This window comes from Haemaphysalis longicornis, unplaced genomic scaffold (genome assembly GCF_048455015.1).
Source record: "Haemaphysalis longicornis isolate Haplotype H1 unplaced genomic scaffold, Haemaphysalis longicornis Haplotype H1 scaffold_167, whole genome shotgun sequence".
Classification (NCBI taxonomy): Eukaryota; Metazoa; Arthropoda; class Arachnida; order Ixodida; family Ixodidae; genus Haemaphysalis; species Haemaphysalis longicornis.
Genome location: NW_027526273.1, coordinates 303,624 through 447,802, shown reverse-complemented (window position 1 = coordinate 447,802; position 144,179 = coordinate 303,624). Strand labels below are relative to the sequence as shown.

The 144,179-nt window shown below is 47.7% G+C and overlaps 2 protein-coding genes across 2 annotated transcripts; one reads left to right on the top strand and one right to left on the bottom strand.

Annotated features, from left to right (window-relative positions):
• Window positions 1-39,438: 39,438 nt before the first annotated feature.
• LOC144166300 (uncharacterized) lies at window positions 39,439-81,172 on the top strand. Its single transcript, XM_077695832.1, has 4 exons — window positions 39,439-39,571; window positions 73,018-73,310; window positions 74,733-74,908; window positions 81,014-81,172. Exons 1-4 carry the CDS (start codon window positions 39,472-39,474, stop codon window positions 81,105-81,107), a joined length of 663 nt encoding a protein of 220 aa, XP_077551958.1. The 5' UTR covers window positions 39,439-39,471; the 3' UTR covers window positions 81,108-81,172.
• Window positions 81,173-82,619: 1,447 nt separating this feature from the next.
• On the bottom strand, window positions 82,620-99,518 carry LOC144166299 (uncharacterized). Its single transcript, XM_077695831.1, has 4 exons — window positions 99,179-99,518; window positions 96,709-96,866; window positions 89,415-89,569; window positions 82,620-83,037 (listed from the first exon to the last, which is right to left on the bottom strand). The coding sequence occupies exons 1-4, from the start codon at window positions 99,279-99,281 to the stop codon at window positions 82,935-82,937; spliced, it is 519 nt and encodes a 172-aa protein (XP_077551957.1). The 5' UTR covers window positions 99,282-99,518; the 3' UTR covers window positions 82,620-82,934.
• Window positions 99,519-144,179: the final 44,661 nt, after the last annotated feature.

The window sequence follows — 144,179 nt, the reverse complement described above, 5'->3', positions numbered from 1 at the left end:
GTCGAGCTTGCCTTCTGGCCTCAAATCAAATCTAACAAGATCAGACCAAAGTTGTTTTATTTCATTTGAAAGCTTGGACAACTGTTTTTCCTTCAATACTAGGCACTGTACGAGACCTCCCTCTCCTGTTGAATAAAAAAAGGTTCGGTTTTCCTTTATATATGTCGCCTGAGTTTGTAACATTATAGTGAAAAAGACAGCAACGCTTCGTGCTCAGTTACGAGAACCTGTGATCACGGATAACAATTATGTTTTGTTGATTAGGCTTTCAGAAGTATGTGCTAATTTGACTGTTCAGTGCAAATTGTGCCAGCCTATACGAACAGATTTCGTGCTTTACTCTTGGCTTGACTTCAGCAGTGAAGAAGGCATTAATTGTAGTTGCTCCCCAACCTCATCTCCCGTCATCCCTTCCTTCCAATTCCACTTTCAAACTTTGGTCCGGGGCTTCGGGCAGTGGCAAAAGGCTTCGCGTATCTTCTTTTTTTACGTGAAGGTGCATCCATTATTATATTCCTTCTGTAGGCGAATTGTATAGGTTATGGCGGCTGATTTAATGCAGAATTTTTTCGCGTAAGAAATAATAAAAACTCGGCTGCTCTTTATAGTTTTATAGATTTTATTCTTTGTGGTTATTTATTTTTATTCTTTTTGTACTAATATTTGTCTTTATATTTGTTATTTTACATTTTTACATTTATATATTATCATATTTTATATTTGTTGTGACAATTTCAACCCCCCCCCAGACAAAAATCCTGGGTGCGCTAATGCAGTGAGGCTTGTGTTATTCGAAAGATTTCGTGTTTTAAGTGCCCCAGCGCTTGTCCGAATGCAAACGACTCTTTGTTCACTGAGAAATTAATTAATTTACGTTAAAAGTTTGATTTTCCCGCTAAGTCGTGTGTTTTTGTGGTCCGCAATGACATCACAGGCTGCCCTGCAGCCTAGGGTCCCTTGATTCACGCGTCCGCCGTACAGGGTGGAGACACGTATACGCTGGCGCCGCCATTTTGGGTCGGTCGCTCGCCGCCGAAGCAAGTCATTAGAGAGTTTTAGCAGTCCGTCCGTTCCGTCGCGTACGTAGCTAGCGTGTTGACCGGGACCCGTCTGGGCACTTCGGCATTTGTCACAGTAGAGGGATTAGCTCCGCCGGCCTGCCTTCGCCATGTCCGCGCCTCCTTGCCCTTTCTCCTCGCCCTTCCACGCGCGCAGGCGCAGACCGGTCCCGGAAACCCATTAACAACGTAACCAACGGAATGGACGGACTGCTAAAACTCTCTATTGTATCAAAACCGCGCTACAATTATCGCCACAACGTGGTTAACTGGCGAAGTTTGAATAATCTTATCTGTTTCGCGTTGCTGGGTCGCGTTGGAAACGAAACGAATGACTCGTTGAGCACGTTGACCAATTGCAGCGGCACGGGACCGTTCAAAGGGTGCCTCCACCCTGTACGGCAGCGTTGGCATCGAGGTGCTCACGCATTTGTTTACGTTAAGCCTAGATGGCGCCACCATACCGTGGCATGGTGGCGCCATCTAGGCTTCTGTTGCAACACATCCCCCTTTCTTCATTCCTGTGGTCCTGTTGCAACCTTCCCAGACAATTATTGTTTGCATGCTCATTAAACAAGGGACCGACTGGCAGAGAGTGCATGAAAGTTGTAAGAGCATCTATGGGTTAGAGGCCCCATAGAGGGGGAAAATACATGGTTAGGAGTGGTGTATCTGTGGACCGGAAGTACGGCTAGGGAGGAAAATGAGGAAATTGTAAACTGTTTGAGAAAAGATATAAACGAGTTCAAAGATTCGGGTGAAATATTCATAGTTGGAGATATGAATGCCCATATAGAAGGTTTGGATGGATACACAGACCCCAACGGTTCTCTAGTGATAATCTATGCCAGGAAAACCGGCTTGTAATAGTAAACACGGAAAGCAAGTGTGACGGACAAATAACGTGGGAAAGCGGTAACAGACAGTCCAGCATAGACTACAGTTTAGTATCTGAGACAGTATACGGAAGGCTGCGGGAAATGAGGATAGATGAAAATGGGACAGACAGCTTAGGAAGCGACCACAAGCGGTTTAGCTTGCACTTCGGAGGCGCAACCCGGACAAATGCAGAAATAGGTACAATAGGAGGAAATACTTTGAATAATGAGCAGTTAAAAATCATCGCTGATAGATTGGAAGATTAAATCAATAAATACCCAGGCAAAAATTGGAATTACGACGAAATGATTGCGTTCATAAAGGGTAAGATGAATAAAGCAAAGGAACGAAACCGATGGAAAGGGAAGAGAAAGTCGACAAGCTGGTGGAATAAGGAAATAAAAGAGGCTATTGACCAGCGAAGAAAGGCGTCGAGAGAACATAGAGAAGCAAAAAGAACTGGTATGAAACCGGAGGTAGTGAAGAAGTGGGATATCTACCGTGGGGGAAAAAAACTAGAAGTGCAGAAAATGGTGCAAGCAAAGATCAATCAGAAAAGCGAACAATGGATGGCAGAAATACGGAAGAAGGACAAGAGCGCATCCAAAAAGTTTTGGAACCATGTAAAATCACTAAGCTCAAAAAACGATAACCATCAAAAATTCATGATTGACGAGGAGGGGGAACATTTAGAAGGAGAGCACGCGTTGGCGCATATTCATCGAGTGATTAGTGAGAAGGTTAGGACAATAGTGGTAGGGAAACCGGCACCGATAACATCAGCGCCACAAAAGACTGCGGAAAGGGAAAGAAGTTTGAGCAACCTTGATTGGAAAAAAGCAGACCAAAAGGTTTCCCCCCAGACAGCAGTGGGCCCGGACGGAATACCAATGTAACTGATAAACCTACTTGGACCTAAAAGTAAGGAATCGTTTATGAGGGCAATAGATAAGGTGATAGAAACCAAACAAATACCAAAGGACTGGTTAGAAAGTAGGATGAATTTAATAAAGGCAGAGGAGACAAAGCCAGTATTGATTCATACAGACCACTCACAGGAACGTCAGTGGTGTATAGATTCGTAATGGAGGCGATAAAATCAGAAATTCAAGCATGGATGGAAGAAAATGAAATACTTGGGGGACTGCAGAATGGATTTAGACAAGACAGGTGACTGGATGACAATCTGTTCGTGATAACGCAATGCATTGAAATTGCGAAAGCACAGAATAGACCACTATGGATTACGTTCTTGGACATTAAAGGGGCATATGACAACGTAAACAAAGAACGGCTGTGGAAAATGCTGAAACTCCAGGGATTAGATGACGAGTTAGTACAGTTCCTTATAGCAATCTATAAAGAGAATAGAGTGCACCTTACTTGGGAAGGACAGAAATGCGCCCAGCAGGTCAACATCCATCGGGGACTGAAACAGGGATGCCCTTTGAGCTTTACATGGCAGGGTTAGAAAAGAAACTGGAAGAAAGTCAAGTAGGGTTTAGCCTAACCCCTATGCTGCAAGTCGAAGTGGTACAACAGCATATTCCAGGAATGTTATACGCAGACGACAATGTTCTTTTAGATGATAACAAAAGCGATATGCAGCGGTTAATAAATATTAGCGGCAAGGAAGCCACTGACCTCGGTTTATATTTCAGTGCAGAAAAATCAGGAATAATGGTTTTCAGTGACGCTACCACCGACGTAGTGTCTATCCAGCAAGGCGAATTACCTAGACTTAAGGAATATAAATATTTGGGAGTGTGGATAAACGAAGGGGATAACTACTTAAGTACTCACGAGGAGCAACTTAAGGTTAAGGGAAAGCGAAACGCAGCTATAATGAAGCATAGAGCTCTGTGGGGGTATAACAAGTATGAAGTAGTAAGAGGAATGTGGAAAGGAGTAATGGTTCCGGGTCTCACGTTTGCGAATGCTGTACTCTGCTTAAAATCAGACGTTCTATCAGGCCTTGAAGTAAACCAGAGAACGGTAGGACGTTTGTCCTTAGGCGCGCATGGAAAAACAACGAAGGAGTTCAGGGAGATATGGGCTGGGCAGCGTTTGAAGTTAGAGAAGCTCAGAGTAAAATATGCTTTGAGATGAGGTTGAGGGCAATGAATCAACGAAGGTGGGCAGCTAAGGTTTTTAGGTACCTATACTAGAAAAGCGTGGACACGCAGTGGTTAAGAAAGACTAGAAGGCTAACTATGAAATACGGAAAGAACAGTGGAGAATCCAAAACAGCCAAGGTAACCAAAAAAGAGTCAAGGCAGATTGAAATGAATAAATGGAGGGAAAAAAATGGAAGCTAAAACGTCGTTAGAGATGTACAGGGCTGAGAAAATGAACATCAGAAAGGAAAATTTCTACGATAATTTCCAGGGCAGTGCTTTGATTTTCGAGGCTAGAGCAGGTTGCCTGCGAACTAAGAGTTTTGTGGGGAAGTATTCAGAAAATGATGGGGTATACGTGGTCTGCGGAAAAGAAACAGAAACTATGCGGCACATAGTGTTAGAACGTGAGGGTATCCATCCAAATCTACATGAAGGGAATATTGGGCTTCCAGAAGCCCTAGGATTTAAAGGAGCCATGAAGAGAAAACACAAGTTTGGTTCATTCAAAAGATTGTCTCGTTAGAATCATACTGACACCACTTTTAACGTAAACTTCGCTCAAATAAGCTACATAATTAGGAAAAACGGGAATGGTCATGCTACCCACCAGCTCATTTCCCGCAACAGAACCTATGTCGTCACATGAGCTAAGCTCTGCGATTGGCGGAGGCTAGCAGAAGCAGACGCAAATTAGGTAGAACTTACAAACTAGACGAACGAGCGATTCGCGCTTAAATTTAGGGCACATTCTTTACAAAGCAATAAGAATGATGGGACAAACAGTGGAAGTTACGAAAGCACATGTAAACATAGAAGTACTGATGCGTTCTGCTGTTCGTACTGCGCACAGCATGCTGGGTTTCGCTGCACAGCACTACGGGGCTTGGGGTTGTCTCACACGACACTGGCCGATTGACGCAAGCAACGGTGTTTTACGTGACCCCATTTGTCGAGCGAGCACTGTTTCAGGGAGCGAATATTTTCTCCCAGAACAAAAACAGGCCAGGTTTAAATGCGGGCAAAAACAAACCAAACGCTTGCCACGGTATGGTGGTGCCATCTAGGTTACGGAACGTAAAGAAACGCGGGAACAAACCAACACAGCTGTACAGGGTGTAGAAAACCTTTGAACGGTCCCGTGCCGCCGCAATTGGGCCAACGGGCTCAACGCGTTATTCTTTTCGTTTCCCACGAGACCTAGCAACGCGAAACAGACGATATGATTCAATCTTCTTCAGTAAACCGCGTTGCGGCGATAATTTTAGCGCGGTTTTGACACAATGACTTGCTTCGGCGGCGAGCGAGCAACCGAAAATGGCGGCGCCAGCGTATACGTGTCTCTACCCTGTACGGCGGATGCGTGAATGAAGGTACTCTAGGCTGCAGAGCGGTCGGTTTCAGTGATGTCACTTGGGACCACGAAAACGCACGATTGAGCGGGAAAATCAAAATTTTAACCTAAATTGTTTAATTTCTCAGTGAATAAAGCACCGTTTGTATCCGGACAAGCGCTGGGGGCACTATAAAACACGAAATGTTTCGAATAAAACCAACTTGCATTTTCTCTTCATGGCTCTTTTAAGGGTATCAGAGAGGAAGTTAACTTCAAGGCTTTCGAGTGGACGAAAAGAAGATTAGAATGCTGGTGGACGAAAAGCAGAGAGGGGAATTTTGCCTAGGACAGTTACCACCTGTAACAGGGAAAAGAAAGTATTTCGGGACTAATAAGCTTTAGTGCCTGCCCTAAGCAGCGCTAGTATTAAACCAAGAGTTTAAAACATGGTTATATTAGTCCTTTTTGGTAAGATGACATGTCATCACCCCGCTTCAAAGGGGAAACCTATAGCAATCATCATCATCATCATGCCGTTTTGTGCCTTTTGTTGGTTTTGGACCTTCTTTAACCTGACTTGTTTTTGTTCTGGGAGAAAATCGTTGCCTGAAACAGTGCTCGTTTGACAAATATGGTCACGTAAGGCACCGTAGCTTCAATCAATCGGTTAGTATCGTCTGAGACGACCCCAAAGCTCCGCAGTTCTGTGCCGCTAAACAAGCATAGTGCGCGCAGTACCAACAGCAGTACGCATCGGTACTTCTATGTTTACATGTGCTTTGGTAACTTACACTGTTTGCCCCACCATTCTTACGGCTTTAAAAAGAATGTGCCCTAACTTTAAGCGCAAATAGCTCGTTGACCAAGCTTATAAACTCTGCCTAATTTGCGTTTTCTTTTGCCGCCCTCCGCCAATGAGCTGTCTCATGTGACATCATAGGTTCTGTTGCGGGAAATGAGCTAGTGGGTCACATGGCCATTCCTTTTTTTCCTAATTATGTAGCTTATTTGAGCGAAGTTTACGTTAAAAGTGGTGTCAGTATGATTCTAACGAGGCAGTCTTTTTAATGAACCAAACTTGTGTTTTCTCTTCATGGCTCCTTTAAGCACTTAGGTTGATTCAGTGTGCACCAGAAAAAGTTATATTAATCAGCATAACGCCGTGTTCGGATTTCTTAGTTGGTGGCGACGTAACTGCCTCTTTTCCATTAATATTCTGACTGTGCGGCTTTAGGATAAATATGTACCGTCGAGTCCATTTATAACGATGCCGTTTATAACAATATACCGGATATAACGATGAACATCTATGGCACCGTTAACTTTTGTATTCTTTCTATGGTGAAATAAACCGCTTATTACAGTGCTCTAGTGCACGATATCGGATATAACGATTGAATCCGGTGATATTGTGCACCAGAAGCGCAGCAGTGACGACTCTAATGACGCCGTTGCGCAGCCTACTCAGGTAGTGTCTTCGTAGGAGGCCCAATGCGTGACACAGCCCCTCGGGGACTTGGTTTCCCCCAAGGACATTTACCTCAGCTAGGTGAAGCACCTGTAGACGCTCTTGGAAAAGATTTCGCTAGCTTCACATGCGGCAAACAAAGGTGACCGACCGTGGCTTCTTTTCCCTAATTAGTAGTAGTATCCCCTTGCTGGCATGCGAATAAAATATTTTGAGCTCTGTTTCGTCTTTTTATTCTCAATCCGCTTATAACAATTATCGGCTATAACAATGGGATTTCCTTGGCACTTGGATATTGTTAGAAGTGGACTAGACTGTATCGTCAAAACTCCTGACAGACGCTTCAGCTATTATTAGTAAGTGAAACGGAAATAAGTCCATGGGTGCTTTTGTCCCTCAGCTTCCCCTTCACCTTAAAGGAGCCATGAGGACAAAACATAAGTTTGGTTCATTCGAAAGATTGCCTCGATACAATCATACTGACACCACTGTTAACGCACACTTCGCTCAAATAAGCTACATAACTAGGAAAAAACGGAATGGCCATGCGACCCACTAGCTCATTTCCCGCAACAGAACCTATGATGTCATATGAGCTCAGCTGTGCGATTGGCTGAGGACGGAAGAAGCAAACGCAAATTAGTTACGGCTTATAGGTTTTCTGAACGAACTACTTGCGCTTAAGTGTAATGCATATTCATTTTACAGCAGTAAGAATGGTGCGGTAAACAATGGAAGTTACGAAAACGCACGTAGGCATAAAAGTACCGATGCACACTGCTGTTGGTACTGGGCGCATTATGCTTGTTTTAGCTGCACAGCACTCCGCCGCTTTGAAGTTATTTTACAGGACACTGGCCGATTGGTGCAAGCGGCGTTGGCTTACGTGACCCTGTTTGTTGAGGATACCCCAGGTTTCACGAGACGATCACTTTTTACAGTAACAAAAACAAGCCAGGTGCAAATACGCTCGAAAACAAAGCAACGGCGGTCAACGGTTCGTGGATGACTATAGCAGCGCCATCTGGGAGGGCTGACGGGCAGCAAGGCCGCAAACCCGAATTACGCAGTGAAAGTTCGCTTGAATACAAGACTTTCTGACGTCATTGCTGAAATTACGAAAACCCATGATTGGGCGCGAGAATCAAAATATTAACCTAAATTGTTCAATTTCTCAGTGAATACGGCATCATTTGCTGCCGGACAAGCGCTGGGGGCACTATAAAACGCACCATCTTTCGAATAAAACAAACTTGTATACCGTCTTCATGGCTCCTTTAAACAAGGGTGAAATGGTCGCAACAGTCAATGCTTGTTGAGAACACTAGAAAACTCGGACCATTGTTTGGTGTACACTGTTGAAGTTCCACCACTTCGGGGCTTCAGCTGTCTGTGGTCATTAAGTGGCCGTTACCCAACTAAGCCCATATGCGCTTACAAACAGTAATTGCTGGCTTACATGGAAGCCCAAGCATCTTCATTTATAATGGCCCCCTCCAAAAAAAACGTGTTAAAATTTCTAATGTTTGTCGGCAGCACTTTATAGTAGTCTAGACCATTAAATAATCCTGCATACAGAAATGGGGGGGTGGAGGAGAGGGTCTAGTAGATAGTTGCTTCTTATTCCAATTCAGTGCGCCGACGTAGTGCATGGGTTGAGTGTGAAAGCCTGCGGGATGAGTCTGGTTGATTTGGACACTGTCCGCTTAGTGAGGAACACGTATACGCAGTCAGGCTGAGTTACAAGCAGTTCGGCAACTTGTGTCGCGCCCTTTTGCCATGCTTCCAGCCTTACTCAGCAACCTACTTGCACGTGGAGGCACAATTGCGCTAACCTCCTGCAGAGAGGTGCACAACTTGGTTTGATGGAAAAGATTGTTTTGATGGCCTCTACCTGAACGCGGTAGATTTTGTTGAGTTTACGTATGCACAGGAGGATTGAGTGAACAGATCAATCTATTCGTGTTGTCCGTGTCAGGTTCATGTGTACGGTGCTTTAGCTAAGTGTAGGGGGTTGATATTTCTGTGTCTGCATCAACTTCTCTGTTTTTTTAGAAATGAAGTGACAGTGCAACACATGTAGTGCACTCTCTTGATATACTTTCTGTACAGAGTGTCATAGCTTGTCTTTGCATGCATGATACTTAGGAGGCAATATTTCTCTGTATTAGTATTCTTTTTTATTGTGCAGGAAAAGGCAGTGCCCACTTCACTGGAGCTTATTATTTGTACTGCAGGTGGTGCTAGAGTTTGCATAGCAAGAGAACCTGGCAGGCGTTCAAGGCTGGCCGAGGAATTGTCCCATCAAGCTTTGGAATGCCACCAGAAAGGTACAGCAATCATGTATTTTTCGGCCCACTCTGCATGCTTCCTGAAAATGCACTTCCTAAATCAATATAAGCTGTGTCAGTATTAAGCCAAAAGGGACTAACCTATATAAAATGTACACACTGCATGATTAAATAATAGCCAAGCAGGAACATAACAGGATGAGCACAAAACTTGTTCTTTGGAGAAGCAACAACACTGTCATCATTACTCTCAACAGCCAGAACACTCTGTCGTCCTCGTGTCCCCGTCCTCATATAATCGTGCAGTAAATGTATTTTTCAAATTATCAAGAATCAACGAGCCAGCACCTTGTGTAACTTTATGTTGTCAGATCTGCAGTGCGCCTTATAGCAGTACGCATTACGTCTTTAATGTTGATGTTGTGTCTACCAGTGCTTCTTTTTTAAGTGCGAATCACTTTATAAGCGACCCCAAACCATCCACCGCCGGCGTCGGCGGCGGCGGCGTCGGCGTCCGCAGTGCTCCTCTATAAAGAAACAGCATCCGGCGCCAGGTTTCGATCCGCGGACTTTGCGGCCGCAGCGCGACGCTCTACCGACCAAGCCACGGACGCGACGTGATATCAGCGTTAGTGACGCGCCTTATATCTTTAACGCATTCAAACTACGTCGTCAGCGGCGTGCGTTGGCGACTCAGCGGCGTTATAGCGGCTTGATAACTGCGTGGTGTACACGTGATACTACAAACCCGATGGAAGAGATGGAAGAGAAGGCGGCGAGGCGGTGGGCTGCGGGGGCCGAGCGCAAGCGCCGCAAGCGGGCCGACAACCGTGCATTCGCACTTTCACATTCTCCCCCTCGGGGAAATGCGGGGGAAATTTTTTAATCGTATTTTTTGCTAGCAAATCCACCTAAAACATATTTGATTAGTATTGTGAAAAATCTCCCAACTGTCATGATTTAGGTGCATGTTAAAAAAAATCCCCAACTGGTTTAAATTATTCAGTAGCTTTCCACAACGGCATGCCTGATAGCCGAGATATGTCCTTGGTGTGTAAAACCTTCCATATTTTACACAGTGTATAGCCATTAGCAGGATGTGATGCAGTTTGTTTCGCACTTCTATTTTTCTCTTATAGTGCCCATGACATCAAGTATGTCCAGTTTTATTTGTATCTTGTGTAGAAATAAGTGGAAATAATACATTTTAAGTTAACAATTACCACAGAGTAAAATGGAGCAAGTTGCTTGGATGCAAGTTGGTTGGATGCTGAGATGAACGATTCCCACACTAAATCGAACAAAGCTGCAGGAGAAGATCGCAGATATAAGCAAATACAGTTCAAAGCATTTTTATATTTGTCGGAGCCAAAATCGTCCGGCTTCTTGCTCCTTCTGATAGGGTTATTATGCACTAGCCTCTCAAATGCTTGGTAGCACGAGAGCAGCAGCGCAGACTCCATTTGTATGGTTGGAAAGCGCGCCGACAGCGGTGCGGATAATGCGGTTCATTTCGTGCTAGCTCAGTGCTGTCCCTGTTGCCTGATTTTATTGTTTGTGTTGCTTCAAACGATCATGGCTGGAGTTAGAAAAATTTTGGCACTGAAGCCTGCGGTGACATTTTAAGTGGTAATGGTGTGTGAGACGAGGCACTGGTGTTACCATGACATCCATGCCTGCTGCATGCTTGTGGAGTGTGAGGCAAGTTGGGGTGCTTGAATGACACTTGTGATGGCTTGAAGACGTCACCATCCTCGGTCTGAGCTAGTGAAGCTGAGAGCAACACCGTGAGCCGGCCTAGTTGGAATCCATCCATGGCACCGATTGCGCAAAAAACAAAAACGAAAAAGGAAACGACAAGGACGGGTGCGCTCGTCCTTGTCGTTTCCTTCTCCTCGCTATGCATGTAGCGAATCAAAAAATGGGAAATGAGGGGCTCGGTGAATTAAGACAGAGTGCGCTCGTCCTTGTCGTTTTCTTCTTCGTCTTTGTTGTTTTTTGCGCAATCGGTGCCATGGAAGCTGAGAGATTGTGTGAAACCAAAGCGTGTGACAGAAATCATCGCAAGGTATACATGTGTTCAAAATTAGGTGCTGTGGTGACGACCCACTGATTTGGGAAGACGAAGAGAAAATTGTGAACGAAGCAATAGTCAAAGGGGAGTAAATATAAAACATGGTTAAGTAGCACGGTGAAGACGGGACAACAAAGGAGACCACACAGGACCAGCGCAAGTCCTGTGTGGTCTCCTGTGTTGTCCAATGTTTACTGCGCTGCTTAACCGTGTTTCACAGTTCGAACCAACTAGCGCAAATTTATGCATTGTAAAGAAATAGTTGGAAGCCCCCAGTTTGTGACAAGTGAACCTCCACAGCAAGCTCACCTCAAAATTCCCAAACAGCCCAGGTTGATGCTAGGTACCTAATCGGGCGTGCCTCATGCCCATCTCGTCAAAGTAGAGGTGGTCTATAGTGGCCAAAACGTTGCACTGCTAAGGCCACAGATGCAGGTTTAATCCTAGCCACAGCAGTCACTTTTGTAGTTGAAGCTATAAACAAGAATGCCTGTGTGTTGAGATTTTGGTGCGTTGAGTGTCTCCAGGTGATCTAATGAATCCAGAGCCCACCATATTACGTGGCGCATAGCCTCATTACGTAGCTTTGAAACAATAAACACCCTAAATTTGCATTCTTTGTTTTGTTGTCAAAATATAGCTTTTAAAAAAAGGGAGAATACTTTTTGGTTTTTATACGCACATGTTTAACACTGAGACCAATTTTGAATTTCTGCATATGTGGTCCGACTGATGGAAAGTATGGACATTGCTTCCCTTCAAGATATCCTGCCAGCCATCCAAGGTTGACTCAAGAATCGCCCAGCCAGGCTTCAAAATGTTTCAAAGAGGTGCAGGACTTTAAAAGTTTATTCTACTCACTCCGCATGTTCTTTAGAGGTGTAGCGTAACTGAATCAACCTTAGAGAAGAAAAAAAGTCGCAGAAGCCAGTGGTATTCCGCATCTGCTTCAGAAGTAGAAGGGTAACTAGTTCCGCTCAAAACAGGCAGGGAAACATTTTCTTTCCCACTTTGAAACACAAAGTGCACGGACACCTCCCTCGAAAAAAAAATGCTTGGGCTATTTCCAGTAGCCACAATGCCGGCCAGAATGGTGCCGTGCATCAAAGCTCAAAGCTACGCAAAGATGGCCAAAATCTGACTGAACTAACTTGAATCACAAGGAGTCTTTTACACATATATTTACCAAGTTCTGATCAATATTCAAGCATGTTTTTTCGTAGATTTTTGATAGTACTTAGTTTGCTTTGCTTTGTTGGATGAAAGCATATTTAAAATTAATAAAGTACATAATCTGAAAATATAAAAATTTAAGAAAATGTCCTTTCTTCTTTATTTGCTTCTCCCCTTGAGCCACCCAATTCACCCCACATTATTAGTATGCTCAGTATAGTTAGGGTTGTCCGTTTTAGGGTTTTATATTTTGTTAGAACTGGCCGGTAAAAATCAGGTGCTATTCTTCAAACTCATAATCGGGTACAAATCTGACTTTTATGTAAAACCATTCTGATATGTGTGGTTTTTATGTTAAATATTCAGATGTACTAAGTAATGCACTCAGTTTATTTTATCAGTAGACAATTTGTGTTTTTTCGTGTTAAATCTACAGATCTACTACGTAATGTACTCAGTTTATTTTATGAGGACGAAGATGCGGTCGCTGACCAAGTCAAGGTGAAAACACAGACGTTTCGGGACCCGTATGGGTTCCTTGATCACACTACGCCAGCGAGAGCAGTAACTCACTTATAATTCTAAAATGTGACATATAGTGTAGCTTGCAGGCAGATTGCCATCTGTCGTATTGATAGTATCCTCGGTCGTTTGAATAAACACCGATTCCAAAAGTAGTCTCGTCGTTGAATTCTTTTCCTTGGCTTTAATAGCGGCGTTATCCCAATCGATGGAATGACCATGATTATTGGCGTGCTCGGCCAGCGTGTTCGGCACTTTCCTGTTCTTGCCTGCGTCCCTTTGATGTTCCTTTATCTCCAGATGAAGTTGCTAGTTTCGTCGATGTAACTGCAGCTGCAGTCTGCACATGGTATCTTGTAGACAACACCGGGGTATCTCTTGCTGTCCAAGCAATCTGTCACGTTCACAGGCTGATTCCTCAGCTTGTTGGACGGCATGTGCGCAACGCGGTCACACCTTGCAAAGATACGGCTTAGAGCTTCGCTGACCCCAGGAGCCTATGGATGCCGGCACGTCTTCGAAATGACTTGCCCTAGGATATCCTGGAATTGAGGACCCGATCTTCAACATTCTTAGTAAATTTTTCCGGGTACCCGCTCGCCAATAATTCTTGATGTATTGTGTGAAGTCCTTTCCTCATTTCGTCTTCACTTGAGCAAATACATGTTGCCCACGTCACAAGAGAAGAAGCGAGAGATTGCTTGTGACAGGCTGGGTGGCACGAATTAAAATTCAGGTAATGTCCGGTATGCGTCGCTTTCCTGTGCACAGCAAACGAAAGGCTAGTTCCGGTACGGTTCACCTGGACATCGAGGAAAGGAAGGCGGCTGTCACATTCAATTTTGCTGTGAACTGGATGGCGGCTTCAATCGGGTTGAGAAGAAGTAGGAGTTGTGGGCATCTTTCCTATGGATAATGCAGAAGCAGCCGTCTACGTAGCGGACGAACATCTTGAGCTTGGGAGCGAAATCTGCGGGGGCATCCTGCTAAATGACCTCCATGACCAAATTTTCAGTAGTGACGGATCTGGAAGCTCCCATGGCAGTTCCGTGGATCTTGTAAAACTGCCCGCGGCAGGTGAAGTACGCGTTGCTTAAGCAAAATTCCAGCAACTCACACGTGTTCGACCTCCAAAGGTGTGCGTTCCGCGAGCGTCTCGTCCGCCAGCAGGACCTCCTTGCATGTTGCTGCGGCCAAGTCGACAGGAACCGAAGATAAGAGCGAGTTGACGTCGCAGGGCACCATTACGTCGAAAGTACACAAGTTCGGCGTACCGCTACGGCCCACCGTCGACTTTACAAGGTCACCGCTGCACTGACTTTTCAGATACAGTGGAATCTCGATGGTACGATTCTGGGTGATACGAATTTCGGGATGATACGAATTTCTGAAAAGTCCCGGCGAAATTGCATTGTTAGCAATGGGAATAATTTCGGGTGTTCCGAACGGACCTGCGCGGCCTTGCGGATGATACGAACGAGCCGGCGAGGGGCCCGACTGCCGAACGAGCAAGTGACGGCTCTCTCTCCCCTCTTTGTCGCTCTTTCTCTAGAAACGGCCGGGCTGTTGTTTTCTGCTTGCTGACACCGCTGCGAAACCCCGCACGCTTCTCGCGGCGTGGCCGCTCGAGCGACCGCTCCTAACCGCTGTTTAAATTGCCGCTCAAGGCAGACGCTAAGTTGCTTGTGCGGTAACGGAGCTGATTATGCATGCGAAAACGGTACTATAAAACATCATCCACGGCGCTAGTGAAAGCGCCCATGAAATATCTGCCGGGGTGCTAAGCCTAACCATCTCCGGCGGCGCCAAGCCGGCTGTCTCGAGCGCTTCGCAAGTCGTCAGGCTCCTCCATCCTGCCGCGCACGTCGTGTGTCATTTCCTGGTTGAGGTAGGAGCTGCCGCAGGCGCAAAATCGTCGATACAGGCGTGAAAATACAGTGCGCGCAAAGCCGAGGTGCGCGAATCACGTGCAAAAACGCACCATGCGGTTCACGCTTGACTTGCGGCGTGTAGCGAGTTTGGGCACCGCGAGTGAGGTGACGAGCGTGAAGCGTTACGCGCTCCACACAGGACTGCTTTGCGACATGGGGGTAAAAAAATGCAGAAGAAAAGCGCGAATTTCTTCAGGCGAAAGTAAGAAAAGAAATACACAAACTTTTTTCAGCGCTACATTTTTTGGTCTGTATTGGTTCAAACAAATTTCGGATGATCCAAATATTTTTCGCGGTCCCGCGAGATTCGTATCATCGAAATTTTACTGTACTGTATTTTCGGGCTTTGTCAAGCAGCAAAAGTGGCTTTTACCCGAGAAACCATCCACTTGCGGAAAATAAAATAAACTGAAATAAACTAAACCTACATGAAATGTTGAGCCCGCTCGCTGGAAAAACGGCAACACACATTGCCAATTTGTCAGATTTCGTGGAGAAAGTGCGTGACATTTCCCTGGATGAAGGTGACGTAACGGTGTCCTTCGATGTCAAGTCGCTCTTCACTTCAGTTCTGGTCGACTTGGCCGTAGCGACATGCAAGGAGGTTCTGCTAGCGGACGAAACGCTCGTGGAACGCACATCTTTGGAGGTAGAACATGTGTGTTGATTGATTGATTGATTGTAGGGTTTAACGTGCTGAGGCAAAGCAGGTGATGAGGTGCACCGTAGTGAGGGGCTCCGGATTATTTTGACCTCCTGGGGATCTTTTACATGCGCTAAAATCTCGTACACAGGGGCGTTTTTGCTTCTCACCTCCATCAGAAAAGCGGTTGCAGCAGCCGGGAAGCGGACCCGCGGCCTCCTTGCTCAGCAGTACAACGCCTTAGTCACTGAGCCACCATGGCAGGTTATAACACGTGTGTGAGTTGCTTGAATTTCGCTTAAGCAACACTTACTTCTCCTACCGCGGGCAGTTTTACAAGGAGATCAACGGAACTGCCATTGGAGCTTCCAGATCCGTCACTACTGCAAATTTGGTCATGGAGGTCATTTAGCAGGATGCCCCCGCCGATTTCGCTATCAAGCTTAAGATGTTCGCCCGCTACGTGGACGACTGCTTCTGCATTATCCATAGGAAAGATGCCCACAACTCCTGCTTCTTCTCAACCCGATTGAAGCCGCCATCCAGTTCACAGCAGAATTGAATGTGACAGCCGCCTTCCTTTCCTCGATGTCCAGAGGAACCGTACCAGAACTAGCCTTTCGTTTGCTGTGCACAGGAAAGCGACGCATACCGGACATTACCTGAATTTTAATTCGTGCCACCCAGCCTGTCACAAGCAATCTCTCGCTTCTTCTCTTGTGACGTGGGCAACATGTATTTGTTCAAGTGACGACGAAATGAGGAAAGGACTTCACACAATACATCAAGAATTATTGGCGAGCGGGTACCCGGAGAAATTTATTAAGAATGTTGAAGATCGTGTCCTCAATTCCAGGCCATCCTAGGGCAAGTCATTTCGGAGACGTTCCGGCATTCATAGGCTCCTGGGGTCAGCGAAGCTCTAAGCCGTATCCTTTGCAAAGTATGACCGCGTTGTGCACATGCCGTCCAACAAGCTGAGGAATCAGCTTGTGAACGTGACAGATTGCTTGGACAACAACAGATACCCCGGTGTTGTCTACAAGGTACCATGTGCAGACTGCAGCTGCAGTTACATCGACGAAACTGGCAACTTCATCAGGAGATAAAGGAACATCAAAGGGGCGCAGGCAAGAACAGGAAAGTGCCGAACACGCTGGCCGAGCACGCCAATAATCATGGTCATTCCATCGATTGGGATAACGCCGCTATAATAGCCAAGGAAAAGAATTCAACCACGAGACTACTTTTGGAATCAGTGTTTATTCAAACGACCGAGGATACTGTTAATACGACAGATGGCAATCTGCCTGCAAGCTACACATTATGTCACATTTTAGAATTATAAGAGAGTTACCGCTCTCGCTGGCTTAGTGTGATCAAGGAACCCGTACGGGTCCCGAAACGTCTGTGTTTTCACCTTGACTTCGTCAGTGACTGCATCTTCGTCCTCATCATGATGCCTGACCTGACGAAGTTTCGTCAAGCTCTTGACTTCACTTTTAGTAAGCATTATGAGCTTCTTAACTTTGACGCATTAAAAATGATGTTTGTTTCAAGCTGGTAACCGGGGGTATATCAGGGCTTCCTAGTGAACACCGTTCAAAATTTGGCGTTTGTTTGGAAATGGATCAGTAATGATGACAGTGGAGAGCATTTATAACTTTTAAAAAATGAAATATTTTGTCCACAAAAACCTGGTCAACGTTTTTTGCATGTCTTCGTTTACGCACATATTGTCACGTAGCCAAGGACGAAGCAGTTGTTTGGAAAAGAAACAAGTTTATTGGAGCGAACTTGTGCTCCCCTAACAACTGAAAAGAATACAGAGGCGGCGAAGCAGTGGTCAACAAAGTGACGTACGTGCGTCGGCGAGCGTCGCAGAATCGAATGCCCCGGCGTCTGCTCTGCAGGCTTTTTATCTTTCGGCGCGCGTGGTTCTGGAACCGTCGGTTCGCATCGAGAACGTTGTAGATGCAAGAAGATTATTCCGGGATGTTCACGTTAGATCGGAATGCTCTCCCTATCTGAACAGATAACACATGCGGCACAGAAATAAAGAATGGAACACGCGCTTCCCTTGGCACGGAGATAACACAGACCGGCGCAGCCGGGCGGTAAAAGCAAAACGCAAATAAACAAACCCAATGCATGGTTCGCGGCATTACCCCCCCTCTAAGAGTGCATCGACCCGATGCTAACATAAGCGACAGTCCGAAAATGAAAATAAAAGTTCGTCATCGTTCGTAGAAAGGTTTTAAGCGAACCACGTGGACGACTTCGGGCCGCGTACGTCGTCGTGATGTGCCGGAGTCACCATCGGGGATCACTTCGTAGGTAAGTTGGCCAACACGTCGCAGAATCTGGTAGGGTCCGAAATACCGTCGCAGAAGTTTCTCGCTCAATCCGCGTCGTCGGATGGGAGTCCAAACCCACACACGATCCCCTGGTTGGTACTCGGCGTCTCGGCGTCGGAGGTTGTAGCGGCCGGCATCCACCAGCTGCTGGTCCCTTATACGAACTCGAGCGAGCTGGCGGGCCTCCTCCGCACGTTGAAGGTATCCTTGGACGTCGGCGTTGAGGTCGTCGTCTTCTACATGCGGAAGCAAGGCGTCGAGCATCGTAGGCGGTCGTCTTCCGTAGACAAGCTCGAACGGTGTCATCTGCGTAGTTTCCTGCGTCGCTGTATTGTACGCAAACGTGACATACGGGAGGACTTCGTCCCAAGTCTTATGTTCAACGTCGACGTACATGGACAGCATATCCGCAATTGTCTTGTTCAGACGTTCTGTTAGTCCGTTCGTTTGGGGGTGGTACGCCGTCGTTCTTCGGTGATCCGTGTTGCTGTAGCGTAAGATTCCTTGCATCAGCTCCGCGGTAAAGGCCGTTCCGCGGTCCGTGATTAGGACTTCAGGGGCTCCATGTCGCAGCACAACTTGGTTTATAAAGAACTTGGCGACTTCTTGTGCAGTCCCCCGCGGAAGAGCGGCGGTCTCTGCGTAGCGCGTCATGTAGTCTGTCGCTACGACAATCCACTTGTTCTCCGATCGTGACGTCGGGAACGGGCCTAGAAGGTCCATTCCAATTTGTTGAAAGGGCCTCCGCGGGACGGCGATCGGTTGTAGAAGTCCGGCGCGTCTTGTCGGCGGCGTTTTTCGTCGCTGGCAGTCCCGGCAACTCCGAACGTAGTGGGTGACGTCGGATGTAAGGCGGGGCCAGAAGTACTTCGCCTTAATTTTTGCAATAGTGCGAGCTGTGCCGAGATGTCCGGAAGACGGGTCGTCGTGGGACGCTTCCAAAATTTCGTCACGAAGGTCTGCGGGGATGACAAGTAGATAATTCGTTCTTGTTCCGGGGCTGAAATTCTTCTTCACGAGGACGGAGTTTCTGAGGCTGAATGCTGGTAAGTTACGCTTGAACGCTCTAGGCACGGCGACGTTTCGTCCTTCGAGGTAGTCGATCATTACTCGCAAGTCGGGGTCGGCACGCTGCTGGGCGGCTAGGTCGCTCTCCGTCACGATCCCGAAGAACGCGCTGTCTTCATCAGCGTCTTGTGGTGGTGGGTCGACGGGGGCGCGGGACAGGCAGTCGGCGTCGGAGTGTTTCCTTCCGGATTTATAAACGACTGTAACGTCGAACTCCTGCAGGCGCAAGCTCCACCGCCCAAGACGGCCAGAGGGGTCCTTCAAATTGGCGAGCCAACACAGCGCATGGTGGTCTGTTACAACCTTGAACGGTCTGCCATACACGTATGGGCGAAATTTTGAAATGGCCCATATAATAGCCAGGCACTCTTTTTCGGAGGCAGAGTAGTTTTTCTCCTCCTTCGACAGACCACGGCTGGCATAGGCGATTACGTTTTCGCACCCGCTTTGTTTTTGGACAAGGACGGCACCCAAGCCTATATCACTGGCGTCCGTGTGTATTTCCGTTTCGGCGTTGTCGTCGAAATGAGCGAGCACGGGCGGGCTTTGCAGGTGTTTTTGCAGCTCGCAGAATGCCTTTTCTTGGTCGTCTTCCCAGCTGAAAGCGGTGCTATCTTTCGTCAAGCGCGTGAGCGGCTCTGCAATGCGTGCGAAGTTTGCGACGAAGCGCCGGTAGTATGCGCACAGTCCAAGAAATCTGCGCACGCCCTTCTTATCTTTCGGCCTTGGGAAGTTCGCTATGGCTGAAGTTTTCGCCGGGTCAGGCAGGACTCCCGCGGCGTTGACGACATGGCCCAAAAACTTCAGTTCCTCGTACGCGAAGCGGCACTTTTCAGGCTTCAGCGTTAACCCCGACGTACGGATGGCCTCGAGTACTGACTGCAACCTTGCGAGGTGTTCGTCGAAAGTCCGGGAGAAAACCACAACGTCGTCGAGGTATACGAGGCAGGTGTGCCACTTCAGGCCAGCTAGCACAGTGTCCATGACTCTTTGGAACGTTGCTGGTGCCGTGCATAGCCCAAACGGCATTACCTTGAACTCGTATAGGCCGTCCGGGGTTATGAATGCAGTCTTCTCTCGATCTCTCTCGTCCACTTTAATTTGCCAGTAGCCGGTCTTCAGGTCCATCGATGAGAAGTACCTCGCATGGCAGAGGTGGTCGAGGGCGTCGTCGATTCGTGGCAGGGGGTACACGTCCTTTTTGGTGATCTTGTTCAATCGCCGGTAGTCAACGCAGAACCTCAGTGTGCCGTCTTTCTTCTTCACGAGTACGACCGGCGCAGCCCACGGACTTTTCGATGGCTGTATAATGTCGTCGTTGAGCATGTCGTCGACTTGAGTCCGGATGGCTTCGCGCTCGTGGAAAGAGACGCGGTACGGTGACTGTCGGGTAGGTCGGGCTCGATCCTCGGTTATTATCCGGTGCTTCGCCAGAGGTGTTTGACGTAACTTTGAGTTCGACGAAAAACACTCGCTGTAGTGACGCAGCAAAGCCAATAACTTGTTCCTTTCTTCTTGCGGTAGCGCCGGATTCACGTCGAAGGGGTGCGGAAGCTTGAAGGTATCGTCGGGAGCGCGTTCAAAGTCGGCGACTGCTATCACGTCACTTGCTTGTTGCGTTTCTTCGACGAACGCAATTGCAGCGCCCTTGTTTAAATGCTGGTACTCCTCGGTGAAATTGGTGACCAAAACGTGGGATTTGCGCTGCTTAAACCGCGCAATGCCTCTTGCGACAGACACACCGCGGTCAAGAAGCAACCTTCGGTCACTCTCCAAGATAGCGTCGACGTCGGGAGCAGCACCTTCACAGTAGACGGTGATCATCAAGCTTGCGCGGGGTGGCAGGGTGACGTGATCATCGGCGATCCTTACAGCTGCACGGTGTTCGGGGTTCGATTCCGGCGTCATGGAGTGGTCGGAGGAGAAAGTTATCGACTTCGTCTGGAGATCGATTATTGCGCCGTTGTCTGTCAAAAAGTCCATTCCGAGAATTACGTAGCGGGAGCAGTTGGGCAAAACGACGAACACTGCAGGGTACGTCGTGCCGTCTATGGTGACGCGCGATGTGCACGTTCCACTTGGCGTCACGAGGTGGCCTCCTGCTGTGCGTATGTACGGACCGTCCCATCTGGTCATAACTTTCTTCAGCTTAGACGCAAATGGTCCGCTCATTACGGAGTAGTCGGCTCCCGTGTCTACGAGGGCGACTACATCAAAACCGTCGATGGACACCTTGACGTCGGATGCCGCCTTCCTCGAGTTCCGGGTGCGTCGGGGCGTCGCCTCTCGGCTTGTGCGTGTTGACGGTCGGGCACTGTGCGTCGTCGTTGTCCACGTCTTCTCAGCGGACGTCTCGGTCAGGTCGGGTAAGCGTCGCGGCGTATAGCTGTCGTCGTGTTCGGGAGTCTCATCAGGGTTAGGTCGGGTCGTCGGGATGAGGGCATGTCGTGAATCACTGTCTTCGGCGCGTCCTTGCGTCGTTGGAGGGTTTCCGGTTTTTCGCCGTAGAGCAACTTCACCTCCAGAAGTTGCTGCTTTTAGTTTCCCCCGCGTGGGCTGGGGGACCTTCCACGGGCGAAGTCAGCGTTGCTACGGCGGTTCGGCGATTGGTATGGGTAGGGCGACGGCGAACGGTTGAAACGCGCTGGGCCACGGCTGGTTTCAGATAGATACTCGTCGATCTCACGTGGTCGTTGGCCAGGGAGAGGGCGAGGTGCGTCGACGGAGAAACCACGCAGTCCGAGTCTCTTGTATGGGCAGCGACGGTAAATGTGGTCGGCCTCTCCGCAGTGGTAGCACAGAGGACGGTTATCGGGAGTTCGCCATACGTCCGTCTTCCTCGGCGTCTGGTTTCGGGCTACCGGGGGTTGGGCGGGTGACAGTGGGCGGCGGTACGGCGGGGCCTCTTGACGGCGTGTTGGAGCAGGGCGGGGTCGACGAACAGCCGCGGAGTATGTCATAGCTTGTGGCTCTCGGGGTACCTCGGATGGCGTAGAAGTTCCCAACGCTTGTTGCACTTCTTCTCTAATCACGTCAGTGAGGGAAGCGACTTGGGGCTGCGGCGGCGTTGGGAGAAGTTTCCGCAGCTCCTCTCTCACTATTGCGCGGATAGTCTCGCGTAGGCTGTCGGCCGGGATCCGCGTGCTGCCAAAGTCGTTCTCATTGGCCGCGCCAACAAAGTTGCGGTCATACTGCTTAGCACGCATTTCGAGGGCTTTTTCAATGGTGCTGGCTTCGGTCACGAATTCGGCGACGGTTTTGGGCGGATTTCGGACAAGTCCAGCAAACAGTTCCTCCTTCACTCCGCGCATTAAGAAGCGCAACTTCTTTTCTTCCGTCATTTCGGGGTCCGCGCGGCGAAATAGCTGCTTCATCTCCTCAACGAAGATCACGACACCTTCGTTGGGGTGTTGCGTGCGTGTTTCCAACAAAAGGGCGGCTCTTTCTTTCCGCACGACGGTAGTGAAGGTCTTAGTGAACTCGCTTTTGAACTGAGCCCAGTTTGTCAAGGAGCTCTCGTGGTTCTCGAACCAAGTGCGAGCCGAATCTTCCAAGTAAAAGAAAACGTGCCGGAACGTTTCTGCGTCGTCCCACCTGTTAAATTTCCGGACGCGCTCCAGTTTCTCCAACCATTCTTCTGGGTCTTCTGCGGGGGCTCCTCGGAATGATGGCGGTTCCCGTGGCTGCTGCAGAACGACAGGAGGATTGGCTTGGTTGAGCATGGTGCTGGTTGCGACGTTTTTCTTCTTCGTCTTCTCCGGTAGTAGACCGAACTCGGGTGGTAAATCTTGCACGCGGAGGCTGGCTCTTGTTGGACTGGCTTGGCGGCTTCCAGAGGTTGTAGTGGGCATGAAGGGTGCGTACCCCGCACCTCCACCAGATGTCACGTAGCCAAGGACGAAGCAGTTGTTTGGAAAAGAAACAAGTTTATTGGAGCGAACTTGTGCTCCCCTAACAACTGAAAAGAATACAGAGGCGGCGAAGCAGTGGTCAACAAAGTGACGTACGTGCGTCGGCGAGCGTCGCAGAATCGAATGCCCCGGCGTCTGCTCTGCAGGCTTTTTATCTTTCGGCGCGCGTGGTTCTGGAACCGTCGATTCGCATCGAGAACGTTGTAGATGCAAGAAGATTATTCCGGGATGTTCACGTTAGATCGGAATGCTCTCCCTATCTGAACAGATAACACATGCGGCACAGAAATAAAGAATGGAACACGCGCTTCCCTTGGCACGGAGATAACACAGACCGGCGCAGCCGGGCGGTAAAAGCAAAACGCAAATAAACAAACCCAATGCATGGTTCGCGGCAATATCATCTGCATGCGCAACATGTCCATTCAAGATCTCTCTGCTCGTTGAACGTATCTCAGCTGGGAGAAGGCCGTCTCGGTACCAAAGTTTCCATCAGCAAGGCACAAGATTGTCAGTGCAGCGTTTGCCGACCTGGCGTAGTGACCAGTAGAGTCATGTCAATACTCAATTGGAGGCTGTTCTTCTGGGGCTTGCTGGAATTCCAGTAAGTGCTGGTTGAGACCGGTAGACCGTCAGCCCACGATTGTGCAGATCGCTACTTTGAAAAGGATTATTCGGGGGAGAAAGCGGGTTTAAACTCAATTCTCCTGACACATGTTGAGGGTAAAAATACAATAAATTCAGGTTTTACCTGAAAAAAAAAACAATCCCAAGTATAATTCAAAGTTGGGTTGAAATGGCATATTTTGTCATTGCAAGATGCACAATTTTGCCATATGGTCCCGTGTCCACCACAAAAAAAAATGTTCCATTGTGGGTAGTAGCCTGGAAGAGAATGCAGCCAATATTCCACACCCCCTGTGTTTGCATTGCCCCTCTTCTAAATTTGCTTTAATATTGTGGAAATTGATGAAATGATTTTATGCTGCTTTATATTGCCTAAAATAGTTGTCAAGCAACGTTTTACTATTTCCTGCAACTAATTTGCATTATTAACCTGACGTTGTCATATTGGGCATATTATTGGCATCTTGCATAAGTGGCACTCTGAAGCCTCTTAAATGTATACCCACTTCCCCCTCCCCGATCATCAGTCGCTGTTGACTTCCCCTACCCATGGCCTTCCGTGTATAAAAAAAAAAGAATGGTTCATAAAAAATTTCAGCAAGAGTTCACTGGTTACCTGTAAAATAGTAGCTACCTTAAGCATTTACCTTTGCCCTGCCTTGTGGTCTAAAAAAGTCTCCTTACACAAAAATGTGTCCATCTGGTGTTTCATTTGGGTGCGCGTTTGTGTATACCCAGATTAGTGTGTTTATCTCATCGCGGGAAGGTTAACCCTCCGTCATTGGATCAGCCTACCTGGATTTCCAGCACTTCAAACATCATCAAGACTCGGCCACTTTAAATATGTTTTCACTGTAATGCACATGTTTTGATATATTTCCTGTGATCCCTAACTTATTCTTTATGATCATTCTTTTTAGTTCTTGCAATTGACTTTTTTTTCCGCTATAACATTGAAAGGCTGAAAGGCATTCAGTATCTAGTCATTTTTTATAAGCATGTTTTAATTGCTATGACAGCCAAATAGGACGGGTTGTTTCTAATTTTTGCCTTTTATGCTTATCAAGTTTTTATTTACTCCCACATCTTTCGGTCACCTTTTATTGTATTTTGACTTGCCATGTTTATTTTGAATAATAAAATTGCTAGTCTTGCAAAAGTTGCTCAGTGTGCTTATTGCTGTATTTAAGGTGTGTCTAGATGCTTTAGCTCAGTCAAATTTGTCAGGCCACACGAAATGTAGTAAAATGTGGTTATGCTGTCCCATCCATGCAATATCAAAGTTGCTTTAGATGAAATCAGTTATATATGTGCACTCTTATTCTGATGACCGCATTTCTATATACCCCTGTGTGTAAAACAGGAAGAGAGCTATAAGAGTCGTCTTGATGACATCTTAATAAGATGATAGCAAGATGACTACAATGTCGCTGGCGTAAACTGCTGTAATAGGCTTTCCTTTATGTCTCCACAACTACTAGAAAACATCTTCACATGACATTATGTCTCTATCTGGAATGCTTAGAAGTCGTCTCGTAGATTGCTATTCAAAATTTTTGAGAACGTCGTCAAAACAGACAATAAACGTTTTGTTGCTTTCAATCCAGATAGCTATGAGGTGTTTATTATTCGTCCTGTAAACGTCTTGTTGGAATTTTTAGCAGTCTCTGAGATATCATCAAGAATATCTCGCAAGACGTCTTGTAGCTCAGGCATAGTGTCGCGTTAGCCGAGCTACAGGATGGCTATCTCCAGTCTTGGCTATGTCTATAAAAATCTTGATCAGGTGTTGCGTAGACGTTTTGGAGGTCTTGCCAAGATGTCGTATAGAAGTGTGGTAGCTGTCCTAATGTGCAGATCAAGATGTCTTGGACAGCTACGCAAGATAAGTTTGAGACTTCTACAATACGTGCTTGCGTTCACTGGGTGAGAGGCCGGCAGCAGCGGCGCACGCTGAGTCTAAGCGAGGGAGGGGAATGGAGACCTTGGCCGTGGCGTCCACCCCTCCGGGGCACGTTTCAAATTGAAGAGCCGTTGGCTGTCGCTGCAATGGTTTGAGTCACCGATAGCGAGACGCCCAGGCGGAAGGCGCACGTAGGGGTGGGCTTTGTCACAAAGCACAGGAGCACTGTACGAAGCTTGCAGTATGTACAGTATGCAGTTTGTGCAGTATGCACAAAAGTATTTTGTGCCTAATAAGCTTTTTGTGCCTGCCCTAAGCAGCGCTAGTATTGAACCAAAAGTGTAAAACATATGTATATTAGTCCTTTTTGGTAAGATGACATGTCATCACCCCGATACAAAGGGGAAACCAATAGAAATCATCATCATCAACAACAACCAGACCGAAATGCAACGACTCATAAATATTAGCGGTCAGGAAGCCACCGACCTCGGGTTAAATTTTTGCGCAGAAAAATCGGGAATAAGGGTTTTCAATGACACTAGCACTGATGCAGTGTCTATCCAGCGCGACGAGTTACCCGGAGTGAAGGAATATAAATACTTGGGAGTGAGTTATAAACGAAGGGGATAACTACTCAAGAACTCACGAGGAGCAATATAAGGGTAAGGGAAAGTGAAACGCAGCTATAATGAAACATAGAGCTCTGTGGGAGTATAACAAATATGCAGTAGTGAGAGGAATGTGGAAAGGAGTAATGGTTCCGGGTCTCACATTTGCGAATGCTGTACTCTACTTAAAATCAGACGTTCTATGAGGCCTTGAAGTGAACCAGAGAACGGACGGCCGTTAGGCCTTAGGCGCGCAATGAAAAACAACTAATGAAGCAGTGCAGGAAGGTATAAGATGGGCGTCGTTTGAAGTTCGAGGAGCGCAGAGTAAAATATGATTTGAGAGGAGGTTTAGAGCAATGAATCAACGTAGGTGGGCAGCTAAGGATTTTAGGTACCTATACTTCAAAAGCGTGGACACGCAGAGGCTAAGGAAGACTAGAAGGCCAACGATGAAATACGGAAGGAACAGTGGAGAATACAAAACATCCAAGGTAACCAAAACAGAGGCAAGGCAGATAGACACGAATATTTGAGAGGAGGTTTAGAGCAATGAATCAACGTAGGTGGGCAGCTAAGGATTTTAGGTACCTATACTTCAAAAGCGTGGACACGCAGAGGCTAAGGAAGACTAGAAGGCCAACGATGAAATACGGAAGGAACAGTGGAGAATACAAAACATCCAAGGTAACCAAAACAGAGGCAAGGCAGATAGACACGAATAAATGGAGATAAAAAGTGGAAGTTAAAACGTCGTTAGAAATGTACGGGGCTGAGAAATTGTGCATCAGAAAGGAAAATTTCTACGGATATTTCCAGGCCAGTGCTTTGCTTTTTGAGGCTAGAGCAGGCTGCCTGCGAACTACGAGTTTTGCGGGGAAGTATTCACAAAATGGTGGGGTATGCGTGGTCTGCGGAAAAGAAACAAACTGTGCGGCACATAGTGTTAGAATGTGAGGGTATCCATTCATGCAGAGAATATTCGGCTTCCAGAAGCACTAGGATTTAAGCGTAGCACAGAGGAAGTTAACTTCAAGGCTGTCGAGACGACGAAAAGGAGATTAGAATGCTGGTGGACGAAAAGCAGAGAGGGGAATATTTCCTAGGTCAGCTGCAAGCTGTAACAGAAAAAAAAAAGTATTTTGTGCCTAACAAGTTTTTTCTGCCTGCCCTAAGAGCAGCGCCATATTAAACGAAGAGTGTAAAACATATTTGCTAGTTTTTGGAAAGAGGTTACGTCATCACCCCGCTACAAAGGTAATGGCAGTAACAATCATCATCATCATCACAATAGCGGTGCGCTAAATCTCAACAGTACCATAACTTGTCTAATTCTACCAAGACCAGGGTTTGCTGAACCCATTCTTTCTGACAATAGGAAGGGCTTGAGTCCACCATCCCCCCCTTCTGTCAAAAAGAAGGGGCTCGAACCGCCCCCATCCACTGCACGCCCCAACCCCGGATAACATACAATGACATACTCTCTTACTACCGACTTATCGGCCAATGGTTTCCTCCTCCCCCATAAGCAACTCACCAAAATCATTCTTCGCCAGCTCCAAACTAACACCCTCCTCCCCACAGCACGCGCGGTCAGAAAACATTCGCCACGCAATACTCACCATAATGCATTTCCTGCCCCTCACCGGTAACACTGCACCACTTAGTGTGGGCAGGCAAAAATACAGCAGATCTCCCTGCCAATCCCACCTCTACCCCTAGTGAGCGGGCGGCGACTCTGACCAGCTCCGACCCCCGCTCCCGGCTTGGGCTGGTGAATAGGGCGCGGACGGCCGTCTACAGCCAGGGGGTCATAGACTGGTGACACCCCTCAATGGACCACGGATGGACATAGATGAAGTTTATTATTTTCTGAATCCCCATTAACTTTTTCTAGAAATGGCTTCGGAGCATAGCATTGTGTGTAGCACTGAAGCCGGTTTGAAGGGGTTTAGTACTATATCAGAGTCCTTCAAAGCATTGAAGGACTCTGGTACTATACAGCGTGTCTTAGGTATAAGTTGGTATTTAATAATACGCCCGAGCGTCTTCCTACTTAGGTTTCAAACCGCTTATATGGGGCCTGAAAACAGTGTCTTTTCAGCAATGCAAACATGTGTACCCACGAAGCCGACTTTGAAGGGGCTTGGTGCTTTGCAGAGCGAAGGCGTCCCCGTACCGAGCTCCGTCGCCTCCGTCCTGCAATGGTGGACGAGCGGCGGACAGAAGAGCTGCCTCGGTGATGACGGCAAAGAGCCGGGAGCAAAAAAAAAAAAAAAAAAGAAGGAAGTTCTCACTAACGCGTAAGACTCGAATGTAGCGAAGCTGTACGCACCCTTCACGACCATCACGACGGTTTAAGTCCACGATTGCAGTCAATGTGCGGCTTTTTCGCTGCCGCAACGACCTTTACTCCACCATTGTTGCTATAAGTGTTTTTAAGTGATAAGCATTGGACATCACATTGGGAGGGCGTACGCTATGACGCGTCTTTCTCGTTCCCAACAAGTGTTGCCACGATTACGGCGAACGCTGGAGTTTTTTTTCTTTTTTTGCCGATCTTGGCCAATCCCCCTAAATGGGTATGCTGGCTTGACGAACGTGCGCCGGGGACGCTGGGCCGTCGCCGCGAGGCACGCACACACGAGAGCACTCGGTATTCTTGGGATTTTTAACTGCGCACACCAAACTAACGATTTGGTAAACAGCTTCGTTGTTAAAAACGTAACTGGTTCACTGCATGGCGAGATGAACACCGACGAAAACAGGAGTAGCACTCTGGAGTGCTTACACGACTCGAGAGGGGAAAGGCCAGGGTCCGAGGCCGAACGACTGAGGCGCGCTCGAGGAGAAAGCGGAATTAAAACCACGGCCCTGCCCAGCGAGCACGGCCCCAGCACCGCCGTCGCAGGGATAATTTTCGCCGCTACGGGTGGAGTGGCGCTACTTGCGCCAGGGAAGGGATGGGAAGGGAAGGGATAAGTGAGCAGGCGGAGTAATCATACGGATGAGAATCTAGAACAGCGAGGGGAGAAAAAAGTGAGGTGGGAGCGATGAGTTTAAAACAGGGAAGAGGGGGAGATGGGAGGGAGGAAGCAAATATATTAGGTTAGCTGGGCATGTGAGCGTAATAAAACAGGCAAGTCGGTTGCTGACAACCGACGCCCCGATTCAAAGGGAGAGCCACTAATCATCATCATCGTCGTCGTCGTCGTCGTCGTCGTCGTTCCTCACCGCCGCCGCTCCGCCGCCGCCGCCGCACGCACGGGTGACAGCCGTGTAGAATCCGCACTTGCAGACGCGGCGTGGAATATAAGTTGCATCTGCCGTATGCAAAGCACGAAGTATCAGACAAAAAATACAGCTTATTCAGTCCTCTAGAAGCGAATTTTTCGTTTGAAGGAGCACGATGGTATACTATTTCGTACCTTATTGTAGATCTAAAGAGGGTAAAGTGACAAATGTTCAGCAGACCTTTTTTTCACAAATATTGCTGCGGAGAAAACGGGCAAGCATGGCAAAGTGAAAATGATTGCGGAAAAGCCAACCTCCAGAAAAGTGCTGAAGGTGTGACTACTGCGCAGCATTGTTCAAGTGAAGGGCAGAATTGTGAATGAAAATGAACTCCTTACAAAAATGCCAAGTTAAAAAGATTGGGCAAATCCAGCGTTCATTAAGGTTAGCATGTAAATAAAATTAGAATGGCATTGTTGTTGAGTTAGTAGTGTAGTAGGTCATTGTAGCACTTCACGTGCACACGCAAAAACAATTTCCAATTTATTCGCACAGACGGGGCAAAATAATCTTCGTTTATTAGTGCGTGTACGACCTGGTATATCTTCGGTGCTTGAATTCGCATTTTATTTTCCGAGCATAGAAAATTCCACCGCTACGTCATAGCAAAAAAAAAAAAACTGCTACACTGCATGAGGAATTTCAACAGAAAGCTTCATTTTTTGTATTTACTATGGCAAAAAGTTTCTGCGAAGCTTTTATGACCTAACGGAGTTTGGTTTATGCTATGAAGTTCCCAATGTACCCCATATTCGGGAATCCCCTCCCCTTCAAGTATGAAGCGGTACAGTTTGATTAGCTAGCCAGCTGTGTTGTCGGCACGTGAGGTAACGTAATTTATTTTTGTCATCACTTCATATGAGACCACGAAGTTAAATGCGTCGCGCTCACCGCAGCCCCTCTCACAACGGAAAAGACAGCCAAGAGGCCCAGCTTATTCAGGAAAAAACGCTCGTTTAGGGATGGTCACCGTAAAACTGCTACTTACTCATTTGGAATTACCAAAATCGAATAACTGAAGTGTCATTAAACGCGAATTCCAGACCCAGAAGGCTTCTACTAGCGCTCGAGCACGCACTCCCTAGCCAGGCCGCCGTTCCCCACGATGGTGATGATGATGATGATGATGATGAAAGGCCTGCCCTTTGAATCGGGGTGACGGCGTGCGCCATCTAGCCTATCTTAGTAGTTTGAATTTAAATTTAGTCCCTCAACTCGGATTTCTTTTTAATTCTGTCCTGCCGCTACCCTTGGCTGGGATGACATTTTATCGACTTCCCTGCTTTTTTTCAACCAATACTCTAGCCGCTGCTTAGTAATACCTACAGCTGACCAGTTAATGCTTCCATCAACTGCGAAGCCCAGTGCCCCAGGAAGTAGGACTTTTCCCCAAATTCTATCCGGCTGAATCTTTTAGCATTGTGGTCAACTGTTTCTTTATCCCTGCCACATCCCACACATGTCTCAGCCTGTGACGAATATTTGCTCATGTAAGTTCGAGTTCTCAAGCAGCCATCCCGCGCCTCAAAAAGCAACGCACTACCTTTATTGTTGTCATAAAAGTTCTATTTCCGGATCTCTTGTTTGCTTGTTTTGTAGATTCCTAGTCTCCCCTTCTTTTCCATCCTCTCTTTACACATAAGCGTCTGTTTCCTTCACTTTCTTTTTAACTGCCCCCCATTGTTTATCTGCCGCGGTCAAGTTATATTTAGTCGCCAGCCTTCGGTTCCCTCTTCCGCCATTGGGGGGTGGCCACACTTTTAATGTACAGATGCCTGTGCACTCTGGCTGCCCAGTTCTTCTCATCTAAATGCCTAAGCCACTCCTCAAAACGTATTTTACTTTGCGCTTCCCTCGCCTCAAATGAAGCCCAACCCATATCGCCTTGTACAGCCTCATTTGTAGTCTTACTGTGAGCTCCCTGTGCTAATCTGCCGACTGCCTTTTGGTTAACCTCCAGTCCCGACAGGATATCTGACTTTAAGCATAATACGGCATTAGAGAACGTTAGCGCCGGCACCATTGCCCCTTTCCAGATGCCTCGCACTACCTCGTACTTATTGTATCCCCAAAGTGCTCTATGTTTCATTACTGCTGCATTTCGTTTCCCTTTCAGTTTGAGGTGTTCTTCATGCGCATTCAGCTAGCCTTTTGCTTCATTAAGCCAGATCCCCAAGTATTCGTACTTATTTACTAATGGTATGGCTTTCCCTTGAATCCTTATTGGGGCTGTATGAGCTTCCTCGTTGAACACCATGACTCCTGATTTCTGTGGGTTAAAATGTAGGCCTAGGTACGTTGCCTCATCACCACAAATGTCGGCCAGTTTTTGAAGGTCTTCTGCATTATCTGCCAGCAACACTATATAGTCCGCGTACATCAATCCCGGAATCCGTTGCTCCACCAACCCTCTATTGCTTCGGTACGACAAGTCAAAGCCTAATCCACTCTCCTCCAATCGTCTTTCCATTCCTCTAATGTAAAGTGTGAACAGCAATGGCGAAAGGGGGCCCCCCTGTTTTAAACCTCTTCAAATGTACATGGGCGCTGTGCCTGTACGCCCTTCCCATGTAATATGCGCCCTGTTATCCTCATATATTGCTCTTAGCAGCCCTACAAATTCTGACCCTATCCCCTATTCTTCCAGTATATGCCACAACAATCCCCTATCTACGTTGTCATAGGCTCCCTTTATGTCCAGAAACAGTAGCCATGTTGGTCTGCCCTGTGCTGTCGAAATTTCGATGGTCTGGGTTAATACGAAAATATTGTCTTCTAAGCGCCGACCCGGTCAAAATCCATTTTGCAGTTCCCATAAAATACCGTTAATTTCCACCCACTTCAACAACTCGGCTTTGATGGCTTATATAGCTAATTTATTGAGCACTGACGTGACTGTAATCGGCCTGTATGAGTTCGCCTTGTCCTTCTCTCCCTTGCCTTTATAGATCAAACTCATTCTGCTTTCGCGCGATTGCGTGGGAACCCTCTCGGATTTTATAGCGCGCTCGATGGCTGTATACAGGTGCGCCTCTCCCGCTGGTCCCAAATGGTTGATAATCTCTATTGGGATACCATCCGGTCCTGTTGCCGTACTTTTGGGAACACTGTGTTCTGCATTTTTCCAGTCCAAAAATTTGATATTAAATTTCTTATCTGTCACTTTTCTATTGGCCACCTGTGCCCGGTTAGCCAATATCTCACGTGTTTGGCCAAAAGTATTTGCAATGACTCCATGTAGGCACCTTAATGCGCTGTCCCCCAGGAGAACGTTACTGTCCCCGTCCTGTATTCGAGTCTGCACCTCTTCAGTCGTCGTCGTTCCCAATGCGTTTAAATGGTTCCAGAATTTTTGGGGGCCGCTCTTATCCTTCTTACGTATACCTGATACCCATTTCTCACTCGCAGTTTTAATCTTTGCTTGTACTAGTTTTTGCACCTCAAATTTCTTTTCTCGCTACCGGCTCCACCGTAACTTCACCTCTTCATCCTGATATCCCATTTGTATTGCCTTTCTGTGCAATCTAGAAGCCCGTTGTTGCTCTTCAATAGCCAGTTTATTTTCCTTGTCCCACCAGATTCGTGGTTCCCTTTTTCCCCTCCAGCGGTTTTGTTTCCTTACTTTGTATATTTCCTTCTGTATACAACTCACAACCTCGTCATATTCCCACACCATCGTGGGCAGGGCCTCTAATTCTCTTTCGATGCTATTGACGATGTCTGCTATCTGTTTTTCGCTTAATTTCGGGAGCCCAACCTCCGGTGTTTCCTGCCTAGCTGCTCCACTGTCAAATTTCAGGATTATACGCCTGTGATCGCTGCCCAGGCTGTTTTCTCCTTCTTCATCTATCGTCATTTGGTTCAACCGCTCGTACGTGTGCTCTGAGACCAGGCCGTAGTCTATGCAAGACTGTCTATTGCCGCTTTGCCACGTTATCAGCCCGTCGCATTTATACTCCCGGTTAACTATTACCAGTTGGTGTTCTTCACACATATCTAGGACTAGTGCGCCGTTATAGTCCGTTATATTCCCACAACAGGGCGTAAAAGCGCCCCTAGCGGCCGGGCGCGAACCGAGACTCGGCGCAAGCGCTCCCATAGAGCGCAGCTGGCTGGGCAGGTTAAAAGTATATAGTTGGTCATGATCAAAACCCAAAGCGCCAACGGTTCCACCGCCTTTTCAGTGCTTTGCACACGTTACTAAAAAAAGCAAAACACAAAACACAAACACAAAAAACATGCGTCTCGCAGCGTCAGAGCATACTATTGCTGGAGAGAGGGAGGAGAAAGAGGAGGGAATAGTTAGTTAGCCGTCACGGCCGCCTCACTTTCGGAGCCCCATGAATGACATAAGTGGCCCTCCCCTCCCAGCACCGATACTTTGAGGGAAAGCATCTCGGCGCGCTGTCGTGCTGGGCGCTAGCGAAGTTCGCGGACCGCGTCAACACCTGCACACATAGACGATTCGAAACAGGATTTATTCTAAAATACCCACTTGGAACAAATGCAATTTTTACATGACACTACATTGAAGGTAACATTACTGTCGTTTTTCCTGTATTGGTTTTATCATTGCCCCGAGACACGCTGCTCCGCAAAACGTTTGTGCTTTCCTTGACATTTTGTGTCACTGATTTTCCTGGCGATGTTTTCTCAATCACCACCGGTGCATGCGAAATCGGTGGAAAGATGGTGGGCACCTCAGGGGAGAGCTGGACTCTCATTTCTCGGGCTGTGTTGGACCAATCTTTCGTGCCTTGTAGTAGGGGACGCAACCTGGTAAGAAGTTACTTGACAAAAAAAGTGTCAGCATGCTTGTGATGCATGCAGCAACGTTATGTTGAAAGCGGCAGGCCTTTCAAACACAGCAAGAAATTGGGACGAACACGGGGAGCTAGAGCTGCACTCCGTGGAATGTAAGCGTGGCCGCTACACCCGCCGAGATGTATTGGCCGATGCCCACTTTCAGTTTTTTCGCTTCGTGAGAGTGCCGGTCACTCACACATTATTACATGCCCACAGAGCGGAACACACGCCCAGAATTTTATTGAACACCTTGTTTTCTGCCGCTGCTCCTAAACTGACATTGGCTGCGACGCGTCCAATAGCGCGTGCGTCTTGAAAAATGCAAAGAATCGGAGCGTGCCCATTGGCTACGAGCGAGAGTATGTGCTCACCTGCAGACGTCCCCTTTGAATGCGATGCGTCATGTGGTTGCGAGTGCAACACAAAGAAAAAAAACGCAGCGTTGAATCGGACCTTTCGCAGCGTGGGTAGGCACCATGCCGCCGCAGCATCACCGAACGGCGCTGCAGTCACCATTAAGCGAGGAAGCTCTGCACGGCGTACGGTGGCACCGTCAAAATTAGCAAATTTTTTCGCCAGTTAAACATTAATGCTTTCGCATTCCCAGCTCGCAAAGTGCGAGGTGTCCTCTGAATTTTTTCGCTTTCTTTCCGTGCAAATTTAGGTTGCACTATTCCGAGGTGATTGCGCAACAAAGTGACTTGTCACGACTGACACGTCAATATAACATGCGGGTCATGAAGAATAACGTGAACGAGAATGCACGGAGCAGATCGGTATTGTATTCTATTTGAGGTTGCAGCAACGAAAAGCACAATTCTTTTGAAATGGGGTTATTTTACGACACTCTAATAGTGGTGCTTTCTCGGTAACATCTCAATGCACCCTGAGAGAGAGAAGACAAAAAAAAAAACGCTGCTCATTCGATGCGCCCATACTATCGAAAGGCAAGCCCCTGATTACTGGAGCATCCAGGATAAAATGCAGTTCCTTAAGAATACCTCGACGCCTGAACGAAATAGCCGTAATTAACGGGCAAGCCCTGCTTGCAGCGAACGGTGACGGAAGGATTGGGACTTCCCGGAGAAGGCGCTTCGGAGAACACGGCGCCCTGTCGTTGACCTTGATCTTGGGCTGCCGTTCGTCCGTTATCCGGACGAGTGACGCGGAAATCGGCCCTATGAACGGGATCCCCGATGCGCCAAACGGTTATTACCACAGTAGCTGCGGGCATATCGCCGTGGGCTCTTACAAAGCGTGAGTAATGCTACTGGGTTAATCTTTTTCAAACACCGACGCAACCACCGGCCTGTTCTGATGTGAGCATTGTTATAACGACTACTGCTACTGGGCTATTATTAACTCAACCGGGATGCTCTATCTTCGTGGGAAAGACCCAAAATAGAAACAAGGTTCCGATTCTGCATCATGACAACGTTTACTTTTTGTTACCTGCGCGTGGAAATTCCGGTGCACATCTAGAAAGAATGAACCGAAAAAAGACGAGCCAACTGGGTTGTTCTTCGTATGGTTGGTTAAGCAAAGATCTCTCGAGGAGCCAACTCTGACACAATTACAATGGTTCGGGCAACTGTACTGCCACGTTCTTGCTAGTTTTTATTCGCATGCATGCTCAGGAAAGTGGTAATATTGCCTGCCAGGACCCATTATGCCCCCTTTGGGTGAGTGAGACAAAGGATTAGCATTACATGTCGAAATCAAGCTTGCTTGTTTCGTCGGCTGGGCGTCCTGGAAATCGTCCCCACTCCGGGCTGCACGGCGAGTTAGCGTCAGCGCCCTTCCGTTTCCTTACTTGCGAACAACTGGAATATTATATCGATCGGGTACCAAACAAAGTCTTTTGGTAGCTTTGACGCGTTAAACACAAACTTACCATGGTGGTATCCCTAAGTCAACAATTCACCGAAAATGGTACGGTACCTTCTTTCGCTAACGTTGGTATATCTCTGTTAATGAGTAGAAAGGGCACAAGCCCGGATACAAGGAAATTATCAAGCAGGGAATGAACGTTTTCAGGAATTTTTAACGACAGTTGGTTTGCGACGTTCAGAAATAAGCTTTCGTACCGAGCTGGAATGTTTCTCTCAAGGCCAGACCGTACAGCAGTGCGAGCGAAGTGTCTGCGAATTTTCATTGCTCGGGGGGCGGCTACAGGAGGGCTTTTTGGCCATCAGTGTGCACTAGGTCATTCGCAGTGTCAACCTGCCTATCTGTTAATTTTCTGCGTTGCCACGAAAGTGTTTCAAACAGCGAGAACATAATCCCCACACTGCGTACAAGTCTGATAGGTATTTTATAAGGACTTGTTGGTTGGCATGTTGGGGAATCTTCTACGGAAATTAAAAACTGCGCAAATTGAGACTACCACAAAAAAGGAAGGTACACACGAACGGGAGCAGGTACACACGGACTGCGCCCGTCCGTGTGCACTTTCTTGTTGTGTTCGCCTCGATCAATTCGCATAGCTTTTAATTTCGGTTGCTGATAAGTGTACATAGAGTGTCACACTAACCAAGGCTCCACAACATGATTCAGCCAAATAGTGCAAAACACGGAAGGCCTCAGTGACACGTTCCTTAATAAAATCTCTACGTTGCTTTATATGGGAACTTACGTTGCAAGTTACGTCATGCACTCCGAACGCGCTAGCTGCTCAAAGCCACTTGTTACTTAGGAAAGGTTAGGGGGAAGAGAACAGATTTTCAAGAAGATCCATGTTTAGAATAAGCAAGAACCCCTGTACCATGTCAACATAAATCACACATATTATTGCTTCAGAGCTGACATCAACAAGACGCAGGATATCAACAGTACCCAAAGGACACACAGACGGCCACAGGAAGGTGTCACCTTTACATGCGCAATCGGCAATGCAGCAGCGATGCCATAATTGATTGAAGCTTAGACATACAAAGAGCCGGACTGAGTAACCTAGGACACTGTATGTGGCAGTGCGTGAAAGGACCTTTTGCCATCTGTGTTTTCTATACATATTTGGCGGTCCCTTAAATAATATATTTTATTTAGGTAATCCTCAACGGACGGCCGAACTAAACTATCAAGGATGTGAGAACCATTCACTGTGTCCTAAGAACAGAAACACGACGGTGATGAAGTTACCTGCGAAATGCCTCCTGCTCAATAGATGCCATGATAGCGGATACAAAATATATTGAAATGGTCCGTGCGGAACCCGGCAATACAACCTAATGGCAGAAATTTTGTTTCAAGCTACTTTGACCACGGAGCACGAAGTGTTTTTGGCAGGTTTTGAAGCATGGCTGACGACGGTTTCGGGAAGGAAAGAACCTCACGCAGAGGCACCTTGCCCCCTTGCAGTGAATCTAGCTTTCATAAGCTTAAACACACCATCCACCACATTTTGGTAACGAGGTGAATAAGCGGCTGTACTGTCGTGAGTGACATTTTTGGCAGTGTCCTTAAATACACGATGCCAGCTGGACCTTGCAAAGATTCCATCTGGAGGGATCGAATGACAGTGTCAAGCTCATGTATCGCTAATGCGGTGTCAAGTACATCCTGAGCCTCTTGGAGTACTTTTTCAACTGGCAGGCTGAGAGCCACATAAGAGGCCTTCTGCAGCGATGATGATTTTGGTCCAACCAGACGAATGAGGAAATAGCAAAATGTGCTGCGCAGTGGAAGGCCTCGGAAAGAAGAACTCTCTGTGACTGCGGCTGAAAGGGTCGAACCGAGCGCCTAAAACTGGACCCGATCGCATGGTGGGTAATTAGGGCCCAAACTCCGCGTGCCTCGTAAGGTCTGTAGGCATCCTTGTGTGCGCACCTGGCGGAAGTCCGGAATCATCCGTATACGCTCGATCTGCATTTGTCAGTGAACCCGGAGTCGGATGTAGACACCATTGATCGAAGGCGTACTTCTTAGTCAGAAAGTTGTACACTTTCATTTTAAAATTCATTCCTTGGATGTTGCGCTAGTTTGATATATCATTGAGGCTGTTATTGAGGGCAATCGGGGCAAGATAATGGGATTATCAGCTTAGCAAATAAGTGCTTCCAGACACTATGCTAAATAAATGTAATTGTGCGGTCAACGGAAATTGAAAAGAACGAGTGCCCAAGGATGCTTCATTGAGCTACGCTAGCGTTTACGGGTGTGGGTTCAGAAGCGTGGCCTCATAGATAGGTAAACTGGGCGTGCATTTTTAACAGTGGAGCTGTTATACAAGCCCGAAGTTCGCCGTTGCAGGAAAAAATAAGAAACTGCCGAGCACTCGTGAGCGCGTGCCTCGCGGCGACCGCCGACTCCCCGGCTCGCACAGTGGCTTTAGCAAAAACTCCAGCGCTGTGCAGGCGCTACCGCACGTGTAAAAAAAATTCAACGCCAATGCTAAAGACGAAAAGATACCCTGATTAGGAGAGGTCACAGCGGCCGCTGCATTCTCCAAAAGCCATTCTGAAAAAAAATGTGACATGGCTACGAGTGTGCCAATCCTTCCCGAGACGGCTTGTAGATCGCGCCACCACTGCGCCTCGAGTCGATGACGAAGAGCTCGTGGAAGTCTACAAGGCTGAGGAGGACTTTGCATCAACCACTCGCCGCGAAGAAGACGACGACCTCTTCGATGCATATGACGACAATTGCCAGCACCGCAACTATGCAAATAAACAATGATACTGAATCTTAACTATACGTCCGACAATGCTCACCTGCATTACGTTCGCCATTCAAGTCCTGCACGTGAGTGCAAGCTTCGCTGAATTTTTAGTGTGTGTCAGTTTGTCATAGCTAGATTTGGCGAAATTTTGAACTCATTAGGTTAAATATAAGACCGCAATATAAACCTCTTTTGAATCAGATCAAGGTATAAAGGGACGAGGCTTGAGTTTGTTGCGCAGTGGTTGTGGCGAACCTTCACAACACCCAGGCTGAAGAGTGTTCCGGTGTGCTGAATTAAAAGTTTACGTTTTCCCAAACGTCTACCACGTCATTGTTCACAGGATGGCATATTTTTAATCCGAAGTATCCGCAATGTTTCGCGCGCCAAAGGCACATCTGAACCACGAGGCGCGCCGTAGAGGAGGGCTACGGTGGATTACGCTAGACCAGCTGGGCTCATTGGACGTACGGCGAAATCCCGTACACACACGCACACGAGGGGGGCGTTCTTGCTCCTTTTGGAAGAAGAGGGCACACGATGTGGGGACCGGTTTGGCCCACTGCTGTTCCACCAGCGCAGCAGCACGACTGCTGCCCGCGTAACATGTCTCCGCGAGGTGTCGCGCTGGCCCGACGGCCGAGAGGGAGCGGCGGATTAGCATAAGCGCGCGCGCGCTTCGGGAGCGGCAGCAGCGGGACAGGAGAGACGGTGCTCAGTCGCGATCCGGTCCCGTGGGGTCATGCGAGAAGACGACGGCAGCACTTCGGGGAGCCGGCGCGCCGGGGGCGTGCTCCTCCTGCTCCTCGTGGCCTGCTGCTGCTGCTGCTGCTGCTCCGCCGGTGAGTGGTCGGTCTCGTACCGCAGGGGCGAGCCGACGTTCGAGGGGGCACGAGCTTTCTCCTGCGAGTTCCGTTAGACTCGGCTGTTGGTGGCAAAGAGGGGATGCAGGCAGCGCAGCAAAAAGTAGTCGGAAGTCGATGGCAGATTCCTTTTTTTGAAGCCAATTTAAGCATTTAATCTTGCACGTACTCAATGCGATGAGATTGCCCACCTGGTAGAAAATTAGTAGTCTTCATTAGTGCCGAGGCGACCTGATGATGTCACAAGAAGTACCACGAGGCGTTCCACAGCACGAGCTTCAACTGACGGGCGGCTCCTTCGGAATTGTTACATAGGAAGAGGCTTTTCGTAGCAAGAGGCATTGCACACCGCGATCCCGAACTCGGCATGCAGTAGCAAGAAGGGCCAGTTTACGCCAGTACAACGCATACGAACGAGCAGATAGACACGCTGTGAAATTCCCCATCGTCGTTTACGCCTACTCCACATGTCGTCAGAACGAGCCGCGGCGCAACATGTATACAAGGCGGATCAAAGCCATTCGAAAGCATTCAGGCGCATCCCAAGCAAGGCGTCTCCAGCATAAACGCAGGGCGGAAACAACGATTCTCATCGTCAGACTTTTTTTGGCACTTTCGGATGACAGCCTCCCTCGCAGTGGCGTCGATGCAGAATAGCTCTTCGTTAATCGCGCAAACCAATAATTGGCTATTATGAGTGGCTTCACCTTCGTATAGCGAGTGAGGAGACGGCTTTTGTATAAAATACTTTACAGGTATTGCAAGAAACGTCTGAAATAACATAGCAGATACATCTCGGTCGATACTATACCGCGACCTGGAGGGTGCCAGACGTATGCTAGCTGGCGTATTTCTCTTCGACATGGCAACCACGCTGTCTCCTGCGGTAACTGGAAACTGTCTGCGCGGTGAGCATACCAATATGACTACAGGGCAATCTGAGAGAAACCAAAGAATAAGGCAGACCAAACTCAGACACGAAGTGATGTCTACTGGACGCCTATGAGGACAGCTTCAAGTTTGGTAAAAATCTTCCAATTATGGCGGCTTGGAATCCGCGGTCGTCCATTGGCGGTTCTTGGTCGTTATTTCTTTGGCTATCAAGCAAGGTTGCCAGGTCCTGGGGAACAAATGTCGCCGGCAAATCGCCGAAAGTCGCCGACAAAAAGTCGCCATTTTAAGCAAGGCGACGCTAGTACGTACATTTTTTATTACCTTCGCGGAAAAAAATGCGAAGTTCCGAGAATTAAAAGCGCGTATCACCCGCCGCGGTGGCTTAGCGGTAGGCGTTGCGCTGCTGAGTACGAGGTCGCGGGTTCGATTCCAGGCCACGGCGGCCGCTTTTCTGATCGAGGCGAGAAGCAAAAACGCCCATGTGTAAAAGATTTCGGCGCACGTTAAAGATCCCCAGGTGGTCAAAATTAATCCGGAGCCCTCCACTACGGCGCGCCTCATCACCTGCGTTGCTTCGGCGCGCTAGACCGTACAATCAATCAAGAAGCGCGTATGAAAATTTCAATTCGTTTCTGTGGCGTGACAAAGATACAGCGGTTGACTACTGTCTACAAAAAAAAACAAAAAAAAAGCAAGTTTAGGTAACCTATTCAAATAGTATGAATGACGAAAAAAAATTGGCCGGGTATCTGCTCCTTTCGTTGCAAATGCCGTCAAAAGACGATAGTCTTTATCGGCTTTTGCGAAGTAAATGCCTCCCTTCGCTTTCCCGCTCACCTCTCATGTTGTTGCTCTTGCGTCGCGCTCCTCCCAAGGTAAAGACGCCAAAGGTTTGCTTAAATCATTTTAGATTCCCCGCGTTCCACTGCTCCAAACCGGGCGTCTCGATGTGAACGCTGCCGTACGGCGAAGACGCGCGTTATTCGAGGCGCCCTACTTCAACGTTTTTAGAACCTCGTTTCCCTACTCCACGTGCGTTGCAAGCAGAACGTGGAACCTACCTAGTGGAACCTTGCGTAACTGTTACCGGTTGATTTCTTAAAATGGCCCCAGAAGCTATAGTGGCGCGGGCGACAGCAGGCGACGGCGGAGTGAATTCTTTTTCTGCAGTTGATGAAGTATTTAATTTCGCAAATTCAAGCATGTTTGATTTTTTTTATAAAGGAACACTGCAAATATCACTTCTGTATTGATTTGTTGTCTCATATTTGCGTAATGTCTTGTTCTTCTTCAACAATGTTGACAAGTATGAACATTCCACTGGACATAGACGGATAGATTTAGCTGTGACTATATAAGACTATTGCACAGGTATTGTTTTGCTTTGGCCGGGTGGCTGAATCGGGTCACAGACAGACAGACGGACAGACAGACAGACAGACATACAGACAGACCAAAATTTCTGGGTTAAAGTAGCCCAAGAAAGACTGTCGTCTTTAAAAAAGCCGTCCGCTGAACACCATGTTTTACCTCTTCCGCTGCCTCGTTACGTGTCATGCTTATCCTACGTCGTTGTACACACTTTCCACCACTCTGCAGGAAATCCAAAGCTCCCGTAAACTAGAGCATTGAACTTTAAGCTGACGCCGTTGCTTGAAGGCTTTGGCACTATTCATACGACATCAGGTGCCAGATATTAAGAATGAGCAAGGAATATTGCGGTTTGTGCCGGTAAGTAGCGCTGTACAATAACATGTCGGAGTGATTCGTTGGGACCTATTCTAGACTTTGCCAGATCACCATAATCTGCCTAAAAGATTGCTCTTTTCTCGTTTGTTCATGAACAAACGAGAAAAAAAAATAAAAAAAGGCCTTATGTGATTTTTAAGTGCATTTCAGCCGTCGAGACAACGAGCACTTTGTCTCTACGGCTGAAATGCACTTAAAGATCACATAAGGCTCTTTTTTTGGCAAGTCGAATGTCGGCAGGGTCCGTACATATACAAAATCACCCATTTCACATGCGCCAGAAAATAGCCATGTCGCCACGCTGGAATTCCCGTCGCCACCAGTCTAGAAAAAACGGCAGTAATCGCCAGACCTAGCAACCCTGCTACCAAGCATTACGAGAGCCCATTTTTGTACGGGGAAGCCGACGAACTAGGCAGTAAGTAGCCCGTTTAAATACAGTTATACTGCAGAGCTCCATTACCAACGATGTTTTTTTTTTTTTGGGGGGGGGGGGGGCGCACTTGCCGGGTACCCACCTTAGAGAAGGCGCAGTCCGATTTCCGCGTATCTGGGTACACATACACGCAGGAAGTGACACTGTTGTCTGGAGAGATCAAGGCTTAAAGGAAATATCCAGATGTGAAACAACACACTGTATCGCAATGGTTGGATATGGCTTACCAAGGCGGCTGTCTATAACGTTTGCCCGTTAAATGCAACTGATATATTCGGTTATTACCGTTTAAAAATTGCGGCATTTGCCGCTCATGTGTAATCGCGATTACGCGTGCATCGCCACGGGCGGAGAGTTTCTTCGCGCGGAAGCCCCTATGTGCGGAAGGCATGGATGTGAACTGTTCACAGCCATGTAGCCGTAAAGACAAAGTAACTGATTCAAAAATATGTGTAAGCGTTTGCCAATACATGCTTAGAGCATAAAACACCGCAACCAGATACGGCAAAAACAAAATTCCTCGGAGAAATTAAGTCTATTTACGTGCTTTCTAGGATAAAGCCTGGCGATACTCATTAACAATTTACTTTGCTGCAACATCGTACTTGCCGTCTCGCTCCTCGCTTTCGTTTCTCGCATGTGCAGCTTTCCCGCTCATGGCAGTCCTTTCAACAGTGATTACTCTGCAATTTTTTCGCGAAATGAAAAGTTCTTTTGCACAGCTAATATTCGAGGTGAATACTGGCTTTGTGCACAGTTTCAAGTCGCGAACGTTGCGCGACTGGGTTCCTGAGCCATGGGAACTATCCCATAGAAATGCATGGGGAGTTAGATTTGACAGCGAATTACACAAACAAAATATTCAGAAACCTGAAATGTTGCTTTAGCGTTTTAATCTTCACATTGACTTCTAGCTTTATGCCAAATATCATTTTCCTAAAGTGGTTTTTCTAGGTTTCCGAGAGGTTGTAATTTTGAGCGAGAAAGCTGGGCATGGGTCATTTGCCGCGAATTACTTCGGCCGGCTTGTTTTGTGCTACTCACGTGCCCTCCAATCAATAGTTAATTTTGTCAAAGCTCCCAATTCCTGGCCAATTCTTCAAGTGGGTATGGGCCAAGACGAAACGAACAACAACTTTAGCTCTAGCGCTGTCAACGTCCGAAGTTTTCTGATGTTCTCGCGACAGTCCTCTTAAAAATTTTCTCAGCCGCATACGATCGTGGTGTCTTGCCTCCAACCTTTTACTTAGAGCACACAGTGCTAATACCCAAAACTGAGGATGAACACGAGCTGAGATTTGTATAGGGCTATCGGCCAATCTCCTTCTGCAGTGTGGACTACAACATTTTTGTGAAAGTAGTATCATCTAATCGTCTTCAACTCGTAATTTCTAGTTTAGTTGGGTCTCACCAAACATGCGGCATTCGGAACAGAAGTATTGAAACGAATATACATATTGCTTGTTCGGCTGAACAGGTGGCCCTTATCTAAACTGGCCTTGCGAAAGCATGTTATGGGGTGTCTTACGATTTTTATTTGCACTTTTGGACGAGGATAATGTGGGTCATGTGCTGTATTGAGGGGTTCAGCTATGCTACAAACATGCACTACAGATACTTGTCGTCAACCGCGTTCTTTCGGCGTCGGTTCAGATCAGGTCGTCTGTTAGACAGAGCTGTCTTCTATCGCTTCTATTGTTTGCACTGTACATAGAGCCTCTTCGTCTTAGCACACAACAGAGCCAAAGAGTAAGTGCTTTTTCTTTAGCGTCATGTGAAGTTAAAGTTCTTGCGTATGCTGATGACACCGCCTATTTTCGTGCTGACAAGCGTAGTGTTCATGCAGCCCTTATATTGACTAAGGAGTTTTGTGACGTGTCTGGAACGGCCATGAATACGGAGGAAACTAAAAGGTTTGGTTTAACCTGTAGGAAACGAAACCTTCCAAATTTGCGGGTATTAGCTGGGACAGCGCACCGCTTGAATACTTTGGCGTGCCTTTGGACCTGATGAGGAACTCCGGGCCGCACTGGTCTTCAGCACTCACGCAGTCAAGCGCGCCTCGCAGGCATGGATGGGGCGAGAACTGCCTGTATTTGCTTATGCGCAAGCCTGCAACGTCTGCTTGGTAGCAAAGCTTGTTTATGTACCTTAGGTACTTCACTGTGCGCGCGTGTTAAAGTCTAGGCTCTACACAGAGTACTTGCTACTTATCTGAACGGGAGTCAGTGGGATTGTGGGGATAATTTGTTTCTTCCTATGGTGTCTGGTGGTGTTGGGTTAATACACTTTTTTGTGCACCAACTTCTCTCTAGTTTTTTTCTTCTTAAAGTTGCAGGATCATCCACTTTTACTTACTATACTTCAAAAGCGCACAAGTTACCATTTACCTTTTCTTGTTTCTGCGGGTGAGGTTAACAGGAAGCCACGATGGGGTTTTCTAAAAGAAGTCGTGGATACTTTTCATTTCTTTACTGCGCAGTTTTCTTTGGGGCATCTTTTTAGCTTTTCAAGGAAAGCTATGACGAACCCTTCAATTGATAATCTGTTTCTGGTACCTGTTTATCGCCAGCCCTACTTGCGGGACCAAAAGAGCAGTGTTTTAGATTGCGTCAAGCGTATGTCCGTGCCGCCAAATGCCAGAACATTATGACAGCAAAGCTGTATACAAAGACCCCCAACGAATTCATCGGCGTGGGCAATAGCACCTTTGGGCGCATGCGCAGGCTAATGAGGCACACAGCATAGAGCTAAAAAAATCGCGCCAATCCACCCTGTGATTGTGGTTGGAAAGCAAAGCTGTAGTAACCGGCACCCAAAACGATTACCCGTGCGACTTCACTTCAATTCGCTCACGTCGCTCTACATTACGGAATCCAGAGAGTAGTGAAATACACTTAACCACAGCCTTTATTACTTCACAGAGATATTCTTGGTAAGGTTAAATCAATGCGTGATGCATGAACGGTGGTTTGTTGAGTTGTATTAGTGAAGGGTATGAGTGGAAACTTTTTTTATGAAATAAAAGGAAGCTCAAACCGGGTGTTCGAAGATCTCACTTCTCCGTTGCTGCTACCGCCAGGGAACGGAGGTGACGAGATCGGCTGCAGGTACGAAGGAGGTGCAAAAGGAGAAGAAGGAGAGAATACTTCTATTCGGATTTCTGAATGGCCCAGAGCGCTTCCCAGGGGAGTGGTTCCTCACTGGAGCCCATATGCAGTTCGCGCCTCATGTGCTCTGTTCACCAGCTGATGCTGGGTAGGCAGAGAGGGGCTGGACAGCAGCATCGGCCATTGCTCTTGTTGGGTAGTTTACTGAAAGAGAGGAGGGTTCTGAGGGCTAAAGTTGCACACCCCGATTATGTAGCGGAGTGTTTCTACTTCAGAACAAAATTTACATTCAGCGTTGTAGTGATTGTGGGGCATTAGTGAAGACGCGTCGGAGTGGGAATGAGCTGGATTGTATGGGCTTTAGGGTAGTGTGTTGTTCTCTGCAAAGGTCAGGGTAAGGTGAAGGAGGTTAGTTCTGGAGTTCGCCACGATGATGCCGTACCGCTGCCCTCGATGTTTTGAGGCGTCTGTGTAGATAAATGCATGATCCCCACCGAGGGTGGTGTAGAGCGCTTGAGCCCGTGTTTGTCAGCGACCCTCGTAGTTTGAGGGGTTCGTATTTCTAAGCATCTACAGTTCTTGTCGCCAAAATTCCAGGAGTACATCAAGCGGAGTGATATTCTGTGCTGCCCGGCCAATCAGTGAAGGATGCGGCGACCAGTTGTGCTCAGTCGTAACTTCTGGTTAGAAAGATGGCCCTCTACCAGCTCTTCCACTGTATTGTGGAGCCCCGTGCTAAGCAGCCTCTCTGTGGACGCATTCATGGGAAGACCAACGGCTTGCTCAACCGCCTTTCTAATGATTATATCAAGCATCTTTATGTCCTCCTTGCCGAGTAGAAGACATGGGGATGGCGTAAGTGATTCTCGACAGGAGAAACGCTTGAAATAATCGGAAGGTATCGGATTCCCTGAGGCCTCGCTTCTTGGTGGCAACTCAACTGATTATGTGTATGATTTGATTGATGCTGTGTTTGAGGTGCTGCAAGGATACGCCACGCTTGGTGCTGGCCTGGATATGTAGGCCCAAGATCTTGATGCTGGTACTTGGAGTGATGGCATGGCCATCAAAGGGTATTCTAATGTGTTCCTTGGTGTGTCGTTTGGCGCGAGGGCGGACAACACGGAGCTGTGATTTTTTACGTGAACAGTGGAGGCCACAGGCTTTAGCACACTGGCGTACTAGAAGAGCGATTCCATGCGTTGGCGTGAACTTCTATTAATTTTTGTAACTCCTAGCACATGCGCAATCCGCGTACAGGGCCGCTAGTCGTGCTGTAGGTGGAGCGCACAACAGCGCGAGATGTCGCGTTAAGCTATCACGTTGCATTCACCGAGATTGCAGAGGGTAAACACGTTGGTGTTCTTGGTTAGTGCACCTCCTTTCTTCCCAATTTCTGCGTGGGCTCATAGCTAAATCGGTAAGACAACAAGCTCCCGCTTTGTTATACCCGTAGTTCCGGGTTCGATTCCTGGCGGTGCCAGTGAATTCTTTTATTTGTTCGCGGGAGTTTTCTGGTGACACCAACGGTCGCGAAAGAACCCTTGGGGGGTAGAGGTAGAAAGCTTTGCTTTAAAAAACAAAACAAAACAAAAAAAACACCGGGACACTCGTTTACGCCTCGCACTGGAGCTCTTCGTGCTTCAAAGACACGAGACTTTTACAGCCAAGCTGTATACCTCTACCCCCCAACGGTTTCATCTCCATTGGCCAAAATGCCAGTGTGCCAAGAATACGCTTATACACTGCATGCTTCGCCCCTCCCCAGGTTTCACGTTAGTGGAGATGGCCCGGGATTTTTTTTTTTCGTGCGCTAGCGAGTATGCAGTTTTTCGCGTACAATCATATAATCTAGTACATCTAGTACCTGCGAACGGAAGATCTGACATCCACCAGAAATTCAGCCGTTCGGCTACAAAGGAAAGCTATACAGCTTTCCATTTCGAGTTGCTGGTTAACCCGAAATCAAAGCTCTCGCGTAGCGAATGGCTAGATAGGCACGCTGAGCCTATTCTTTCTTCCAGATCACACTCCTGCCAAATGATAATTAATCCTAAACACGTTTATGATCATAATGATTATCATTCTGACTGGTATCTCCTCCTTATTAGTTGTTCATTTTTGCCCCCGTTTTAAATCAAGTGTACATAATTGTTCATTGTGTTTAGTTTTGTTTTTCATCTTGTGTACTTAGTTGTAAATATAATTTCCTATATTAACATGCAGTGCAATAAATACCAAGTGGAAAACAACGAAGAACTCCTGGTTAGGTTAGTCCGTTGAGTGACTGCCCTAGATAGGAGGTTATCCCGGGTTCAAATCCTGGGTCAGGATGAAGTTTTTTCAACTGCGGGAAGTTTTTGAAAAAGCTGTGTAGTTTTCTTTTGTAGTCGTAGGCACGAGTTTAAGATTGATGTAGAGTTCTCCCTTCGCCGAAAGTTACTCTACCTTACGGGTTTCTCTTAAGCTGGTCGAAGGGTATCCTGTATATATCTATTGTAAGGTGTTTGTTTTGCTGGCAATTCCATGCCTCGATGCTTTACAACGAAGAGGATTATGATGCGAAAGCTTGTTGAAAAATGGTGGTCCAAGTGACAACCTGTGGGGTATTCCGTACTTATTTAAGCTTGCGCTGCTTCAATTACCGCCAATCTGTGTTTTCGACTTTTCATCCCCAAGTATTTTTCATGGAAAGCTTCCAACGTTCTTCTTCATCAATTATTTCCCCATCTACAATTTGTCCCGCTGTCCGAACCTTTATTGTTCCCTCGGCTGAACTTTGTTCGCAGCTAGATCTTAAGTTAATTTTTTTTCAGTGCTATAACAACCTTGACATACATTTCCACGGGTAATCACGTTATAAGGAATTGCAATAATGCCTCTTGATCTTCTAGCCAACGACGCTCAGTTTTACTAAAATATGCTTCCGAGATATGCTCCCAATTGGTTGTAATGTTAAACTACCACTGATTCTGATATCGGTCGTACGACATACTGACATCATTGTTCATCTGTTTTCTCTTTCATATCTCATTTTAAAGGTGCTATAACAAATAATGTTCTGCCACTTGTCAATTTTGTTTGGCTTAGACATTATAGTAGGATGACTGCAGAAGTACATAGAACTGGGCAAGTTGGTATGGATTCATCTTCGGTTAAGCGCTGTTTGTTGTTTAGTGCTGATTATTGCAAGATTAGTATGGTGGTTGCTATTTTGTGTTAGGGCATTGCCACGCCATTGTTTTCGTTTGGAGTCTTCAAATACCCTCTCTATTCATTATCCAGTGAAGAAGGCCCTGAAGTCATTAACACGTGGTTTTATCGCAGTTGCAATAACTACTATGAAATGTTAAGCAAGCATTGCGTTTTGTTGTGCCCTCTTTTAAAGTTAATTTTATGTCTTCTGAATTGTTTGATGCTAATCATTTGGAGTACTAAACCAGGTGCATATTGCGGCAGTAACTGGCTTTGTGCATACTGACAGTACCGGCAATTCAGCAAAACTACAAATATTCCCGCAGAGCTTATGTCTACGTTAGTGGCTAACAAATCTAATTTGAAGTAATCAACACCTAAACTTCCGCTTCTTTCCTTTACCGACTGCCGAAACAGTATTTTTTGTAACTGTCCGTATACTATACTCTCTAAACTTTGATTATAGAAGAAAGATTTGTATCGCTCAATTCCAATGGGTGTCAGGAGAAATTGTTTGTCCGCACCGATATGCTGCAGTTTATTTTTCTTGTTTTACGAGTAATTGTGATATTGATAGTAGGATATTGCCCCGAATCATGCATTAGGTTTGTTTGTTTATGTTTTGTTTGTAGTGCCTGGCCGCGCCCGGCTGTGTTATCTGTGTCCCAAGCGAACCGCGTGTTCCATTCTTTATTTTTATGCCGCACGGGGGTTATCTCATTCTGATAAGGAGAGCGTTTCGCCCTAACGTCACTAGCCTAGAATAATATTCATCGATCTACAATGTTCTGGATTTAAATCGACGGTTCAAAAAAACACTTGCGCCGAAAGATAGAAGCCTGCAGAGCAGACGCCGCGGTATTCGATTCGCCGACACTCGCCTTTGCACATCCCTTTGTTGACTGTTACTGCGCCGCCTGTGCATTCTTTGAGTTGTTAGGGGAGCACAAGTTCGCTCCAATAAGCTCGCTTTTCCTTCAAGACAACTGCGTCGTCTTTGGCTTCGTGGCAATATACTCATGTCCTTTTGATGTAGACAACGGCTTTGTGGGAAGAAAAAGGAGTTTTTTTCTTCTTCTCTTCTGGGTATAGTTCAGATTTCTGCTTTATTGGGAGCTGGTAAATCGAGCCTTTCTGCCGGGTCACGTACTGATGTCCTTATATTTTACTGTGAATGCCCTAAGTGCCGCCGTCTGCGAAAAAGCGGCATCATTGTTAATTGTTGTCCGCTCAAGAGAATGGCCGCTGCCGCAAACAGTAAAAATCACAAACAAATCAAATCAATTAGTTCGAAAAGTAAAATGCAACATTGCAGTTTATATGGTAATTGAACCCAGGTCTCCAGGGCAGGAGCCTAGCGCGCTACCAAGCTACAACACCACGTTGTCAGCGGTGGAGCCTGAGCTTACGTAGTGCGTGCTGCGCTGGCGTCATATCACGTGACAGTTAACTTGGACGCCCGTGAGTAGAACTGGTGCACCCCTACCACAGAGAACTCCAGTTTTGAGGCAGGTGTGGCCTGTAGTGTTGCCGTTGTGCGTGTCTAAACAATTCGCGCCTAAATGCGAAGAAGCGTCAGTGAAGAGAGAGAGAGAGAGAGAGAGAGAGAGAGAGAGAGAGAGAGAGAGAGAGAGAGAGAGAGAGAAGCACTTTATTAAAGAAAACCTCTAAGCGAGGGAGGTGGCCGGCAGCCGGAGCTGTGCGGCGACCTTCGTAGCCCGGGCTATGATGATCTTCTGTCTCTCCAGGTCAGAGCAGCTCAGCGCTGCCTCCCAGAGCTCCGAGGAATTGATATGAGGGAGGGGATCATATGGACAGGCCCACATGTGATGTACCACCGTGGCCTTGTCTCCGCATAGTGGGCAAAAGGGAGAGGGATAAACTGAGGGGTGTATGTGATGGAGGAGGGCCCTATTGGGAAGGGATTCGGTCTGTGCGAGCCTCCATAGTCGTTCTTCCGTGTACGTCAGTGAGGGGTGGGCCGGTGGGTATTTGAGGCGAGAGAGGCGGTAATGAGTAGTTATTTCGTTGTTGCTCAATAGGCTATGTCGGGCTGATCTGGATCCGTGAGGGGCTACGGAGGTGGCGCACGCCCGGGAGGTGAGTGCTCGGGCTGTCGCGTGTGCCACCTCGTTACCCCAAGCCCAGTGTGGGCAGGAGTCCAAATCAGCTCAACTTGGGTAGTAGGTGGGTTTTGGAGGAGAAGTTTTAGGGCCTGGGGTGAGATCGTACCCGCAGCATAATTTATAATGGCCGTTTTCGAATCAGACAATATGATTGAAGGTGGTGGCCGACTTGCAAGGGCTACTGCGATTGCCGCCTCTTCCACCATGAGCGGTTCTGCTGTGCGGATCGTGAGAGAAGTGAGTGGCGGATTGTTTGGGGCGTTGATGACTGCTATAGCGAATGCATTGCGGTGCCGATATATTCAGCTGCATCGACATGCACTGTGTCTGGGCGTATCGGATACATTTCAGCAAGCTTTTTGTCCCTGTGCATCCTGAGGGGCCCCGGTGTGCATCAGGGTGCATATTTCGAGGGAGGGGGCGGATTTTGATGTCAGCGTGAATTTCCAGTGGGATACAAGACTTCGAAGCTGTGATGATTGGCGCTTTGAGTTGGAGGCGTTGAAGCAGATGCTGTCCGGGAAGTGTTTTGGTAAGTCGATTCAGTTGTCCAATACAGTGCGCTTCTATGAGCTCCTGTGCCTTGTTGTAGGTACCGGGGGCCTCAAGCCTGGCAGTGGAAGTGCCGGGTGGGAGTTGTAAGGCAACCTTATATATTTTCCGTATCAGACAATTTATTTTCGCTAGGTCTGCGTCAGTTGGGAGGAGGTACGGGAGGGAGTAAGTAATCCGGCTGATGACAAATGCTTGGATAAACGTAGTCGATCAGCTTCCTTAACGCCGTTATTTCGGGTAGCAATGCGTTTAATTAACCCGATGGTTTGGGTCACGTGAGAAGAAAGTTGTTTTATAAAGTCCATAGTAGTTCTGGAGCGATTTATAGTGAGTCCGAGAATATTGATTTTTGAGACAATCGGTATAGGGGTTGACGCAATGTAAACATGGATATTTGGATTCCAACGTTGTCTTTTCCTTGGGGGTAGAAGCAATAGCTCAGATTTCGTGGGGGAGCATTGGAGGCCAGCGACCAGCTTGGAGAATTTCTTCTATTTCGGCGTCACTGCCCCCCTTGGTCCAGAGTGTAATATCGTCCGCATAGAGACTATGGTGAAGATTTGGTATTTTGCTCAGTGCTTCCGGTATTTGAAGTAGGGCTAAGTTAAAGAGTAGCGGTGAAAGCACTGCTCCTTGCGGTGTTCCTATTGATACTAAGTTAAATTCTTCCGTTTCTAGAGGGCCAAGGCGGAGCGTCGCTGTTCGTGAGGTGAGGAAGGCTTTAATGTAGTTGTATGTTTTTATGCCGGGGGAGATAGTAGAACTCCACATCGCTGGATGTACCACTTGCGAAGTGCTCGCGGTAAAACACGCGGAATGCTCGCGGCCCAGCATTCGCACGCACAGATGGCTTCATGTGTTGGTCATACATGCAGAAACATTATTCGAAAACAATTGACTGTTCTACCACAACGCTTTCGTCCTCCTAAACGTAAGCAGCTTTAAACTGGCCATTAAAAGAAGAGAAGTATAGTTTATCAAAAAAGACTGCTGTGTTCCGATAACAATGATGCCAATTTTATCGCAAACGTCAAAACAATGACTCAAATATTAAACACATGAAGAGTGGAGACTTCCAAGCTACTTTCCGGCGATTTTTTTATGACGTCACAGCACCTCGTTCGTGCGACTGGCGGCCGCCCATCAGAGCCACCGACAAGGAATATAATATGACAGGGTGAACGGTAGCGGGGTCTCTAGTTCTGTTTGATCGTATCACTTGAATGTAACGTGCAGTTAACACACTGATAGCTATGTTTTTAGTGCTTGCCCGTATTACGTCACCCCTGCTCATATTACGAGACTGTAGCGCGGGAAATTTGAAACGTTTTCAACATTCTTGCGTTTTTTTGGGGGGGGTTAACAAACGTCTTCCGGAGTTGGAATATGGAGCTGAGAGAGAGAGAGAGAGAGAGAGAGAGAGAGAGAGAGAGAGAGAGAGAGAGAGAGAGACTCAATGAACGCGGAAGTTACAGTTGAACTCTAGTGCGGGAATTCATGCGTTGCAGCTGAGTGAACAACCAGAGGCTATTTCTTTCAAACTGAGCAAACTTCTAATTTGTATTCGTGGTCCCTTTGGGTATTCCGGCCCAATTTTTCCTTTCTCGTTTTGTGCGATACGATTTCACAATTTACACCATCGCGAATATTCCTTTTCGTTGTCGGTAGCCAAAATTCATTTTCTCTGTCAGTAATTGTTGCTTCCAGCATGTTCGAAGCTTTTACATAGGTCTAAATTTTCTTACGTCCCAGAAAAAAAAGAACTGACTATGTTCAGACCAGAAATACATGCTCGATTGTTTCTGGCTACTGAAAAATGCAACAGTTGATGGACCATGCGGCAAATATGGCTTTTTCTTGAAACCATTGCTTAACGGGGAGCGTGCCAGTATGGAGTTGAAAAAAAAAAAACATTTCCAAAATGGTCGGACAGCAGTTCTTTTCACCCGCTTCGACCCACCTCTACCACTCTCTCCTCTGAACAAGGAACGGCACAGGGGTTCCGGCAAGCAAACATCGAGTACATCCCTACGTGCTCTCCGCACGTTTCCACCGCAGAAAAAAAGCGGTTCCTTTCTCCGGGACAAGCACGCCTGTTGGATCGGTCAGGAATCGAGGGTTTTGAGGGCCAATGTGCCCTCTTCACAAAATTCACAAAGCTATGAATTGGAAACGTAAAAGTTGTAGAATAGTGCGGGATCCGTGATACCTGAACGTGATGGCACGTAAGTAGGACAGGTGCACACCAGCCGCGCAGAAACCTGGTTCTAGGGAGGCTGTGGCATGTGTCAGTCTGCTTGGTGACGTCATTCCCGCAGTATTACGAACAAGCGTAAGAGAAGAATGAGACGCGTACATGGTGTAGCAGAAAACCAGCTGGCTTAAGTAATTCGCGCTAAAAGGAAAATAAACGAAAGGGAAGGAATATATGCAAATACGATATAGCCGTAAAAAACTTAAGTAACGCCAGGTTTTCGCCTTCAAAGTGCTTAAGCAAATTCAATTGTCCTTAAAATGTTTTTAATATTACAAAATGTACGGCTCGCGCGAGAAAACAAAATCCACCAGTGCCACAAAATATCGCGGCATCTCCCCTGTTGAAATGTCGTCCCGGCATTGCATCTGTGAAAAGCAGTGAACCTGTCTTTAAAGGTGCTCGGGGAATAGCTCTCCATAGGGATACAGGAGGCGTTATGGATGTATTGCTTTAAACACCCCTATGTCATGCTTTGATAACAGTTCCAAATTTCCCTAAAAATGTCCTTTCATCAGTGCATTTTTGTATCACAGTGAAGCCGATTCTAAAGGAGCTGCTTGTAAACGCTTTCTGTGGTTACATATGGCTTTTTGTAGACAATTACTGAATGGTCCTAGGGTCGTCATATATTGACAGCAGAGCTGTTTCGGCCGACACATATCTGTCCGGCGTAGACAGAGAACCCCGAGCGCACGTGAGCGCGTGCTTCGCGTCGACAGCCTGCCGTCGTCCAGGCTTGTGCGTGGACTTAGGAACATGAGGAGCTCCCGCCTTCGTCGTGGTCGTCGTGGTCGTCGTGTAGCGACCGGCGCGCCGCGGCTCCGCCACGCCGAAGACGATGACGACGGATCTGTCAAGCCATCCTTTCACAGTCCACGCGTGCAGACGCCCACCGGACAAGCTGATGAGGATGTCTACCGAGGCGAGGACGTGCTACAAGAGGATTTACCTTACGCGGTTGTGCCGTCGGAAGACGACGACGAAAGGGATGACGACGATTGCTACTGAATAAAACACTGTACGTACTTTAATGGTCCTTGCTTTACAGTGCCGCCCAAAACGGCTATGCACTGCTATGGTCCGGCGTCTCCCTCTCTTCTGGTATTGGCTGTCAGGGTGGGGGGAAGCTAGGTTAGGCCCCAGCTCTGCTGTTTCTCCAGCCGTGCACCACCAGTGCAAGCTGCACCAATTTTTTTATACGAGAAGTTTTATGTTGCCCCGGACAAATGTTGTCCGAGCGAAGTGTTTTTATATGGTAGTTAGGTAGCGCTTCATGTTGATGTATGTGGGGTCTTCCGGATACATGTAATAAAAAGCTGTGGGTTCTTCCTCTTTAGTATCAGACAGCTTGTATAGCACCAGGAGAAATGCCTTCGCAGCAATACTTTCGTGTGTAATGGCGAAGCCGAATTTAAGGAAGCCGACTCGGCGCAGTGACCTCTATCATCGCTTCGCTTGCTCGGAGCTTCGTCGATGAGGTGCCACGTAGCTAGGTGAGGGTGAAACGACTGCTTCGCCTATGCACTATCGCCACGGCGGCTGGGCCATCGGAGCGCGCGGTTCAACGCAAGTGAACCACGTGACTAGGAGAAGGCTTAGAGACTGATATATGAAAACACTGCGCCGACTGAGTTTACACGAACAGAGACCAGAGAAACTCACGATGCGCGCACAAGGAAAGTGCTGCTTTGCTTTCCGATGCTTGGTCCCTCAGTCTCACCAGCGATTGCGCGCCGGCGGGCCGTCTGTTCGAGCCCTTCAGAGCGGGCAATGAACCCTATCATTATCATCATAATCATTTATTTTTCCCTTAGAGGTCCTTTCGGGGTATTACATAGGGGGGTGGGGGGCATAATTAGCGAGGAAGTTCATAAGACATGGTTATAAAACACACATGATTGACACATAGGAGGTCAAAAGGCACATTTAAATACAAAAGGCATATTTCTACTTTTTAAGCGGTAACTGCTATACAATGAAAGTTTGAAGATAAGCCTTGCAGAGAAGTACGTACATAGTGTTGGTTCTATAAGCGGTCGCACAAGGAAGAAAAAAGAATAAGTCTGATTAAGTGCGGAAAATATTGGTTAATTGCTGCCGGAATTTCTGTGAATCGCGCTCATTTACAATTGCATCGGGTAGGGAATTCCAAGCCTCAATTGCAGGTGGGGAGAACGATTTGTTAAAGGAATTAGTGGTGTCATTTAAGCGGCTGTGATAGCTAAAAAGGCGCCGCGACGAACGCGTAGGGGGATCAGTAGCGTGGTGTGGAGGTCTGGGGAATTAAAGAAAAGCGAACGGAAGTGGCAAAGTCGAGCTGTCTTGCGGCGGAGTATCAGTGCAAGGATTCCAAGGGATCTGGTAGATATAGCTAGACGGCAGCCTGCGAAGTCTCAAGCAAACGCAAACTTTCACACGAAACATGGTGTGCATAGTCTTTGCTTTCGCTCGTGACAACTATTGGTTTCAAAGTGTTAAATAAGAGCTATTGTATTCCGTGATTTTGTTTTATAATAAGGAAAAACACGTTTTTGCTTGACAGAAATATTGAGCGTTTTTGGATTTTGCTTGGCGCGTATGGTTCAAGACGAAAGATAAGTTTTTTGCTCACAAATCGGTAAATGCAGAAGGCAGGACAAATAAAGCAGGAAACTGGTTTGTAGCGCATAATATGCCGTCACAAATCGCGCCTGTAGTAGCGCTGCTTCCTATCTGACTTACGGGAATACATGAAAGCAGCCCAACAAAATCATTAAAAGGTAACCACATGTAGCGTTTTGTGGAGCGACGCGACAAGCGTAACTCAATGGTTTACAGTAAGTTAGTACAGGCGGGTAACAGGGACAAGTCGTCAATAGGCATCGCCATTCTTTCGCCTTCAGAGCACGTAAGCATACTTAAATGACCAGAGGAATTTATACTCCCACGAGCTGCACAAGTTATTCTTACAAAGGTCCGCACGGGTTACGCGCTTACGGAAGACATCCTAGCTCGCTGGGAACACTACCACCAACACAAGAAAGCACAAGTTCCACCAGACCGGCTTCTGTGCTCCCTGTGCCACCAAGATAGACCGACAATCGGCCACTTGCTGTGGTCATGTAGGGCCCTGGAAGGAATCCGAGCAAGGCACAAGCCCCCTGGCGTCACATCTCTGCAGGATTGGCTGTATCAGAGGGATAACGCCAACGACGGGCTGCTGGGACTGTGGGCCTTCGTGAAGGAGACTTACCTCGTCAATAGAACTTAGACCTTATCGACCCTTAGCCCTTCCCCTATTTCCCCCAACAGGCCACAGTGCCATCCTTTCTATAATAAATTTATTCATTCATTCATTCATTCCCGCTCGAGAATGAATTACAGCTTGAATCATTGAATTATAGCTTGAATTGCAGCTTGGATTGAATCAATGAATGATTCATTACAGCTAGGGACATGTTTTATGTTGGTGTTCGCTTTTTCTCGTTTCTCTATGATACCGTCTTTGTAGAGAAAAAAAAACTGTTATAACAGTGTTTTTAATTTTTAAAGACGATAGTCTTTCTTGCTCTACTTAAACCCGAAACTTTTGGTGTGTCTGTATGTCTGTCTGTCGGTGACTGTCTGTTTCTCGATTCAGCCTTCCGGCCAAAAGTTAAAAGAATTACTTGAACGACAGGCTTATATAGGCAAAACATTTTCAAACCACTAAATCTGGATGCACTTGTCAACATTGTCCAGGAAAGAGAACACATTAAGCATATTTGAAGCACAACATCAACAAAATAAAAACGTTTCTCATGAGGGCGTTGCTTGCGTCTCGTGGCAGCATTCAAAGTCCCACAGTAACGAAAGGTTGCAGTATAGATGGCGTACGAGCAGTGGAACGCGGTAAAATTGAATCGACTCTCCACCGTGTTTATAGTAGGGTGAGTAAGACGGGAAGGAAAAAGCGTGAAAAGTGCGCGAGAGAGAGTCAAGAGAGGCATTTACGTGTCACCGGTGCACAAGACTATCACCTTTCGACGACATTTGCTGCGATGTAAGCCGGTATGCCTCTAATTTCATCTATAAAACCAATACCGCGCGTGTTTTTATTCAATGAAACACTGCTGTTTTCAGTTACGTGATAAAAGTTTGCCTCAAATAAACCTAATGTGTTCTTTGTGATGAAATGACGTGTATGAGACTTACCACCAGATTTATTAGTTATGGGAGATCTCGCCTATATATATTTCTTGTGAAAGCATCGGTCAAAGTTTGGCCGGGGGGTGAATGGGATGACAGACAGACAGACAGACAGACAGACAGACAGACAGACAGACAGACAGACAGACAGACAGACAGACAGACCAAAATGTTCGCTTGTGGTTAGCTCAAGAAGGGCAATCAGTGTCAGCTTTAGTTGATTAGTAATTCTAAAAAGTAGTAAAACAATAATGTGATACAGTCGACCGTCCCATAGTTCAAAACTGTAACAGGACCTTCGATGAATCTATGAATAATACCAAACAACAAATTGGAATAATTGAACAAGTAACACGTATACAAAGGAAGGACAGTCAAATATCCAATTTCTTGAATGAGTAATTAATATAAGCTTGAGGACACAAGGAGCAACTCAACTCAACTCAACGCAAAGAAGGAACGGGAAAAAGGTAAAATATTTAGTGCTAGTTATCGTCGGATAGTTTCATTAAAAATACGAGTCTCACGATAGTAAAATGCAAAAAAAAACAGACGTACAGAAAATAATTCAACACAAATAACTTTATCTACCTTTTGAATGATGGCAATCGAAACAGCAATTTTCTAGAAAGAGACAAATCATCCGATAAACAAAAGGCCGCATAAGCAGAGATCATCTTTCCGTGATTTGTGCGTGACACATGCAACAAAAAAGGAAGTTGGTTGCAAACGTGGTCACATTGTTATTTCGTAAAAAAGCGGATAAATGAAATCAAACGATAGTTGTGCGTTTTGCAATTGTAACAACAAAACTACTATACTCTAGAATAACTTACGAACAAACAGTATTTTATTATGATGAAGTAAATTGCTAAAAAGTCCAATCAGTTGGTTTTGTGTCTCTGAATAAATGATAGGTGACAGTAATACATGTCTCCCCAAGCAGCAATAAGCAGCGATAGCATACATGACACGAGAATTAATGACGGCAAAATACAGGGACAGAGGTCCATTTAGACAAAACACGGCACGAGCTTTTATTTGAACCTGAACGCCTAAGGCCGTTTTCTGAGAATATCATTGCGAATATTAAACTTAGGTAGGCAGTTAAGATGAATACCAGAAAAATAGCACTATTACAAGTGGGAATAGAGTGAAGACCTAGATAAGGGTTGACGACAAGGAAAGCGCCTTTGACTAGATTTAAAACTCATGCATTGGGTTTAAGCTGGGTTTAAGTTGCTTCTCACAGCACCATTTCGTTACAACTAAAAGTGCGTTATTTAACTGTAAAGTAACAGCAGTGCGAGAGTAATCAGCGTGAGATATGGTAGTGTCATCTGCGTTCAAGACGCAGTGACGTGATTGAATTAAATTGACAATATCATTGATTTATCTAATGAATAACAAATGAACCAAAATGGAACCTTAAGGCACACCTTGGGGCACACCTTATCGGGTACAAAAATATCGTACTACGACCCCAGTTTATTAAGGAGTAACTTGAATGCTGCTTTCTCTGTGGTCTCAGTCCTAGCCAAAATTGACCGCCAGCCAAACGGTCAGTAGGGGCATGGCGCGCCAACCGCACAAGAGCCCGCAGGGAGGGAGCGTTCCGGAGGAGGGACCGTAACCGTTGGGTCACGTGACGTAACTGTTGCTCACGGCGGCTGCCCCTCCGCAGATCGCAGCGTAGCGGGTCCCGAATCATCGGCGGGGCATTCCTGCGGCGCGCCCTGCTCGACCCGGCGAAATGGAAGCTGAAAGCGGGTCACAGCCAACTTTTTCCTCCTGCGGGCTGCTCGGCCGGCTGTCTTCTCCGATGTGGAGCACCGAATATCGGGCCCACCGTTTTGCGTATACGAAACGCGTGCGGAGGGTGGGAGGGGGCGAGTCGCCCTTTTTGCGGCGGCGGCGGCGATAAGCGTCGGGCGGGCCAGCACATGTCCCGGCCCCGCGAGCGCTCCGAGGGGAGCGGCCGGCGGTAGCGAAGCCAAGGTGCACGCTGTCTACAAGGTCAAGGCCCCGCCGACGAATGCAACATTGCGTGTGTTTGCATGGGCCGCCCCTTTTTCTGCTAGTTTTGGAGTCGGGGGGCCCCCTTGCCGAGACCGCACCTCGGTGAACCTATCTGTCCCTCGGTGAAGGCGCGAACGCGAAACCTGCGCAGACATCGATTCCGCCCCGAGGAAGGAATCCCCGTCGTTCGCAAAAGAGGCGGCGTCATTTGTTTTTGGGCGAAATTAGATCTGAACCGCGAGATTGTGTGACAGAAAGAGCGCTCCCTTGACATCGTTTCCATTTTCGAGGTCACGGTGGTACCGGCGCTTCGCCCCAGCTGCCTTTATTTATTAAAGTCGATGTCCAAGACACGAAGGAAACAGCGGGGGTGGGGAAGAGACGGAGATATGTGCCCTTGGTTTCGCCAATTTAACTTTCGCTTCATCGTTGCCCATAATAGAGTATTGTTGCCGGTAAAAGAACGCTGTTGTACGCTGGCTCCCCTGGAGGCGAGGATAGAGACAGAAGCGACCCTCACCTGCGCACTTCATCACGGTGTTCTGTTTTCATGCACGCGAACAAACATGCGCGGTAAAGTGGCTTTTCGCGGTATCTTTATTGTAACTTCTGTTGACGAGCTCCAACACAATTGGATGCTATCAGGTTCGTTGGCGCCTGAGTCCTCTCCGCGGATTTTGCTTCGTCGGAGCTAGACAAGATGTGGTAGACAGCGACCTTATTTCATGAGTAAACGCAATTTCACGGTTCGACGGTCCTGCCGAACTAACACCTGCCGAACTGCGTGAGTTGCCCTGTACAGTACTCACACAAACATCGCAAATAAGAAACACAATTTTTCTCTACATGCGGCTATATGACGACTTCTTCAGAGGAATTCGTATCGAAACGCGGTTACGTACAGGTATACCGCTACCACAAATGTGAGGAAAGGGCAGACCTAGCACCTATGCTATGATGCCCTTCCCCGCAGGCGGCTACTCCCGCTCGCAGAATCACTTAGGCGGAGCAATGGGAGACCGTGTTGCTCAGCTCCGACTCAGGGGATCACGCCTGGGCCAACTAGCTGGCCGAGGACTCTTGGCCGACGCATCGGCAGCTTCTCCCACCAATAAAGTTCTCTCTCTCTCTCTCTCTCTCTCTCTCTCTCTCTCTCTCTCTCTCTCTCTAGATGGGATGGTACGCAGCCAGTTGTTAAAAGTAAGACAGGCGACATTCAATGTTACTACCCAAGCAATGAAAGGAGAGCAGACGGAGAGAAGTTTACTTCAATAATCAAGTTCATCAATTTCCCCGGCTGTAGCATCGAAGAAGTAAGTTGTGCCAACGCTCAAAGTTTAAGGCTATGTCCCTCGTTGCTCATGCGCTGAGGAAGATATGGAGTGTAACCAATTGAAATTTTATTTAGAGCAGTATATGATAAAGGAATAATCAACAGGCCTTGCGCGACTATATTATAGCTGCGAGCGAACAAACTGTCTAGTTTATAGCCAGCAAATAGCTGCTGTAGTTGTTCAAGACTGATTGATTGATTGTAGGGTTTAACGCGCCGACGCAACGCAGGCAATGAGGTGCGCCGTAGCGGAGGGCTCCGGATTCATTTTGACCGCCTGGGCATCTTTCACGTGCGCCGAAATCTCGTACACACGGGCGTTGTTTCTTTTCGCCTCCATCAGAAAAGCGGCCACCGCGGCCGGGAATCGAACCTGCGACCTCGTGCTCAGCAGCGCAACGCTTTAGCCACTGAGCCATCGCGGCGGGTGGTGCAATAACCAAGGTCATCAATTCCACCGGCTGTATTATCGAAGAAGCAAATTGTGCATACGCTCAAAGTTTAAGGCTCTGCCCCTCGTTGCTCATGCGCTGAGAAAGATATAGAGCGTAACCAGTTCAAATGTTTGTTGGCGTAGTATATGATAAACGAATAATCAACAGGCCTTACCCGGCTATATTACCGCTGCGAGCAAACAAACTGTTTAGTTTTATAGCCGGTAAATAGCTGCTGTAGTTGTTCAAGACTCCCTACCAACTAGTCCAGTTGTCGAAAGGACCTTGTCGAAACACTTAGAAGAACATGAAAAAAACTGTAGGCAGCTGGGAGACGTCGCTGTCAGAACATGTCGATGTCGACGGGAAGCTGCTGAAAGAACACACACAAGAAAAACAGGGATGGCTGCTTCCTCGTTTGATTAATAAAATTGTCATAAAGTATGCCGTGAAGCATTAATCCAGCTAGAAAAACAGGCGCCCACGCGAGTATTTAACCATAAGTCGTAAAGCAGCCATGAAAGCGCGCTCCTTAAGCTTACGGCCTGATTTTATACGAATGAAAGAATAACTTTTTTTGTCAAAGATTTTGTCAGGGAAAGTTGGAGTAGGCGACATTCAATGGCAGCCAGGAGTCTTCGGACTCTGTCGGCGTCTTCTTGAGTTTATTAATCAATTCTTCGATTCCACCGGCTCTATAGTATCCAAGAAGTAATGGTTTTGCGCGTTCATGTTTAAGTGTTCATTATTGCTCACGTGCTGAGAAAGGTATGTGCTATAACCAGTGCAATGTTCCGTTCACGTAATGTAATGAAAGAATAACCAATACACTATGCGCGACTATTTTAGCAGCGGGCGCACAGGCTATAGTTGCTTTTACAGCTGGCAAATAGCCGCTGAAGATGTTACAGACCAACTACACACTAGCCCAATGGTCAAAAGGAGCTTGTTCAAGTATTCCAAAGTTCGTGAAAAAAAAAATAAACTGGGAAATGTCGCGGTCAGAAGATGGCGATGGCGACTGGCAGCTGCCGAGAGAATGCGCTTCTTCAACATCTCCCACTGTGAACGACGCTTATAAAGCACTACACAACAAATATATGGTTATTAGCGCGAATCATTTTAATTAAAACGTTGAATTGGTCGCGAAAGCATGCATGTCAGTCCGTGCGGAGACAATATCGTGTGGAAGTACCCAGACTAGGCGGGAATAATAAAAAAAAAAACATGACCGAAAAATTCAACAATGGCGCCCCTTTAAAGCATGACCCCCAGAACACACAAATCTGGGACGTTATAGAAGATTACGGGTAAATTCTGTAAATGCTATCGTCATGCAATTTTCCTTTTCCTTTTCATTTTATTCTCTCTCAGAACTGCACCTTGAAGGAAACTGCTTTCTCTTGTAGCAAAAATTGGCGGCACGTTGCCCAATTTTTTTTCTCATCGTGACGTCGTGGCACAACGCAACCGTGGCACAACGCAATGTAACCATGGTGATAGCGAAGCGTTGTTGCTGTTGTTGCGAGCTTTAAGGGATAGAAAAGCCAGTGGCTAGCCGGGGGAAAGAAAAAAATGCTCATGGAGGACGTCTTAATTAATTTATTTATTTATTTATTTATTTATTCGTTTATTTATTTATTTATTTATTTATTATTTTACCCTTTATATATTTATTTTTATTTTTATTTTTACAAGAAGCGTTATAGAGGGGAGGAGCTACATTAATAATAGAATACATGGCACGTGAAAAAGAACACAAAGAAATAAACCAATAACACGAAGGCGTGAGCCAAGAATCTCATGTAACGTTAAAATAACTAGTATAAAGTGAATAAATAACAAGTAACAAATAGATTGCTATGCAAAAATGCGAGTACAAAGTGAACATAAGCAACTGCTGACAAATACATTGCTATGCAAGAATTCAGAGTTGATTTTAGTGCGCGTGCTTTCCAGTCACCAACATAACGAAAAAAAAGTAACTTCAGCGGATATGGCCGAGGGCTGTATGTGTTAGATAACGTTTGCACGTGCAACGCGAAAAAGATGAGTGTCTGTGATAGTGACCACTGAGGCGGGCAGATGATTCCAATCGAGGCACGTCTTCGGGAGAAATGAGTTACTGTGTGTAGTTGTGTGTTGAAATGGAATGCGAACTTTATGATGGTGGTGTACACGTGTAGAAGTATAAGAAGGGGGTTTGGTTAAACGTGAACGCGACGGAGGCTTATTGTAATATATTTTGTGAAAAAGGAATAGTCGAGAAAGCTTTCTGCGAGTGTCAAGAGAGGGAATGTTGAATGTGGCCTTCATGTTAGTTACGCTTCCTGTGCGATGGTAGTTGTAAAAAATGAAACGGACTGAGCGGTTCTGAAGGCTTTCCAAGCTTTTATTAATGCAACGTAACCAGAGTCCCAAACAGACGAGGCGTATTCTAGGTTATATCTAACGTAAGTGAAATACAATTGTTTTTTAAGTGAATGCTGTGCAAGGTAGAAGTTAGGATTCAGGTATACAAGCAAGCTTGATTTTGAAACTAATTGCTCGATATGCGGTTCGCATGAAAGATTATTAGATATTTGTATATCAAGGTACTTGTATGAAACTGCAGATTCAAGGGGAGTATTGTAAAAAGAATAGTTTGGACAGGGTGATTGGTTGCGCAAAACTCTCATTGATTTACATTTACAAATGTTCAGATTCATATGCCAGAGGGTGCGCAAAGCAGTAATATTGTCAAGGTCAGTCTGCAGTGCTGCAATACCTTAGGTAGTGGTTTGCTTACGGTACACAACGCAGATAGAACTGGATATACTATTAGGCACGTCATTTACGTAGACCAGGAAAAGCAATGGCGCTAAAACAGAGCCTTGAGGCACGCCAGTACACTCTAAGAAAAAAGGGTAGAAAAAAGGAGGAAATCGAGGGTTTTCTCCCCCGGACCAGCGAGATTCTCCATTTAGCTAATTACACGTAGCGCCCTCTGTACGGCCTCTACGAAACACCGAAACGGGGGAGAAAATATTCTCCCCTGTCGTCTGCAATCTGCTGTCGGTGCCGACGCCGAAAACGAAACCGTTCATCGTTGCACTGTGGCTTTCGCCGATCGGGCGCATACGACGACTATGAGCAACATTTCCCCTGTGGTGTGCTGCTTGCTTGTTTTCTCGCTGTCTTTCTTTTTTATTATTACCATGTGCCCGCCACGCTAACGCACGGCTCGGCAGCCGTGTGTTTGAAGCACATTCTGTGGGCACTGCTGCATGCTTGCTGTGTATGACTCGCATGCGCCCTGTTCAACGTTACCACTGCATTTGTGGACGTTATATACTGACGCCCAAGGGTAGAAGAGGTCAGCGATGATAGCAAACTGCCCCTTTTTTCGTCAACGAGCACGGACCGCAGCATATTGAAGCATCAGTTACCAACAACAAGAGGCCCCAATTCAGCAACATCTTGCCTGAATGGTTGTCAGACCAGCGGTGCGCTCTACGGTAAAATAGCGAAGGCGAGGCAATAAGTATCATTACCAAGTATTCTTTCCTCCATGATCATTACCCATTACCCAAACATACCTGCCGCACCGTTTCATGAAACGTTTTTTCTTCTTTGAGCTATTTTACTGCTTCTTACAAAACCTCAAATTAATAAAAGTTTGCAATTGCACGGGTTACATTTTATGAAATAACAAAGCCCACCTAAGGCTTACGCACTGCCATGGGGTATCGAAACAAGCAACGGTCTCACTGTTCCTACCTGCATTCTCGGCGATCAGGGTTATAAATACTTCGTCGCCGTTTCAACGTTTAGTTGTGGCTTGTGATCATGCGGACATGTGTAAAGTGTACTATATGCTGCGTTGTGCGTTGACAGTGGCTATGTTTCTTCCCAATATGTGCCCGCCCACATGCGGCCTCTGTGATGTTGGCTATAATAATATACGTTATCCATAAAGGAAACCAAGGAAAGCCTTGATGTCAGTGCATGGTAAGTGCCCACTGATGGTGATGCTTAGTAGCTGTCCCTCCCCACCCCTACTTTTTTTTTTGCGTCATCTATCGGTCATTTTAAAACGTTTACGGTTGCTTCTCTTCGAGCACGCCTGGGGGCGAGCATTGTCATCTCCTCGCTCGGACGGTTGCGATGGTTGCGACAGCGACGGATACGTTTTTCGTGTTGCTGCATTGCCTTTGCGCTGAGATTGCAGACGATCCGCGTTTTGATGCATCGGTTGTAGCAAGGGAAGGCGACTAACAACAACTGGTTGTTCTCAAACGGCCGCATTGGATGCTTGTGATCTCGTGTGCGGTGAACGGCGGGGTTACGAGCCTTTCGGAAATAACGGCGGCATTTTGAAAGCAATCGGTATGACTTCTGCTATGTTTACGGCGGCGCGTTCGCTCTGAACGCGTAGGCGGGGCGCGCAGCGTGATAAATGCAAGTCGCGCATATACGATTGGCGACATCGCTTGCTAACCGCAGTTCTGGTGCTCGGTAGGTAATTTCTTTGTTATTTTAGCGCATTTTAAGCGCACACAACCACGGTAACCTACGTATTTGTACTTCCTCGATCCTCAAACCGATCAGCTCGCTAGTCTTTTCTCGCATGACAAGCCTTGCTTGGGTGACGCTGCCAGGGGAGGAACACTCCTCCATTAGCTCACGAAAGGGGGAAATCTTCCTCCACTCCTAGGGGTAGAAACGCGCTCCTCCCTCTTAAAGGGAGAATCTTTCTACCTCTTAGGGAGAAATATATGATACATTCCTGTTCCACCCTTAAGGGAGAAACTACCACACCCTTTTTTCTTAGAGTGTAGTTACGTGGGTCGAAGAAGAGTTTGTTTTATTCGCGAGCACATACGGAGTTCGACTTGTAAGGAAGGTAACGATCCAATGCAGAAATTGAGAATCGATGTTTAACCAACTGAGTTTTAGTCTTAGAAGTTAAGGGTTGGCCATGCCAAATGCTTCAGCAAAATTCAAAAAACCCTCAATCGGTTTCAAATCCGAAGTCGAGAAATGAGCGCAAGTCGTTAGTGAACGTGAGAAGATACGTTTCACATGTATGATGTTTCTGAAATTCATGTTAAAATGGATGGTACAAATTATACGATTGAAGTTAACCGGGTGCGTAAAAATGTTGTGTTCAAGAATTTTTCATGGCACAGATGTTCACGATGACGCCGGTTCGATTCCCGGCCGCAGCGGCCGCTTTTCTGATGGAGGCTAAAAGCGAAAACGCCCGCGTGTTTGAGATTTCGGCGCACGTTAAAGAACCCCAGGTGGTCAAAATTAATCCGGAGCCCTCCACTACGGCGCGCCTCATTGCCTGTGCAGCGTCGGCGCGTTAAACCCTAAAATCAACCAATCATGGCACAGGTGTGAGTGAAACTGGGCGGTAGTTAGATTGGTTTTGCGTGTTTCCGAATTTTTGAAGCGGAACTACTTTACCTGCTTTTCTTTTTTTTTTATTGCGCCATTTTGCCACAGGGCATAGATAACAGGAAAACAATAGACAAAACAGGACAGGGGAACGACAAAGAAGGAAAGCAAAAAAAAAAAAAAGGAAAGAAAGAAAGACACACAGTGTGAGGCGGGCGCACTACAGGAAACTATAGAGTCCAGTTTCGGAAATAAATTCCAACCTGCTTTTCAATCAGTGGTTAAGCATTTATTGTTAATGCAGTGTTATTGAACTGTATCCTATAATGCTTTCAAGAAATTTAGAAGTAATGCCATCAGACCCGCCGCAGTGGCTCAGTGGCTAAAGCGTTGCGCTGCTGAGCACGAGGCCGCGGGTTCGATTCCCGGCCGCGGCGGCCGCTTTTCTGATGAAGGCGAAAAGTAAAAACGCCCGTGTGCACTAGATTTCGGCGCACGTTAAATATCCCCAGGTGGTCAAAATTAATCCGGAGCCCTCCACTACGGCACGCCTCATCACCTGCGTTGCGTCGGCGCGTTAAACCCTACAATTAATCAGTAATGCCATCAGTGCCACAGGAAGATAACCGCTTAAGTCCCTTAATAATGGTTCTGATCTTAGCAAAGTAAACAAAAGTAAAATCCATGGGGGACGAATTGGGGGTAGGGAGCTAAAGCTCACTAGAAATTAACGAATTGTGTAATGGGATGGGTAAATGTGCCGATGTGCTATTAGGCAGTGATGCGCAGTGCTGATTGCAAACTTGTTCACCGGATCGGTTAACAAGAGTTATAATGCTATTGCTTTTGAGTTTCACAACGTTCTAAAAGCGTTTACGATTGGTCTGAAGGATTGACGGAAGGGTCTGGTCAAGAGAAAAATTGGCGTTCTTGAAGGCGTTCGAACACGATTTAGCCGCGCGCTTGTACGCTGCCCATCGAGTGGCACTTTGGCATTTCTTTGCTGCTCGAGAAAGCCGCAATTCTTTATTAGCTAATCGTTTAAGGTACTTGTTGTACCAAGGAGACGTAGAGGATTGAAGTACTGTTCTTTGCGGAATGTATTTGTTTATCAGATTCATTACATTTGATTTGAAGGAGGCCCAAATTTCTTCATTCGGTAACTTATTGCAGGTTAGCAAGAAAGTGTCAAGAAACGAACATAGGTCAGCCTTTATAGCCTTAAAATAACCATTGTTATAATCTCTGATATACTTCGCGCGATTGTTCGTACGGGTAGGAGAAATGGATATGGTGAAGAGCAATGCGTCATGATCACTAAGGCCGGAAACGTGCGTGACTGGTGAGGCAATGTAGGGCGACGTCGGGAAGATCAAATCAAGCAAGGAAGACTTTGATGCCGTAACACGTGTGGGATGCTGAACGATCTGACACAGCGCGGAATCTGAGCAAACATTAAGAAAAGAAGTAGCGACAGTTGATGCGGGCTTTTAAAGGCGGGCTTTGGATAGTAAAAGTGTTGTTCAAAAAGTGTTCGAAAAATAATTTTGAAGACGGAGGCGTCTGACACTAATGTGGGGTCAATTTAAGCTCACGTGTCGTGGTAATTAAAAGCGAATATGTGAAGGCAGGAGAATCGGGGGGCAGTGTCACATAAGGTGGTTAGGGTCGGATGTGATGGAGTGGACGCAATGGGGACATCGGGTGGTGTTCTGTGGATAATACCACTTTTGGATTGTCTCTGGCTTTGAATAGGTGTTGGTGAAGAATTTTTTGAGGAATTTGTTATGCTCGGGCTAGGGCAGGGAAGGAGTTGAGGTGACCGCAATTTGTGAGAGCCTTGAGGCGTAGTTGTTTCAGGCGATTGCATTTACAAAGGCTGATCGCGGTTACAAGAGTGGGGCCGTAATCGGGGCAGTTAAGCCAGGGGTAACCCGAGTAGTTACCCCGGATCCCAACAACGAGGCAGGGATAATTAAAATGATAAGAATGTGGCGGAGTGCATCCGGCAGGCATTCCTAGATAATGAATGGCAGCCCACCATTGTCCCTGAAGAAGATAGTGTATCACAGCTGCATCTTACCGGTACTCACCTACGGGGCAGAACTTGTACTTGGATGCTCACTAAGAGGGTTCAACTTAAACTGAGGACGACTCAGAGAGCTATGGAACGGAGATGATAGGTGTAACATTAAGGGACAAGAAGAGAGCGGAGTGGGTCAGGGAACAAACATATGTTAAGAAAATATTAGTAGAAATGGGTGTCTGCAGGGCATGTAATGCGAAGGCAAGATAACCATTGGTCATTAAGGGTAACAGAGTGGATCCCTAGAGAAGGCAAGCGTGGCAGGGGGTGGCAGAAAGTTAGGTGGACAGATGAAATCGAGAAGTTAGCGGGGATAAATTGGTCGTAGTTAACACAGGACCGGGATAATTGGAGAATAATGGGAGAGGCCTTTGCCCGGCAGTGGGCGTAGATGGGCTGGTGATGATGAGATGATGATGGTGATGGTGGTGGTGGTGGTGGTTGTGATGATGATGAACCCGAGTTTGCCAGGGGTACATCGGAGCTTGTTGCGAAAAATCCCTCCTGTGCAGCCACGTGAGCTGCTCGGTTCCCCGGGGCGACTGGCTTCATGAATCATGACCAGCGTTGCACACGTACTTACACTTGACCATTGTTCAGTAAGCTTTGGGAGAGAGTTGGAAGCAGAACAGTCGCGGTGGTGCAGGGGTATACTCTTCTCACTCTTCTCAAAGTGCCCGCTTGGTTGAGGTGCCCTCAAAGTTTTCGAAGGGTATAGGAAGTAAACAAGGGACACTATAATCAGGTCACGAGACCCGCTCATATATGCTACTGCGCACCTCGATGCGAACGCCTTTGATAGGCAGTCAAGCGTTATGCACAAATTAATGCGGAATTTGTAATCTACACTTTACTACAGGAGGAGGAAGAGAAAAACGAACGGAAAGGCCGATAGGTTATCCAGGCTTTGAGCCCGGATTGCTACTCAGTTCCTATAGCTCCCTATTGGAAAGCTTCGATGGATATATCGGGGAGCTCTCAACTTTACCGAAATCGAGCACCGGCATGCGACCAAAAAATTTTCCTAATACACGACCTGATCGAGGTTGCACAGCGAAGCCAAACGAGTGCACTCGCAAATGATCGATTGACAAGGGCGCAGTCGTAATGAGCCTAAGAAAACTACATTTTTTTCTAATTTGCGGTTCGGAATTCTTTCGAACTAAGTAGCCTTTATTTTCCCGAACTAAGCAGCATAATGAAGCTGGAAGGGCTACAATTTTGCCCCTGTTATGAATCTGTGTGCGTTTGTGTTGACGCGGCGAGCGCAGCGCAACGGTGCTCCTTGAAACTTTCCCGCATAGCGCTGAAGGTAGAGAGGAAGACCACTTGCGGTGTTCATGCGACTTCGACAGTGCGGCGCGGCCAAAACCCTCTTGCGCTTGCCTGAGCGGCCATTGACGGCATCTCACTTATCACTTATCCGGCTCTGTGAGAGTGTTTTTGCTTGTGTGTTGAACTCTAACGTGCCGTGCGCAGCACACGGAACACCTGTTGAACATTGGGAATACTGGTAGGCGCTTTCAGCGAGCGCCGAGTTTCTCTGCCCGTTCAAGCTGTGATGTCCTCAGCACGCCAGTGTGCTGCTTCCTGTATCATCACTATTCTCTTCTCTCCATGTATTAAACAAGTTCGGTTTTGCTCTGTGCTCAGCTTCGTCGAAAGGGAAGGAACTCCCGGCAAGCCGCTCGTTCACCACGCTACCACGACATGACGGAGGTCGCTCATTGAAAGCCTTTGCCAATGTCACATTCCATAAATATAGGGTTGTTATAGTTTCACGGTGGCTTTGTGACGCTGCTGTAATGGCTTAGGAGGGAACTGCGTGCGCTACTGTATTAAAACTGCGGCTGATAATTCCCCATGATACCCGCTGAGACATAGCAACGCCCCCCTCCCTACCACAGGGCCGGTGCTCTCACCATCGTGCACCGCCAATGAGCTCGCAACTTAATACCCGTGCCCCACGTACACGAAAAATGACATTAAGTGTTTAAGGCCTTAAGATACCGAATGGCATTATTTGGGCAGGCCGTGCTACACGCGAGAAAGCAAACGCATTAAATGTGTTAGGCATGATGGCGATATTGACCAAAAAGAGAAATGCACTCATATTTTGTAAGTTTTTAACGTATACTATAGAGAAAAACATCTTACAAGTGTTAAAAATGGTTTTTGTGAAAGAAAACGTCATGGTGGGAAATAGTATTTTCTAAAAACGGTGTGAGCCGTTTCTGAAAGGAGCTACAGAAGCTGCCGTCGTCTGCCAACGTTAGCCAAATCCGGAAAATTCAAAACGACGAGTAACACGATGTTTTGCCTTTTGCCGCTTCTTTAGAACTTCGCCACCAAGAGGACACAAAACATTGTCCTATTTGGAAGTTCAGCTACGTTTCCACAGGAATACTCCGGTGCTGAGAGTTTCGTTAGTTTCATTTGGTGATCATTGCATTCGAGAGTAGGCAGATTTAAGGCGTTCGTGAAGGCGAATGAGTTGTGCGGAACTCCTTAAACCAAAAATCACATGAGAGAGAATGGCATTAGATTTTTGGGTGTAGCTACGAATTAATGGCATTAAAGTTTAAGGCATTAGGCACTTAATGTCATTTAAAATGCGAAACATCTCATGCACGGGGCTGTGTCCCTTCCTCCCTCGTTGTAGTTGTCCGCCGTCCGCACTCTACTGCGCATGCGAGTCTCTTCAGCCCCGTCAGCGTTTGGGCTGACGTCACCGCAGTCCGCTATAAAAAGGAATAGTTAGGCGGCGCCCGATTTCGATCCCACGACTCTCTGGCCGCAACGGGGGGTACGCGGCACTCTTCCCACTGCGCTACAAACCGTGACGGGCGCATGTGCTATGAACGCGCCTTATGTCCTTCACTCATTCAAACTACGTCAAGAAGCTACTGATACAACGAAGGCACGGGAAACTGAACGTCAACGGAAAAGACGAACTGAAAACTAATGGGAACTTCAGTCCACCCCATGGCTGCTTCGCATATTACTCAGGGTTCCCCTACGGGAAGATGGTGTAATATTTTTCGTGTACGTGTAGCCCGGGTATAAGATGTTTGTTCTCTCTCTCTCTTCTTGGTTACAGAGTCCTTTGAGCAGTCCGACACACATTCAATTTGTTTCCAGATAATTCCGATAAAAACCCAGCTATAGCGGTTCTTTGTAACCATATACTCCCCTCGTAAAAATCCGTGTACTGGAAGCAGACAGTAATTCCGAACTATAAGTAATAATGAGAAGTAAATTAAACGCGACCTAATTACGGAGGTGGTCGTCGCGGTCAGTTAAAGTAAGATTTTATCTAAGATCTGTTCGTGCAGAGGGTCACTACGGGCTGGCGGTATTGCGTCGCAAGATTTTGGTTTTAGCCACAGCTTCAGGAACCACAGCTTCCCGTCTACCTCATTTTTCCAGCACCTCTGTCCTGTCCATCTCATTTTTGCCGAAGTTGTGGTTGGCGCTAAAACTGAAATATTTGTAGAGAGCATTCGCTAGAAAGTTGCCTTTACCGCAAAGCGTATCCTGTTTACTTTTGTCTACTCACGCCGAACACGATTGAGTAATTGAGCGGTACCAGTATGGAGTTTTGCTGTGAAACTAAGCATCAGAAGATAACTGTCAGGTTATAAGGATTGTCTACGCACGGGTGTCTCCTTGCACGCAGCAGCGGCGGCGGCCGTGGAGGGGCAGCCGGCGGCAGGCTCCGACTTGCCGGCGCTGCCACCCCGGGGAAGCGGGCTTCCTCGCATTGCACACGTGCCACACCGGCGGTCCACCTCGCCGCCGGAGCCCGAGGCTCGCGTCTTCTCCAGCCTGCTGCGGGTGTTCGAGGCGGCCGAGTGGGACAAGGTGTTCGTCAAGATGGCGCGGGTCGTGGTCAACTACTTCACCGACATGGCCTTCAAGGTGCTCTTTGGTTCCACGGGCAGCCGACGACGGAGCGAGGATATGCCCGAGGTATACAGGGAATTTCACGGGAAAGCCTTTAGACATTAGTAATCGTCACGTGACCTTTTCTCACGGCCACTCTAGACCACAAAGCTTGGGGCAGGTGTACCCTACACCTATGGAAAATAGTGAGCCACATGCAAGGAATAGCGTGCTCGCGTCTCCTGTCGTTCGTCAAACACCGGGAAACTCGTTTACGCCTCGCCCTGCGCTGGATCCGCGTACTAAAAAAAAAACACAGGGACATTTGTTTACGCCTCGAGCTACAGAGCTTCGTGCTTCAAAGACAAGAGACTTTTACAGCAAAGCTGTATACCTGTACCCCCCAACGGTTTCATCTCCGTTGGCAAAAACGCCAAGGCGGCAACAATACTATTGTACAGTGCATGCTTCGCCCCTCCCCAGGTTTCACGTTAGTGGAGATGGCCCGGGATTTATTTCTTGGAACTGAACTGAGTAACACATCGACGCGTGTGACCCGCCATGGTGGCTTAGCGGCTGAGGCGTTGTGCTGCTGAGACCAAGGACGGTGGTTCGATCCCGGCCGCGGCGACCGCTTTTCTGATGGAGGTGAAAAGCGAAAACGGCCGTGTTATATGATGGCAACTTTTATAAGCGTAGCGCATTGCAGACAACAACAAAAGGCCTTTGCTATAATGAAATAGCCTGTCTACTCATGCATGGACCTTTTTTATTGCCACTGCAAAACGATGAGTCAATGCTGTTAGATTAGATACGTAAAGTTCCAGCTCAAAAACCATGTGGTTCGTGGCTAAAAGTTAGCTTGAATCTAAATGGTTGATAATGAAAACGAGTAACACATGCTCAAGACATTCGCATGCTACACTAGTCAAGGAAATATAGCGGTATTTTGACACAATGCTTCGTTGTCCCTATGTGGTGGTACAATATATTCGCAGGCTGCCAGTTGCGCGGAGTAGGACTCCTTTAAGAGACTTCGTAACAAGATGCAGAAAATATTTTGAAAGGAAGATTACACCCCAGGTAACAATGAAATAGGTATGCAGTCAAGCCACGTGGCACTAGGCGGTTTCAAACATTGAAATAGCCACTCGATTCCTTAAATCCCCGAATGTCTTTTTTCAATGAAACCAGAGCTTAAATGCTCAGCGTCAGCCTCGCTCTAAAAGTAAAACTAACAAACCAAGGAATGTGGCCTTCTCACTCATACCAGTAACAGCGACAGTACCACAGCCGAAGTCACGAATCTGTACTTGGTCTTCTCTGATCTGACGAATCCCCGTAGTTCTTCGGTGACCACGGGGCAAGCCTTCGTCCGGCTGCGGACGTTAGCAGGTTGATGACGGTGACTATAGTAGTGACAAACGATGATTAAACCTAATTATGGGCAGGTGAGGCTTGGGTGAATATTTGCGACTCACGTAATCTGCGTCTTCCCCTCTACATAAGGTGCAGATGCTCGACCGGCGGCGGCGGCGGAGTCGCCGCGACATGGCGCAGTACGTGCTCGAGCGGCAGCAGCACGTGAGCCGGCTGCCCATCGACTGCCAGCGGCGCATCGCCTGCCGCGTGGGGCAGCACTTCGGAAACATCAACGGACTGCGCGCCCTGGCGCCCATGCTGAGGTGAGGGGGGCGTCCACCACGCTGCCGGCACCATTCGCCCGTGTTCCCTTGGGGCCGAAAGCCTCCTACACTCGGGAACAAGTTCAAAACGGCAATAGCTCATGTGCAGTATCACTCCGCCTAAGCAACGGACCCGGATGTCAACTGGCGCGCGCGTTTTGAAAAAAGGCTGCTATGAAAACGTGATATCCTCTGCCTTTTCTCACGTAGTTTGTTTGTCATTGCTGCGGTAATTTATAAACAAATTAAGACCCAAAAATCACGGAAACGGCTCGTGCCACCTTCAAAATATTCCCAGTAACGTACTACTTCCGCCACGCGGAGTAACATCCGGCTGCGGTGATGCACAGCGGCAGCTTCCGTTACCGTTCTTATGTTGTAACCGGGTTTAGACGGAGAATCACTTTAACGCATCGGGAGAAGGGGCGAATGTGAAAACACAGTCGAGAAAGACGCGGGGTGCGGCTACAAAACGTTCGTGAATCTTTGGTTACGCTCGACGTATTCCTTGGTACCACTGCTTTAGTGTATTCTACGTTGTTGCACGCATAAAGTTTATATTTCTATAAATTACAGGACAAGCATAACGCGGAAGAACAAAAACTACGGGTTACACGCGTTTAATATGCACTTGAATGTTCTCGAATTTCCGTTCGATTTTTTAGGTTTTAACGTTCAAGTTCCTAATTATTGCCCTCGCACTCAAAAAGTATTGCTGCTGCGTAAATATTTGCCAATACGGCTTGTCTTGTATATGGCTCTCGAGTCGGCGCTACTAATGTGCTCTGAACCCGCTACTCCCGCGAGCTTTTACTATCAGCTAAAGCTACTACGGTCTGCCGCCGTGGTAGGTGTGATTGGGGCCTTGATGCAAAAAACGAATGGCCATGGCCTCCATTTGCAATAAACCACAACGTGTGGATTCAAGCTAGTTGGTACTACACGTGATCAACACTTTTACGTGCCTGTGCTTGTCCTTCACTTTTCATGCTCGTCTGAAATGTTTGGCGCTTATCGGTGGTGGCCAATAAACCAGTCGAATATAGTACGAATCCAAACCGACACTGTTTACACTCTAAGAAGTGAAGGAGTCCATGTAACTCTTAAAAGGAGTTGAAATGCTTGTCCCATACACAAGTCCTTTTTCAAGCATCAGGTAACTCCGCTTACTCAAGCATAGCCGTAGCCTTCAACCGGGAGTCCCCGGACTTTCGTAGGGAAGGGGGTCTAGGTATTCCTAGAGGAGTTGCGAGGCACCCTTGGAAACGGCATATCGAACAACTCCCAACACAAGTTGGGGAATTCCACCAGCCATGGAATTATGGAACGCTGGACTAGAGTCCTGCTATACATCCCCAAGGAAGGTTGCCTTACTCTCTCTCTCACAATCATAGCCTTCCTCTGAAGCAGCATTGCTGAACTCACTGCAAGAGTTCGGAAACTCTTTCTTCGCGCCTCCACTGGCAGAACTGCGTTATCCTTCACGAGCTGGAACAAGCCGGATACCCCGACGTCTCCAGCGGATAGCGTGGCCAATGCTTGCGCTGTTTTACTCCTAATAGCCATACAAATACAAACCCACATAGCTGCTTAGACGAAACAAATACCCCCTTCCTTCACGATAACGTAAGCAGTGCTACAAAAACCTGATTTCGTACTGCTGACTGCATTGGCGTACCATTTCACTCCGTCAATAAAACTCAATGGGCTTGTGAAAGTAAATTTATTCTCTTGGATAAAAAAAAAATGTTCAATCTGCATTGATATGAAAGAGTTCAAAAATTAGCTCGTTATATTCTTTATGGCTAAACGCAAGTGGACAAACTTATCTTCAACCTGTTTTTTTAAGAAGCAGAACGTGAGAAGTTAAATGGTAAGTCAATACTTAGCTTGATTCCTTTCCTTCGCGAATATGGAAGCGTTGACAACACATCCGTACAGCAAGACCTGAAAGGGTACCTTCTCGTGAAAAGCCGCACGTCACTGTGGCGCAGCACAGTCTCGAGTACTACAAACTGCTTGTTTTTGCCGAATGGTGCCAAGGCCCACCACTTTCATCGGGACAGTATTCAAACATGCAGTGGCGCGTAGGGCGCATATCAGCGATAATCTACGCCAGGAGTATGCGCCAGTGGCGCACACAGGATTCCTTTTTGGGTTTCTGGGCGAAGACGTTGCTAACAAAAGTGTGAAAACGTAAGGAGAGCTAATGTAACAATCTAAATTAAAAATCAATTTTAGTGCTCAAAAATTTAAAAAAAGTTATCATAGGCAGCCTCAGTTGGCCTCGATACATGCTGTATAACGTCCCATAACAAAACATTACACGGGGTAGGGGGCGCCTGCCTTTCCCATCCGTGTACGTAGCGCATGCGCGGTTTGTCTACCGTACATCGCAATATGTTCTATGTTTATTTATATTACATTTAAATACTTAACACACTTTCTGTCATCGCTAGCCGCAAGATGCATTCATTATTCTGGTTTTCCCAGCGCGCGTTTCATAAAATTGTGGCGAGAGGAAATTGCCTATAGTCATTGGCATTATTAAGCGGCATATTCTCTGTTGATTTTCGAATGCACAGGCCCTTTCATCAAGCCGCTTCTTTGATATTTAAAAGTTTCCATTGAAGAAGTATACTCATCGCAAAATCGTGCGTTTGCATTATGTTTTGGCAAGTACTGGGAGGTTTAGAACAAAAAAAAAGGACATGTTTGATGAAGCATATAAAACGAGAAAAACGGGTGCGAAGCTCTTTACTGCGCTTCGAACAAAACTGGCGTAGGCTACGTAATTGACCCCGCACAAAAACACGTAACGTTGACGCCTTCGAACGCTTCAACCGTCCCATATTGTCAATGACACCCATATCGTTCTAACGCAATGTAAATACAAAAAAGAAAGTTATAAAGCCCTCTGTAAATTCCTCGCGCAATCTGGTATCTCCTGTGGAAACAAAGTTTTTCCATCGAACCCTGTGTATGCATATCGCTTGTCGCTTCGATTCTGCTTTGCCGCTTGGAATCGAAGAAAGTGCTTTTCCAGCCTCCCTTCTGGGGCTGCAATCAAAAGCACGGTACCCTGGTATTCTGCTGTCCTTTACATTCCGTTGTAGCGCGTATGTACAGAATAAAAAACGCATGATAGCGATGATGCAATCAGATGACCGCACGATCCCAGCCGCCGCTCATGGGAGGCACCGAACAGATCAACCGAAAGCGGCCGCCGCTGACCACGTGACCGAAATGGACCAATAAATGGCGCTGATTAACGGGGATGGAAAGAGGAAAAAATAGCGGTACTTTCCATGTGCCGGTGATGTTAAACCCGTCGAGGCTGTAGCGGCATCTTGTTAGTGTGCATTCAATCAGCCTTCGGCTTTTGCGGCTGAGGCACCACCGAAAGTCTATGAAAATATTCTTAGCAATACTGAAGCAGTTCAACGCCTATTGGTGAGCTGAGAATAAGCTACATGGTTTCATATAAACAGATATATGTAACAGTCAAAATTTAGCGCGCCTCTTACTTCTTCTGTCCTCTTCTGTCGTCCCGTCCTTGTAGCGCAAATTATATTTCCGTCATGCCAGACCAAGTAGCCCGTCAGAATGCTTTAATGAACCTCTTACTTAATATAGAACCAAAACGTCTTTACGACTTATCAAATTGGTTTGTTCAAATGCCACTTTGCTTTAATGATGACCGCTCATTGCGTTAGAACTGCACTCTCCCCAGTACATCGAAGGACTGGCGTCCAGGTCGTGCTTAAAAGTTTGGTCTAGTTTGAAGGAACCTCCTTTCTGGGGAAGGGTTCGCGAGCATGACCCCGCCCGACGAAGCGACGACCCGTAAGAAACAGTTTCATACCGGTATAACAAACAAACAAAAAAAAAACGGCTTGCGCATAAATATGAGTATGAAACACAGCCAGCACTAAACAGGGAGTCATGGGAGCGACGAGTCGCTCAATTAGCAGTGGCTTAGCTCGGCTGAGCCAGGATATACGTAGCGTGAGCTAAGGTTCAGCTGGTTATTCTTAGGTTTCCTGGTTGTCTATGATTAGGTGATTATCATGCTTACTGCTGCTAAAACAATTTCCAATCCAGCCTAATCTAATCCGATCCATTTCATCCAGTCCAATTCAGTCCAATCCAGTCCAATCCATTCCAATCCAGTCCAGTCCAGTGCAATCCAGTCCAGTCAAGTCCAGTCACTGCTCCTCGCGCATGCGCAACATGGCTCTCCAGGAGCCACGCGAAACGGCAGTCAAGCGGCGCCGGCGCAGCGTCAGACTTGGCTACTGCGCAACAGAAGCGCACAGCTAGGCACGCGCTTGCGCCAGTGCGTCTGACGCAGCTGTGACGTCACTCCTCTGGAATGCGCAGACCGGCGAATGTGCAGACCCAATTCTCTACACACCCGTACTCCAATTGGATTGGACTTCAATCCAACACAATCCAATTTAATCCAATCCGATCCATACCAATCCAATGCTCCTCGCGCTTGCGCAGAACGGCCCTTCACCACCCCGCGCGAAACTGCTCAAACTCGGCCAGTGTAGCTTACGCTACATTGGCGCTTCCCTGAACGATCACGACGATGTCCGAGTCCACTGTCTAAAGCCGCACCGTGAGCGCCCACCACATGTGCTGGTTAGTCCAAGCCGGCCGGGGTTCTTGGTTGCGGTTGGCTGCCCCTCGCTGCTCACATCGGAGCCATCCGCTGCCCCCGGGCTGTTCCGTATAACCCGTCTAACTCCCCCGGCCGCACCCGTGTGCACCGCTTTTAAGCCAGACTTGGTAGTTGCGCGCATGTTCCGGGTTTGATGCGCACTGCACATGTTCATTGCGAGCTCACTGTTCATCGCACACGCACGCACAGGCACATGGCACGTCGGGGCTGACGTCCTTATCTGTGTTCGACGCGCGCTCACTGCACTGTAATACTCACTATGCGCGGGCCACACCATACGTAGGTGCTGAGTCCCTACAAATTTAACACGCATTTAAAAGTCATGATGCACACAGAAAATATGTTTTGCGTTCACATAACTGACTTGCGAAACGAAAAGCTACCAGCGTGTTGCTGTGAACTGCTTTCGGCTGGGAATGTTGGCGCGAACTATGCCTCGCGTTTTATTTACATGTGTGTTTTGTTGCCAGCGGCTGGCCATGCGTAACTGCCTTATCTACGTCAAAAGTGAAGGGCGTGTTTTCCTCTGGTTCTTCGGTATGCCAAAAGCTACCTCATTTGATAGTGGGAGTGTTGCGCCCTGTAGTCACTTGACTAGGAGGCTGTTCTTTGTTGTCGATGTAATTCATACTGATCCAAAAAGTACAGCTCAAGAAGATAAAATGCTCGCTGGGCAAACTCCACGGCATTCGATTGGCCGACACTTGTATGTGTACGTCACGTTGTTGATTTGTTAGCTGAACACCAGTTTGCTTTAATAAACTTTTGTTCCCCGAATAAACCTGCGTCGTCCTGGGCTACGTGACAATATTAAGCTGTTTTCAAAAGTCCATCGCGTTGGTTCTCTGCCTACGATCCTGCTCAACAAATAACCGTAAGTTGGGCTTATGTGCAAGCTGCAATGAAACACCACAGTGCCTTGTAAATTGTATGCGGTGCACGCTAATACATCACAGTTGTCCAGTAATTTAAATAAGGCAGGAACGCTTTACACCATTTCCGCGATTTTTTATGTATAAAATTAATATGGTCGACGACTTACGTGGAGCTTTTAATGGCTTCAAAAAGAATCTTCGGAGCAATATAACTCTTCTCAGTAAAAACCCCTTTCCTCGCGGGCAATTTCACTCAGAAGGGTGTACTGAAGGCCTTTTTGGTACATTGCATCGTTTAGAAACAGCGCGGAAGACGGTACTAAGGAAGGAGCAGACCACGGAGCAGACGATACAGCGCCTGTGTCGTCTGCTCCTTCCTTAGTCCTGTCTTCCGTGCTGTTTCTAAACGATACAATATTACTCAGACGCACTTTTAGAAGAACTTCATTTACCATGTTGACTGCTCAGCATTGTTCTTAGGAAGCTTTAGGTGGACGCTTATACGCATATTCAGCCCTTTCTTGCACCGCCTTCACGCAGGACCGTGGACCGTTCCCTGGTGGAAGCGGCCCTTCACGGCTTGAGCAACACCGACTGCGACATGGCCTTCCCAGACTGCCAGCTCGCCTCCTGATAGGGGAGGGGAAACAAGTCCTCCGTCGTGTGTTCCGTCTATTTATGACTCCTCTTTTCTACAGCCCTCTCCGCTCTCATATAATAAACGCTGGTTCGTTGTCTGTGCGCATGATGTGTCCTGTACTCTAGGAACGAGGCAACGGAATGTACTGAACGTTTGAGCGGTGCAGTACGGGATAAACAAATGCGTCAGCGGCATTTGCGCTGGGCCTTGTTTTTTTGTTTTGTTTTCCTTGAACATTTCTGGCACATCACCACACAAGTATACACGAAAGGTACGAACCTTTTGGGAAGGCGGGTCATGCATTGTGGATGAAGGACAATGGGAGGTCATCCGTTCAACAGAGTGGCTACAAAGGGACGATAAACGGAGCAGGAGAGAGCATGACTTGGATGGAGGGATAGACTAAGGAAGGTTGGGGGCAAAGAGTGGATGCGGACGACACACGATAGAAGTGACTGCACGTACCTGAAAGGGGCCTTCTTCCTGCTGTGGATACAAACAGCATGGTGATGATGGTAATGATGTACGGAACGTATTGTGGCGTTAAAACTATGCAACGGCGGTTATCCGGCGCCCAGCCACAATGACATTCGCGGAGCCATAATGACCCAGCAGCTTTTGGTATAAAATACATTATTAATTAAATTAAATATTCTCTAACCCCTTGTGGTTCCTTAGGGCAAGTATTGTACCTTTTGTATACTCCAATGCCTGGAGTAGCCAGCTCCTGTTTGGGTTGGAGCTAAACTCTCCAATAAATAATTATTTCTCTCTCTCTTTCTAAATATTCTACCCACGGCTGCTGGCGGAACCAAGCGTAAGTGATATCGTGAAATATATGCACAGTGAGTGTTTTTTTTTCTGCCACCCGCCGTGGTGGTTCAGTGGCTAAGGCGTTGTGCTGCTGAGCCCAAGGACGCGGACTCGATTTCCAGCCGCTGCTGCCGCTTTTCAGGTGGAGGCGAAAAACGAAAACGCCAGTGCGTCAAGATTTCGGCGCACGTTGAAGATTTTCCAGGTGGTCAAAATTAATTCTGGGCTCTCCACAACGGCGCGCCTCATAGCACTGGTGTAGCTACGGCGCGTTAAATCCCACAATCAATCAATGGTTCTTTGTCTTGAATAAAATATACGGGGTCCTCGGGCCAAGCATGAGTTTATTGCTATGCAGCTCTGAATGAGTCTGGGTAGAGCTAATCTTCAAAGTTTTTAATCACGAAGAGAACGTCTATTTCAAACTTATATAATGAATCGCGTGACGTACTGAACTGAATAAAATTTTGCTTGCGTGCGTCAAATGTTGTCAGTTGGCTTAAGTTAGTTGAAGGAGAACTACTGTTCTTGTAGCATTACTTTTTTATCATGTTAAGTCAATCCGTGCAACGTAGACTGTGGGGGCTATGCAGGTTTTCATTCGTTAATCTTTAATAAGATTGGGACATGTTCCGGGCTGTGTTGCGCATGCGCAGCGACATTTTTCTGTCGATTGCGCCAATTATATGGCCGTCAGCACAGCCCACTGATAAAATGGCAGCTCTCAGGACGAAGAAGTTAAAAAGGTTTATAGATTCTAACATTTATAGACGACGTACTAAACCCGCACGTTGCTCTTGGATCCAATGGCCGGTATACGTTTCTGTGTTGTCACTTTCTGCAGAAAGATAAGCCTTGGCTTTACCAAGGTCTTTTCGCAATCCGAGAATAGGTTGAGATTTCTTCTTGAGTAATAGGCGACAAACGGCGGAGCAACGGAGCGCTCCCCACGTGGTTTTATTTATGGCCGCGTAAATGCCGAAATAAATAAAATTTGGCGTGAAGTATTCACTGGAAGTCCATGCAGCCGCGGTACATATTCTCGCAGTCCATGCCCCGGATGCCCATCATAGCGGAATCCAGGTACGGCATGTTTTTGTCCATGCTGCTCCTACGAGAAAGGAAAAAGAAAAGATGGCAGTTACGCATGAGGGTCCATCGCTAAAGACCACAGCCAACAATGGTAGTGACGCGAATTCTTCGATAGCAGTGAGTATTCGCTCTAGTAACAGCTAAGATGGTGCTGCAAATGGGTCCTGCAGATTGTGACTACTGAGGCCAAAATACGTTTCAGCGTCTTAAGTGAGCATATCTACTAATGACATAGCAAGCGCAAAAAAAAAAAAAAAATACGGTGGTGAAGCGGGGCGGGTGGATGCTTAGAACTTTCTCAGAATGTGAAGGTGAAAGCATTGTCGGACCTTGTCTTGACCCGTTGTTGAACTTTTTGCTTAAATTTGCTGTCGTGGCCGTCAACACTTGAGCAGCCCCCTGGGAAGCACCCTTCCAAGCTCGTTCCGCACGCTTGCAGTCGCCGGGAGCCATTGTCCGCACTGGAACAGTCTTCCACAGACTTAGCTGGAGCACCACCTTTGACTTTAGCGTGAAATAGCTCACAAGTTCCTAACAAAAACGGTTCAAATGAATGTGGAAAAGTTAAAGAGCCCTCATAAACTTAAAAAAATGCAAAAGTTGTGACTAAAAAACTTTACACCAAAGCAGGAGGAGATGATGAGCGGGTAAATCGTTGTTCCAGCTAAGCGTGTGGACCACTGTGCATCCACCTATCAGGACAGCGCGTATTGCATGCGCGGCCGCCGCCTGCCCTGACTTAGCGTTCGTCGGCTTCAGCCTCAAAATTCTGAACGATTCTCTGTAACTCGCCGAGATTTTATAACGATAGTATTTCTGGGGGTATATAAACGGGAAAATTTTGGTCTGTATGTCTGTATATCTGTCCTCCTGTACCTCGATTCAGTCACCCGGTCAAAAGGTAATGCAATTCTTCAACAAGAAGGTTACGTAGGCAGAACATTTCCAAAGTAATAAATCCGGCAACATGATTCCTACTTTTCAACATTGTTCAATAAAAGATAAGCGTGAGGCCATTTGTGGCGGCACCTAAATACCTAACTGATACTAGTAAGGTTCCTTTAGTTAAAGGTAGACATGGGAGTAATCTTTGTGCTAGCAAACAAATCACCATCATCATCTCATCATCACCAGCCCATCTACGCCCACTGCAGGGCAAAGGCCTCTCCCGTTAATCTCCAATTACCCCGGTCCTGTGTTAACTGCGACCATTTTATCCCCGCAAACTTCTTGATCTCATCTGCCCATCTAACTTTCTGCCGCCCCCTGCAACGCTTGCCTTCTCTAGGGATCCACTCTGTTACCCTTAATGACCAACGGTTATCTTGCCTTCGCATTGCATGCCCTGCCCACGTCCATTTCTTCTTAATTTCTACTAATATGTTCTTAACACGCGTTTGTTCCCTGACCCACTCCGCTCTCTTCTTGTCCCTTAATGTTACACCTATCATTTTCCGCTACATTGCCCGCTGAGTCGTTCTCAATTTAAGTTGAGAGTTGTTGGTGTAGTATATGATCAACGAAGTTAAGTTGTTGGTGTAGTATATGATAAACGAATAATCAACAGACCTTACCCGGCTATATTACCCGGCTATATCTTGATCGTCTTCCGCTCCATTGCCCGCTGAGTTGTTCTCAATTTAAGTTGAACCCTCTTAGTGAGCCTCCAGGTTCCTTGGAGCAAACGAATAAAACCCGTTAAAAAGTATATTTTAAGTTCAGAATACAAAAAGGGCTCGTTCTAAAGCATCAAGCACATGGCTTGGGCTGCAAGCACAACAGTAACAAACGCTTCCGACAGATGGCGCGCCAGCAGTGCGAACGCGGGAAAATTGAAATGAATTCAGCAAACGCGTACTTTCTTTGACATGGGAGGACCGAGACACGAGGGGAACCGCGTGACAGGTTGGCAGGGTAGATGAGAAGCAGTTACGCGGGAGCGGCACCAGAAGATTATCGTATTTAGACGACATTTGCAGTTAAGCGAGGATATATGTACGCCGCCATTTTTTTTTTGTACCAAGCGCTTTACATAAAACATAGAGATCGAAGGCTTTGGTTTTAAAATCGGGTGGTCGCTTTTCGGGTTCTACTCCCCTTGCGCGCCATCGCACTTGCCATGGTACAATACCGATGCGAAATATTTTATTTGTGCCTTTAAAGGGGACAAAGCACAAGTTGGTTCATTCGAAAGGTTGCTTCGTTAGAATCCTACTGACATCACTTTAACCCGCACTTCGCTCAAATAAGCTATACAATTAGGGAAAAAGGGAATGGCCATGCGAGCCACTAGCTTATTTCCCGCAACCGAACCTATGATGTCATATGCCCAGCTGTGAAATTGGCTGAGGCCGGCAAAAGCAAACGCAAATTAGGCAGGGCTTACAAGCATGCCGAAGAAGCTATTTGCGCTTAAAGTTAGTGCATATTCATTTTACAGCAGTGAGAACGGTTGGATGAACAATGAAAGTTACGAAAATACACGTAAACATAGAATAAGCGATGCTCGCTGCTGTTGGTTCTGGGCGCAGTGTGCTTGTTTTAGCTGCACAGCAGCTCGCCGCTTTGGAGTTGTCTTATACGACACTCGCCGGTCGGCGTAAACGACGTTGTCTTACGTGACCCTGTTTGTCGAGCACACCCCGTGTTTCACGGAACGATTAGTTTCTACCGTATCAAAAATAATCCTGGTGCAAATACGGTCAAGAACAACGCAACGGCGAACAATAGTCGCTGACTGACTGAACAAACTTTATTGAGGAATAGGAAAAGGAGGGAATGGGGTAGGGGATAGAGCGGCTGAATATGGTGGCGCCATCTGGGAAGACTGACGTTAAGCAAAGCTGCAGAGCCTAATGACGCACTGGAAATGAGTTTGAATACCCGTCCTCATGACTTCATGGTAGACGTCACGAAAACAGACGATTTGGCGGGAGGATAAAAACTTTAACCAAAACTGATTAATTTCTCAGTGAATACGGCATCATTTGCTGGCGGACAAGCGCCGGGGGCACTATAAACCACAAAATCTTTCGAATAAAACAAACTTGTTTTTGTCTGTATGGCCCTTTAGATCACCCGCCACAAAATGATTTGGTATGCGTGGGTCGATCGTGCCTCACCTCCAGGCCTCATTTCAGGTCGATCAGGCCTCATTTAGTACATTTGCCTCGGTCCCAGTGAATTGTTAATTGAAAGTTATTTTGAATACTGCATCTCACTGAGCAACAACACGGAGTTTATACTTTTGTAGGGCTCATCCGATCAATAAAAGCGAGTGTTTTGCGAGGCACTGAATTTAACAAAAAAAAAAAAACGCCCACCTCCCTTCGCGGGAACCCTGGTGTGATGCGACGCTGAGGGTGGTTCAAGCGCAAGCGGAGAGCAACCGTCGACCGAAAGGCCGCCGGAGAGCGGCACACCGGTTATATGCGCAGTGCGCCCGAAGGAGAGGAGACCGCGGAAGAGAGAGTACTGCACATGCGCCGGCGCCAGTGTGTCTGCCGCGGCTATGACGCAACAGAATCAATCCAACACAATCCACTTTAATCCAATCCAATCCAATTCCAATCCTACCCAATCGAATCCAATCCAATTCCAATCAAATACAATCCAATCCAATCACATCCAATCTAATCCAATCCAAGCCAAACCAAGCCAAGCCAATCCATTCGAATTCAATCCAATGCCCCTCGCGAGAGAGGGGCATCGGAGAGGAGAGGGGGTGAGCGGCGGAGAGCGCAGCTCGCGCGGCGAGGAGAATGGGGGAGGGGCGGACGACAGCAACACCGACGACGCTGCATGGACAAGGCGAGTGAATGAGATGCAGTCGCATCTAATAAAGCGCGAGTGCAAACCATATTGTAGTTTTGGATTATGGTTTTTTGTTTTTGACAAATAAATCGCGAATGCTAACCAATATTGTAATTTTGGGTTGTGGTTTCTTGTTTTCTTTCCTCCTGATTTTCCCAGACTATACGTGTGCATATAGGTGCAGACGTTGGTTTTGCACTAACATTTAGCCTTTCATACTCGCCCACCCTACTCCCTCTTGAGATTCTCCCTGAAAGATTCAGGTGGTTAAACTTAGGAGCAATAACTTCGCACACGTGGCTCAGATATTATTTGTTACAGTTTCTGCGCAGCCAACTCCCCACAAATTGGTGGTTCAAAGTTTCACAACAACCAAATTTATTTACAAGCTTTTTTTGAGTGCTCGCGATGCACGCGCTAGGAACGCATGCAGCGAAAGGGAATTGAGCGTGCACTAAGGAAGAGCTGTTTTGTGGACACTTTTTGGAACGCCAGCAGAGTGAATCTTTTCACAAGCATAGCCAAGTAACGCTTTCGACACTTGTAATTTCCTTGTAAGTAGGTAACGTTAATAATTTTTACCCTCCGACGGTGACGTAGCTTTCTTGTCTTCTACTATATTAACCCGGAGGCTTCGAACGCAATGACTTGCTCACGCGGCATACAACTCGTACGGCAGCCTTTCCCGATGTCCGACGTCCCTCCGCTGTAGCGTCGATATAGAGGAGAGGCGAAAGGTTTCGCCGTAAGCAGAAAAGGCGGGAGTCGTGAAGCAAATAGGAGAAAGAAGTCGAGGCAATCCAACGGGAAGGAATAGCGACGCGTTACTGTGAGGTTTGCGAAGTCCACAAAGGGTATAGTCTAGGAAAGCGGATAGAATATAGGAGAATAGCCGGCGAGGAACTCCGGCAGTGCGAAAGCGGCCAACACAAACTCGTGACGTGTTTGCTTATTTACTCCACGTCCAAGTAGGTGTCGACCTTGCAAGGACCTCCTCTGGCTGCTCGGTTGCGTTACGAACACGTCAAAATTCATTGTAAATATGTTTTAGGCTTCTTTGCCGCTGATATTTTACAGCTGGTGTATATGTGTGTTCCAAACAAACTATCTCCCAAGTTATCTCGCATTCAACATTTTGTGTCAGTGCTCATTTAAAACTCCAGTGTAACATGGGTATTACTCCCGCGAGCTCTACGGACAGTAAGAACATTTAGAACGCGTCTGGAAAATGGTACCGAACAGGCAGCCAGATGTTCTGTGCTTTCATAGCATAAACTACAGTGCTTACAGCGCGAGTCAAAATTACTTTCTTTGGAGTAACACATTGACACTGCCTGCAATTTCCTGACTGTTTACGAATTAACGTATTATAACTGCCTCATTACACCTCAGTTACATTGGATATATCCATGCACAAAAATAATACCCCGATTGAATTTCCCGCGCGTCAAAATTACACGTATTTCTATGGCGTCTGGACAGGCAAACCAATTTGTAGGATTGGTCAGCAAACAGTATATTTTCAACTAGGTTTGTGCAAAAAAACGTAACAGCCATATGTGCGATTATTTCCATGATAGTTTACAAGTTCGTAGCATAGAGTATTTTTGATGCAGGGCTTTAGATGCGCTGTCCTGGGTCCGGATCCCACCCGGCGGGCATTTTTTCTCCACTTTCTTTATGTCTTTCCATATTTTTTATCTGTTTCAATGACCTACCACATTCTGCCCTTTCCTTTCCGAGGTTTTTTTGACTGCCAACCCTTATTTCTGTCTGAATTCAACGAGCCGCTCATTTCCCCATTCTGATTCGCTACATATATATATATATATATATATATATATATATATATATATATATATATTGCTCTTCATCTCTTATCTTACTAAGTTTTATCCAGGGCTGTTATGAGAAAACCTTCATGTCTCCCTGATTGAAACGTAATAAACGGAATTGTCCTAAAAACATTGTCGATGTTTTGTTCGCCCCAGACACCCCGAGGGAACCGAACGCAGAAATGTTTGCGTAAAACGCCTAAAAACCCACCTGTAATTAGGCCTCTAAGAAGTGATTTGAGCGCTAATATAATCTGTATTTCTTTCCAATATTCAGCTGATGAATTTCTATAGATACATACATAGTAGTAAGAGTGCTCAGGAAAAGGACATGACGGGACCACTTGAGCAACCCTTACGACAGCCGTTTGACTTCGGGAAAACAGCTGTAATGAGATTTACGCTGGGAATTTCATGGAAGAAATTACAGCCCGTTTATCGTTGGTATAAAAAACAAGCGCTACCCCGCTTCTCTGAACTAAACATCCCTGCAGTATCGTAACTCTTACAAAAATATATTTGCTGAAACTCGATATTAAGGAGTTGCAACGTAATGCGCTCATAGTTGAATCCTTTTTGTCAAGACGACCCAGTGAATGTGGGAACTCGTCTGAACACTTGTAAAGACCCTCCGGCCACTTATCAAATTTGACTGAAAGCTCCCAAAGGACCCAAGGTGTTTTGGTGTGACGGGCTTCGTGCTTTCCGTTCTGAACGTGACGGTCAAAGCATGTGCCGGGGTGCTTACATGGCAGCATTGGTTCCCATGTCCCGCGCCATCTGTCGACCGAGGCGGCAGGCATCCATACGCCCGCAGTACACGAGCTTTGTCTGCTCCAGGGCCTTCTGGCGGTCCTGGTCGCTTATGTGCAGTATCAGAGAGCTCACGCCATCGAGACCGACCTGCGGGAAGAAGAATGCACGGCGTTATTTGTTAAAAAATCAATGCCGCAAGTATTATGTAAAAAGAATCATCATCATCATCACAATCATCATCATCATCACCAGTATGTGTACGCCCACTGCAGGGCAAAGGCCTCTCCCATAGATCTCAAATTATCCCGGTGCTGGGCTAGCTGCGACCAATTTATCCCCGCAAACTTCTTGACTCCTCTGCCCATCTAACTTTCTGCCGCTCCGAGACCTCCTCTGAGTCCTCCCAGTGCTCAGTCTCTATGCTGATGACATTACTCTGTGGTGCGCCGGAAGTAGTGATGCACAAATTGAGGAGGCGCTTCAGTGAGGCACAGACATCGTCGTAGCAGAAGCGGCATTGGTCGGTCTTCAATGCTCCCCAAGTAAGTCGGAGCTCTTGACCCTCTCTGACCCCCGCTGGTCACGCTCCACTCCAGACGTAACAATAAGAATACAGAATAATCCCATACCATGTGCCCCTATTCTTAAAGTCTTCGGTTTGATCATACAGCGCAACACAGCCACTACGCGATATATCTCTGAACTCACCTCACAAGTCTGCCAAACTATTGGCCCCATCCTGCCCATCCGTCGCAAAGCAGCTCGAAACAAGGAAATGAGGGAATTTGAGTGTTTCCGTCTGGTTCAAGCATTCATGCTCAGTCGCCTGACATACGCCCTCCCGTACCTTAACCCAAGTGAAACGGACCTATCTAAAATCAACTGCCTGATACGAAAAATGTACAAAACGGCGCCTTTAATCCCTCAAAGTACTTCCACTGCCAAACTGGAACGCCTAGGCATTTACAACATAGTTGAAAAGCTCATAGAAGCCCATTCTGTCAGTCAACTTTCGCGACAATTATATCACTTCTACTGGCAGTTACATCCCAAAGTCGCTCGGAATTCATGCACCGATAGTTAGTCACCAAAGAGTATACATTCCTCCAGACTTGCACAATCTCCTGCTTTTTGTGACTGATTTCACGCAATATGCTCCAGAAGCACAATACTAAACGCCGTGAACATTGCGCACGTGTCCTAACACGCAAATAACTCATGGGCCAGTCCACCGCCTATGTAGACGCCGCTAGTTATAGCCGTCACAACGCCTACACAGTCGCCGCCACCTTTGATCCAAAAGTAAGCTCTTACCACTCACTGACTATCCGAACGCGCTCCCCTGCCTCTGCGGAAGAGGCAGCTATTGCGCTAACGCTAACTCATCGGCCTACCCCAACAATTGTTATCTCCGATTCGAAAACGGCCATTCGAAATTTCGCCCGGGGGATTATTTCCCCGCAGGCTCTCAAAATTCTCCTTCAAAGTCCTCCCACCTCCCACGCGGAGCTGATTTGGACTTCTGCCCGTGCGGGGATGGAAGGAAATGGAGCGGCTCACCTTGCAGCTCGAGAGCTAACGAACGAGCTGGGCCAGGTCGCACCCCTTCCCATGGAGCCCAATCAACGCGCGACAGCCTTCTGACTTTCCAGGAGATTACCTGCCACTACCGGCTCTCTCCCCGGCGCTACCCTCCACCCCATTGGTAACTCTCTATCACCGAGGAACGGTACTGGCGCCTTCTCCAAACCAACACCCTCCCCTGTCACGCCAGACTACACGCAATTTATCCATCTGTATTTCCTTCTCCGCAACGTCCCGACTGGAGCCCACGAAACACTTGCTCATATCATTCGGCAATGCCCTCAAAACTCATTCCCTCTCATCTCTTGTGTGGAGTACTGGGAGGCGGCGTTAAGAAGCTCGGATCCGTGGGTCCAGCAAGGACTCGATGGACGAGCAGCCCAGGTCACCGGCGCCCTCAAAGCGCTGGTCACCACTCGTCGTCGACCCGACGGTTCCAGAATAAAGTTTTTTCTCTCTTTCTGCCACTCCCTGCCACGATTGCCTTCTCTAGGGATCCACTCAGTTACCCTTAATGGCCAACCGTTATTTTGCCTTGGTATTACATTCCCTGCCCACACCCATTACTTCTTAATTTATACTATGTCCTTAGCACGCGTTTGTTCCCTGACCCACTCCGCTTTCTTCTTGTCCCTTAATGTTACACCTATCATTTTCCGCTCCATTGCCCGCTGAGTCATTCTCAATTTAAGTTGAACCATCTTAGTGAGCCTCCAAGTTTCTGCCCCGTAGGTGAGTACCGGTAAGATGCAGCTGTTATACACTTTCTTCTTCAGCGACAATGGTAGGCTGCTATTCATTATCTGAGAATGTCTGCCATATGCACCCCACCCCATTCTTATCCTTCTAATTACCTCTGCCTCATGGTTAGGATCCGGGGTCACAACTTGGCCTAAGTAGATATATTCGGTTACCACTTCCACTGCCTCGCCACCTATCTCAAACCGCTGTGCTGACCCGAGGTTATTGATCATTACTTTGGTTTTCTGCATATTAATTTTCAGGCCCGCCGTTCTACTCCGTTTGTCCAGTGCGGTAAGCATGCTTTGCATTCGTCCCCCGAGTTACTTATCCAGGCAACATTACCAGCAAATTTGAGGTTAGTCTCCATTAACCCTTACGCCCACTTGTAGACATGCTGTAAATAACATTGGAGAGATTGTGTCTCCTTGTCTAACGCCCTTCCTTTTAGGTATTTTACTGCTCTCTTTATGGAGGACGGTGATAGCTGTGGACCCATTGTAGATATTCCCAAGTATTCTTACGTAATACGCGTCTACACCATGATTCCGCAATGCCTGAATGACTGCTGAGGTTTCGACCGAGTCAAATGCTTTCTCATAAACTATGAAGGCTGTATGTAGGGGTTGAGTATACTCCGCGCATTCCTCTATCACCTGATTGATCGTGCGAATATGGTCCATTGTTGTAAAAAGAATATCAGGCCTTTAGTCAGATATTTGTGCAGAAAAGATGAACAAGCTGCAAAGTGCTGTCTAATGTGTATTCCGCAATCATTTAATCATTTTTAAAAAGTCAGGTGCACAGTCTTCATGGCTGTGAGCGAATAAAGCGTTCGTTATCAAACCGGATAAACAGCAAATGCAGCCTATTCGTATTTCTATGGAAGGGCTACAAAGGCGGTGATAGCAGACCTACTGAGAAGCCCACACGCGCACAGGCAGACGCACTCTGCCCCCTCCATTAGTGGCTCATGACAAGGCATCGGCCTCCATAAGAGATAGATCGTTATTCCGCCCACTGGATAATACGCCACTGTGTTCCTCTCAATTGCAGGGATCCTTACTGCCTCCTCAAGAGGAACTACGACGTGCAATTCCCCCCGCTTATTCATATTAGCATCCCTTGTGGGATTCACTTCCACCCCTCATTCCCTTCTGACGTTGGTTAGTGCGGAGCCCCTAAGCTAGTGAGGTGGAGGATGTCGTCATGACGGTGATGAAGTTGCGCCGATACGGAAGTACTTCTGGCACAGCGTCTTCGCAGGGACAGGCGCACATCATACACCTCCCTCTACACAACCCGCTTACTAGAGACACAAGCAGCACTAATAAGAGAGATGCAGCCACCGGGGCTGGAAATCCAGCCCACCATAACGCCCTCTCGTGGCACACCATAGCGCCCAAAAAGCGGTGTTAAACGCCCTTTGCCTTCGTTCTGTGCAGGCTACAGGCGACGAAATGTCCATCTCGTCATCTGGTACATGGGGAGAAAACGAAGTTGTGTGTAACTACGACGCCGAGGGCTTTAGCTGGCGGCGAGCGCCACTGCGGCACGCAGAAAGTGGGACAGTATGCGGGGCACCCGTTTCCATGCACCATGCTTCTACGCAAAGAAAACTGCCCTACGCTAACACAACCACGCGTCCCACAATCTCAACACGGATTGGCGCATGGTGTACAGTCGTCGAAATAGTTAGCAGCAACAAAGAAGCGGGTGAGCACGACCGGCTTGGCACAGAGCGGCCGCTTACGACAGTCACATGGCGCATCTTCGACAGCTGACCATTGGTGCTCACGAGGTTGATGTATACTCTTCGCTGCTCGAACGCATATCAACACCGTCTCTGGCTAGGCCAGGCGCTATATAGCAGGCTGCCGCTCCTTTTTTGTTGTTGTTATCACTTGTGATAGAGGACTCTACGCGTCGATATGGTGCTAGACATATCTTCCAGGTCATCGATTGGAAACAAAACAAACAACTCCCGACGCTCCTACCCACATACCAGCGCGGTTATATATGCTTCGTAGCTATCAATCTCAACTAGGTACATTATAGTCCAATTATAACAATATCCAAGTGCCAAGGAAATCCCATCGTTATTACCGATAATTGTTATAAGGGGGTTGCGAAATAACAAACGAAGCAGAGCTCAAAACATTTTATTCGCATGCCAGCAAGGTCATACTACTACTAATTTGCGGAAAAGAAGCCACCGTCGGTCACCTTTATTGCCGCGTGTGAAGCTAGCGCAAATCTTTTCCATTCCAAGAACACCCATAGGTGCTTCACCTAGCTGAGGTAAATGTCCTTGGCGGAAACAGTCCCCGAGGGACTGTGTCACGCATTGGGCCTCCTACGAAGACACTACCTGAGTAGGCTGCGCAACCGCGTCATTAGTCATCACTGTTGCACTTTTGGTGCACAGTATAACCGGATTCAATCATTATATCCGATATCGTTGCACTGGAGCATTGTAATAAGCGGTTTATTTTACCATAGAAAGAGTACAAAAGTTGCCAGTGCCATAGCTGTTCATCGTTATATCTGATATATTGTTATAAACGGTATCGTTATAAGTGGACTCGACTGTATATCGAAAAAAATTACACTGAAATTGGCTGCTAACCATTATTACTGCGATTTTCATTTACTTGTCATTAATAGTATATTTACGGTGAAGTTGTGAACGTTCCTGAATTAGTCTGTTGTCAATACATGGCCGTTTGCGAAGGGAGTGTGGTTACAGGAAACTGCTGCAACGCTTGTGTTATCGAAACTATACCGACATAAATTATATGACAATAAGCCGTTACGACGGCTCTAACATTAAGCCGAGTTTTATGTACTTTTCATGATTACGCAGTTAGCAGCAAAGGTGGGGCTATTGCGAAATTCCATTCTGCTGTCAACACATTGGATTTTACGGGAGGTAAACGTACAACCGTCCCCTTGAATAAAACTCCATTCCTGCCAAGTTGCATTCAGCAAGTTTGCTAAAAAGTACGCTCAATCGCAAAAAACAAAAACAAAACCAAAAAGCGTGTTTTGTTTTGCCCATAGATTCCTCGACGTTCTTCGGATTTGAAGGTTTTATTAATTTTTTAAGCGAATATTCTATGGCCAGGATCTAGGATTTTATGCTGACTGCGCGCATGCGGAAGAACACAATGTGGGAACGCCAGTTGGCAAAGTCCAAGCATATCACCAAAGAAAACGCATATCGCCGGTTGGGTAGAAGGAAGAAGCTTTCCAAGAAACTGGGAGTGAAAAGCCAACCACAAAAGCAAACGTGTATCACCAATGCGCATATGGCCGCTGGCGTACGAGCGGAAACTTTCCCCTTATAAGTGAAAGTGATTGTCAAGCGAGAGTGAAAGCGATAACAACACAAAGCAAACGCATATCGCCGCTGGCGTCGGAGCCATGTGTGATGTAGTGTGCGCTTCATAAGGCCTACAAGCCAGCTGCGTTGGAAAACGGACGTTCCGGCGTTAGCGCTGTTCGATTCACTCAAACGCGGTAAAAAACATGATTTGGACCTCAAGCTTATGGGTCACGATGATGATTGTGGGGTTTAACGCGCCGACGCAACGCAGGCGATGAGGCGCGCCGTAGTGGAGGGCTCCGGATTAATTTTGACCACCTGGGGATATTTATCGTGCGCCGAAATCTCGTACACACGGGCGTTTTTGCTTTTCGCCTCCATCAGAAAAGCGGCCGCCGCGGCCGGGAATCGTACCCGCGACCCCGTGTTCAGTAGCGCAACGCCTTAGCCACTGAGCCACCGCGGCGGGTAAGCTTATGGGTCTCACTACTTAGATATGCATTTGAAGAAAAATTGTTATCACTAATAGGCACAATCAGCAGAGCCAAAGTAAACGTGTGTACATGTATGTATGTGTCTTTCATGGGTATGATAGCCGTCAACACTTCAGATAATTGAGCTTTTCTCGTATATTTCGCCTAAATTCAGTGTCACCTCTATGTCGTGTGCGCAAAAGCTTCGCTGGTAATTCACTTGCGAAATGCGGGAATAGCGAGCCATCTTACCTTTGAAGCCCTCCTTTCGTCCACGCCATCTCGCGAGTCGCAGAATCGTACATTCGATTAAGTCGGATTTCTGTGCAAGTTGGCATTTCGTTGCAAGACCGTTCAAAGCGCAAAACGTAAACGAGGGACGACGAGAGGGCACAGGGACACGCGCTCCCTGTGTCCCTGTGCCCTCTCGTCGTCCCTCGTTTACGTTTTGCGCTTTGAACGGTCTTGCGTACATTCGAGTTAGAATTAAGTGAAACACGTGCGCTTGGGAAGGGCACGTCATGCATACGAGGAACAACAGGTGGGCCATCCGTTTAACAGAGTGGCTGTCAATGCAGCGAGAACAAAAAAAATTGCTCCCACCTCCCCTCGCGGGAACCCCTGTGTAGATGCGACGCATAGGGGGTTCCGTTGTTGTTTCCGTTAGGTTGATTCTCCCATCGCGTGAAACGTGCCGTGAACCCCCTGCCACGGCTATGACGCAACGTGGCGTGGCTATTACGCAACACAATCCAACATAATCCACTTTAATCCAATCCAATCCAAATCCAAGCCAAGCCAAGCCAATCGAATCCAATCCAATGCCCCTCGCGAGAGAGTGTTCGCTATCAGAGAGTTGAGGGGGTGAGCGGCGGAGAGCGCAGCTCGCGCGGCGAGGAGAATGGGGGAGGGGTGTGGACGGACAACAACAACGCCGTATGGAGGGACAAGGCGAGTGAATGAGATGCAGTCGCATCTAATAGGACTTGATGGAGGGATGAACTGCGAACGTTGGACGCAAAGGATGGTCTGCGCTAGCTCACGATAGACGTGACTAGAGGTCTATGTGAGAAGCCTTCGTCGTGCAGTGGACACAACCAGGCTGATGACGATGATGATTAGCAAATGGGTGAGTAGTAGAGCCCTCAGGCAAGTTTCACCTGTTGGCTGAGTGAGAAGGGGGGTGCCCGCTGACGTGGAGAGCGGATACCCAGCGCCGCCATGAACGGATTCCGGAACAGGCGCAACATGGCTTCCAGTGCGGGCATTCCGTCCATGCTGAACTGGCGCCCAGACGAGGCCCCGCTGTCATTGACGGCTGCGTGCAGCAAGGAATCGCGCGTACAGAAGCTGTCAAAGTGCAACACAGGCGCCTGAGATTTTACGACAAGAAATATTTTCAAGCAAGAAAACTCTAAAAATTCCCCGCATTTCCCCGAGGGGAAGAATGCGAAAGTGCGAATGCACGAGTTGAATTTGCGCGGTTCGGTAATGTTCGCGAAAGAGAGATCACACACACACACACACAACTACAAAGAAAGAAAGATGCATTTATTCACAGACACCTATTTGTGTTGTCGTTGTACTTGATTGCTAGAGCGGATCTCAGCTTTGAAATTTCGTGTCAGTACTCCTTTAAGCGGGTGCATTAGCCCTTCTCACGCCCGATTCCTGGCCAATCCCCCACGTGGGTATGTGCCATGTCAGCGGCCAGGCAGCGCGCGCCCATCTCCCCCCGTTGCCAAGGAAGACGAGGAGATTCCTGGCCAATCCCCCACGTGGGTATGCTATGCGGACATCGCCGGTGGACGCAGGTTCAGGGTCGCTTAAGGAGTGCATCGCACTTAAAAACAATTGTTCTGTAATAGAAAGATTTGCAGCAGCTAGCGTTATTTAGAAAACGTTTGCTGGATAAAAGGGAAAAAGCTGTCTGTTCATGCGTACGATCGACCCACAATGGAAATCGTCGTCATTGTGGTTAGCATTCACGTCTTCACACGCGACCACGATCATGCTGATTCACAAGCTGAAACGTATTACGTACCTCTGTGAGCGTTAAAAGCCGAATAATTAGCCCATAAGCTGAGTGACTTCCGTACACAAGAGAGCAATATCGCCTGCGGGATTCGCTCGATGCCACGTGAACCATCATGAGAATTATTGGAAAGAAAGTTTCGATTTCCATTTCAGTCCTTGAACGGTGTTGATTCGAAAAGTTAATTTGTTACTTGTTATAAATTACGCTAAAATCCATCTAGGCGATTCAAAAATTAAAATTAAAGGCGATTAAAGAATTGCTGCAACCGCAGCAATACAACACGTAAACAAATACCGTATCCACTAGATTCTAAGCACACCCTTTTTTCCCCGCTCGCACTACCCAAAGTGAGGGAGGGGGGTTCTTAAATACGAAAAACATAAATAACCCCCCTTCCCCCCCCCCCCTCACTTTCTTGGCCGTATCTCGACGAGACAGGCGCAAGGAGTAATGGTTTGTTTGGCAAACATTTAAAAGAATAATAGCTACAGACAGTGAACCCACTGCTTACGTCTGATACTCCGTCGACCTCCTACCATTCGATACGGTTGTGCCGCTTAGCCCGCCGCTCACAGTATCCCCCAGCAGGTCGTTTTCTGTTTCGTTAAAGGGGTTTGTGTTTGAAAACTTCATCGATGACTTGGCCACACCGTCAGCTCGGGCCCGCTTACACGCGTCTGAAATCCACCTTGTGACGGTTGCTTGGAAAAGGAGGTGCTTAGATTCATATCCAAACTTTTTTTTTATTTTTTCCCCCCGAAAGTAAGGGAGGGTGTTTAGAATCAGGGGGTGCTTAAAATCGCAAAAATACGGTATATACAGAGAAGAGCACCGAGCATTGTCATTGGTAGATTCAAGCTCGTCCTTTTTCTTTTCTTTTTTAAATATGGGCGTCGGTTACACTAAAGCTGCCTGTATAATATTGCCTATCGCACCAGCTGATAATTGCGAAACAGTCACTTTCCTGCTGCCGTCTCCTGTCCTTTCCCGTTCGCTAACCTTTCCGCGTGCTCCCCGCCTGGGTATACATAGCTGTAATAGTAGGTACAAAACTTTATTCTGTCCGCCGGGCAGCGCCGCTCCTTGACAACTATAACAATTTACAGGCTTCGCCGAGTCTTCGCAAGGTGGTGGTCCTACGACTACATTTTTTAGGCCCCAATGACGCCAAATTTCTCTCGTGATCCGTGGTGCTGCCACCGCAGCTTGCAAACACGCCTCAGGCTGAAAGCGGCTGACGCAACAGGCAATGTTGGTTGCATGCCTTCAGCGAGAAATTATGGCGCCAGTGATAACTACCTTAATATCGAGCTCTGCGCGTTCACTGCGTAGGAGCAGGCGTGTGCGCACATTTCAGCAGAGTCAGGTCCACCGAGGCCGTGGAGGCATCGGAAAAGGGCTGCGCCCATGCGCAGTTCTTCGAGGTCACGTGTGGGCCAATTTCTTTCGTAGTAGCGCACGGCTAGAGACGGAAACTTGGCTATTCACATACGCTGCTGAAACTCGTTTCCGGTAACATTTTGCAGCGTCCGTGTTCTATGACAACGCAATACTTCATTTCTGCAGAGTGAGGAGAAAGCAGCGGGGCTTACCTCGCTCGAAATCGCTTTGCGCCAGTACTGCCGCAAGCACTGCGCTGAAGACGAGGCATCGCATCATCCCTCCTGCTTCAGTTGCGGCAAGCACGGCGGGCATCGGGACGCTGTGGCAGTTCACAACGAGTTTCAAGGCTGGGACATCAGCACTGACCGCGTTTGACAAGCAAACACTGGGAAGATGACTCAACTGGTGGCGCCTTGACGATGGTCCTAAAAGACAAAAGACGCGCGGAAGCGACGACAATACTGATTAGAATGTGGGGCGTTTGAAGCATGGGAAAAAAAGTTTTCCGCTCGGAATCTTCTGGAAAACCGCTGACCGGAATATGTTGCATCCCGAGCCCCCTACCCTTACACCCTTTTACGTAAGAATGCAATGAAAAGCTCAGACGATGTTTTCTTTTCTTTATTGGAATAACGACGCTTTATTGGTTTATTGTTTGGTTTAGCTAGACATTTTTCCCGCAGTTGACTTTATAAACGTGAAAAATTAAAGTCATCATTAATGATTATTTTTGTGATGGTTCTTCCGATCGTCCGAAGTTCTGAGGATGAATTGTTCTCTTGCGAGACGACAACATTTGCCAAGGGGAGAGAGCAATACGTCAATAAGTGTGCGAAGAATGTTTTAAGCTATGCTAACGATGCGAAAAGACATCTGCGACCGTGCGTCGGGCGCAGATCGCGAACACTTTCAAAACGAACGTGTTCAAATTCGTAACAACAATATAGAGCTTATAGCTGTGCGTATTGAAGGCGCACTTATTGGAGGGCTGCCGATTAATTTCGCCGACAACCTGGGGATCTACACACGGCGGGCGGTTTGGCTTTTTGCCTCCATCTGAATAGCAACCACCACGGTCCGCTGCCCGTGCTCCCAGCCGCACAACGCTTCATCTATTGCGCCACCACGGCGGGCCGTTCAAAGTCGTTCACAACTTTGAACGTGTTCGGTTTGTTTGCTAGAGCGTCGCGTAAAATTTGAATTGGCATTATTGGGCATAGATAGGTTTTTTTTGAAGGAAAATTTGGTAATTTACGAAAATTTTACTTCTGACCGCATTTTTTGCTTTCGCGATTTTAAACGAGAACGAACAATTTTATAATTACATGTTACATCTCAACATCGCTCCGCCTGTACCATATGCTTTGCTTGTTCGACATTTGGTACTTTGGTAGGTTTTACGGGTTTATGGAAATTTTAATTGTCTCGCATGGAGGTCGCCGAGCTTACGTAATTTCGTATTTCACAGAAAGGGATCTCTGGATAAACACTTTTGAGATTGGCAGCAGTTTCTAATAAAAAGCCTGATAGAATGTTTCATCATAAAAGGGGAAATTCGGGCAGGTTGGTATATGTTCTGGAACTTACAGAAACTGCGCACAAACAGGGAGAACGAAAAATAATAGGACGATGGGCTGGCCGGAAAACAAACGGGTTATTTCTGTTAACGGAAGTATGCTGAAAGATGAGGCAATCAAATAGCACGCCTATATTGCTGGACTACACAATCCTACAGATAAAGAATTTATTTATCTTGTAGTGCCAAGATGAAGGGCTCACGCGGTGAAACGGCACAAACACCACGAAAAACGACAACGTCAAGCACCCACCCTTCCCCATTTGGACGCTGTCTGTGATAGCTGCTATTATCCTATCCGGAAACAAAGGGAAGTGCGCTATCTGGCTATCTGACTATCATCCTGCGCAAAAGCCTGCTTAGTGGGTCAGTTCACAGCCGGTTTTGATACGCGTGCTTCTGTTTACAGCCTGCGCAAAGATAACGATTCGCCACTTGACAGACGCGCAGCGTAGTTATGGCCGCTCGCACGCTGATTGCCAAGACGGTGGGTGCCTGACGGCGCCGCCTGGTCACGGCAGGCGCCTCCCGTTGTCATTCTTCCTTGTGGATCCGGGTCCCCGCAGATGGCGGATGAATGCAGAAGGAAGGAGGCTGTGAAGCCCTCAACTGCATAGGGACGAAATTGTCGAACAGGGGGTAGTTTTCCTCACCTATTGCACATCCGCATCCTTCTTCGGAGGTCAGCAGCAGGTTGGCAGTGCCGCCTTGTACAGAGGGCAACACCCTTGTCTATAACACCGGTTTCGTACTTGTAGCCTTATCTTGCCTCGGCCGAAAAACATTTGAAGAAAACTATTGTGTGATTCTGAAGTATTGACCATATACTTCGACCTCAACGTTTTTTTGTGACACGTGTAAGTCCGCAGTTTTGAGAGATAACCAGTTCAAGTCAAACTCAGTGTTATAGACGAGGGTGTTGCGCACTGTACAAGAGTGATGTTTCAAGAGCGATGCTGTTTAAGCTGGTGGTTGCGCCTGTGAACGTGCGCTGGAAAACCTCGGTGAGCGATGACGCCATCGCGCGCGCCTGCACCACCGTAGCTTTGTCTCGCAGCTCTCGGGCCGGACTCGAGCCGCCTCCGCGTCGCGGGGTGTCTCCTTCTATCTTTCTTTGAGACGAGTGGTGCAGTTTTTGACGCTGCAAAGAGAACAATTAATGCCGAATAAGAATAAGCCAAAACGCGGAGGAGCGATAACGCCAAGCCACTTCATAATTAGCGTCCCACACTCCAAACCACATACGCCGAGCGGGGGCTACCGAACGAGTTCAAAAAATTTTGAAAAATCGCTCGTCCCCCTGCGCACTCCACTACTTTTGGAGCTTCACCGCAAAGCCGGTGGACACGCGTACATCGTACACAATTTAATTACCGAGTTTTCATTGATCTTGGGGGAACTAACGATGACACGACGCAGAAAACTTGACCGAGTCTCGAAGCATGACCTCGCATAAACTTCGCCGAACCAAGAATAAACTAGGTGTGGCCGCCGGCTTCACTGATTGGCCAGTCTTCGCGCAGCTAGTGCGAAGCTGCCCCAATTTTTTTAAGTGCGAATGCACTTTATAAGCGACCCTGAATTCCGGCGACCGCCGTCCGTCCGCATAGCAACAGCTGCGGGTGCGCGCGCTCCTCGTCTTCCTTGGCAACGGGGGGAGATGGGCGCGCGCTGCCTGGCCGCTGACATGGCACATACCCACGTGGGGGATTGGCCAGGAATCGGGCGTGAGAAGGGCTAATGCACCCGCTTAAAGGAGTACTGACACGAAATTTCAAAGCTGAGATCCGCTCTAGCAATCAAGTACAACGACAACACAAATAGGTGTCTGCGAATAAATGCATCTTTCTTTCTTTGTAGTTGTGTGTGTGTGTGTGTGTGATCTCTCTTTCGCGAACATTACCGAACCGCGCAAATTCAACTCGTGCATTCGCACTTTCACATTCTTCCCCTCGGGGAAATGCGGGGAATTTTTTCGGAAAACTCTCAGGTTCCCCGCACAAAAAGCATTGTGGACCTTTTAAATTGTCATATTTCTTGCATGCATTAGAAAGACGTGGCGTTTAAACTGCAAGGCTGGAGCTGCAGTGCTGCCTAATTCACGAGACAATGATCGTATTAGTGCACAACCTCATTAATATGTTTTGCCCACGACCGAGGAGATGGAACGTGTGAACCGCGAGATCTTCCGAAGTGCCGGTACGAACCAAAATATTGGTTCATAGATGCTGGCCATAACATAATTTTGATCGCGGGATCTCGACAACCTAACCGGCAAATCACAGTTACGATGATCCAGCTCTTTCCTGAGGTCATTACTTGTCTTCGATGAAAATGAATCACAACATTTTCCTTTTAGTCAAGAGTGACAGATTATTTTCAGTTGAAAGTTTTCCACTGGAAACGTTGTTGGCCGCGAGGAGTACCGGCGGAAGGATATGTACTACTCGCGTCGATTTGAAACATATTTTAACGCACAAATATATTTAAGGTTGACTTGCGAGGCAAGACTGTTTCGAGGGGTCACCATCCAGCATGGCCACGCCCTTAAATATACCTCCCGTCTCCTCATCATAAAGAACTCAAATACCAAAAAACTATTCTCCGAAGCTCTAACACGAACACTTTCCCTTGTACACCTGGCTACCCTCCTATATGCAACCATACGTCATACAGAATACAAATTTTGCTCTTTACCGGGCACGCTAAACCACATCATCAATGGCCACAACCCAGCCATCCCTCCTCTTTCCTCTCCTTTCTCCATTTTCCAGCTGTGTGGGAAGTGGACGACCAGCGCTGATATGGCCAGAAGAGATGGCAAAATCGTCACTTGGGACGCTGGACTGAGGAACCACGCCCACTTTTCTGCTAAATAAAGTTATTTACTTGCACGACTACTAGCAGCCAATTCGTTTCGAAACTGTTTCCACTCGCATAAAACTTCCTACATTGAGTGTCTTCGTGCAGTCGCAACGCCACCTCCATTTACGATAAGCCTCAGATGCAGGACCGCATAATCTTTGCGAACGTGGCGGCTGACGATCGTCTGCATTTTTGTCTATCTCCTAACCTTTCTTCGTCGTGAGAGTGACTGCCGAATACGTCATACATTGCCAACGGTTCCGAGGACCCGACGTCACAGTTCGTAACACGTACACACGATATGGGAAGCGCGCTCCCATTCATGCCAAAGCAGCCTCAAGCACCTGCACGTGATCAGCACATGTGCCGCTGCTGCCCACCTCGTGCACAACCCCGGAACTTCGCTAGGAACTGCGCACAGTTACTGCTTGGCCTTGCACCCACCCTTCGCGATTGAGCGCAGTATTTTTAATTACTGTAGAAGCATAAACGGGGGTATCCTACACAGACCTCAAGCCACACACAAAACAATAACAACTTAAACATAACGAAAACATTGGAGTGAACAGACGGACAACAAATTGCACATTTTAAAACCCCATTTGGGACGATACACAACTGACTCACAGAACAGACACACCGAAGTGACCTTGACAAGGTTACGGATAGGCCACGCAGATGTAACACACTCCCACCCGCTCACTGGATCACCAAGACCCATGTGCAGCGGGTATGGAGGGGGCCTATCCGTAATCCATATACTCATACAAATCAATGCACTAGAAACGACATGACACAAACACTTTGCACACCTATACAGACAGCACATTCCACTACACTCATCGTACTTAGGAGACGAGGCCACGTTTTCAAACAAACGCGTTTTTAAGTTTCCTACCTACGTAAAATTTTTACAGCCACCACAACTGGAAACGACTACCTCACTATAATGACAGACTCGCAAGCCGCCTGCCGCAACTTCCTGCTAGGTCGCATAACACCCACGGCCTTAAAAATTCTGCCAAGTGAGCGCCAGCTCCCGGAAATGCACATCATCTGGACCCCCGGACACGAGTCCTTCGAGGGGAAGGAGGCGGCGCACGCCGCTGCCCGCGTTCATACACACCGGGCCGTTTCTCAAGAAGGCGAAGTCATGCAGCCCCTTCGCTCTCCCAAGCCCGCTACTTTTAATTCATACGTACGCGGACATCCTCGCCCATTACCACCACGAACGACGACGCTTCCCGCCCCCACATCCCCATTTATCCAGAGCAGAGGCTACTGCCTTTCCTCCATGCCATATACCCCACCCTCTACTACTCAACGTGTAATTTCTGTCCCCAACCAGGCACCCTGTACCATATGGTATGGGAGTGTCAGAAAACCCCATCCCTTACCCCAAATGGCGACCCAACGTACGAGCAGTGGGCGGGCCAGCTGGCCAGCTCCGACCTCTCAGTCCAGCGTAGCCTGGCGGAGAGGGACTGGACATCCAGTGCGGACCAGGGCTTCCCGGTCTAGAGGAGGCCCCCCACCTGGCGGGCGCTCAACCATCAGCGCCTGAAGCCCGTCTAGATAAAGTTTATCCACTCCACTCCACTCCATCTCATTTCTTATTATGAATCATGGCAACCTGGCCCTTTAGACCAGTCATCTTCATTACGTTGTGTTTTACATTGTTTATTTTCACTGAAATGTTTTACTTTTACTTTCATGTCACTCTCATGAAATCACTTTTGTTTGGCGCTCTTTGCCCTTAGTTGGCCTTGCGCCATTAAAATCCAAACACCATCATCATCAAGCTTGAACGGGGCACTTTCTACGGAGCAGACAGCAAAAACTGCATGCGTCTGAGTTTTTTGCCAAGAAGACAAACGTAACGAACGGTACACTTATCCACACGTCCCTGTACGGTGGCCAAACGAAACTCGCTGATTAGAACCCCAGAGCCGGAAACGCCTATCAAGTTTGCTCCCTCCGACGAAGTTCAGCAGTTGTATAAAATACTAGCCCGTGTTTTCCCCCTAAAAGAAGGTTGTTGGTTGAATGTTGGGGTTTTTAGGGTGCGGCTAAATAAGGGTTTTTAAACACGTGATAGGAAATAAGGGGAAAATACAAAAAAATCAAGTACTCCTCTGTCGAAATCACAACGATGGGGGAACACGAAGCCTTCCAAACTCAAGTCCAACACCAAACGAACCAACCCAAAAACGAACGGTGTATGGCGCGATCGGATAGACGTCTGCTTCATAACGCGATAGACCCAGGTTTGATTTCGACTTCGGCAAGCGTTAAATTTTTCTTTTCACACACGATATCATCATCGATGATGATGATGATGATTGCTATTGGTTTCCCCTTTGAAGCGGGCTGATGACATGTCATCTTACCAAAAAGGACTAATATAACCATGTTTTACACTCTTGGTTAAATACTAGGGCTGATTAGGGCAGACACTAAAGCTTATTAGGCCCGAAATACTATCTTTTCCCTGTTACAGGTGGTAACTGTCCTAGGCAATATTCCCCTCTGTGCTTTTCGTCCCCTCGACAGCCCTGAAGTTAACCTCCTCTCTGATACCCTTAAATCCTAGGGCTTCTGGAAGCCCAATATTCCCTTCATGTAGATTTGGATAGATACCCTCACATTCTAAGACTATGTGCCGCATAGTTTCTGTTTCTTTTCCGCAGACCACACATACCCCATCATTTTGTGAATACTTCCCCACAGAACTCTTAGTTCGCAGGCAACCTGCTCTAGCCTCAAAAAGCAAAGCACTGCCCTGGGAATTATCGTAGAAATTTTCCTTTCTGATGTTCAATATCTCAGCCCTATACATCTCTAACGACGTTTTAGCTTCCATTTTTTCCCTCCATTTATTCGTTTCAATCTGCCTTGACTCTTTTTTGGTTACCTTGGCTGTTTTGGATTCTCCACTGTTCCTTCCGTATTTCATAGTTAGCCTTCTAGTCTTTCTTAACCACTGCGTGTCCACGCTTTTCAAGTATAGGTACCTAAAAACCTTAGCTGCCCACCTTCGTTGATCCATTGCCCTCAATTTCATCTCAAAGCATATTTTACTCTGAGCTTCTCTAACTTCAAACGACGCCCAGCCCATATCTCCCTGAACTGCTTCGTTAGTTGTTTTTCCATGCGCGCCTAAGGCCAAACGTCCTACCGTTCTCTGGTTTACTTCAAGGCCTGATAGAACGTCTGATTTTAAGCACAGTACAGCATTCGCAAACGTGAGACCCAGAACCATTACTCCTTTCCACATTCCTCTTACTACTTCATATTTGTTATACCCCCACAGAGCTCTATGCTTCATTATAGCTGCGTTTCGCTTTCCCTTAACCTTAATTTGCTCCTTGTGAGTTCTTAAGTAGTTATACCCTTCATTTATCCACACTCCCAAATATTTATATTCCTTCACTCTAGGTAATTCGCCTTGCTGGATAGACACTACGTCGGTGGTAGCGTCATTGAAAACCATTATTCCTGATTTTTCTGCACTGAAATTTAACCCGAGGTCAGTGGCTTCCTGTCCGCTAATATTTATTAGCCGCTGCATATCGCTTCGGTTTTCAGCTAAAAGAACAATGTCGTCTGCGTATAACATTCCCGGAATATGCTGTTGTACCACTTCGCCTTGCAGAATATATGGGTTAGGCTAAACCCTATTTGACTTTCTTCCAGTTTCTTTCCAGATGACCGATGATGATGATGATGATGATTTCTATTGGTTTCCCCTTTGTATCGGGGTGATGACATGTCATCTTACCAAAAAAGACTAATATACCTATGTTTTACACTTTTGGTTCAATACTAGCGCTGCTTAGGGCAGGCACAAAAAGCTTATTAGGCACAAAATACTTTTTTTTTTCTGTTACAAGTGGTAACTCTCCTAGGCAATATTCCCCTCTCTGCTTTTCGTCCACCAGCATTCTAATCTTCTTTTCGTCCCCTCGACAGCCTTGAAGTTAACTTCCTCTGTGATACCTTTAAATCCTAGGGCTTCTGACAGCCCAATATTCCCTTCATGTAGATTTGGATGGATACCCTCACATTCTAGCACGATGTGCCGCATAGTTTCTGTTTCTTTTCCGCAGACCACGCATACCCCATCATTTTGTGAATACTTCCCCACAAAACTCTTAGTTCGCAGGCAACCTGCTCTAGCCTCAAAAAGCAAAGCACTGCCCTGGGAATTATCGTAGAAATTTTCCTTTCTGATGTTCATCTTCTCAGCCCTGTACATCTCTAACGACGTTTTGGCTTCCATTTTTTCCCTTCATTTATTCGTTTCAATCTGCCTTGCCTCTTTTTTGGTTACCTTGGCTGTTTTGGATTCCCCACTGTTCTTTCCGTATTTCATCGTTAGCCTTCTAGTCTTTCTTAACCACTGTCAGAGAAAGCTGGCTTTCCTGTAGTGCGTTGTGGGTGGACTACAGAAATCAGTGAGAGGCTGAAAGGTTAGCTTTAATTACACGAGTGATCAACACTCCTGGTATTCACCCTCCAATTTTTAGAGGCGAAGCACCTTAGGGGCTGGGGCTTTCGACGGCTCCCGTCGTTGTCTCATGCCGTCACAGTACATCAAGTTGCCCAACGATGGTAAAAAAAAAAAAAAACAAGTGTAGAATGGATAAAACGAGTTCGAAATGCACTCGCATGATTTAAAATAAGCTAAAATACAGGAATAATCAGGATTTATTTGCATTAATAACATTATTTTTTAAAACTCCGTCTCGAAATGGGTTTGAAACACGAAGTGTTCTCCTCTAAAGCATACTTCTTAGCATACTGCAGTGTGTGATACCAAGATAACTTGCGGCCAGTCTGCTTAAATCCAGTTCAACGCAAGAGAGGGCGCCACCGCCTCAGCAAGCGCGCGGTTGATCTTCCTACCGGCGCCTCTCTGGCGCCCAATCAGCGCGCACCGCGTGGACACAGACTCGCAATCTTTTAATACACTCACACACTGCATGCTTCGTCTCTACGCAGGTTTCAAGTTGGTGGAGATGGCCCGCGATTGTTTTGTCATCTACGATCTTGCTCCCTCATACAACCAGTGAGGCCGATTACTTCTAGGCAGGCTTGTTGGACGAGTATTCTTTGCGCATTACATTTCTGCTTCGCGCTCTTACACGCAAAATATACCTGCGTAATGATGGTTTTTATAGCTGGCTGATAACTGGCAGGACATTTCAGTGCAGTTCCTGTTAAGTGCGTGTGCTCCCACTGTGTGGCATGCGTCTCTCTCCTTTGGGTACGCGACTTGGAAGGCAAGGTTCCGTCGTTATTTCGCATAAAGAACTGCACAGATGACCGATACTTTAGCAAGAATTCAGCAGGGTTTACCCCGGAATAATTCAAAACTGAAAAGGCATTGCATGACGAAGAAGGAACCTTGTGGAAGGAACGGGATCGGTTTCCAACCACCGTCGCATTCGTAGGCGTGATCAGTTCAAAAAGAATACAGCAACCAAGCTTCTTGGGATTGAGGATCGGTTTATTGAGCAGGCCCTTGGCAACTTGCGATGCTGGCGCGGACTTTAGTTCTAGACGGGTCCTGGCCTCGGTGGGCGCAGCCGGGGGTGAGCAGCCAGTAGACGAGCGAATGGTCGTGCATTTGCACTGCTTAATGGCCCCCGATGCATCGCTGGTGCCGAGAGTGCTGTTGGCCTTGTGATAATAGGGATGGGAGGGAGGGGCCCGCAAAGAAATTTCGTTTAGGTAATCAACGGCAATAACAGCAAGATTCTGGGGGCGAATAAATTGGGGCATTTTGCGAGAAAACAGCATTTGTTGGGAATTAATGGCACTACACTACTGTGCACTTCAAAAAACGAGGAATATTCACACTGTTCAGGGCTTATGAGGAGCGTGTCGATAAATGTTTATCATTATGCAAAAGTATAGTGTAAGTGTTCGCTGGAGGTCGGAAACTGTAATGTGTTTATCGTTTAACTTATACCGTCGACTTTGGCCGTAGGGGACTCTGAATGTGCAACAAGAAAAGAGCCATATATTGGAGGCGTCCTGTGTCCACCATAAGAAAACGATGGAATACTGCTGCGAAACTCAACACCCCAAAGTTGATGCATCACTATTACCGTAATAACTGATGCCTGAGTACTATTTAACAAAAGTAGTCAACAGGGGCGGTGCACCGCGCCTGGGTGTGTGTGCGCGGGGACGCTTAGCGCGTTGGCCTTCGGAGCATACTGTGCTCTCGCACCTATAGCGTATTTGTAACAAATTGTCTTTTTGTTTTTTTTTCACTGGAACTCTCCATTTCCTCTTGTGTAGGTTAGTATAAAAAAACGAAGGGAAAACCGAGGCCCCGGTTTTCTGCTTAACCAAAATGGCCATTCAGGGGGACAAATTAGGCTCTCTTTTCTTTAAAGAAAGAAGAGCTTAAGAAGAACGCGTATAAATGATGTGTTACTATGGTGATTATAATTAATACTGCGTTTATTGTTCACATAATTGAGCAATAAGAGACGGGTCATCTCAGCGAACAGCGGTGAGTTTACGCGACACCAGTGGCGTCGCAAGAAACTGTGCTCCTTTGGCACCTGCACTATGCATTGAGGTGACGCTGAAAGGTTATTTATGTGCATGGAAATGTTTTTGTCAGTGAGATTTTCCTTCCTGGGAACACTGGAGTTAAAACTAAATAAACCTTATCAACCAGAATAATTGCCCCCCCCCCCCACCACCTGTACAGCTCTTTAGAACAACTTGTGCAAATCACCGCCACTTCTCTTTCCATAAGTTCATTTCACTCGCCCAAGGAGGTTGGTTCTAAGCACGCAGGAAATAAAAGCAATAACGAGCGGGGGTTCCAATGTTCTCTGCCGGGACTCTTGGCAGCAAATTTCAAGTGTTCCTTCTGGCATAGTGTTCTCTTTAAAGTATAATTATCTTTTTTTTTTATTTTCCTTTCCGCTACATTTAGCCACACATTAAGAACACGGCGTACATAATGGTCAGAGTGCAAGCAGGAAGGTTAAGCAAAACCGGTTGATAGTGTCGACCCCTTCCGTAGCCAGAAATATTTTTCGGAAAGGGGGGGGGGGGGGGGGGTTACAGCATAGGTAAGAAAAAATAAGCGCTAGCTTGCACCAAAACAATCTCTTAGTCATTTGTTTGTGGTTTAAACTGACAGACAACCCATTTTTGTCGAGTATGTGTTCTCTAGCTCGTATGAAACCCAGCGTTTTATATAGCGGGGTAACCACAAGCATTTTATAACCAAACTGGCTGAAATAATTTTAATTTGGCGCGAACCTTTCCGAATAAATCTGAAATGTGGCGGTTCGTAGTGTACCAACGTGGCACTGCATTACATGTCCTGCTCACGTGACCGGCAAACCTTGCAGCTACTGAAACTGCTGAAACGTCTATTCACTTATTGGAAACCTTTTAACAGAAGTATTTGTATAAGTTTAAACTGTATAGGTATTTTTAAACATACTTTTGAAAATTTATGAGACAAGCTGCTTGCCGCCGCTGGGTGGCCGTCAGTGTGCCTAACTGAACCATCATGTCCAGAATCAATTGCAGCGTCCACTAAACAGACCCCTTGAAGGAGCTTCCTGCTTGTGTTGTACGTTATTTGACGATTCTGCCGGAGTCAGGGGCGTTTATTCTGCCGAAATATGCGTTTTCAATTACCAAAAACGCCAACGGCAGCTTAAAAAAAACGGGCCATCTCCACTAATGTGAAACCTGGGGAGGAGCGAAGCATGCACTGTATAAGGGCATTCAAATATACTGTAAGCCTCTCTCTTGCCCCACGGCTCGCGCTGATTGGGCGCCGGAGAAGCGCCGGTGGGAGGAAAAATCTCGCGCTCGATGAGGCGGTGGCGCCCTCTCTTGAGTTGAAAGGGATTTGGGCAATTTGCATGCCCAATCTGTCCCAGTTTGGGGTAGTGGCAGGGGTCAACGTGAGTGCAGTGCAATGCCCGCACCTCGCCCTGGGGGCTCGGCCTCCGTAATCAACGAGGCCGTGGCACCTGGTTAGTATGCCTTTTGTTGTTTCGACCGAGCCCCGGACCCGATGAGGCCTAGCGTCGAGAGCCGGTGGGTTCTTGAGTGTAACACAAACTATAACCTCTCCAAACAGTTTCTGCTTGTGCTTGGCGATTGCTCAAGCGGACACGGAGCGTTCCACAAATCTTTAAAACATATTCGTTTGCTTTCAACCGGTTTTATTCGTCATAAAATTTTCGTTAAGTACGCGTTACGTTCTAGAGAAAGGAGTTGGGAAACGAATGTCCCGGTGTTTTATCACCGTGATTACAGGAGTCTATAGCCCCGAGCCGTCACTCCTGTCCTGTGTACTTCTTCGTCCGCGTCTGTTTTTCGCTAGTAAAATGCAGTCAGATAGCCAACTAGCCCAACTTTCTGCCTTAACCGAGCCAGACCTTTGTGTTTAGCCTTTCTAGTCATTAAAGCGGCGTGTGACAACGTACACAGGGAGCAGCTATGGAAGATCCTGGAAAAGGAGGGAGGGGGGTATTATTTATTAACTTGCTCAGGGAACTGTACCGGAAGAACCAGGTGCAAATAGTGTGGGAGAGCGCAGCATCCAATAGGCCGGTATACACCTACAAGGATGTCATCTTTCTCCACTGCTGTTCATGATCTACAGGCGGGTTTCGAAAGGAAGCTAGAGGGCGGTAGGCTGGGATTCGATTTATCACACATTAAAAACTGACTGGTGGGGGAACAGCGAATTCCAGGATTAATGTATGCACACGACATTGTTTATGGAGGATGACCGGATAAATATGCAGGGTCTGATGAATATATGCGGAGAGGAAGCAACTCACCTTGGGCTATCCTTTAGCAGAGAAAATCAGGGATCATGGTTTTCAACGACGACACGGAGCACAAACCGGTATCAGTTCAACAAGTAGAAATACCACGGGTAAATTTAAGGAGTATAAATATTTAGGAGTATGGCTTAACGACGGCGCAGATTACACGCATGTGCATGAGGCCCACCTTAAAACAAAAGGAAGACGGAACGCGGCTATAATGAAACAGAGCACTGTGGGGCTACAAGAAATACGAGGTGGTTAGGGGAGTCTGGAAAGGGGTCATGGTACCAGGATTGACTTTCGGAAATTCGGTTCTGTGCATGAGGTCAGAGAGCCAAGCAGGGTATAGAGGTAAATCAGAGCGCGGTAGGCAGGCAGGCCCTAGGGGCCCATAGCAAAACTACGAATGAGGCGGTACAAGGAGATATGGGCTGGTTGTCCTTTGAGGCAAGGGAGGCGCAGAGCAAGATAAAATTTTAGGAGAGACTACGTGATATGGAGGAGGAAAAATAGGCCGCGAGAGTGTTTAGGTACCTTTATACGATGAGCATGGAGACGCGGTGGAGGCGGAGGACCAGGCAGCTGACCAGCGGTACGGAAAGTTGGTAGGGGTAAGTGGGGTATTCACAAGAGTTAAAAAGCAGGTAAAAGCAGCAGAGACGACGAATTGGGTACAGATAATGGAAGGGAAAACGCCCTGACGACTTATAGAACAGAGAAACTAGAAATCATTAAGTAAGGTTGCTATGGCAATACGTGGGGCAATAAATTGCTCTTTGCAGCACGGGCGGGGTGTCCGAAAACACGGGCATACACGGCTAGCTGACTGCAGGCAACAGGACGAAACTTGTCTTGTGTATGCTGCCAACAGGATCGGGAAACCGTAGGGCATATTGTCATAGACTGCACAGAGATACGACCGCGAGAAGGCGATAGGGAAGCGACGTTGACGGTGGCTTTGGGATTTGGCGTGAGGGGGAGCCTCAAGTTCAGGGCCGTAGAGGTGTTGAAGAGGTGGGAGTGGTGGTAGAAGAAAAGTAGGAAACAGAGTGGGACGTAGGACGAGTAATATACCGAATTAGAATTTAGAACAGGAAGGGGGGGGGGGGGCGTGCAAGGGCAGGAGGGGGGCGGAGGCGATGGGAGTTTAAAACCAGGAGGCGGGGCTAATCTATTAAGTTAGTGAAGGGTAGGGCAAATAAGTAGAACAACACAAGCTAGTCGGTTGGTGGCAACCGACGGACCGATATGAAAGGAGGGCCTCTAATCATCATCATCGTCATCAAGGTGCTTCGCCCCTCAAAGAACGCACGCAAGGAAAATCGGACTGCCGACCCCCACAACATGAAACCAGCATTCAACCTCTCGTCCATCCCAACAGATGGCGCCCTCGTGCAAAATAAAGTATGTCATACTAGGCCATCAATACATACATTTGGCTGCTTCTAGGGTTTCAAAAACGCATCAAGGAATAAGAAAGCCTGCAATTCGCAATTTTTTTAGCTGGAGACAAGTTTTGAAATACCGCTTTTCACCTCGCATACAAACAAAAGTATGTTGCCGCGCCACTGTATGTCATGGTTGAAAACATTATTTTTGGGAGGACACGTACGGCTCGTAGATCAAAAAATTGGATTTGAAAAGTTCTAGGGCGTTATCAGCCAAACCGTTTTGCGTTAAGGTGCTTTAAGCGATGCAATTTTTTTTTTTGGATAGAGAACATATACTCGACAAAAATCTGTTGTATGTCCATTAATGAAGCCACAGGGCTATGTTTGCCGGGTGACATCTATTGCAAAATTCAGTGACGATTACTATACAACCTATAATGCGAAATTTGTGCGCAGAGCAAATTGCAGTCTTCTCGGTCACGGCGCATATCTGCTGCGTCTCAGGAAGTGATCGCGTGATTAGCGAACGCACGGCGGCAATTGTATATTCTCATTTGAAATAAAAAAACACGATAAAAACGCCCGTGTGTCGGCTTTACCGCAACACCCCTGAGTAACCAATCAGCACAACCAAACGACTAACGAGCGAAGTCAAAGACGGCGGAAAAGAAAGACGAACAACAGAGCGCGTTGTCCGTGTGCGCCTTTTGTTTTGCGTCGTCTTTGGCAGCGCTACTGAGCCCTTAAATATGCTTGACCAACCAACAACTATCCTTATTGGATCAAGGTATACAAGCGCAAGCCCGTTATAAGATAAGGCCAAAAAATGCTCAGCTAAGACTTGCAAACATGGCCTGTTGCATGATTCCACAGTGCAGTTCACCATTTGTGACCAAATGATATCGCTCGAATCTTTATTCGTCCAATTTTCTCGCTTGAACGAGCGACTGGTCATTTCTATGCGTCGCGGCGGAGCAGACCACAGGCAATTTTTAGGAGTGGAGAATAAGCGTGCAGAGAATCACATTAAACAGGTGTTTTAAAATCGCCATGCTCTTATAAAAACAGAGTTTGAGGATTTTGCTTCATATTGTCCAGTACCAAACAGGGCAATAAGCTGGAACGTCAAACCTCGTAATGGAGTCGAGGCATTTTCTTTGTCAACAATGAAGGCCGAGCATACAAAACGCCCGTTAAGTATGTGTGTCAGCTCTGTACTGATACAAAATAGCAACAGTACACTATATATGCCGAAGCTCTGTACACTTTCTTTGAAGAAATAATTAAAGCAAGTACGTCGCATCAGCAAATGCTTCGGGCAGATTGCTTCCCTAGAGTTAAGGCCCTATTCAGACTACTGTCGCAAGAGACAGCCGTAAAGCCTTCAGGTGATTCTGTTGACATGGGAGTCAGACAACGTCATTGTTCAGAAATGTCACGACAGTTGCGCTGACACGTTTGCCATTGTCGAACATTCGCTCCTGCCACAGTCGGGGCCAGAATCGTACAGCGCCACCAGGCCGGTCAGATTTGCACTTTCTGCAACCGGGGCTCACCTTGCCAGTGTCGGAAGCAGGAGTTCGTAACCGCGCCCTGCGCACTGGCGGCCCTGGCGGGACTTTCTGGGTGCCGCTGCCGTCTGCACCGAGGGCGACCACGACCCGATGATGCGCTCATGGAAGCACTTCGCAGCCTCCCGAAACCGGTGGGGTTTCGGCGGCGACCGGTAGGCGTAGGCGGCGACCGGTAGGCGTAGGCGGCGACCAGAGTATGTAGATGCTGCTGCCAGCCCAGCCTCGAGCGCCAAGGCAACGTGGCACCACGGCGTCCTCATGGTCGCACACGGCCGATCCGGGTCGTCTGCAATGCCGCGGCTTCCATGATGCGACCTAGGATATACGAAAGGAGTGAAAGGTGCTTTCGTCGCTTCGAGATAGCCCCTCCACCTCCGCAACTCTCCACGAAAAGCGTTGAACGAGTGTACAAATCACAACGCTCCTGGAGGCTTCGCGCTGCATTTTACGCAGCAACACGCAATTCCCCGTTATTTACTTCGAAGCAGGGTCCGAACAATTTGTTGCGGGCCGATACAAAAAGCGAAGCCCCCACGACGCTTCTTCATTCCACATGCTTAGGAATTCATTAAAATGGGGATATGTTCTGCCTTGGGCAATATAAACACGACAAATTTGGTTTGTCTGCCGCTCTATGAAGCCATCAAATAGATGTGAACAGAGCTTCGATCACGGGTACTACTCTAAACTAGCAGAACTGCTGGCATCGTTCATCCGTAGGTGTTACGAACCCACTGTGGTTTGTTCTATTCACGTGGCGTCCATGCTTCATTAGCTGGTAAAGCGACTCAGCAGCGAGTTCTCCCGTGGAGCTTCAGCGCTTTGCGGCGAAGCCAGCATAGCAAAAGAACCCTTCATGTTCGCGCACGCCCGGATGAGCAGTCGGCCACCAGTCTAAGGTACGGCCGAGGTTCCCTCCTGCGCATGTACAACAGGCTTAAGTGATTCACTTCCCCAACCACGCATGCCAGCTACTGGAACCCTACGTATGATTCAATTACTGAGAGTTGAGGTGGCCAACTGAAGTTTCGTTGCAGCTTCTCAGTTATGGCATGCGTCGGTTTACGCTGAAAATGCAAATGAAAATCAGCTCTTACGCAAACGCGACTGGCACAACAAAATTTATCGCTCACGATTTCGCGGGTACTGGTGTCGTCAAAGTGGATTTCGGAAAATATGTGACGCTCGCAGAAGCCCACACTTGGTAGATACGGCACTACCCACAGTTGCAGTGGATAAATGCGAACGTTATTTCAGTGCTTTTCAACACATCGTCTGATCTACCACAACTGCCCTACGGAGGGAACCGAAGCATGCGGGAGCCAATACTCCAATCACGTAAGTGTTGAAGGGGCGCCGGGCATTCTCATAGCTCCGTCACTGGATCGCTTCAGCGAACTCTTTGATCCCTTCCGCGCGGAACAACATGACCTGAACTAAGTCGACAGGGCTCTAAATTATGACTGATCCCTGCCTTCCAGATTTCTGCTGGTGACGCACTCCGTGGCGGACCTTGGAAGTCTACGGCGGAAACTGAAGCTGTCCCGTGCGCTAAGGCCAGTAGTTGCGAGTTCCGTATTGTGGATGCGGTGCTATCGCCACCTTGTTTAGGCGGGTCGGACTGTTCGTTGAAACGGTCTACATCAAAGCTGTAGCCTGGATACACTAATGTAGTAGGACCTAGGGAAAGTACGTCTAGCTCATTATTTTGCCACAGAAGGTGACTGTAATGCCTTCTTCAGCTTTCTCGCAAACCTTTCAAGTTATTTATTGACTAAGAGGTTGGGCAATGTTCTTTTTGAGAAACGTTACGACAGCTGCTGCAAGCGGTTGGGGCTCTTCAAATATTGCGTGCTTCAACGCCTCTCACAGCAATCGGTGCGAAAATGCAGAGCGCTGCAAGGCCACTCAGATTTGCAGCTTCTGCAACCATTGGAGGCCATCAGATGCCTGGTAGACACACCTGCAGCAAGTGTTGAAGGTTCGCGATGTTACCGCGCGGCGGAGTGTCCTGGCAGGGGTCTCCTTTGCTGAGCTGAGCAGCCTCGCAGTATTGGAGACGTCGGTGTACAGCCGCCTGCACCGAGGGCTGGGTACGTGGCACCACCCCGCGTCCAGCCGACACAGATGCCTGAAACCGATGGGGCTTCGACGGCGACCGGGACACGGTGAACAAGGACGGCAATGTGGCGTCTTCGAGGTCGCATGCCACGGTGCCCGGTCGTCTGCTGTGCCGTCGGACGTATGGAACTTCCTGGGAGACGCATAAGGCGCGGAGAGGGATTTTGTGCGTTAAGGTAATTAATCCCGCCACTTCCACCATCATCATCGTCATAACCAGCCTATCTACGCCCACTGCAGAGCAAAGGCCTCTCCCTGCAGTGGGCGTAGATAGGCTGGTAATTAATCCCGCCACTTCCACCACCCACTTTCGAAGATAAACATTACACAAATGTGAAAGTTGCAACTCTTTTGCTGGCCCTGCACGGAATTCCCCGGCAAGACCCAGAACTGCTAATTTTATAGTTCTTTTCGGTGAACGTTAAAGATCTCCGGGTGGTCAAATTTAATCAGGAGCCCTCCACTACGGTGCGCCTCACCAACTGTGCAGCGCCGGCGCGTTAAACCTCATAAACACTCAACCAATCGTCTTCTACTTGAAGCAAGGTGCAAATATTTTGCTGCAGGGCGATACTGATTGATTGATTGCAAAAAAGGCCGACAGAACGACGTTTTTATGCGCCGTGACGCGGGCCTCGGCGTCGTCCTGGTGGCTACTCATCCAAGACGTGGGCTCGCCGTTGCCGACTCGCGAGTCTCACGCCTTGCGAGCGCCCGCAGGACCTGCTGGACGGCCCAGTGTTGATTTTCGTAGGTGTAGCTCCTTGCGGCTTCTGCAAGCCGTGGCGGGATGGTTCTTGACGTCGCTTTCATTGGGATCGTGACACAGTTACATAAGATGTGCTTCTGGTCTGCAGTCTCCCTGCAGCAGAGCTGGCACTTGTCAGTCAGGTATGCCTCCGGATACATTCGGTGCATCAGAGCCGGGGTGGGTAGGGACCCGGTTTGAAGCTGCTTTAGTAGCACTGCCTCCGCCCGGCTCAACCGCGGGTCCAGATGTGGGAAGGTCCTGCAAACCAGGCGGTAGGCTTTGGTGATTTCGCCATAGTCTGTCATTCGGTCCTTAGCACCGAACCACGTTGGACGGTCAGTTGCGGGGGCGCGGTTGGTGAGGGCTCGCGCCTCCGCGTGTGCCGTCTCGTTGTGGTTTGCGCTCTTACTCGACACGTCCTTGTCCGCATGCGCCGGGGTGCCACTTCACTCGAACAGTTCTTGGGCCTTTTAGACATGCATTGCGTAGCACCTGCAAAGCTTCTTTGCAGATGCGTCCCTTGGCGTAGTTCCGAACTGCCGCTCGTGAGTCGCTGATCACCGACTGGCAGCCTGCGTCGGTAATGGCCAGGGCGATGGCCACCTCTTCTGCGCGTTCTGCATCCGAGCACTCGACACTTTCAGCCGTCACAGTGTCTCCGGTGGTGGCCTTTATGACAACGGCAGTGAAGGCTTCCTGAGGATATTCCGCCGCATCTACATAGCAGCGTGCTTATCCTGGGCGTGTAAGTCAACCGGGGCTCTAGCCCTTGCCGCCCTCCTGCCCTTGTTGTAGTCAGGGTGCATGTTTTTCGGTAGAAGATCTACCCTGATCCGGCGACGTGTCTCATCCGGGATGGTGAGTTTGTTGTCACCACCACTGTGGCGTATGTATCCTAGGTCCTCTAGGATCTTTCTTCCAGTCCTCGTTGTAGAAAGACGCCCGAGCTGGGACGTACGTTGTGCTTCCGCTATCTCCTCGAGCGTATTATGCACTCCTAACTTGAGGAAGAGCGGTGTACTGAGACTGCCGCCCTAACCAGGTCGCTTTGTTTGACGCGCTTCTTAAAAAGGTGTTTGGACATTTTTCTTCGTCTAAGGCTTTTAAAGAACTCCCCCTACTGTGAAGCACCTGGACAGTGCGCGTCATTGAAGCGTCTCGGCCATGTTGCAGCACTGGCAATGCACATTTTCTTTTGCGCTACCCTCAGTGTGCAGGAAATCCGGAACGCTCTGCACGCAGCGTTGAAGACCCTTGTCCTAACTGTAGTGGGCAGTACGGGAAGACATCGGCTAACTGTCCAGCTGGCTATAATGACAAGGTCTTTATGTAAAGTTCAAGACAGCAAAAAAACTAACTATACGTCACCTAAGACAGCCGTAAAGCGGAACCCGGGGTGGGGTAGCAAAAGAAGCTGAACATACGAAAGCGGACACGTTCCAATGTTACGCCGCAGTCAAGTCCGTGATGACGCAGAAACTACTTCGCGGAGTCGCAACACCGGTACCCCTCCTCGCACCTTCGCCTGCACCGATCCTGCCAGGTACGCGCAGGCGTGCATCGCAAGGTGCACCTGCGTTCGCATCACCAGCCGCACCTGTTACCTCGCCCACAGGCCGAATAACGAGTATACTTCCACGCCCGGGTGTGCATCGCAAGGTGCACCTGCGTTCGCATCACAAGCCGCACCTGTTACCTCGCCCACAGGCCGAATAACGAGTATACTTCCACGCCCGGGTCAACTTGGGCTTGTCGACTTTAAAAAAAAAACGCTGTGTCGCATTAGTTTCACAGTCAGCCAGATATCATCGATCAGCAGTTCCAGTAGCACAAGCTGCTGAATTTTCTTTATGGCGGACCGCCTTGTCTTTTTTTGCATTGCCAGTGGCTAAGATCATCATAACCCTATCATTTTGCTGTTTCATGCCTCTCTTGGTGACTGTTTTCTAAGGCCGAGGTCAGAGTACCAGTGAAAACAGAGTACATTTTGCGGGTGTGCATCGTCGCCCCCAAAAGATTAGGTGCCATCCCTCTCTGCTAAAGTAAGTGGACGCGGCTCTTTCCCCCTGTCAGCATTTCGGCGACAGTTCCACGAATCAGGCCAAGAGAAAGCGTTTCCACTCCAGCTCTAGAGCTCTTAAGTCTCGACTTTGTTGCCGATGAAACATCGTCCACGTTGGTGTTTGGATTCCTTCGCCGTGAACTACGATCAGCATAAAACTCCGCCACAAGACATTGCTTTGGAGCATGTCACCAAGCGGCAGGACAGTACATGGGCCATCTTTACAGGCCCTCTTGCGGCCCTTCAATGCCTTGAGCCTTTTACGAAGTACAAACTATTTGGAGAATTTCGCTTCCGCCCTATCAAGCTTTGAAGGTTCACCGTTCCATGGCACTGTTCTGTATAGCTGATATATTGTGGTATTCCAGGCGATGCCATTACGGGCACCATGACATTCGCAGCTGATATTTATCAATCCCTATTACAACCATACCGTATTTCATGAAATATGCGGCAGCATTTGTGTTCAGTGTTGCATGGCAGATCGAGCTTTCGACACGGGATTATTGGTCACATCGCTACGTATCGCTTCGCTCCAGCGCCCTGCCCGTGCGTACAACGTTGCCGCCGGTCTCAACAAATACGACGGAGAATGTCGCTTACACATAGCTTTTCGTTTTGAAATCCGCCACAATAGTTCACCCGTATGCCCAGTGTCGGGAAGATCGATGAACATGTTAAGGGTGTGCCGACCCTACAACGCACAGAATGGCGCACTGCACTCGGATAGAACGGAGAATGGCGGTGGCAATCAACTGCCGTTGTCGAGAAGGAACGCAGCGACCTCGGCTGCTCACGCCGATGGTTAGCCTGAGGGTTACTTTTGTGGGGAAGCGCCCACACCTGTCAACTATTTCAGGAAGCGACACGAATCGCGTGTAATAATTAACGTGACGGTGACTTTTGCTGGACACAGTCTACACAGGCGACCATTCCAGGAAGAGGCACATAGAAAAAGCGACCGTTGAGCCGCGCGCCTCCTTCTCCAATACGCAAAACGAGGGTATAAAACACAACCAAGGAGCACTGCCGGCAGTGGCTGTGTCTGCCGTCAGGCGGCTTCCTGAGCTAACCCGTGCTTGCCGGCAACGCGCTTATCATTGTTCATGTAAATTAATGTACCGTTTTCGGCTCACGCCTTTTCAGTCGAGAGATCACCCCCCCCCCCCCGCACACACATACACTACTACGTAGGACTCCAGTGTTGCCAACTTAAGGCATAATGAATGTTTCCAATTTCCTTTCTCCCTATGCCACCAAAAGTATCTGTCCTTTTTTGGCTTTTATTGGTGAGCTCAATGTCAGCATCCATTACCTTTTCATTTGTTCCTGTTTTCTCACGAAGTGGCTTGCAACAGAAACAATTCTGTGCAGCCTGGCGTAGTTTGCTATCTCGCGGCCCAAGACGGATGTCGTGATATTCGTACCGTGCTCGTGAAGGTCGACAACATCAGACATACTGAAATCGCTTTACTCGATCGCCGGGCTACTGCGCTATCATTCGCGCTGCCGCCGGCAACGAAACGGTCCTTTTTCGTGCCTGAGATGTGATGACACAGACATACAACCGCGGCGGGGCGAAGAGGACACGTTAACTGAGGGTGTGGAATTTGGAATAAGTGGTAGCCTCAACATTACGGTGACGAAGAGGAAGCCTCAACATAAAGGTGACAAAGAGGCGGCTGCACTGGTGCATCGTGCCGTTGTGGTGCAGGGCGCTCGCCGATCTATTTGAAAGCGCACTGTAATGAACGATGCAAGTTTAGGGAGGGCTTTTGCAGTTTCAGTACATTTCACAACGCCTGACTTTGCTGTTGAGTTTCACAAGTACGGCACGTACATCGCGACGCCCGTATTTGGGCCGCGAGACTGGCTGCGCGTCGGCGAGCGAATACGACAATTTCACGACGCCGAGCTTCACGAGTACGGTACGCATATCACTACAGAGAGACCGTTCGACATGCGCGCGCCGGCGAGCATGCAGAATAACGTGCGCTGCACGGAATTGTTCACGGTGCAAACCGCTTTGGGGGAAGAAAAACAACAAAAAAAGAAGTTGCTGTTGGCAAAAATAAGTCCACAAATAGAAAATAGAACAAAAATCGCTACATTTTGCGGAATGGGCAGAAGGAGGTTTGGCAACACTGAAGTTTTAAGTCGGAGGGGGGGGTTAGGATTTCACGACGCCACCTAGACGTCAGCCCAGTTTTCGCCGTAGCCGAGTCGTTTGCCTGAAGATCTAGGACTGAGATCCTCGACAAAGCAGTGGCTCGGAGAAGCAGTCCCAAGTAAAGGACATCGAAGTTTAACTGCCAGCCTGCGACGCGCCTGAAAATCTCGAATGAGCGAACAGCCCAGAATAGCACTATCACGAACACGAAAGTGGACGTACGCAGCGCTCACTTCAAGTTGAATGATCACATTGAACAACCTAGCCCAGACGTGTCCCTTAGAAATAGAGGGTCTACTCCTTTATGTATTCATATGAGACTTCCGGTCCAAACGCATTCCTCTGACCATCCAGGACTGGTGACCCGATGATTCCCGGTGTGTGTACATGCACGCTATGCTGCACCGTGGTTCTCCTTGAGAGCGGTACTTCGACCGGCCAGTTAATCGCGTATTGGGTTGCACGATAAGCTCGGTCCGTGGTCAACCACAGGAATTTCTGCCACTGTGACGAAAGACTTTCTAAACTTCAGAATTTCAGGTTTTATTGACCATAATATTACCTGAGATACTTTAAGGCGAAAAATGTGGTCCGTCAGTCCACCCCTCTTGCTGTTCGTCCGTCTGTCCGTCTGTCGCTCGACTCAATTGCCGCAGCGCCGTATGGCCACGTACGCATGACCACAACCATTCCAAACTGAAACTACTACTGTGCCTCACACGTATCAACATTGTTCAGCAAAGAGAGAACGTTACACGCACTTGAAGCAAAACATAACTGACAGTAGCATCGTTCTTTTAGTTATGAATAGTAGGGGATCGGTTTGAGTAAGAAGGAGGTAAGGGAACGGTGCCGAATACAGGAGATATGAAGGTAAATACTAAATTAAGAGGTCTTCTCAAAAAGGTCCAAGCACATGGCGCGAGCAGCGTGAACGCGGGAAAAGTGAATCGGCTGGAGCAAATTCAAATGCGTCCATTATGGGGGCTCGAGAGGAAAACAGTATTGAGTGGAGAAAGGAGAGTGTTAAGAGGCAGAGGCGGCAGAAGTCTATGGTCTTTCCACTGCATTTGTATATAAAAAAAAAAAAACAGGCGCATAAGCGACCATTGTTTTTACCATTCTTTTTTTTGCGCTGAGCGCACTGTAGTATAGTGCTGTATATCTCGAAACCACATGATTGCGTAACCCGGATTTGTTCATTTCGAGGCGTCGATTCGCGTCCGTGTGTTAATACTGCGGGCGGTTGAAGAGCACAGAACGACAGAGTGGACAGAGCACGTAGAAGCGCGGCTCCCCACTTGCCTGTATACAAAGCGGCAATACAGGAAGCCGGAGCAGAGCGTGCGCTTCGGGCAGACCCGGAAGCTCGCGAGGGGGAGGGAAAAAATGCTCACGCATTTTGGAACCGCCACCAACGGTTTTTCAGATAACTTATGTTAGCAGTTGCGGCTGCTCAGATGATGCGCCCGTTGAAGACGCGGGATCACAGTGCCTTTACGCAAGTGTCCGCTTCTAAACAAATTTTAAAGCAAAGCTTTCTACCTCGACCTGCCAACGGTTCCTTCGTGGCGTGCGCGCGACAAGAAACTCCCAGCGCGGCTGATGAGGGGGAGGGCAGTTTTAACTCACGTAACACAGTGCAGATGGCGCGCGAAGATGACACCGGCGGGCACGTCGTCGGAACGGATTTCTCGTCTGCTTTAGCGACGGTTGTTTTGGGCCTGTTTTGGCGGAGTTTCGCGTCCATTGCGCGCTTCCTTCGCCCGGCTTGATCAACTTGTTCGACAGCGCCTCCTGGGTAACCCAGACCCGGCGGAATTAAGTGGTCGTACGGCAAAGATAAGTTAAGGATTGCTTTCCAGGGCGGAAAAACAAAATGTGCAAACATTATACAGCGATCTGACCGCTAGAGAAACGGAACCTTTTGCCGAATGCTTGCCACGAATGGGACTCCGTTTTCTAAATTGGTGAATACCAATTCGGTTGTTTTAAAAGGTATTAGAAAAGGCGAAAGGAGCAACTGGTTCCTATTAATAGCGATTATAAAAGTTCCCTCAGCTTTCTCGCAATTCTCAAACTTATTAACTAACTAGTTTAAATAGGTATAAATGGGAAACATTAAGCTCGAATGCCGAATGGCTTTGGTGTCTGCTATTGTGTCGCGCGGTAGTGTAGCCCCGAGCTAGCACATCAGGATCACAAGGATCCGCTGTCTCACCCTTCGAAAGACGCTCTTCTCCGTTTTCTTACGGCCGACGCCCGGCCGGGCTAGCGCGGTGGCGTCCGCCGCTCTAGCCCGGACGTGGCCGACGCTGCTGCTGAGTTCGGGATGCCGCCAGCGCGATTCACAGGTAACGGCTGGCCGAATTTCTGGTTTCGCTCTTTGTGGAGCCACGAGTGCGAATTCAAGTGACGTCGCATGGGCAGTTGCTGTGGGTGTCGTTCAAAGATTTGCTTTCCAACCACCTTCACAGCGTGGATTGGAGCCATTTTTTTCATTCCAAACATAACTCTCGGTGCCCCACACTTAAAAAAAAAACACTGAGACTGGAAGTGGAATCTAGAGGAAATCATGACGGGATGCCAGAAGCACACATAAGCTACGTCATTCCACCAATAAACTGTCATTTGTCCACACCATTATCCCAAATTGACGTAGAAGTGCGCATACCGGGGAGCTAGCATTAATGGCACCATCCAGACTGCTTCCCCGGCTTCGGTGCTGGCGGCTGTGCCCACGGCGGCCTTAGCGGTGGGCCAAGAGACGGCGAGACGAGTTGAGTGGGCGGTGGGCGTCCTTCGTCTCGACGTCGCCGCTCGTGGGGGTCACAGGCTCCGGCGAGAGGCCGCTCTCCTCGAGCTCTCCTCGACAGCGCCTGCGCAGTAATCGATGGAAACGAGTGTCGGCGGCTTTCACGTCGTTTGTTGATAGGCTGAGGGGAATCGAAGAGCCTAGGATGCGTTCGGATATCAAAAGAACGAGCAGCACGAATGGCGCGTGCTGTCGCCAATGACGACGACGATCGCGGTGATGGTGATGATAGTAATAAAGTTAATGACAGAAATAAACCTCAGCGCTTAAACTCTGTGAAGTACAAGCAGTGAAGCCGTGATGCGCTTTACCCCAATCAACGGATCTATGCGGGAAACAAAACACGTTCATTCATAATTTGCGATTGCGATACATAGTTCCAGCTAATTAGCTGAGTTAAAAATGTGAAGACTAGCGTTTCATTCGAGCACACGAAGCCGGGGCTGTTCGTTTCTCTCGCGTAGACGACCATGTAGTGAAAGCGGACAGGAAATCGATGATATTTACGACGCTACTGTGAACTATGTACTTATGAAAATGAATGAAACTCGGCGAAATAGCAGATTCGTCTTTGTGGTCAATTGTCATACAGTTTGTCTGGGGTTAGGTTCGATAAAACAAGGCCACCGGCCGTTTTCTGTAACCATACTTTTTTCAACATCATCGTGAACTGTGCCAAGGAGACGACACTCGGCATAGTCCTGGCGACCAATTTTTTATGATCCCCTTCAAGATACCTACGTTATATTTGGAGCCACGGAGCATTTATCATTAGATCCCTACAGGAAAATGCTTATTCTACGTGGCTTTGTCGACGGACTAACGTTTAGTCGGAACCTGGCCATATATATCTTCGCCGTAAAAGAAGAACAAAGAGCGGTTACGATGTGCCCTGCAAGGAATCTTCACCGCAAGTTCGAAGTGTTTATTCTCGCATCGTTTCCTCGTTTGAATAAAATATAATTATAGTTTTCTTTCTTTCTTATTGCCTTAGCCACTTGTACTCCTGAACACATTATAAACACGGGTTCACTAAATGGCCTGGGAGCATATATATACAGTCGAACACGGATATATCGAACTCCAAAGGGATCGCGAAATAGTTCGATATATGAAAAATTCGATATAAAAAATGTGGGCTCTGAGACCTCAGCTGTGGCGGACGGCCACTTACCGATCGGCGCATTCAAGAATGACAACTAATTCCGCACTAACGACGCAACAGGATGCTTTATTTGCGTGAAAAGAAATCGCTGATCTTGGCCTGCTTCGTCGTCCTGTACATGAAATTAAAGACGCTGGTCTCAATATTCTCGAGGCTATCCAGGTGTGACAGCCCAGTTCTTCCCATGTCGCCGCAACTACGTAGAATCAAGCTGAACGCAGCCGCCAGTTTACCGGCGGAGTACGTACGATCGTGTAGCCGCATCGTCGTCCGGACGATCTTCGCCACTCGAGCTATCAGCCTGGGTTCCTGCAACTGCAGCTACTATATCGTCGTCACCGACGCTCGCAACAGCCTAAACATTGATGTCAGCGTTCGCGAAGTCGCCAGCAGACAGTCCGGCTGGAACAGCAGCCGGAAAAAGAGACGACAGCTCGCGAAACGTGTCGTCCATGCCCTATTCGTCGTCGTCGCCGTCTTCGCAAGCTACCGAATGTTCGGCCGTCACGAAGCCTGCCTTCCTGAAGCAGTTGGCCACGCTCTCCTTTACGCTGTTCCCGGCACCCGTCATCATGTGTATGGCCCCCAGCTGGTCAACTTTAAGCTCGGTGCCCACGCGGAGGTTCATCAAAAGCCTATCGAGGAGTCGCCTCCTGTACCCAAGCTTGAACGACTTAGTCGAGCGGTCGAGCGGCTGCAGCCTGGCTGTTGTGTTCGGAGGCAGAAACTTAAGCTCGATGTTGTCGAGCTCGCAGGTGGTTTGGTTGGCCGAGCAGTTATCCATGAGAAGGCAAGCGTGATGCTCCGACGCACCCGGCTTCTGTCCCTGTTGGGTTTCGACGAAGGCACTAAGCGACCGCGGAAATCGGGGGTGCAGCGACCGCCGAAGAGCACCTTCCAGCTTTGGCGGTGTTCGATATACCAAATGTCAAGAAAAATACCGTTCGATATAAATGTACGAATTCCTATACTTTTACACAGAACTTTCAAGGGGATAATTCATGAGTTCGATATAGACAATAATTCGATATACCCATGTTCGATATATCCGTGTTCGACTGTATACAAGTCGAGCAAAACAGTGTTGTCGATTCAAACCGCCGTTGCATTTGTTTACCGCGCAGACCAGTCGCTCGGACGAGTCGAATCGCCTTAAATGCGAAAACGTGGCGATTCGGGATGGAGGATTCGGCTGTCAAAGTAAGCTCGGAGAGGGGCGTTTACAGGCTTTTCAGGTAAGTCGGGTGGAGGCAGTTTGGCGGGGATGCCAGTATGTGCTATCTTCGCTTCCATGCCTGTAACCGACCGGACATTACAACGGGGTTCAGTATAATCGAATCTTCTTTATTCATCTATAATTTACAATTTTTTTTTGCAGCGGGATGGTGAATTGTTCGATGATGAGCAGAAACTCATAAACTAAAAAAAAAATAGCGACTAGAGTGAGGGAAATGAAAAGACATCATATGGGTCCGATTATAAAATATTACCTAAACTGTCTCGCAAATGTGACTCGCAAAAATATACTATGTGGGGTGTTCTTTGCGTTCGCTTGCTGTACGATGCAAAAAAAAAAAAGAACGAAAAGATCTGTCGAAGGATGATGAGAGGAATCCTGCGGCGCTTACGAATACACTGAGAGGTATATTGTGGCTGCGGAATTAAATGAAGCAATTTTCAGTGCTCGTGAAATTTATGAAACAGAATTAATCAAAATGCAGGACCTTGGCAAAACAACCAGCAAGAAAATGTCAGATTATTGCGCACGGTGTTAGGGTTGATAATAGAGTGGCAAATTTCCTAAAATAAAACAACTAATATGGGAGCCTTTTTGGTTACGCAGTTTACGCTCTTGGTGCTGCTTCCAGCACTTCATACGTGCGCTATCATCAGCGGTACCATCGGCGGTACACTATTATAAGTGCTCGCCACTATCATCAGTGGTAGTCACATTTATCTCCGTCCTCATCAGTTCTATTGTCGCTTTCCCACAATCAACATCATCCTCTGGAGCTGTTCCACGGCCGAGTGCCGGAATAAACGGTCGCCCCAGCACTCGTCTCTCAATCTTCACTGTAGTGAGCAATCAACGAACACAACAAACTTCAAATTCACTGATAAAACAAAAAGGAGCTCGGAAACGACGAAAAGGAGGGATAGACGTGTCAGTATGCGAAAGGCAGGTTCTTTCATGTAATGCACGCTAGACACAATATCGAATTAAACTCTTTGCAGACAAGGTTAGTGCAATGGCCAGTAAAACAAGCACTGAAAATCCCAGTGAAAGCAGGCAAACCGCACTTTCGATAAAACGGAAGTAGGCGTTTCGACAAAGCGGCATAAAACGGGCAATGCTTCGATAAAACGGCATTCGATAATCAGTAAGGGAACTTTTTTTTATATCTGCTAAAAAAGAAATTCTGATGTCAATTGAGGTAAACCAAACATATCCTTAACGATTCTCGTGTGCCTGCTTTACCCCAACGCACCTGAGCGAGCAGTCAACGCTATCAAACGAGCAAAGTATAGCACTGACGATGCCCAGTGTAAGACTTGCTAAAAACTTTTAAATGCATAGCATTTTAGTAACTCACAATGTCACGCGGCGTTGGCGTGCCTTGTCGTAGTCCGCATGCGCGCCTTGTCGTAGTCCGCATGCGCGCCTTGTCGTAGTCCGCAGGCGCGCCTTGTCGTAGTCCGCAGCCAGGAAGAAATAACAGTTTCCGGCGCCCGGTTTCGAACCCATGACGCCGCGGGCGGAAAGCAAGGTGCCCGGCGCCCTACCGACCGAGCCACGAAACCGACACAGATTTCGATGCACCGAACGCGCCTTATATCCTTCACTCATTTCTCGTTTGTTTCAAAAGCGCCACAAGTTGTCCCGCGCCTCCAAAAGATGGCGACACGGGTCCCGCGATCAAGAGATACGACTTGCCGGCGCACCCCTTCGGAAATGCTGTGCATTTGATCGTGCCCCTCGCGAGGGGGATGTCTTTTTTCTGAACTCCGACACCAGGCAATGCAAACATGGTGTCTCGCATTGCGGGCTGCTACAGCACACATTAGCTCTTTAGTCCGATATGTCTACTATCACTGTTCGTCCAATGCGCTCTCTTGAACGAGCGATTCCTGTGCCTTGCGGGGGAGCAGACCCCAGGAGATTTTTGAGACTGCAGAATGAATGTGCGGAGGGTCGCAATAATGTGTTTTGAAATCGACATTTTTACGGAAAACAAAAGAGTTGAACGAGTTCTCGATATAATATACAGCTGTCGGTTAGCCCCTATTAATGTACGTCCAATACCGACCAGGGTAATAGGCTGGAATGCCAAAACTCGTAATCGAGTGTACGCATTCTATGCGTCAAAAAATGCCATGAAGATTACTATCCCCCGTAATTCGAAATTTATGCACAGCGCGAACTGCAGTCTTCTTGGTTACGGGGCATATCTGATGCGTGTCACGAAGAAATGGCGTGATCAGCGAACGCACGGCGGAGCACTCTACTCTGCCGTTATCGCGCAGCGCTTCGCTGCTAGAAATAGTGTTTGAATCTCCCGTTTGAACGGAGAGCCACAAACGGAGGAAGTTCGTCCGCAAACGTGTGAGGGGGAGGCAGCCAGCCGTACTGAGCCGCGGCGACGCCTTAGCAGTTGAGGCCTTAGCAGCGCATCCCGCCCTCCCCCTCACCAGGCGCTACTCCTCCGTTTTCTTACTGCCTGGGGGGCCTCGTACGCTCGGTTGGTTACGCACACACCTCCGCCGCGAAACTCCTGTATCTGGCGCCAAAGCGCCGCGCGCTAAAATGAAAATGGATCAGACCAACACAGAGAAAAGGCACATTAAGTACGAAATTGAGCCGCGTATAATCTAGAATAGCAGCCCTAGGCTATATATCAAAGCTATGAACATTTTTTTTTTTTTTTTTGGGGGGGGGGGGCATATTTACGTAGTGATTCGCAGCGGCAAATACTTGTTGAATAAAATGATTGCGCTAAAAAGGTCCTTTTTTAGCGCAATCATTTTATTCAACAGTGGAGTACCATCGTGCCCAGGACGCTACACTTAGGCAAATACTTGTCGTTGATTATTTCCCCACAGCTAAGGTCATGTCCAGAACACGGACGCAAGAGGCAATCGATGCTCTTCACGGAATTCTGTCGACCCAGGAGTGAACCAATGTTGGATGGGCTCACCTTTCCAGCGTCCGAAGTAGGCGTTCGTTACCATGCCCCGCGCAGGGGTGCCCTGGCGGGTGTGCGCTCCCTGGGTGCCGTTGCCGTCTGGGCCGAGGACGACCACGGCCCTATGATGCAGTCGAGAGAGCTCCGCGCAGCCAGCCGGCACTGCCGCCCGAGACCGTTGGGGCTTAGGCGGCGACCGGGAGGCCATGGACGGGGGTCCTGAGCCAGCCTTGAGCGCCATGTCGATGTTGGCATCATGGCGTCTTCGAGGTCGCACACCGCGGGGCCAGGTCGGCTGCAATGCCGCGGCGGGCTCTGTGATGTGTGGGAAATACGAAAGGCGTGGATGGGGTTTCTGTCTCTAAATTTAATTCCTCCGTCTCCCCCAGTGGGTGAGATAAGCGCGAAACAAATCTGAAAATTGCAGCAGCGCTGTTTTAGTCTCTGCAGTGTGTACCCCGCAGCAGCAGGCAGAAAACGCTCGTTTTCTAGATCAGAGCAAGGCTGGAACACTTTGCTGCAGGGCGACACTAAAACTACCATGCAAAAAGACCGTATTTGTTAGGCGCGCTTCATAATAGGGATGTCAACAGCGGAAGGGAAGACGGAGGCTAAGAATAGGAAAAACACAGGCACGGCGCTGTTTTTCCCTTTGTTAATTTTCGTCTTCCCTTGCGCTGAGGCCATAAAGAGCTTACACCAACTTTCCCGGTTTGCCGCTATTTTCTTCACTTAGCGCTTTTTAGAAACACACACACACACACAGTGAAGCCCCCAACCGCTTGCGAAATGTGAACGTTTTGGCCCTGTGGAATTGCGAATTCCACAGTGGCATACACCAAAGCCTAGAAGACCATTGCAGCGACTGCACCACGCGTGCAGCGCCAGTCACCATCCGCTAACTGCACTCTTCAGCGTAATGAAAAGGTTATGACAACGCAGAAGGTTGTGCGCATGCGTGCCTCCGCGTGCTTCATGTGGAGTCACGCACACGCTTCGTGGAAGAAGATTGGTTTATGACCTATTTTTATTACAGAGATGACTGATGTGAACTTTTCGTGGCTCCCCGTTGACGCCCGATCATATTGTCAGGTAGAAAAGAAGACAGTTGAAGAAATAATCCCTTTTATTTAGGAGCGAACTTGCGCCTTAACAAGACGAAAGAAACGAGAAAAAGCCCTGCGTCCCGCTCGACCTTCGTGAGCACTCTGCCAGCGTCTGTGGCGTGCCACGTGCGCCTCCCCCCCCCCCCCCCCTCGAGTGCCGAGCACAGACAAGGTCACGCTCCCAGCGCCGAGTTTGCGCTGCTGGTTGCCGCAGGTTCTAGCGAGAGATGTGGAAGCATGGGGAAATATCGACTTTATACGTGTATCCGCTTTTAAATAAGTTTTTTTATTTCTCTATAAACAACTCACAGTTGGCCACGATCCCAAAAGAAAAAATGGCGACGGAAAGTGGGGTTCAGGAAGGAATCGTTCAAAGGCATCTGTACCACATATAAGCTGAAGCATCTCCCCAGTAAATTACCGTGTTTGCAAGTCAGTATCTCGAATTGATGGCGTAGTGCACATACCTTGCCATCGTGGGGGACCCGGCGATGGTGGCACCAGCAGAGCTGCTTTTCTGACTGCCGTAGGGGCGACCGCAGACAGCGGCTGGAGCGGTGGGTCCCGGGACACATAGACGAGCACGATGGGCGGTGGGCGTCCTTGTCTCCGCTCGTGGGGGTCGCGGGCTCCGGCGAGAGGTCGTACCCCAAGAGCGCTCTGCCTCTCCACAGGTGTTACTGCAGCGTTCCGCTGACCAGGACCCCTTTCTGGACAGCCACTGCGCAGTGGCCAACGGGAACAAGGTTCGGTGGCTTTCCAGCCGTGTCGCCTGTTGATAGGCTGAAAGGAAATCGACGAACCTCTGCTACGCACGGCGTTTGGAAAGCACGAGCGGCACGAACGGCGCGTGCCGTGGGCCATGGCGAGAGGGACGACGATGATGATGATGGCCGTAATGCGCGCGAGAGAAAAACGAGAATGCATCGTCTTCGTGGTTTGCCTAAATGCGTGAAGTTTTGTTTTTGGAAAATGTTTGCGTCAGATGCGAATACGTCAGATGCCTTCCCATTGGAATGCACGCCGCATCTTTGAGACTCCCAATTAAAACTTGCAATAAAAAATAAAAGGTGGACCTGCTGGGCCCGGGCTATAGAACCCAGACCGTTCGAGCTCCACCTCGAGCTCTCTACCTCTAGGACGCAAAGCACGAATGGAAGGCTTTTTTCAGCAGTAGTGAAACAGAATAGCGCTCGCAGTGACGTTACACATGTCACGTAGCTAGGGCGCTGTGCAGAGAAGCTTTTCGAAGCACGCGCCCTGGGTGGTCGGCTGGCAGTCCGCGGACTGCCTTCGGACTGGAAGTCGCGTATGAATCCATACAGAAAATGCAAGCTCCCTACTGCGTTTCGGGCCGTCCATGGACAATGTGAGACTGAAAATCGGGGAGGGGGCATGAGCTAGAAAGGCCACGTAAGGATGCATTGTGTGAAGGCGGGAGATACGAAATTGAAAAGTTTGAACAGCTGCATGGTGTGCTAGAGCTTCGGAATTAAGTGAGGCGAATGGAAATACTCATTGGCAGGGTTGTCCGAAAACAGAACAGCAGCCCGATGGCCTATAGAACAGTCATTTCTCTGCAAGGCGACAGCCACCCCATTCTTTATTTCACATAGCAGCGGACAACCGCTGCTGCCCGCGGTCCCGATTGACGAGGAATCCCTTGTCCTCTGCCGCGAACATGTAAGCCCACTCTCCCACTGTTCCGGGGAAGGGAATACTATGTGCGTAGGTGCTGGGGGCATTACAATATGAGGAACCCGGTACGTTCCAAACAGTGTAGTTGAAGGGGTATGTTGAAGGAGATATGTGCTGGACAGGGGTTTTCTAGAGGTATTGGTCTGATGTCGTCGGCACATGCATACATCTGTGAGGCCGAATGGCGGGTGAGGGTGATGTGCTTCAGTCCAAACTAGTGGTAGTGGTAATGGAGTTCAGTGTATCGGAGTGGGATGGGGGCAGATGAGTGGCCGAGGGTGTTTGGGTGGCAGAGCACACCCTGAAATTTATGCATGCAGAATTTATGCATCCCTCTTTAAGCCGAACTCGGATATCTCGAAATACCGGTTAAGTGGAAACATTTCTTCGCCATGCATTTACCTCCCATAGGAGCCATATATTTGCCCCCCTTTATAACGAAACGTTCTTTTGGGAGGGACCATGAATATCCCGAAATGTTGACAGAAATCGCGAAGTCTCGAAATATTGGCACAGATTACACAAGGCGAAGTCCACTACAGGCAGTCTGTGAGGTCCCCGCGTGAACGCTTAGCTCCCACTACGCGCCAAACGCGATTGTGAACGGCAAACTTACGCTGGACGAGGCCGATGCACGCGTTACCGGAATGCTGCACAACCGCCTCATCGTTGAGATATCTGTGGGCAATGCAGCTCATCATGAGGACGAAGAGGCGCCCGAGAAGTGCCTACAACTACAAAATTGGCCGCGTATCTGCTCCTTTCGTTGCAAATGTCGTCAAAAGACAATAGTCTTTATCGACTTTTGCCAAGTAAATGCCTCCCTTCACTTTCCCGCTCACCTCTCATGTTGTTCCTCTTGCGTCGCGCTCCTCCCAAGGTAAAGACGCCACAGGTTTTTTTAAATCATTTTAAATTTCCCGCCTTCCACTGCTCCAAACCGGGTGTCTCGATGCCAACGCTGCCATACGGCGAAGACGCGCGTGGATCGAGGCGGCCTACTTCAACGTTCATTGAACCGCGTTTCCCTACGCCACGTGCGTTGCAAGCAGAACGTGGAACCTGTCTAGTGGAACCTTTTGTAACTGTTGCCGGTTCATTTCCTAAAATGGCGCCAGAAGCTATAGTGGCGCGGGCGACAGCGGAGGGAATTTTTTTTCTGCAGTTGATGAAGCATTTAATTTCGCAAAAGCCAAGCATGTATGATTTTTTATAAAGGAACACTGCAAATATCACTTCTGTATTAATTTGTTGTCTTATATTTGCGTAATGTCTTGTTCTTCTTCAACAATGTTGTCAAGGTTGAACATTACACCGACGGGTAGATTTAGCTGTGACTATATAAGACTATTGCGCAGGAATTGTTTTGCTTTGGCCGGGTGGCTGAATCGAGTCACAGACAGACAGACATACAGACAGACAGACGTACAGACAGACCAAAATTTCTGGGTTTAAGTCGCCCAAGAAAGACTATCGTCTTTAAAAACAACAAAGATGCTGCGCCTGCTTCCCAGCAAGCTAGAATGCGGCGGTGGTGACCAAGGAGATTTTTTTAACCTCCGTGGTGGTGACCAATAATTCATGCGATGCATTGAGCAGCTCGAGAACGCTTTTCTGGTACCAGATGCGAACGCGAAACAGGCGAGCATCGCGCAGTTCTCTCCTCCGGAAAACTAAAATATTTTTCCTGCGTACTTTTTTGCGTTTATTACAGGATCTTCCCTGTGCAGTGAAGCTTTTGTGACAAGCATTAGCTCTAAGTTCAGTGACCTGGCTATAAACTTTGGCCATTCCGCTTAACTTAAAACTCTCCTTATCTCGAAATTCTCAGCGAACGGTGCGACTTCGAGTTTACGAGGGATTACTGTATATCGTTTGTAGTTGTAGTAGTATGAAACTTTAATGAGCCTTATAAAGTAGGAGTGGTTCCCTAGTCCGGGAATCCAAGTGACGACCGGGCGACCGCCGCAATCTCCCTTTTTTTAATGTTACATGTACTGTGCAACCCCCCCACCCTCCCTCCCCCTTAATTCTGGGTACGCCACCGCATAGGAGGTTAGGTCCGGGCGGTGCCGAGATTTCCTCCCCCTCTGGGTACCACCGGAGCGTGACGTCATCGGTAGCTACGTGAGCTGCCTCAGTGCCTTTAAAAGAGGAGTCCACAGGCGTCCATATGAGTAACACGGGGAAGGTTCTTGTTTTTCCTGAGAGCTATGAGGGCTGAGGTTGAGATGCGACCTGTTTGAAAGTTGCGGAATGTTTGCTCTGAGTCTGTAAGAATGGTCTTGAAGTCTGTGGATGCTGTGGTGGTTGATGGGGCGATGGCTATTTCTTCGGCGGTGCCTGCTGAGGTGGTGAGAATAATCAGGGATGTTTTGATGCTGCAGTTCGAGCCTGTTACGGCCAGTGCATGTGCCATTTTGTGGGCGTACTGGGCGACGTCCGTGTATCGAGTGTCAGGCTTGTTGCAATATTCGGACTTTAGACGGCAGCGGTTACAAAATAAAAACGGTGTATTGTAGGAAGATTATTATACTTAAAAATTTTTATTAAGATTGTTTTTGTTAAGATGAATATACTTGACGATAATTGACATAGAACAAAAGCGCGGTTCTAAAATAATCAAGAAGATCACCCAAATGTACCGTGTCGTGAAGCTGTAACCACAGGGACGCATTGTATTGTAAAACCACCGAGAAGTTTATCCATTATCAGTGGTGTTTCTTCCCTCATTCATGGTGCCAAGACCAATGTGCGACGTGGTTCACACGGTCGGCATTCCTTTTCAGAAAGGATGTGAGCACTTGTCACGAAATGTGATAAGGGAAGCTGTTTATAAGGATAAAATAATTTTTCCAGTGATTGAACATTCATCAATAAAATATTCAACCAATAAATAAATAATCAGTTGATTGGTGAACAAAATAATCAATCAATGCCCATGCACTACGTGAGTCGACCACGAGACATGTGTGTGCTCACTCTTAAATGCCAGCTGCCCTCAAATTTTCGCCAACGTAAAAATAATGTCATATAACAGTACACATAAAAAGAGTGCTAACTGCAAAACACTGCTTTTAAAACACGAACGTGGGTGACGCAAGCGCTCTCGAAGATCGTAGTTTTTCGAAACCACAAGAAAAGGCGGCCATTACGGCGGCCGGACGCGACGTAGGAGACGGAACGGAAGCGCGCGCGCCAGCACCGGCGACCGCTCACAGCGACCTCAGAATGCGCGTGGCAGCGTCGTGTTTCGCCCTGTTATTTCCACAGAAGAACTTCTTTTAGCGTTTTGCCGAGGCTAATGAAGTTAGGGGCAATTTTTACTTCGCAGTGCAACCCACTGAAATGAAGTAGACTGTCGGTAGTTATTTTTGCCTCAGAATACCTGCCGAAGCAGCAATCCTTGGAATCGCGAGTACAAAAGCAGGTCCATGTATACCAAGCCGTTTGCTCGTATGATATCGAAAAGCAGATTTTAACCGGCGTATTGGCTATCAGCCCGTATGTTTTTTTTTTTTTCTTTAACGAGAACGCACCGTGCACGAGTGGCGATCAATCATGAATGGTTTTTACGCTGTATTTGCGTGCAGACATCTTTGAGAATATTTTCCCAGCAACTCACGGCGCTGCACATTGAAGATCGGTGTGTAAAATTGGCTCGAACCCGCATATTGGTTCGAACTTCCACAGTTAGATTAGGCACTAAAAAGATAGATGTTACATATCTACCGCGGTTTGCTACTTTCGCCAGGGACATGTGCAGTTGAAAACATTTTGCTTTCAGGTAAACTAAGTCTAACACTCTGCAGAAATATGTACTCTATGTTTCGATTGAATAATTATGTAGCTTATCGTTTAGCAAAATAGCAGTTTCCTTGGCTTTCGCACTTGGCGGAAACGACTGCCGAACCTCGTTCGGATGTATTTGTTACCACGAGAAAGGCTGATTTTAGTTCAATAATCAAGGAAGGGAGAAGTAACATAAATGTTTATGATGGCGCGTACAACTCAAATTTGGTTTTACAACTTTTTGGAATGTCTAAGGCGTGGAGGCGGCGTTGGGGCATCCGACATACAGCGAATATGTTTTTTCTATGCCATATGCAATAGGAATCAGAAAGGGACAGACAATACCTTTTTCGCTGAAAACAGTATATTCAAAGAAAGATGTCTTGCTGACTTCCATCGCATCGCAAGTGCGCGTATACTTTGTTCGCTTATAATCTCTGTTACTGCATTGATGAATTCCGGGTATTCCTATGCGGTTAATTCTAGAGCATGTTATGCCGACGCCGTTACGGCGCGGCAGTGTAAAAGAGAAACTTCGATTACCGGCCGCGGAGGCCGCTTTTCTGATGGAGGCGAAAAGCAAAAACGCCCGTGTGTTCGAGATTTTCGCGAACGTTAAAGATTCCCAGGTGGTCAAAATTAATCCGGAGCCCTCTACAACGCCGGGCCTCATCTCCTGCGTTGCGCCGGCGCGTTAAACCCTACAATCAATCAATCAATCAATCAATCAATCAATCAATCAATCAATCAATCAATCAATCAATCAATCAATCAATCAATCAATCAATCAATCAATCGAAAGAAAAGTCCAGAAATAATTCCACAATAAGCCTAAAATAAAATACTAGGCGAAAGTAAGATGGCTGTTGTGCTGTATAAGTTGGCTTAAAAATTTCGAGCTCTTCAGCGATCCTAGTTGATGAAGTCTTCATCGGGGCACGACTGACGAAGGTGGACTTGGTTGTGGCGGTGATCCCTTTGTGTGCACCCTTTGGGTAGGAACTAGCGTCTGTTGGCAGGCGTGGTCACGCTGTCCATAAATTTCATGATTGGTGTGGCTTCCATACTTGAAGGCGGCCGGAAAGCGGCGGACCCGAATGCGACTGCTCGAACGATCAAGGAGCAGCTAAGAGGCAATGGATTGGTTACATGGGATACGAAGGCTTTTTTTTATTATTATTCAAATTCCCTAGAGGCCCTTGCAGGCATTACATAGGGGGGTTACAAAACAGCTCAAAGATCTCAGCACAGTTACTCAAAATAAACAGCAAGCGTAATTTTGAACTTTGAGTAGGGGTTAGCAAACACTAACAAAAGGAATACAAGAATGAAAAATCACCCGATACAAAGCACATAGGTCATCTTGTCAAAAGCACAACCCTACTTTCCTAAACAAGCACGTTTAAACTGCCCTTCAAATGGTTCACAAACGAGTCGTGATCTTTAATACATGCAATTCGTTGCGGCAGCTTATTTCAATGATAAATGGCAAGGAATAGCGGCGACTGTCGAAAAAGATTTGTGCGGGCAAACATGGGGCGGACCTTGAACGGATGATCGAGTAGGACTAGGCCCACAAGTTTTAAAGGAACCATGAAGACAAAATACAAGTTTGGCTCATTGGAAAGGCTGCTTTGTCCTCATAAAAATAATACCGATTTCATCGCAAACGTAAAGCAAAACGGAGATATTAAATAAAACTTGTGGAGCTATGGCGGCTCGCTAGCCAGTTTCCGGCAACTTTTCTATGACGTCACGGAATCTTGTTTGGGCGATTGACGGCGGCCGAACTAATCAATCACCAGGACGCATGACCGGACGATTGTAGTGGGGCCGCTAGTTCCGTTTGATCGAATCACTTGAATGCTAACGTGCACTAACCCACTGAAAATTACGTTTTTAGTGCTGGCCCAAGTGACGTCACTCGGGCAGATAACACGTCACTGTGGCGCGAAATTTGAAAGTTCTTAAGTATTCCTTGCGTTTTTATCGGTTAAAAAACGTCTTTCGTGGCCGGAATGGAGCTGAGTGAGGTACTGAAGCCTAACTCTTTAGAGTTAAACAAAGTTGTATTTTCTCTTCATGGACCCCTTAAGTGCGGAGAACTTCAGGGGCCCGGCTTGTCGTAGCTCGTCCGGGGTATGGGCACCTAGCCACTTTTGTCACGTGGCGTTACGCACCCGAAGAGAGGCTTCGAAAAGATCCCCGCTTCCCCTGGTCGGTATCCACAGTGGGTCCCTCGAGTTACGAAGCCGATGTCAATCCCATTGCGACCCACACGCACACGGAATTCATATGCACAGTGTGGGGGGTTACCTTCGCGCTGCGCCATTGCCACGTAGGCTGCGCTGCTACGCCGCAAATAAGTATAAAAATATAAAATTCCTCTATCCGTTTAACGCAGTGGCTGCTAATAGACCGCAAGCGCAATAGGAGTCGCCCAAGGACTCGATGAAGAGATGGAGAAATGGACTCAACTAAAACTCGATAGACGTGGCTGGCGATGTATAGGAGAGTCGTTTTGTATCGCAGTGAACACAACCAGGCTGGGGATGATGACGATAATAATGAATACAAAATGAGAAAAAAATCATGAACGAACGCATTTATTACTCCTAACTAATGAAAACTCAATCCAATATCTATGTAATGCCTTTTCTGGGGCTGCGGAGCCCTCTCTTGACTACTTTCGGTATCAACGCCAGGCTGATACTGCCACTAGTCAAGAGAGGGAGCCACAGCCCCTTTTTGCGGATCACTGCTCCGAACTTGCCAGCTTTCAGGTTGAATGGAACTGCTTTAATTTTGGGGGAAAGATGGAGATGTTGGCGCTCTCCGATAAGCTCAGATAGCGAATTGTGGAGCCCCAGGTGTAGAACAGGTGTTCATGGGTAGACTCATTGTCTGCTGGAACGCTTAGTGCTGCGTTTCATTACTTAGTCGGAGACCGTATACTTCGGTCAGACGGTTCGTTGTTTGAACGTGCATTTCCTAGAGAACGCTTGCATCCCGAAAAAAGGACTCCGGCACTCCGTCCGAACATTGGTGTGTGTGCGTCTGCGAACGAGTATTTCATGACACCACAGTTCTATCCAGCCCTACGGATGCGACCCCACGTGAAAGTGGTCGCATCAGTAGGGCTGGGAGCGACCACTACCCCACTATTTTATATAAAAAAAAATATTGTCTTCTCTCCCCTCCCCCCGTCTTACTAAATTATGTTCAGGAGTGTTATGAGAACAATTTCCTGTCTTCTTGATTGAAACACAGTGAACGGAAGAGTTCTAAAAAACACTGTTGAAGTCTTCTTCACCACACACGCTCCGTGGCAACCCAACGCAGAAATATGTTCACGTTAAACGGCTGAAAATGCACCTGTAATTCGGCCTCTAAGAAGTGATTTGATCGCTAATACAACCTGCATTTCGTTCGGATATTCAGATGATGAATATGTATAGATACATTGCAGTAAGAGTGCTCGGGGAAAGGACATGACGTGACCACTTGAGCAGCCCTTAAGTCAATCGTTTTACTTTGGGAAAACAGCTGTAATGAGGTTTACGCTGAAAATTTCATGAAAAATTGTAGCACGTTTTTCGGTTGGTATAAAAATGAAACGCTACCACGTTACGTTGAAATAAACATCCCAACAGTACGGCAAGTCGGATAGAAACATATTTGCCGAAACTTAGTATTGAGTAGTTGCAATGTGGGGCGCTCATAGTTGAATAATCTTGGTCAAGCGACGACCCAGTGAATGTGTTAACCCCTCTGAACAGTTGTGAAGACCCTCGGGTCACTTCTCAAATGGGACTGAAAGCTTGCAAAGACTCGGGGTTTCTTGTGTGATGGGCTTCGTGCTTTCTGTTCTGAACGCGACGGTCAAAGCATTGTTGTGATTCCGGGATTCGGGAATACATCTTGGTAGCACCACCTAGTTTAGGTGGAACGGGCTGCTGACCCGGGGCAAGATACGTTTGGCCGATTATTTCACCACAGCGGGGGACTGTAATGCCTTCTTCAGACAGCATATTTATCGCAAACCTTTCAAGTTGTTTATTAACCAAGACGTTTGACAACGTTCTCGTTAAAAAGCGTTACGACAGCTGTGGCAAGCGCTTGATGTTCGTCGCAGACTTGGTGCTTCAACGTCTCTCACAGCAAGCGAGACGAGAATGTAGAGCTCTGCAAGGCCAATCGGAATAGCACTTTCTGCAACCATTGAAACAATCAAATGCCTCACAGGCACAATTGCAGCTAGTGTCGAAGGTCTGCGGTGTTCCCGTGAAGCGGAGTGTCCTGGCAGGGGTCTCCCTTGGTGGGCTGAGCAGCCCCACGGCATTAGGGTCGTCGGTATGCAGTCGCCTGCACCAAGGGCTGGGCACGTGGAACCACCCCGCGGCCAGCCGGCAAAGCTGTCTGAAGCCGATGGGGCTTCGACGGCGACCCGGCACGGTGAACAAGGACGGGTCCTCGGGGTCGCACACCACGGGGCCGGGTCGTCTGCTGTACCGTCGCACGTATGGTGCGGCCTGGGAGATACGGAAGGGACGGAGAGGGATTTTGTGCGTTATGTTAATTAATCCCGCCACTTCCACCCCCTCCCTCTCTTTCGAAGATAAACATTAAAAAAAGTGTGCAAGTTGCCACTCTTTTGCAGGCGCTGCGCTGAATTCCCGGGCAATAGCCAGAAATGCTAGTTTTCGAGTTCTTGTCGGCGCACGTTAAAGGGACCCTGCAACACTTTTTTCAACTTTTTTTTGAAATCTTAAGTGCTTGCAGAATGTGGTCACCGAACACACCCAGTGCTTAGATTAGGGGGTTGCAAAATACCTCCGCCAAAAATTACTGCTCTATGCCCATCAGATAACTTGGAAACTCGCTCAAAAGATTTTTCTCTCTTTCCCAGTCTTGACATTTTTCGAAGGGCCGAATTACGTCACTGAGGCCATGTAGCGGCTGTTGGCCGGTTTTTCTTCAGTTGCAGCAATGAACACTTTTCGATGGGTAAAAATAAAGCCACAATAACAAAGCAGAAACGGTAGGCGTATCTGGTGCGACGAGCAAATCACGCAGCGCCGCTCCGTGCTGGCGATAAGTGTAGCTTTCGTGGTGCTCCCAGACGCGAAGGAATGAGTGAAAGCGCTTACCGAAAGTGTTGCAGGGTCCTTTAAAGATCTAAGGGTGGTCAAAATTAATTAGGAGCCCTCCACTACGGCGCGCCTCATTACCTGTGTAGCGTCGGCGCGCTACACAGTCAAACCCATAGTCAAACAACTTTTCTAATCGAAGCAAGTCCCGAAGATTTTGCTGCAGAGCGATACTGAGACTGCCACCCTCACGGGGTGAGTTTGTTTGACGTGCTTCTTCTTCACAGGGTATTTGGATATTTTTCTTCGTTTAAGGCTAATAAAGACCTCCCCTACTGTGAAGTTCCTGGACAGGGCGCTTCATGGCTACACTTCGGCCATGTTGCAGCACTGGCAATGCACACTTTTTTTGCGCTACCCTCGGTGCGCAGGAGATCAGGATCCCTCAACATTCAGCGTTAAGGACCCTCGTACGAACTGTATCAAGCAGCACGAGTTTACGCGCGCTAACTGTACAGTAGGCTGCAATGACAAGGCCATCATGCAGGCAATAAAACTGATAACATGTCAGATAAGACGACCGCAAAGCAGCCACGGGGTGGTGTAGCAAAAGAACCTGAAAGACGGTAAGCGGACACCTCCCAATGTTACACCTCAGTCAGTGTCGACGAGGATTTGCTACCCTTACCTCTCGGCAAGTCCATGATGCCGCAGAAGCACCGGTACCTCTCCTCTAAGCCATGCGTGCACCGGTCCGGCCTGGTACGCCCAGGCGTACATCGCAAGGTGCACTTGCGTCCACATCACCAGCCGGGCTTGTTTCCTAGCACAGAGGCCGAATAACGAGTACTCCCACTCCCGGGTCAACTTGGGCTAGTCGACTTACAAAAATAGCACATAGCATTAGTTTTGTTGGTCAGCCGATCAGCCGACCGCCGTTGGCCAACCACCGATCAGCAGCTTCGCTTCGATCGCATAAGCGGCTGAATTTTCCTTGTGGCGGTCAACTTCACCACTTTTGACATCGCCAGTGGCTAAGGTACTCATACGCTCTGATTTGTCTGTTTTGTGCCTCTCTTATGCCGTTTCTCGAAGAACTAGAAGCAAATTTTCCTAGTGTTCATTGTCGTTTTCAAAAGATCAGGAGCAATTTCTTTTCTTTTAAAGTGGGTGATCGCTGGTGTTTCCCCTATCAGTATTTTGGCGTAAGTTCCACGAATCACGCGAAGGTAAATCGTTTCCAATCCAACTTTAAAGCTTTTTACTACGGACTTTGTTGCCGATGAATTCGCGTAGAAATACCGATTGGCCTTTCACAGAAAAATTTTCCTGGTTTCATATTTTGTTTCCTTCGTCGTGAACTATGATCAGCACAAAACTCAGCCTCAGTATGGCGTCTACACTGACCCGCCCCGCGCGCTGTTTGGAATATGTCACCAAGCAGCCAGCCAGTTCATGGGCCATCTTTACAGACCCTCTGCGGCCCTTCAGTGCCTTCAGTCTTTCACGAATTACAAACTGTTAGAGGAACTCGGCTTCCGCACTTTGAAGCTTTGAAGGTTCACCGTTTCATGGCACTGTTCTGTTCAGCTGATATCGGCAGATTATTTTATGCCAGACGATGTCATTGATGAAACCATGGCATGCGCAGCGCATAATTATCAGCCCCTATCACTTCCCTGCCGTTTTTCAGGAAATATGCGGCAGAATTTGCGTTCAGTGTTGCCTGAGATCGACCTGTCGACAACGGATAGTTGGTCACATCGCTACGTATCGCTTTTCTCCATCACCGTGACTGTACATACCACATTGCCGACTGTCTGAACAAGCACGACGAAGAATGGCGCTTACACATAGCTTTTTCGTTTTAAAATCCACCAGAACAGTTTACCCATATGCCCACTGATTGATTGATTGCAGGGTTTAACGCGCCGACGCAACGCAGGCGATGAGGCGCGCCGTAGTGAAGGGCTCCGGATTAATTTTGACCACCTGGGGATCTTTAACATGCGCCGA

Bases quoted from the DNA above. Each gene is read 5' to 3' on its own strand.
- LOC144166300 (XM_077695832.1), top strand. From the start codon at position 39,472: ATGCGAGAAGACGACGGCAGCACTTCGGGGAGCCGGCGCGCCGGGGGC. The intron at 39,572-73,017 runs GTGAGTGGTCGG...CCTTGCACGCAG, and splicing joins CTGCTGCTGCTGCTCCGCCG to CAGCGGCGGCGGCCGTGGAG. The intron at 74,909-81,013 runs GTGAGGGGGGCG...GCCTTCACGCAG, and splicing joins GCCCTGGCGCCCATGCTGAG to GACCGTGGACCGTTCCCTGG.
- LOC144166299 (XM_077695831.1), bottom strand. From the start codon at position 99,281: ATGCCCGCCGTGCTTGCCGCAACTGAAGCAGGAGGGATGATGCGATGC. The intron at 96,867-99,178 runs GTAAGCCCCGCT...TGCTGCACGCAG, and splicing joins GCAAAGCGATTTCGAGCGAG to CCGTCAATGACAGCGGGGCC. The intron at 83,038-89,414 runs GTAAGCACCCCG...CCTTTCTCGTAG, and splicing joins ATGGGAACCAATGCTGCCAT to GAGCAGCATGGACAAAAACA.